Source organism: Amblyomma americanum, chromosome 8 (assembly GCF_052857255.1).
Source record: "Amblyomma americanum isolate KBUSLIRL-KWMA chromosome 8, ASM5285725v1, whole genome shotgun sequence".
Taxonomy (NCBI): Eukaryota; Metazoa; Arthropoda; class Arachnida; order Ixodida; family Ixodidae; genus Amblyomma; species Amblyomma americanum.
In genome coordinates, this window is record NC_135504.1 from 32,004,118 (window position 1) to 32,146,533 (window position 142,416).

Below are 142,416 nucleotides of genomic sequence, written 5' to 3' on the forward strand. Positions count from 1 at the left end.
CTGGCAGGTGGGTAGCGCACTGTGTCAGCCTCTGCCGGACTCAACAACGCAATAGCACAAAGACGCACAACTCAGACTGGCAGTCTTGCAAAAGGCAGACAATTCTGATATAGGACCATTCATCGCAGAATAAGCCGGGTAGCACCGGGCAGCAGGGTAGCACCGAACATTACAGTAACGTTATGTATTGTTACGTAAGCTGCAGAAACTTCAATGTCCCATTGGAACGTTATGCCACTGCCAAAGATCATGACAGACAGTGTATATGTCGTATTGCTAACATTAATGTTCAAATTAAACATAAATACAGTTATAATATGGTTCCCGTGGAAACGACCCACCTGTTATGTATGTCTCCGCTCACGTGACACTTTCCTTCTTGCATAGTAACCACCCTCCGATTGGTTCCCATGGCAACGCACCCACCTTTTACACCGACGAGTACGAAAAACAACGACATCCTACTACGACGCGAAACCCAGGAGCGAACGCTTAACAGCTGTCGCTGTAAAAACATTGCGAATATGTTTCAAGCATTGTGTTCCAAAACTTTTCCGTCGGTTCTTACACTAATCATCTTATACTCAAATAGCAGAATTTTACCATGAATCTCTTAAATGGTACCTGTCATGGATTGCATGCATAGCCCCGAAACTTAGTCAGAAAGATTTATTTATTACCGATTCACCATTGTCACTTATGGGACGCCGTTCCTCGTTCTGTCTGGCTTTTATATAAGCTTGAGGCTAAGGTATCAGTTCGAAGGTTTGTGTATGAGTTGCAAGTATTAGCTCAATTGCAATGCTTAATGTCGCCCTTACTGTCCCATGCTCCTCGCACAGCTGTGATTGAAGTTGTGTACTCTCACAATTGGCGCGTCTGGCATCGCAGTAGTTACATTACCATTTTAGCTAAAGTTGCATAACTATTGTTTAAATGTCACTGCAGCGTTTATATGTACCTAACGTTTCACAAACTTCAGAAAAAAATTGACATTAAGAGCAATGTACAATGCTCGACCAAAACAAGAAAATGGCATTGCTTTAACAGTTGGGTGCTACCTGGCAAAGCTGTCGTCGACCAGCCAGGCATGTATTTAAAGAAAAATAGGTTGTGAACATATCTTTCTATCTTTTATGACTGAGGAAATCCGGAGGTTTACCTGGCAACAGTCAGTTTAAGCATTTTGTAGGTGACGGCAATCGGAATTAATATTTTATTTGCCGCGGTAAGCAGCTTTTGTTTATAGATTAGATCATCGTTCACCGCGCAAAAAACATGTCTTATAAAAGAATATTTTTTTAAAAGACCAAAATACGTCTTCAACGGGTTGTTTTTTTTTTTTCAATTTCCGCCAATTACGTTTTCTTTGGCATGCACGATATACGCTTTGTTGCCGACACGCATTTGTACCAAATTCTCCGCAGAACTCGATCCGTCACAACCTGTCGCTCAACAAGTGCTTCATCAAGGTGCCGCGGAGCAAGGACGAGCCCGGCAAGGGTGGGTTCTGGAGGTTGGACCCCGTCTACGCCGACTCTCTGGTCGATGGCGTCTTCAAGAAGCGACGACCCGCGCAGCGGCAGCCCGGAGCGCCGGGCGCCGCTACCGGGGGCTCCAAGCGGAACCGCAGAGACCGCGGAGCCTCCAAAGCCAAGCAGCCACCCGTGACCATCCCCCTTCAAGGCCACAACAGCAGCGGACCGGCGGTCATCGTCGAACGCGTCGACCCGGCCGCCGTCGTGGTCATGGACTCCGCTGGTGTCGGCGGAGCGACCACGGCCGCGGCTTCGCAGAACCTGGACGACGTCTGCGGAGATCTCGGGGACACCCTCAAGAGCGACCTGTCGTGGATCCTCAACGAGAGTGACCTGGACCTCGAGCAGCAGCTGGACCGGTTCCGGAGCTCCGAGGACGCCGCGGCGGCCGCGGCCTTGCAGCTGGAAGAAGACCTCTTTGGTGCTGGAAGCGGAGTCGCCGTGGACGGTTCCGCTAACGGATCGGTGGCTTCGGCCACGAGCCCCGACTGGTGGACGTGCTTCGGTCCGGGAGCGACGGAGGCCACGTCCTTGTGCATTCCGACTGCTACGACGCCCGCCTGCTCGTCTTCTAGCGCAGTGCAGACGTTCGAACTCCTCTACGGAGCGGGCGCCGAGACCGATGACGCCTGCGTCGATCATCACGTGACGGTGCCCGGAGAGATGGTCTTCGGCGACCCGGCGTCGGTGGCCGTCGCCCAGCAACAGCAGCCCTGGGCGGACTGTAAGGCGGCGCTCGAAGCGGCAGCGCTGGAACTGGAGACGTACGCCGAGATGGACGTGGTGCCAGGATACTAGTCATCCCTTTCTCAGTGTGTTCCGTCCGAACCCTTCCTGCCGCAGGTGTCTTGTCCTAGCCGCGTGGACCTTGTAGAAAGCTCTCTCTAGCAAGTCCCTCTCAATTCAGGCTGATTTCGTGATGACTTATTGCGACGACTAGCGATGTCTACTCACCAAGCTGCGTCGCGGAACCCAGGTGATGGAGGGACACTCACAGCGACTGAATGATTTTCTTTTGTGAGCTTTCTTACTGTAATATTCGACGTCTGGCTGGCAGAAATGAGCTGGAAAGCGTGTAAGATCGTAACAAGAACTGAGCTTAGTGCCGGTATTCTTGAAGTCCTAGTTTTAGGCTGTAAAGATGGTCGCACATCTGTAAATTGTGAAATCAAATACAACTGCATGCAAGTCAAGCCGTTACTGCACATCATCGCAGACATTGACTTCAGAGGTCAATTCTTTGGAAATGAGGTATGAACGAGTAGTTTTCTACGCTGCAAGATGCGTCGTGACGTCGGCGCATGCACGTCATAAACTTCTTTCTTCAGAGCGCTATCAAGGGCGCCGCCCATGAAAAAGACGTCTTAGCCCGAAGGTATCCACAAGCTCAACATGGTTGTAAACGACGGCTGTTTCCAAGAACAAACTTGAAATAGCTTTTTATTTAGCATCTTTAATTGCTCTCAGCTCTCTCGAGTACTTCCAGTCCGGTTATGTTTGCCTATAGTTGTCGGCTGGCTCTCATAAACACCAAGTTGACGTGGTCTAACAAAAATTTTACAGCTGTGTTGAGCGGAGCATTCTGTTTGCTTCTGCAGGCTAGGCCAGGTCTTCCGTGATCCTCCACTGTTAAGAATATATGTTTGCGTTTTATATTGTTTGGGATCCTTCGGTCACTGGTCTCTACCACTCCGGCACCTCATAAGAAGGGGGCCGCTGCTGATGACTGAAGGTGAATATTCTTGGAACACTATTTATGGCTGACATTCGCTTGCACAGCCTTGAACGAAATTCATGCGTGACGAGTGGCTTAACAGCACGCACTTCGTAATATTTGAGTGTATACACACCGTAAATATTGTCGCGAACTCGCTCAAGGATGATTTGAGCGGCTTGTTCAGCCTGCCTTGTACACGCGCAACCTTCGTGCAATGTCCACTCATAGGGGACCTTTTGTAACCGCAGCACACCTAAAAATGCGCAGTATGTGCTTTCATGCATCTGATGCCCTCACAGATACTCGGCATTTTCTTCGTCTCATGCACGCTCCCCTTAGGCAGGGGCACCCGTGTTTTTTTGTTGGAGTGTGTCCGTTAATTAACCACTTATCACAACCCGTATCATCTATATCGTATTGAACACATGCGCTCTAGCTTACCGTTTCGCAGAAACAACTGTCCTTCAAACAACTTATAACCGGAAGCGAAACGTAAGGAACCTTTATTACCTCAAGCTAAACCCAGCCAGTAAGCTCCCTGGTGTATTTTGAATAGAAACTGGCAATCGCAAGCACCTGGCTTCCTTGGCTGTTTCGCTTACATTTCCATTTTTCGCCTCCCGAAATCGGCACTCGAAGTTGTTGAAATCAAAGCTGCAACCGTTCACCGCGTTTAAGGAAACACGCATGCGCAATACGCTTAAGACGTTGCGCTTTTTCTTCATGCCCAGTTCACAAGAGATGTCTGACTTACTGTATTGTGCCACACGCGGTATGTAGATACTGCGGAAAGTTGTTTTAATTGCATGTCCTCGTACCCGAGTATACAGGGGCAGCAGGGGGTAACAGGACTGCTCCTGGTTCGACTTCATGATCAGTCCCGCATTTTTCGACTTCCATGTCTATTGCTCACCCAACGTCATGCGACGCGTCGTGGGTGCGTCGGTCCCACGGTTTGAACCGCTCCGGCCTCGCCTCCTTCCGATGACGCCACATCCGGCCACACCCACCGCGGGCCTCGGCGTTGGTGCACAGGTTATTGCGTCACGTCCGGGGCTCCTTTTCAGGATCGCTGCCCCGGCGACTGCTGCATTTAACTTGCAACAGAGCACGAGTTGTATCTATAGCTGTGCACTGTACAGCGCACCCGACTAAGAATTATTGAGTGCAGCTTCGGAAGTGCAATCAAACCCTGCGCCCCCATTTTTAACACCGTTGTCTTTAATGGCTTTCGCAAGACGCTTGGAGGTTCGTGAATAGCAAGTGTTTGACGTCGACGCACGTTAAATTCTATCTAGCTTCCATGCACCGTGTGTGGTTTTCCAAGCTCAGAATGCGTGGCACCACCAACACTCCGCACTACATTTACGAACTATAGTATTCGCAAGCTAGCTGTTGTTCTTATTTCTGTGTCGCGTAAATATTTATGCGAAAGCATTACATGGCTCATCCCTTACAAAAATTTTTGACAATCTATAGACTGTCCGTCAGTAAAGTGTATAGACTTTCTATAAACGAGCTCTAGAGAACAGTCTACAGGCAATAGAAATCCTATAGACAGTCTATAGACAATCGATAGATTTGTGGTCATACTTTTAGTAGGTCTATAGACAGTCTACAGACTATGAATAGACAAAAATAAATATCTATAGGAAGGTAATAGCATCTATAAGAAGTCTATAGACTTTCTATGGACCATTTTTGTAAGAGATGGACACGTAAACTCGGCGTCGCCCAAAGTGTGGCAGCGTTACAATACTATATCGGTTGGTCGCAATGGTGTGACGTCATCAAAGGCGAGAAATTGCGAAATTTCAGCCAGTAATTTTCAACACTGGTACTTACAGCTCCATCAACAACTGCTTAGAACAGAATTGAAAATGAACTCAAATAGAATTAGAAAGGAATTAGAATATATTCCTAATTAAGCTGGAATAGAATTAGAATACAATTGCCATGTATTCGCATTACTCGAACGTAAGTTTTTATTTGCTTTCGTTGGTGGCTTGGAAGACTGTAGATGAGCGCGCGCAGAGTCGTGTGATATTAGGGCGTAATTCGAATTCAGCGTTTTTTTTTTAGTATAAAGAAGCATTGCTTCATTTAAAGCATTGCTTTGAGAGCTTTAATGGTAGAAATTCTAAAGCTGGTGCATTCTTTAAAGCTGATAACCTAACCTTGAACAGACTAAGTTATTAGTCCATTCGGGAGACTATAAACTGTAATAAAGCATGTTAACGTTGTGCAACCTCAACAGCGCCTATTAAAGGATACAATGTGGCTTTAAAACCATTACCACTCTTCTCATTTAATCTAACTGTAAAGCTTTGCAGTATATAGCGTGCATGCGACAAATGCACGTGTCGTGGGACAACTTCCTATCTATGTTGTTGCTTCGGTCACGTGTCATCTGTATACATAACTTAGCAGCCTTGCTGCGGCACCGCGGAGAAGACCTGTATATATTATACATATTATATATAACTAATCACGGCGGTACTTATACCTATCCCGGGAACAGCAATGTCGTATAGGAGTGTGCATGGAGTGTATATGTTTGGTAGAGCATTTAACGTACTGTACGCTATATATGCATAACTATACCACCGTTTAGCTTCGTAGCTCTTATCTGTCCTGAAAGAAACAACGGAGAAAGGCACAAGCACATGTTACCTTAGTTTAAGGGTTAAGGCTTTTGCGATGTTTAGTTGAAGAGTCTGCGCGATCAAGGCGCATTATGTCATGTATTTGCAACAATAGAAGCATTTTTTTTACTGGCTGTAGATTTCGCACATTATTCATTACATCCGCAAAGTACACAATAATTAATACATGCTGCGAAACTGATTTGCTGTTTGCTATGCTCGCATTGTAACGGCTGCGACCTGCCAAGCTCTGAAGGATTTTACTTTCTGTGACAGTCGGAGTGGTCTGCCATTAATTTATTCCTCTTAGGAACGGATATATTAGTTTCAAAACAGATCTAAGGAGCGGCAACCATTACGTGGAGTTATGAGCATGTGACAGGAAAACATGAAGCACACCAATAGAGTGCGCAGATACACCCCTCTTGGAGTATCTTGAGATTTAGAACCAAAGAACACCTTTTTGGGGCTCTCTGTCGACAACCTGTCACATATAGAACCGTTCACAAGCGACGCTGCCGGCACACTACGGCTGCACACAAAATCTTCTTTTTACTCTCTCTGGTCTTCAATAAGAATTGCGTTCAAAAAGCCAGCTTCGGTAATGCATTGTTACACTTGCTGAAAATGAAAGAGTAAAAAGGGTGTAAAGTGCACATACAAAAGTAAGAGGAGTACTATTTTACAAACCTACTCCACCTTGGGGAACTTCCCTTAACATTTGACCAGTAGGAGTGCATTTTCACTGTTTTGTTTGACTCCTTCCTAAACGCACAAAATGAGCTAGAAAGTGCGTGCCCCTGGGTAACGAGTAACACGGACAATGAGGACTGCTTGAACTAAATGCAATAAGTTTGCGTTTCGTCTAGCACACAGGAGGGCGTCAATCGAAGTCTGCGGTTCTAACCCGCGCTGCGGCACTTCCTTCTGCGCGTACTGTTTATCTTCAACGGCGGCAGTCGCTGTGCAGTAGCTTGTGCAATACGAGAGACTCTCGAGCATATGTTGTGTAACCAACATGGCGTCTGATAAGACGCGCGATAACCTGTCGCTCTATGTTACAATCTTGTCTTTACTTCGGGTAAACCCTTCTTGTTTGAGTTGTCTTTATCTTTTTTCACGGTGGGACGGAGTACGCTTTGAACAGCCTGTTTAGAAAGCAAGTGAAAAACTACGTTGTGTCCAGCGAGACTTTTATAGAACTTTAGGAGGTCAATAGAAAGGGTTGATAAGTATAATTCTGCATAAAAAAATTGGGGAGACACTATACAATACAGTTTTACTCCGATTAACTCGCGCTTCGATTGAGCCTTGCGTCTGGCGCATGATGGCCTTAGTTGCCTATGTGCCATAAAACACAACACGACAACTCGCGCTTCGAGGCGTGTTTGTCAGATTCAGCGTTTAGGGCATTCGCGGATATCTTTCATGAAGTAACAACGTCCATCATCAGTGCTTAGAACTTACATCCCTAATGTTAAAGAATCGTGCTACGACATCAAACTGCTGCGCCTGAGAGTACACGCAACATCAGCGCGATATAAGTGGTTTCGGCTACGTCTGCGAGCATCAGTGACGCTTTTACCGAGGACTGCTGACGTCATAGACGCGCCCGCTCGCACGGAACTGCGCAGATGGCCCGTCAGTGTTTTCCAAGCACATGCGACATCAGGTCACCAGCTGGGTGCTGTTTAGAATTTGAATCTAAACCGGCCGCTACATGTAATCTCAATTCTGACTACTTTGCTAATTACCCGCACGTTATTTTTAAATGACCCGAAGTTCTAAAGTTTGTATAGGCAGTTCCAGCGACACATCCTTGACACGCAGGCATCCTGCTGACTGGTTTGGAACTGGCCTACCTGTATTGTGCTAGTTAGGAAATGTGTGTTTAAAAAGACCGGCATGATATTTTAAGCATGAAAACAGGCATGCTAAACGACAAAAACAAACAGTGCGGTCCTTCACACGTGGTGTATGTTTCCATGCCTTATTTCGCTAAAGAAGTCGACGCTGATTTTCTAAATATTTAGTTTGGTTGTCACTCTTTGCATTGCAACAAAAACTACTTCTAGGAAATTTTTTTTTTGTCATAAGCGGTAAGCGAAAGTGTCCACTCTGCGCTCTGGTCACACCCTGCTACTGACTGATAAGCAAAAGAAAACACCACTTATCGCTCATATGTTCGTCTCGTGGCGATAAGGCAGTCGCTGACCTCAGCGTGAACCACACGGTCAGCTCTCCGATAGGGATTGCTATATCCTCGAGTGTCATGTATACAAGGAGCTCGAACATGTATGCACGTGATAGCGACACTGTGTTGCGGTCCAGGTTGGGTCCGAACTTCGCGCAAGAAAGCGTTTGTACTAACGACGACAGATGGCGCTTGAGTCATAGCTCGGTTGGAATACTGCTGGTTTAAATGCAGGGAAAGGACCTAGGGAAAATGTTTTTTTTTACGAATCAAAATCGATATATACCAAAATCAGTTGGAATTTGTACTTGAAGGAAGGGTTTATTCTATGACATAGTCGGGTACAAGTCAAGAAAAATGCTGCTTTTCCGCAATCAAAGGACCTCCTTCCAGCCAATGGTGTCGGGTGATTCTCATGAACTCCCTTGCGTGATAATGCGGGGAGTGGCAAATAAAATAGGGTAGTCCCCTTCCTGCATTGTAGGGGATAGTCTCCCTCCTGCATTGACAGGCCACACCCTGCACTGTCACGCAATTCACGCTAGCAGGTTGATGAAAATTGGCTGATGCCATTGGCTGGAGTGGGAATCTTTAACGGGGAAAAGCCTTTTTTATTTTTCTTGGGTTGTATGCGACTATCGTAATTGTTGAGTTTCAGAAGATGATTTAAAACTTACATAAATTCCAAGTATACTAGCGAACGCCAACATCCCGTTTCAAGAATCGCACATACCATCCATCCACCACTTTAATCACCCCTGTTTCGTTACCTCACCCTAGGCTTCATTTTGAACAAAACAATCGGCTAATATATCATAGCTCGCAGATTGTTGCGTCATCTGTGGGCTGATTAGAAAAACGGTTATAATTGGTTGGTTGCTGTCGAATTTTGATTGCGTAGCTGCGCCTTGATTGCCTGTGCTTTAACTTCGAACCTGCCAGCAGTGTTCTCGAACAGGGCAGTTAATAGAATGATATTAATACAAAGATGGCGTACGGACAAGCCGCTTGCTTCCAAGTCACTGAACAGTGCCAAAAAGATAAAGAAAGAACGGTGGAACTTCGATCAATGTGGAATTGCAGTGAAGACGCGTAACACCGAAACAGCGATAACGGTTCGAGACGCTGTTGATGTCACCGGGTAGCAAGTTTGAGTGGCTAGGAGTGGTGATCAAAGCCATGCGCAGGCAGGAAAATGAATGGCCCGCTGTTACAGGAATGCTCAAACAACCAAGAATGATCAAATAGCCAAAAATTTTATTCACAGAAGATCTGAAAAAGAAAACGCATGTGGAATCAGTCGTTCTTGAAGTGAACAATAAAACACGTACCACTGTTTTTTTTTTTTAGGAGGAATTTTCATACAGGATGCTTCATTTTATTCAGTGTCGACATATTTTGCAAAACAGATGATGTAAGCCACAGAGCACCACTTTCCAAATTGAGTAAAAAATAGTTACTTAACTACCGAACGTTCTCATTTTGTTTTAATTGCAACTCCCTACAAAAATGTGTTGAATAAACTAGTACACATGTCGTATATACGATTATTTCCTTGTTAGACGTGTGCACTGTATAAGAGCATGTTTCTTGAAAGGTTTTTGTTAGCCGAAATGAATGGATACCCGTTAGAAGTGGGCAAATACAGTATAGAAAGAGCAGCATTCTTTTCGCAAAGTTGTTTATTTCTACGTCTATTTTTCTCTGTAATCTTCTCTTTGTGTCATACCACAAAAACTTGCGCAATCACGATGCCATACAAGTGTTGTCAAGTGACCCTTCCTTTCTACGTTCTTCTGCTGAGAATGTGCTTCTGATTTGTTTGTACATGTATCATACACGAAGTTGCTGCTGAAGTTATGTATGCACTCATATACATAGTGTACACTGTATGACACGATCGACAGGTAATACGTTACCAGGAACGCCACAGCATTTGAAACCTCGAACTTCTTCCAACGTGTACGTCCTGAACTTTATCTCGTCCGTGCTGGCTTTACTGGAACTGATGTAAGGTGGAAATAAAATGTGCTCTTTCAGAGTCGACAACTAGTGTCTTGTTTTATGATATACATTAGAAGCATCATCAAAGCAAAAAGCCGGCGTCGACCGTCTGGTGTCGGCCAGAAAAATCCTGATTGGCTGGTTGGAGGCAACGTCATCAGTGACGTGACAGAGCGGAGAAACTCCATTGGTAGTAGGAAAGTGACGTCATCAGGCCGAAAATTCCCATTGGTTGGAGGGAAGTGATGTCATTACCTGCCAACCGTGGCAGGTGGTGCAGCTCAGGAAGAGCAACCCTGGTCTTACAAACCACACCAGTCACTTCCGGCAAAGGCACCAACAACTTCAAGGGCTGTCGCATTGACAGCACATAGTAGAATTAGGTGTCGCTCTTTTCCTTCCTTCTTTTATTTGTTTAATTCATTATTTTTATAACCTTCTTTCCATTCTGTTTTTCCTCTTTCATTATCATTTTCCCATTCTTCTTTCGTATTTTCGTTCCTTTATTTATTTCCTTCTTTGTCCCTTCGTTATCTTTTTATTTCTTTTTGTCTTCCGTGACTCTTACGTTCCTTCTTCCTTTATTCCTTTCTCTCTATCTTTAGTTTCATCTACATTCCCCAGACGAAGTCGCTAGGAGGCTAGCTTGTATGCCCACGTCAATGAACTTCACCCCTAGCACAGGAACTGACCTCTTATTACACAAAACATTGCATTCTCTTTTTTCTTCTCTTTAGAACATTTCTGTCTACAAAAGAACATAGCAGACAGCGCATGGCCTCTTATTGCACAAAGACAACGCTTTCTCTTTTTTCTTCTTTTTAGAACATTTCTGCCTGCGAAAGAACATAGCCGATCATGGTGTCGTCACTTTTGTTCTCATTTGTTCCTTTTTTATAAGTGTTGCCAGCAGTGAATCCAAATGGAAAAAAAAGTAGAGAGATAAGAACGAAAAAAAAATTAAAAAAGCGTTCTTTTTCGTAACCGACCTTGTTCCGTAGAAAAGCAGACGTTAGACAATCGCCTATTGTGCAAGGCAAGAGAAAGGGACTCTGGTACACTGACCTCGCCGATCATCGCCTAAGAACGCAGCGAAGCATCTGTTTGGGTACGTGTCAAGTCCGTGCAGTCTATACCGAAAGAATTGCCACAGGTCATTTTATGGAAAGCGCAGGAGAATTTCTTTCACGTGTCTCACTCCTTCACTGTTGCTAGCGGCTTACCTCGGCAGAAGGTTTCTTCACCGCGTCTTTCAATTATTTTCGCGGCTAGTGAAGCCGCTCAGTGCTTTGGGGACTCCAGCTTCAATGAACCAGACTCGACACTTAGAAGGCGACCGTTATTCGTATCATTATATCGTATCTTTATAGATTATCGTACTAAAACGAGAACTCGCAAGCCCGGTTTTGAGAGATGATTGTTGGTTTCCAATACGAATATGTGATATGAAAAGGGTTCGTCTTAAACTTTTAAAAACTCACGCTACAGCCGAAACCGTTTAATTAAAAAAACTAAAACTGCACAAAGAAATATTAGAACCCCATTTATTATTTATTATTATTTCCTAATATATCCATTAGGATTAACGGCCGGAGGACAAGAAGAGTAGCGTACGTATACGCATCTTACGCTGTCTGTACCAGGAGTCTCTCTGGGCTCCCGAGTTTCCGCCAAAATGCACCAGTGGCAAAGGCCGTAGGGAGGCCGGATTAAGGAAGCTGTGACCGAATGACAGAGACAAGTCACCTATCCACCTTTCCGTCGCCAAAGGCGGGAGAAAGGAAAAGGGGGAACCACGCAAAAAAAAAGGGGGGGGGGGAACCACACAGACCCGCCGCGGTGGCTCAGTGGTTAGGGCGCTCGACTACTGATCCGGAGTTCCCGGGTTCGAACCTGACCGCTGGGCTGCGTTTTTATGGAGGAAAAACGCTAAGGCGCCCGTGTGCTGTGCGATGTCAGTGCACGTTAAAGATCCCCAGGTGGTCGAAATTATCCCGGAGCCCTCCGCTACGGCACCTCTCTCTTCCTTTTTTCTTTCGCTCCCTCCTTTATCCCTTCCCTTACGGCGCGGTTCGGGTGTCCAACGATATATGAGACAGATACTGCGCCATTTCCTTTCCCCAAAAAAAAAACAATTATTTTTATTATTATTATTATTATTATTATTATTATTATTATTATTATTATTATTATTATTATTATTATTATTATTATTATTATTATTATTATTATTATTATTATTATTATTATTATTATTATAACCACGCATGACGCTAGCAGCGGCCGTCCTCCTGTCCTTAATTGCGCCCCTACCAATCGACTAAAGGAAGTGGCAGGACCCCGAGCATGAAGAACAAGAATTCCTATCCAGATGTGATACGACCAGTTGCAGCCGGGAAATGAATAGAAAAAAAGAGGCTTTATCGAAATGATCCACATATACAAGTACTACATGTTGGACCAACACAATGCGCTATATACATTGATTACAGAAAGTAGAGCTATAAATGAAAAATAGAAAATGACACATGCTCACAAAGGCACACATAAAAGATAATTTGGGTACAATGAATGTCCGGGATACACACGCATCCTAATTGCCATGATCACTGCCGACGAGCCATCAAAATTGCTGGGAAAATAATGACCAAGGACTGTGAGGATGTATGCAATTTCGGCGGCCAATCGCAACAGGCACGACAATGTTGAATAACATATGCCAGGGTATGCATATTTCTTATAAGCGATGGTTACTGGTGGGACAAGATTGACCATCGCATCCCAAGAAGTGTGCTTCACTGACTGCCCATCGCAACCGATGGGGCAATATTTGAAATCCAAGCCCAGTTTGTGTACATTGTTGGGAGGCCACCTCAACTTGCTGGGCAATATTGACCAGATTATACCAAGATATGTCTGATGCTCACCAGCCATAAAAAATGGCATGACAACATCCACCAACGAATGCCATGATGTATGCCACTCCGGCTAGCCACCGCAACTGCCCGAACAATATTCGCCATCGAATGCCAGGCTGTACGCGATGTTGGCACGCCATTGCCTTTGGCTGGCTATCGTAGATCGTTGTTCACCAGGTTATGCCAATGTTGGGGAATAAAGAGTATAGACGGGCCAGTAATGGGCGTATTCTCGTATCGCATCGCCATTATTGGTCACGCATTGGCAAGAACGGGCCACCATAAGACCACGGATCGCCAACGCGTTTACAATATCGGGCCGATGCCATGTGCTGCCTGGGTTAAGTCCTCACAAGAGGTCGTCAGAGTCCAACATAAGCTCGTCGACGACGCCCGACAAGGTCGAGAATGTCCTGACGCTGTGCACTTCCTCCGGGGGAGTTTTTGGTCCCTGCGACCTGATCGTATAGCCGTTGTAAAAAAGCCGGTTGTCCGACAGCCAACAGCACGGCGAACGCCGGACTGGCCTCAGCGCGCCTGCGGCAGATTGTCGTAAGCTCCTCGTCCTGGAGGTCGCCCGCCGTCGCCAGCATTGTTGTTGTCCTCAAGAGGATAATGGCGCGTACCCACTGCGGAGATTGGCAAAGACACAGGGAGCGACTGAGAGGTGCTTAAAATGTTTTTAAAATGTCCTCCGTGTATTGGGTCCTGGAAATACACTGACACCCGGCACATCCAACAGTATCCTACGCCGTAGGGCACTGGCAGCGGCACTAAACCCTTCTTTCAATTACAAATGAGTCCTTCTTTCCAGAACAAATTCCAACTGATTTTAATATATACCGAGTTTGACTGTTAAGAACCTTGTGTCTGGGTCTTTTCCCTACTTTTGTACCACCAATGTTCCAACCATGAATGGATGGATCGGTGGAAGATAGGAGCGTCCACTTTGAAACAGGGTGGTGGCAGTTGCCACCTTGCTGGGCTTTTTTATATTTTTGTTGAACTGTGCTGTAAATTTTACTTAAAATTTTCCGTTTTTTTAAATATATTTTTCTACATTTCTAACCTTATGTCACGCCTCTCAGCTTTTGAGCCACCAACCTTCCAATCACTATTTGCTAATTTACACCGCAGATTTATTTAGGTGATCACCACTGTTATCTCTAAACCCTAGGGCCTCAGGGAGAGTGACTACGCCTGCATCGACATCCGGATAGATACCATCACATTCGAGTATGAGGTGTTCAACTGTTTCTACACATTTATCACACTCAGCACATGTGTAATTTCAGTCGTTAAATTTCTATTTGTAGCTGTGCGTTCGAAGACATCCTGATCTAGCTGCAAAAATAGGGCACTGCCTCTTGAGTTATCATAAAACGCTTCCAACGATGTATGAGACAGATACTGCGCCATTTCCTTTCCCACAAAAAACCAATTAGCAATAACAACAATAATCTGCCTTTTCCAGTATCGATGTAGTTCTACACTCGGCTTCTTTTCCAATGAATTAATCTTGTTTTTACCTTGTGCTATTTAAATCTGTCTTTTAAAGCTCTTTATTTCTCCGTCCTCGTGTCCCGCATGCTTACTGGTTAGTTTCTTATTTTCCGCTATTGTGAGTAAACGCTCTTTCTGTATAAGTATTTAAATACCTGAGCTGCCCACCTGTAATTGTCCACTTCCCTCAGGCGTTCTTCCTATAATATCTTACTCTGAGCTTCCCGTGCTTCGAACAATGCCCAGCCGATGTCCCCCTGGACACCTCCGGACGCCCCCTGGCGACGTTGGCGAATTTTGGGCCGACCGCCTAGAAGACTGCGGACCTCCTGCATGGGTGCCAATGGAGAATCCGTCCAGAATTAAAGGAGATGGCTTCCTCGCCGGCAGCAGCAACACACCGTCGGTCTGCGGCTACTTTCAGCGGGAACCATACGGAGAAGGGCCAGGGCGCTGTACTCCCCGTCCCCAAGCGCTGCCTTTCATCTTGGGGCAAGGGTCAAAGGGCGCGCTTTTCGAGCTCCCCACCGCCCCATCTTCACCACCCCACTAGCTGCACGAAACGCGCCGCGAGACACGGGCTCCTTAATGAGCAACCCCATCCACTGCGGCCTCAAGAAAGATACGTACAAGCACGCCTTCTTCCGCAGCTGCCTTGTGGCGAGGGGTGTCCTTTCACCCCTTGCAGGGCGCCCCGATGGCATTGACCTTTTCTTGCTCCTTGTTCTGTCCGCTTCAAGAAGGAGGCATCCTCGCTTGGAAGGGTGACGGTGCAGCCTGACTTCTTTTGCGGGAAAATGTTTTCGTGCAGGAAGGAAGGTGGCAAGGAAGCTGGCTTTTACACATCATGGCGTCCCTCCATAACTAGAAGAAAACAGTAAACCATGAAACACTACTTATTGTTGCGTGCATTCAGAACGGCTGCTGGATTGCCGCCTGAAAGTGGTCAGAAATCAAATTTTAGCCTTTGACGACAGGTAGGAGCCGTTTTGGAGAAAACTTCGTGGAAACATTACTTTAATGGCGCTGCTTCACGGACTTGTCAAACCAATCATTGTCTCCACTAGTGCACTTACTTGTAAACAGTGATTTCATGGTATTCTTCCGTGCTCAACAATGGCCGTAATGACGACCTCGCCACACACAAGGCAAACCTGTGCCGCACACTTCCAGAAAATCTGCGAAAGCACAGCTGCACTGAAAACATATTCCCGCACTACACACTCATGTTTCCCCCCGAAAAATTTGCGAACGCGCGCGAAACTAATTTTTTTTTAAATATAGGCCAACAATTTCGATAGACTGAAAGCCATAGAGCAGCACGTGCTGAGGTGTTTGCCCAGCCATGCATGCTGTACTTTTGGATACTGCGCATTTAAATGTCTCTCTCATTAAGCAGATTCACTCGTTTTGACTATGCGCGTAGGGGAAAAACAAGTTTCAGAACTTGTGAACTCAGCCGGTGGACACTTGCCCCGGTGCATCAGGGCCCATACAATTCCACACCCAACAGTTTATGAACACAATTTCTTCATGCAATCTAAGATTTCACTATAACAATCAATATATCCGCAGTTCACACGACGGCAGTCTTGTATTTTTTTTCTATTAACGTTTCTGGTATCGTCAAAAGCGTTCCCCATTGATTTTCTACGGCAGTCTTAACTCTTGGTTGCGATCGATGGAAACACTTTAAAATAAAGATTCTTCTACCTACCAGAACAATGCACTATTACCTTCAATATTTCTATAACAGTGCTTTACAACTTTTCAATTTTCAAAATATTTGTTCGAGAATGTTTGACATGGTGTTGCCGACGGGGCAGCACAGTTTGCTCGTCCGGTGGAAGTTTTCTTTTTTTTTTTCCAGCGCCTTCACAGTGGCAGCTTTCAACTCCTCTGCGATCACCTCTGACATAGTCTATTCAGTTGGTGAATCCACGCTTGGCCCGGTGCTTTAGTGCACATATACGACCCGTGTTGCTAATCGGTCTGAAATCGTACAGTCCGTGCTTTAGCTTTTTGATGCGGTGACACTTATGGTGGACATTTCCCGCATTTAGCCGTTGTGCGGTGGAGAATATATATAGTGAAAGCCGTCTGTGTTGCTCAAAGGGCCAGCGAAGACTTGCAGAATGAGTTCATAAGGGGTACGACTATCTAGGTTTATTTACCAACGGCTTCGGACGGGGGACCGTCCTTCATCAAAGAAGAGGAAGAGAGACTTCCTCCTCCTCCCGACCTAGCCACGTGTTCGCCCGCCGTCCCTCTTTAACGTCATGTGCGTGTGTACACTCCGTTTCGTACATCAGTGCAACCCCCGCCGTGAAAGGTACGGAAATAATCCGGACGGGAAAATGAAGGGAGGCGTGTTACTCCGCGCTTGTTCTGTGTCCGAGTGGTCTATGGCACGAAAAAGCGACAACGTGTTCTCAGCTATAGCAGTGCATTTAATCAAGATCATGACCAATGTGTCAAGCAGTAAGCCTACAGGCAAAACAATTACTATGTTTCGCTCACCACAAATAACGCACTACTTTTTGGTCGCGGATGCAGGCAGCGCAAACATAATAATAATAATAATAACAATTGTTTTTTGGGGGAAAGGAAATGGCGCAGTATCTGTCTCATATATCTTTGGACACCTGAACCGCGCCGTAAGGGAAGGGATAAAGGAGGGAGTGAAAGAAGAAACGAAGAAGAGGTGCCGTAGTGGAGGGCTTCGAAATAATTTCGACCACCTGGGGATCTTTAATGGGCACTGACATCGCACAGCACACGGGTGCCTTAGCGTTTTGCCTCTATAAAAACGCAGCTGCCGCGGTCGGGTTCGTACCCGGGAACTCCGGATCAGTAGTCGAGCGCCCTAACCACTGAGCCACCGCGGCGGGGCTAAAACAAACATAAGCGCTAGCTTTGACAGCGTTGTATGTACGCGCCGCGGCACCTTTGCTCTCCCCCTCCCCCCTCCTCCCTCTTTGCTTCGGTGTCATCTCTCTCCCTTCTCTTTTCCCTTTTTCAAGCTTTCTGTGCGCCCAGTTCAATGCTATAACACACGTCTATGCTCTGTACGATCATTCCTAACGAAGACCGATCCCCGGTCGAAACGTTGAAAACAAAAATGCGTCAAATTTTTGAGTGCGACTGCCCGAACTTACAATGTTTTTAATTAGTTGTCTTGAAGAATTTGATATCCCTTATATTGCTATCATGGCACCTGACAAAGTCACGTCGAAGAAGATCGCCTGGATCTTCCCAAGGACCTCAACAACTACCGTAGAAATCAGCGATTCCCAAAGCAAGTATCTTCCCAATCACTTTCATCCTGGACGGAACGGGACTCCCGCCTTTATTTCTCAAAATGGAGCCACTATTGAAGACGCCATGCACCTTCTGGACTTCGTCCCTCGCACTGCGCCAACACTGGTTCTGCATGTCGGCACCAACGACATTTCAAAGCAGCCGGCTGAAACCACATTCGACCTGTACCGGCCGCTGATTAGCGCCATCAAGGAGAAGCGGCGGATTGTGAGCAAAATCAACTTTGGTGCTCCCTCGGGTTCCAAATCACCTCACGGGAGGTCGCAACCGGCGTTTCGTGGAGTGCTGCAGCAGGGAGGTGCGCAGGTTTTTCCGTGAAAGTACGTACTGCAGCCGCACGAGGGGAGTGTTCTACGCAGACCATGGGCTCTAATGCATTCCAACGGGCCGGGTTCTGGCTGCGGATGGCCTTCACCCGAGTTCTGAGGGCGGCGCCCTAATGGCGGGCCGTCTGCAGCACATCATCCTGCGGGACGCTGCACGGAGCAGGCATCGTGGATGGACCACGCTTCGAGCGAACCACCGAGCAAGACATCGCAAAGAGGTCCGACTCCGGATCTCCCCTCTTCCCGCCGCCAACAACGGAGAGCCGCCACGACCTGCGTGACAGGTCATTCTCTGACGCTGCCCTCCAGGATGCTTCAGACTGAAGCGACTGTGTGATCCCTGGTGAACCTTTGAACTCAGAACTGTTTAGAACGTTTTTAAGAGGTCGCAAAATTGTTGAGAAAAGAATAAGGTATCAGCTTGTTTAACTTCATACAAGAGACATAATGTTGAACCAGAGGGTTTACCGGTATATATGAAATCAGCCGTGCCAGAACTATCACCCATCCACGTGGCAAAGTAGCAGGAGGTACTGAGTGATACGTCTATGCAGCTTGTGGAGGTTGTAATAGAGAGTGATGAATCTTAGCTTGCTACAACAGGAAAAAAGAATTTATTGAATGTAACTATATGACGGACCACGAGATGCGCATTTTGGAACACTTCAAAGCGGAAAAAAGTAGCTTATTATTGGCCAAAAAGAAAAAAAAACAGATCCCGCACTGGTGTTAGTGTTCCTACCGACAGTCCAGAGAAATATAAGTGCCCGAAGATTCTGTTGACAGTGAACTTGCTTCTCATGGTAAGCAAACACGTGGAGGTATTTCCATAGTTAATCTTTCGGATGCAAACCTCTCCAACAAAGAGCGTATATTATCGAAATGCCTGGGATGTTTATCCCGCCAGTGGAAACATAAATGACCTTCAATTTTACAATGACTTGGATAATTTTGCCCGTCGCCTAAGATTTCGAGAGTACCGTTATAATAAGTATGAGAACAGAGACGCTGGGTCATCTCTTCCATAGAGTATGCATTGGGCTCCTCCTCCACAGCGAGCTAAATGTCTCGACCTCTGTATAAATGCTGTGCACAATGACATCCTGCCAGAATGTAAAAGTCGCTCGTATTGCCGAAAAAACTCGTCGCGCAAAGAATAAAATGCTTTGTAATCCGTCACCGCACGTTCCGACATATTTATAAAGCTTGCAGACAAAGGTGGTGCAATTGTGGTCATGAATACCAGGCACTACAAAAACGAGGCAGAGTGGCAGCTAAGCGACAACTCTTTCTACAAACATGTAGCTTTCGACCCAACCTCGCATTTCAAACACGTGGTCCAAACCACTCTCGAAGACCTCGTAAAGGGGAACAAAATAAGTGATAAATTTGGTAAGTCCTTCCTTCCGTTGCCCCCCATCCCCGGTAGGTTCACAGTAAGCCATCAATACATAAATAAAATAATCCAGAGACGATCGATTGTTTCAGGGATAGGAGCTACCTCAGAAAAGATTTCCATTTTTGTCGACAGCTTAATCAGAAAAAATCCACCGAGTTTTCTTCGTTTGTCAAAGATACAACTCATTTTGTTTCGGACATAATTGATCTGCTTGTTAAATTCGTCCAGAAAACAGCAAACTCGTTACACTCGTCATGTTATTACACACCAATGTACCCCACTCGGATGGGATCAGGGCAGTCGTTAACCCTAACAGAGATTCCTAAGTTAAAATACTAATTGACGGCATGACCTTTGAAACACTGCTGCATTTGATGCTGGAATTAAATAATTTTGAATTTGACGGCGACCACTATGTACAAATTAGGGGAACATCAATGGGCACTAAAGTGGGTCCTAATTATGCCATTGTATTGGTGGGCGTTATCGAAACCGAGTTCATAGAGAGCTGCCTCTTCAGGTTACTTTTTTGTATAGGAGGTCTATATATGACATATTTCTTATTGGGTGCAAGAGTGAAGACAAGCTACTCAAATTCATCGCTAACTTCAATAATGCTCATGTCGGCATCTTTTTTTCCCATATCTACTTCACATCTACGGTCACTGGTATTACTATTCCGCGAAGCTCAGGAGCTTGCAGAACAGGCTGTTGTTGACTTGGTCAGCTCGACTAAGGTCACGCACTCTTCCACACACGGGTCAATGAGTTCATCTTCGTCTGCGGGATCAAATGCATCAGTTGACGCATTCTATGCGTTTGTAGCATCCAGCGAAACAACAAGCCTATCAATGGCGTGCCAAAGATCTGCCACTACCTGACAGGTGCCCTCACTGTAGCGCTGCACCGGACATTTGTGATGTGCAGCACTTGTTGTGGACGTGCCCAGCGACGGCTGCTATTAGAAAACGGCTCCTCAGGGAGGTGGGCCTGCGGTGGAACCGCGAACGTGACTATGCGAAGTGGACTATGAACAATCGTTTCATCAGCAACCTCCGCGACTATACCTCAGCGCAACGGGTCTTCACTCCTTCTTTTAACTTTTAATCTCCCGCATTCCTTCTCCTTTTTTCAACTTATGCCTCATGGCACACTTTTCTAATAAAAAAAAACAACAACAAGCCTTATAGCTCTCAAGAGGTACTAGTGAAACTTGAGTGTCTTATCTACCTCCAAGATCTTCGAGTGGACGTGACCATGCTTTACTCTTATCCGTTTTGCAAAGAGACTTCATCAAGTACGACACGGCAGCGTGCTCGTCTGCTCCTATAGAAGGGCTGTTTTCATCTGCTTCGCCAGGCCGATTTGGGGGTTTTTAGCATACCGGAGACATACCGGTTACCGGACCCCTCTTGCGCATGCGCATTGGTATTGTTGGGGTGAGGGGGTGCACCGGTATATACGTCTCCGGTATGCTAGAAACGTTTATTGTAACTACAGAGATCAGAAAGATGTTTTTTTTATTTTTGATTTCATTTTTCATTTCATATTTCATTTGATTATGCTTGCCCTAATAACTACCTTCAGACCTTATATTTTCATTGTCTTCTTCCAAGTTTTGTACGCCAACGTCTGCTAAAGCCACTGCCGGAGAAATAACTTGTCGGCTTTCCCAAACGCGGGAGCCTGCACCTTTGAGCACAAGGCAAAGACAGGCTAATGCTGCGTGTAACGAATGGAGAGCCTTGAAAATACTTCAAAGCTTATACGACTGTAGGTGACTGGTCAGAGGCAACTTCGCTGGAAGAACATGAGTTTTAACATGATTTTGCTAGTCTAGTAAATATGGTCCCTTATTTTCCTTCCAGCCGCCGCGGTGGCTCAGTAGTTATGGCAATCGGCTGCTGACCCGAATGATGCTGGTACGATCCCGGCCGCGGCGATCGAATTTCGATGGAGGCGAAATGCTGGAGGCCCGTGTACTGTGCGATGTCAGTGCACGTTAAAGAACCCCAGGTGGTCGAAATTTCCGGGGCCCTTCACTACGGCGTCCCTCATAGCCTTAGTCGCTGTCGCTTTGGGACGTTTAACCCGCGTAAACCTGAACTTCATTATCCTTCCCTTGTCGGCTCAACTAAATGTGGCGTCATTCCAATGCTCAAGTTTTAACAGCCTAATTAATTCGTGCGGCCGGGCTTAGTTTAGGCCTTTAAAATATAGTTTGCTATATTGTACGCACTAAATATTGTAGGAACCATGGAGAAATTAACTTAGCTAACCACCGCATTATCGATTTCAATAATGTATCGAAGATACAGTATCGAGTGTGTGTATTGCAAATCAATTCCCTAAATATATCTTTTGTCGGTATCGCAAACAAATTTTTCAGGTTAGCGGCCGGGTACCGGTATCGAAGATAGCTGCTATAAGTGTCACGTCCACTCCTGTGGGATGATGAGGCACGCGTTTCCAAGATCAAAAACCGATTGTCGGGATCGTTTACAGGCAGGGCTGCATGCTTTCGCCCGGCTCAGCAGGGAACGAGTTGGTCATTCAGTGAAGCGGTAGCCACCGCAGCCGGGCAGGTATGCGGCGATTTTCAAGCGTGCTGGCAAAGCTCCTTCGCCACGCATCGGCCACTATTCGCGGTCGAGGCCACGTCGTCACGCCTGTCCCAGTGATTTTGTACGCTTACTGCTGACGTGGCAGGGAGAGCAGCCCCATGTCCGAGGGGCAGCATGACAGCGCTACCCAGAAGCGCTTTTTAAAGGTAGCCGATGAAGGGGACAGCCGCTGTTGAGCGGGAGAACAGTGTGAGGCAGGCGTCGAGACGATCGCCGCAGCGGGGGCCAAGTGGTTGAGCATGTTCCTCGCATGCGGGATAGATTGAAAACTAAATATTTCGACAGATTTGCCTGTCTGGTTGGGCTTGAAGACTTATAATAAACTGCACATCTCCAACCAAGAAACTTTAATTTCAAACCCAACGTTTCGAAGCCGACTCGGCTCCTTCATCAGGGGTGACCGGGGGCAGTAGCTAGCGTTTTTAAGTACGGAGGGGAGGAGGGGGTCAAAGGAACGAAAGCTGTGATGCGAAAGGCGTGGGGGAGGGGGGGAAGGGGGGGTTAAAGCTTTGAGACGTTGTCGCACTGTGGGGAGGCGGTCAATGGCGACTTTTTTTCGTTGAGTTGCAGAGCGAAGTCCCTGGGCATATACTGGGAGCAGGTTTCTTTTTGTGCTGTTGATGTTCGTGGTGGTTTGGATGTGCAGGCTTCGAGAAGGAGCCTTTTGTGGTAATTTGTTTCGGTTCCGAGGATGCTGGTTTCATCGAAGTGATCCTGTAGCCGAACATTCCGAAGTCTCAGACCACATCATTCAGAATTCAGAGGTCGTGGGTTCGGATCCCACCAGCGGCTTGTGGTTGTTTTCTTCTTCTGCTTTTATTAATACCCCATTGATGAAAACCAAAAATAAAAGCCATCCCCTACTTCCGTCATGCATGTCATAACGAGCACCTCTTTCCTTCCATTCCCTTGTGTCCGCCGCGATGTCTCAGTCAGTGGTTAGGGCGCTCGGCTACTGATCCGGAGTTCCCGGGTTCGAACCCGACCGCGGCGCCCGCGTTTCGATGGAGGCGAAACACAAAGGAGCCCGTGTGCTGTGCGATGTCAGTGCACGTTAAAGATCCCCAGGTGGTCGAAATTATTCCGGAGCCCTTCACTACGGCACCTCTTTCTTCCTTCCGTCTTTCACTCCCTCCTTTATCCCTTCCCTTACGGCGTGGTTCTGGTGTCCATCGAGATATGTGAGACAGATACTGCGCAATTTCCTTTCCCCTACAGCCAATTCAATTGAATTCCATTCCCTTGTCTGCTGAATTACTTATTTGTAGATGTCCAGTGCATGGTCTTCTATTGCAATTTCTAAGAGCAATAGCTATTATTTAGTTATAAACCGTTTCGTTATGGCAAGGTTTCACTGTAAATGGCATGCAATTACAGCTACTGCAAACGACCTGATTTTCGCGAAGACTAAATTTTCGCGTTTTCGCGAGCAGCTCGCGAAAAATTGGTTCCGCGAATAATTCGCGACCCGCCGCGGTGGCTCAGTGGTTAGGGCGCTCGACTACTGATCCGGAGTTCCCGGGTTCGAACCCGACCGCGGCGGATGCGTTTTTATGGAGGAAAAACGCTAAGGCGCCCGTGTGCTGTGCGATGTCAGTGCACGTTAAAGATCCCCAGGTGGTCGAAATTATTCCGGAGCCCTCCACTACGGAACCTATTATCCTTTCTTCTTTCACTCCCTTCTTTATCCCTTCCCTTACGGCGCGGTTCAGGTGTCCAACGATATATGAGACAGATACTGCGCCATTTCCTTTCCCCAAAAACCAATTATTATTATTATTATTATTATTATAATTCGCGCAAAATATCGACTGATAATTGCTCGGGAAAAAATATGGCCGGTGGTTTAGCATTGCTAAGCACGAAATATTGTGCGAAATCGCGATGTATTGCAAGTGGACACCGCCGCCACGTACCTCAACGCGCGATTGTTGTGGTACTGACCGAGGGAGCCAGTTGTGCGCCTTTCTTTTCCTCAAAATCAACCGAGTTTACAATGTTGTCAACGCCAACGGCGATGAACCTAATGAACAGTGTCAGTCTTTGTCTTTGTAGAAGAGCAGGTTTGGATAAACCCACGTTTGTATTTTTCGCCAGTCCCGGGATTGCTTTTTGTTTAGGTCTTTGTGTGAAGGAGCATGGCAGCACCTAAGGGTTCGATAATGTTCTAGGCGATCAGCGAAGCGCATCACTCCCGGTGTCCTGAAGGAATTTTGGGAAACAAACGGGAAGCCTCCTTCCACACACAAGCTCTAACAACATTTACCTAGTTCCATTTCGCTTTTCTTCCATTTTTAACTATTAGTGTTCGTTGTCTGATACACCCTGTATATATTCAGGTCCGTCATTCCTGTTAGTTTCAGCGCCATTAGAATACAAGATTTACTTTCATTCGATTTTATTCCAATGTCGGCAGTGCATGGATGCATGGTGGTACCTCAATCAATGACAAAGTTGTACGCCTCCATTAGGCCTGGTTTTTGCCCTCATCAGTACAGCAGACGTACATAAGGCCGCGGTGACGATGTGAGATGTCAAACAGGCCTGTGTTCGTCGCAAAAACTAAGCCGTACGCAGAGCGACGATCCGAACGAACCGGTCGCTCGCCCCTCCTAACCTACCAGGAAAGCCATTGAGGACCGGATGAATGGGGAGGGGGGGGGTGGGGAGAGACGACGAAGGAAGAAGCAGACGCAGAGGAAGGAAGTGCGGTCAGACTTTCCTCCTGACAGACGAGACCAATTAGACACAATCTCACGTTCTTCAACCCACAACTGAAGTTCCGGGTAGTTTACCCCCCCCCCCCCCCCCCCCCCCACACACACACACACTTTTTTTTTTTTGCTCCCAGCGCGCGTAGGTTTTACCCGTCCGACTGGTACTCCACTGAGCCGTGTTGACTGAGCCTTTTGACCCCCCCGGGACAGCTTTTCCCGAAACTCTCCAAAACGAGCGAGTACAAAGAGTTCGCTTGGCCACGTGCAAGGGACCTCGAAGGCCACGGCGAGCCGGACGGGGCGATGGGAAGGGGTGGCATCAGCCAAGGCTACCGCATTTCTCTGCACAAGAGAAGCACATGGTAGGCGCCCAAAGAGACTGTTCTCTAGCCATTCACCGATTTCTTTTACTTCAACTGAAGTATTCATAAATATGCAGGTTATTCACAACTCGCGGCGCTCTTCAGCTGAAAATAATGTGGTGGGTTCGATCCCCGCGGCCACGTTTCAATCGAGCCTGCTTGTGTCTAACTTGTGCCATATGCATGGAGGCTTTGCTAAAGCGCTTGTTCAAATTAAATTTCTCTACTACCCTCTACTCTTGCATGACTTTCAGTCCCAAGAGCAGTTTTGGCATGCTAAATATTCATTATTTTATCACTGCGAAGATTTTCAAGATACGCATAGGCGTGAGCGCTACTACATATTATTGTGCAATGATTGAAAGCAGATGTATCGACTGAGCATCGATCTGACTGCTGAATTTCAGCATTTCGAGCCCATAAATCACAGCTCTGTGTAATGGATGCTCATAACTTTTGCACGTTTCCGCGAGCAAAGCAGCAACCGAGCGCCCGAAGTGAATGCAGTGTTGGTGTTTTAATTTTTACTGGCGCGCCGAGATAAACTAAGGCGACACAATCGAGATCCACTGCGGCCTTCGCGCGACTGTTGGCACTGTGAAAGATTGTGGCTCGCTCGATCCTCACGTACAGTGCTTCCGAGAACGTGTTTATTTTAAGACAATAACGGATAATTACGGAAGCTGTTATATGGCTTTAAAGTCTTTGCACGCGTTCCGCTGACGTTTACTGCAAGACAGAGTCACAAGGTAGGACCTTGTCTTATCACCGGGTCGCCGCTTTGTTATCGTGCACTGGACGTTGCCGTTTTAATCACGACGCACGAGTAATAGAGTTTTGATAAGACTTCGGGGACCCGTGAGTTGTCGCAGCGTGTTTGAGGATTGTGTCACCGAACTGCCATAAATGAGCATTTCCTGATAAACTGTACAATTATGATCCGCCCCAAGTTGCAGCTATGCGCGCACTGCATGCAACTTTCATTCGTACAATGAGAACGTACTTAATCGATTCAAAAAGATCAGACAGTGGAACCTTCCACTTTTCCAGATGTTTCCTCTCAACTGGCCTCTCAGTGGCATGACTATGAATATGAGCGCCTGGCAATGGAGCAGTACAGAGCATTACTCGAGGAAATAACGGTACTCGTTTGAAATCGTAGCGCGGCGGTGAAAAGCGAAGCTGCTGCCATCTGTACGAGGCGAACGAAGGCAAAAATGTCGTTCTTTCTCCCTTCGTGAGACGCCGCTGTAGTCGCAAAGAATGACGTTAGATGCCAAGAGCAACGTCACAGTTCTGCAAGCCAATGAACGACCGCATAGCAGACTGGCATTTAGTGGCGTAGCCATTAGCCGTCGGCCATACAACTCAGCTGACGGAGGCTGTTGTGGTGTTGCTGCTTCACAGCGCGCACCTTTGTTGTGGTGGTGACAATGTTTGCGCGTCTATGCAAAATTTAGCGTCGAACCTCAACAACATCGGCAAGGGAGTCAAGCAAGGCATCGGTGGACTCATGAATCTAGCAGTGGAAGGGGGCGAACAGCCCGGACTCTTATACGTGAATTTCAACCAGGACGGCACGTAAGTTTTGCCCAGTCTCTTTCTCGCGCGATTGCAGCGAGGGTGGCGAAGCGTTTCCGAGCTTGTGCAACAGCGCTCAGCTCTGGCCCAAGCATGTTTCCTAATTTTTTTTCCTCTTCGCGAACGCTATCGCGCCCCTTTCGTCGCCGTTTAAGCGCTGGCAAGCCGTCTCTCGCTGGCGCACTGTCCTCCCTATTTGGTGTCCCTCCCGACCGCGGCGGTGGTGCTCGGCCGCTGGACGAAAGATGCTTTCTCGCTGTCGTCCTCACTTTCGCAGTGCTTCGTTTCTGACGTTCTTCGGTGTACCAAAACAAACACCTCCGCACTCGAGGATCGATCTCGGCCGCTGCAGGCGTTATCAGCCGAGTTCCCCCCTCCTCTCTGGTTGCACAGCGCCGGTATATGCAGCTCATTTTCCATAGCCGCGCACTCTCTCGCTATTGTGAATCGTTTGGGGCGCGTTTGGCTTGTCGCCCGCTCCCCTGCCCTCGCTCGCGCGGGCCCAGCTGAGATCGCGAGCGAAGGGCAAGCCCAGCCCGAGGCAGTGCTCAAGGTAAGTAGGACAGAGCGTCAAAGAGCGAGAGCGCTCTCAATTTTATTTTTCTTCTCCACACCAGTTCGCGTCCAAGTCCCTCCGGTGCTCTCGGTAGCTAACCTGCACGCTCCAAGGTCTCGACGACCATTCGGACCTCCGCTGGTCCGACGACGGAGCCCTTAGCCTTGAATGGGCAGTGCGCTGGGTGCCCGCGGCCGCCAGTTATTAATCTGTCATATGTCAGCGCCCCTGCGATTTGCGGGGTGATGTAAGAGGCGTCCTCACTTTCCGCTTTGTTTTTGTCTTGTTGCTGCATCGTTGTCGCGTCGTTCGGGGGGAGCGTGCTTGGCGTGTCGTTTCCCGTTCCGATGCGTCAGCGCGGAGCGGTCAGCTGTTATCGCACCCTCCTCGCCTCGCCAGCCGTTGTGCACGACGTGTCTGTGCTTGTGCGTGCACACTTGTTCGAAGAAAACCTGTAGCCGGGAGTATCGCGTGACTTAACGCGCCCGATTTCGTAAACCCGCGCGCGCGGCAGAGACGCTTGCGCTAGCTCCTGCTGGGGCCATGGCTGCATGAATGCACGTCCTAGTCGACCCTGAAGGCGCGCATACGCAGTGTGTGTCCTGTAGCTAAGGCCCTTCGCGGCGAAAGCGTCGTGCTTTTGAAACGGCGACGTCGTCTGGGCGAGTCCTTGGCTAAAGCGGGCGCGGGAACTCCTGTCACTAGCGCACACACACCGAAGCGGCAGCCGCTTCAGAGTGCTTTTTTTTTTGTCGTTTCAGAAGCCCATTGTCTGAATGTTACGTACCACCCCGCCCCCGTGCCCTCAAAGCAGCGATGACAATTCAGCTCGTAAACCAGAGAGTTGTAGATGACGTCAGAATCTTCAGCTGTATCGTTGTGTTGTGTGTCTCGCGGGAATGGCAAATTCGTGCCCTCGCTTTCAAACCTTCATGAACTTCTAGTTTAGTAAAAACGCGGGACTATTTGAAAACTTGCTGTGTAAACACCCCATATGGAGGCCAGTAATTGAACGCCTGTATACATAAGAAGATGGCCTTTGGCCCAGCTACCAGACCCTGGCGCGGTGTTGTCACATTCTGATAAGATACTCTTCGGATTTGTTTTAGGGATACAGTGTTAGGGGAATTCACAGCTCTGCTTGAATGTGTCTTTTAAAGACAGCTGTGAGTATTGGATATGCTGTCGAATATGCCATAGCATAGGCTATGGCCATAGGCATGTGCAATAGGCTGAGGAAAAGCGGAATTAAGAGTAAAAATTTAATGAAAGGGAGAGGGGGATTCATAGGCTAGGTGGCGCAAGCTGCAGCCTGATACAAATGGTGAAACTATTATCATCCATCCATGCACAGGGGCTGGGCGCTATCGCCCACCCCCATTTTGCTCCTGAACCAACACGGAATAAACAGGCCACAATGAATGTGGTACACAACATGCCATTTCCAGTAAATCTTTCAGGTTATTATTGCTCAGGAAATTGGAAAATCATGCCACGTTTTCTTTAATCAAAGCATGAACATGTATGACATCTTTTTTTTCATATTTAATGGCATTTCTTGCACTTGCTGTTTTGTGTATGCACTGCCATAATGCACCTGCGGTTGTTGCAGTGGCATGCACACAAGTAGCTGTTGCACTCATTGTTCTGCCAAAACATGTATTATCAGAGTGAAAGTGTGATCACTCTACAACAAAAAAGCTGCCTAATGTCTATGCTGCGTAGGCAAGCAAAATGACAGTAGATGTGTAGGATTTTCAGTTCATTAATGACCTTATTTTCACTTCTGGTGCTGCACATCAAGATAACATCTGTTCATGCACCATGATGACAGCAGTGCCCAGAAGGAGCTTGAAAATTCTTTACTGTCAATAAACCTGCTCCTAGGCTCAGAATGTGGATTGAAAATTTAAAATTATTCTGAAAAGGACTTTCTTTCTGCTAGATGAAAGTGGCTGGAAGCCAGCAGGCTAGACAGGCTTTGTCAATTGTCAGAACGGCGTCTCTCACATTGAAAATTCTGCAAACATGCCTTGCCTGAGCAAAATTGATAAGTAATTAGTTCCTTCGTGCATTGTTCTTTCAAAGCCCTTGTGCATAAGAAATGGGCATGATATATGCATTTCATGGGTGAATTTGGTAGTTGTAGTGAGCTCATTGAATTGCGAATGACTTCAGGGGGAATCCCATTAAATTGGTTCATAATGACATCATGTTTCAATAAAGCTTTCGGAACTATACGTCCTTTTCGAACATGAAAGGAGCAGGTTAAAGTGCAAAGTCTAGAACTGATGCTTTAAAGGCAGCATTAGAATTTGCAGACAGTAGAGAGACTGCACTCTGGGCTTTGACCACATCTACTGCCAGAAGAGTGGAATCATGTCTGTGTTGCATTTGTTGTTCTGAAAGGAATGCAGTAGAGGAAATTGTTTAATCCTACCTTTCTAGAGCTCCCTAGTTCATTTAGTCGAGCATGTTTTCAGCGCTTGGAAAATGAGTATTTAAAGCAGCTGCAGTTTCTGAAGTTCTTCAGTTCTTCTCAAGTGCACTTGAAAAGCAGTGGAAGCCTAGACCTAGTTTCCCCCACATTCCTTTGTAATAGGTGTGAAAAGCATGGTAGTAAAAAGAGATGAGCTACAGCTTGAAACTTTTGCTTCCCATTCACTGGAGTGGGCTGTGCCCTCAACTGTTTAAAATTAACCAGCGCGCTGAGACGAGACAAGAAAGAAACCACACACGCAGGGCGCTGTGCATCTCATCTCTTGTCCCATCTCTGCACGCTGTTTTCTGCCATGTTTACTGTTCCCCAAGTAGCCCAACCGATCCCAGTCATGGAGGGAGAGGTCTGTTCCCTTTACATCTGCCACTTCCGCTCCCTGCTTTGTCACGCTAGTAGATTCATGAGAATCTGCTGACACCATTGCCTGGAAAGGGCTCTTTAACGGGGAAAAGCCTCGTTGTTCTTTAGTTGTATCCGACTGAGCAGTGTAGTTTTGGTGGCTTGCGTAAGGTGAGGCAGTAGCAAATGTGGTTCACCGATCGTCATTTTCTCTCAGTTGATTGCATACGTTCACCTGTTTTCTGTTTGTGTTTACAAAAAAAATATAATTTCATGGACATATACATGCTGGTTGTGCGGTCACTTTTCAGCGCTCTTGATTTGACGGCCTTCTATTCAATGCACGTACACTCGAACTGTGCTGTGTGTTAAGCCCTCATTGTCTATAGTGTTTGCGAGTAGGTCTGTTCTATTTTTACCTGTGTGTAAGGGGCAGTATTGAAGGAATTTGAGACAGTTCTATTGAAAAAAGGGGTTTATGTGTTGCTGTCATAAATTTTATGAACTTTGCCACGACTTGGACTTCTCCTGTAGCTCAAATGGAGCCCTTCTTTATTTCAAGGTCACTGTCAGTCGGTACACAAACAGGGTACAAGTTCTTTGCCCTGGGAAACCTGGACAAGCTTGAGCAAATATATGAAAATGGTGAGTACCGATATCATCTGCTTGCTTCGTTATGCATGCAATCACTTGGAGAAACGAAAAGATAGCATGATTTATCTTTTCTCATGGGTGAACGGGCAGGAGGCAATTTATAGCAAGCAGCATGCTGACGGTACTGTCTGTTGAAGGACGTCACGGCAACTGTGTGTTGCAGTCCTACTCGAAGCATACAGATGTCAGTACCTTGAGTTACAGCTTACTTGAAAGCTTGCAGAGTAAAATTGGTTTTCAAGAAAAACAAATTTGCTGTTCACTTACTCTTGTAGTAGTGGAAATTTCAGCTGCAGATATGCTGGTGCAAAATGCTGATGCCAGTCGTGAGTGCAAACTAACTGAGCACAATTGTAGGTAGGGGCTTTTATGGCTGTTGTGTCTGCATGTATTTGTGCATCACGCGCTGTCATGCACTATTACGTATCCATCCAATAAAGCAGGTGTCTGGCATGGCAGGCGCAATGAGGAAAATGGGAGATAAGTAACCTGTGTGGTGCGCTGCACCGCACTGCACCTCCTATCCATTTCCCTATAACGTCACTAATGCAAGGTTGTCCCACCAATCAGTGTTGCATGCCGCACTTGTTATTCATCTCCCTATAACGTCGCTAGTTGCAAGATGGTCGGACCAGTTAGTGTTGCATGCCGCACTTGTTATTAATCTCTCTATAACGTCACTAGTTGCAAGATTGTCTGACCAATCAGTTTTGCATTACGCACTTGTTATTCATCTCCCTATAACGTCACTAATGGCAAGATTTTACAACCAATCAGTGTTGCATGCCGCACTTGTTATTAATCTCCCTATAACGTCACTAGTTGCAAGATTGTGTGACCAATGAGTGTTGCATGCTGCACTTGTTATTCATCTCCCTATATTGTCACTAATGGCGACATTTTCCAACCAATCAGTGTTGCATGCCACACTTGATGCAGCCATGAAGCAGGGAAAACGTGGCCTTAACAGCTGTCTGTGCAGAAGTTCGATTGCCGAGAAAAATGCCGTTGCATGGCCGTGCTGTGCTGCAGCTGTGCCTGCATTGCCTGCATTCTCTTTCCCCGATGCAGAGGGCGAAGCCACATGCCTGGTGGAGCGGCTCTTCCTCTCAAGCCTCGTGTCCATCGTCAGCTTCTCATCGCAGCGCAAGCTCAAGGTGTGCCACTTCAAGAAGGCCTCGGAGATCTGCAACTACTCGTATTCCAACTGCATCCTGGCCGTGCGGCTCAACAGGGCTCGGCTGGTCGTCTGCCTCGAGGAGAGCCTCTACATCCACAACATCCGCGACATGAAGGTGAGCACACAGATCTTCCTCATCTATGCATGCTGGCTGTGGGCACTTGCTGCTGCACTTTGTCTGGGGTGTATGAAATGGGAATGCACTGTTGGGTGCTTGTGTGATCCATGCTGTGTCTGTCATTGGGCGGTGTTTAGTGCAGAGGCAAGGTTGCGCTTTTACCCACTGGGGTGCCAATGTACCATCATGGTTGCCTGCATAAGTATGGCCAGCACAGCGCTTTAGGGTACTGGTTTTGTGGCAACAGTATATATATTATGGTAAAAGCAGTGATGGTCTCGTGCTACCCAGGATCACTTTTGGTTTCGTTATTTTATTTCTTTATCTCGGTATCTCAAATACCCCGCGCTGGGCTATTACATGAGGGACCATTGCCAGCTCTGGCTTCAAGACCTGCAAAAAAGAGGCATTGAAAAGAAGCGGATTACATATTTGCAAACATTTCCTACGAAGAGGGACTGCACATTCACTGGCTCCTTACTTTAATAAAAGCCATATGTACAGCTCCTTTATTATGGAAAAACCCTAAGCAGTTTCATTACCTGTTGGATATGATTTTTGGCTTGGCTCTGCACTCGGTTATTATTTTGTTACTGCTCTGAAAGCATATGTCGCGATTCGTACAGCATATATGTACTTTCAATGCAGCAACAAAGTAATGATTCACCAACTAGCCCACCAAACTGACTTGTCTACAGAAGGGCCTGAGAATCGTTTATATCAGATTCTGGTTTAGTATTGGCTGTAATATCAATGAGGCACTCTGCACCACTGATACCATCGTTGCGAGTGTTTGCCACGTAAGGAGTCTGTGCATTTCTCCGAGGAAGGGTCGAAGGCCAGGTTCCAGCAGCACTGCAAGTGTGCCTGAATAGATCATGCCACTCCCTTGCACGTGTAGTGTTTCTTTTTTTTGTCTACACCTGTCCACAAGAATGCAGAGATGAGCTCAAGGTTAACCACGTTTTATTCTCTTGTGTGAAACTGGAAAACCTAAGAAAAAGTACTTTACTCAATTTTATAATGAATGCATTCCTTTTCATCCAAAACTGCTCTTAGATGATAATGCCATTGTTAACATACCTTCTATTTTTAGCTTTTTCAAGGAAGCAGGCACACTTGAAAAACTAATTTTTAAACCACTAGCTCGCTTTATTTCACGATACACCTCAGCCACTTTCTCATTCCTGAGAAGAAGGCTGAGGTTTTTATTTGATTGGTTGGGAGCCTCAGGATCCTTGGCCAGCCAAGGATAGTCGCTGAGGCTACCTGACCTTCTTTAAGGCTTTTACAATTAGCCATTGTTATTACTAGGCAGTACAATCTTTTAGGCCATCTACACGATTGATTATATTTCACATTTGTAAACATTCTACAGGAAACTTATTCTATACCTTGGGCTTGGTGCATGATGGTCTTAGCTGCCTATGTGCCATAAAACCGAACACAACATACCTGTCTACATGGAGGCAAGTTTGGAAGTGGTTTTTATATTTTTGTTTGTGGGCTCAAACACCTTTTTGATTGTATTGCGAGATTTTAAACAGCATGGGTAGTGCACATGTATGCAAGTATGGTATTAAGTGTGTATGACTTGCCCTGTTTTGCTTGCAGCTGATGCAGCTTGGTGGCAGTTACTCCTGTTCCTATCATGCTCCTTAGTTTTATCGTTTTGTTGTTGCCTTGCTGCTGCTCTGATTGACTAACAGCATTTCCAGAAGGCTATTTCCCAATGACAAATGCTTGCTTATTAGTGATTGCAGTGCACTGGGGTGATGGACTGCACTTTGCTTATCTTGTGGTGGTGGAAGATTTGTTTCGATGAAAGAATTGGCACAACTTTGGACGGGATTGGAGCAAGGAAGGCGACTGACAGTGTCGAGTTTTTCTTTTGCTCTTGTCCTGTCCAAAGTTCCATTGGTTTGGTTTATAAGGGTTTAACGTCCCGAAGCAACTCGGGCTATGAGAGACGCCGTAGTGAAGGGCTCCGGAAATTTCGACCACCTGGGGTTCTTTAACGTGCACTGACATCGCACAGTACACGGGCCTCTAGAATTTCGCCTCCATCGAAATTCGACCGCTGCGGCCGGGATCGAACCCGCGTCTTTCGGGCCGGCAGCCGAGCGCCATAACCACTCAGCCACCGCGGCGGCTCCAAAGTTGCATTGTTTCTGTAACTGTAACGATGTACCGGCTAGCTTAACAACGTACCCTTTACGTTTTATTTTCGATTATGCTGTGCACTAGTGACTGTGCTAAAAGATAAAAAGATTATTCTGTCTACTCCTGGCTTATAACTTCTGCCAACAGAGGGCCTTGAAGTCTGCACCCAAAGCTGTCAATGGGAATGAGCTTTTGACAAAACCGGCGCGTGTGTGTGGCCAGTCACGCTTGACACCTTAGCTGGACTGACACCAGGCGGGCTGTGGCAAAACAGACATGGCGTGGCTTGCTCACACAGCTTGCTGCTGCTGCCCCGCCACAATGGAGGCCCTCTCTCTGACCACGAAGGCCCGTCCGTCGAGAACTAACCTCCCCTTCCTCGATGCTTAAGCGCGTCTTGTGCCGAGAGCAGTGCCATTCATGTTAGCGGGGGCCCTCTCTCCTGCAAAACCTGGACAAGAATTGGATGCAGGTGCTGCATACGATCCGGGAGACCCCGCCCAACCAGAAGGGTCTGTGCGCCCTGTCGCCGTCCAGCGACAACTGCTACCTCGCCTACCCGGGCTCTGACAAGATCGGGGAAGTGCAGATCTTCGATGCCCTCAACCTGGTGGGTGCGCTTGTGTTTGGCTCACTGTGGAACCTTTCACTTTTATCGGCTGTTAAAATTTGCCAATTTATGCATGAAATGTATCAAGTGTCAGAGTATAGTACGAGATTTAAAAATTCCTATTTTCCGCGCACTATTTGCGATTGGAATGCATTATCCGCCGACACAGTTGACTGCCCAACGGTTTCCTCATTCCTCTGCGCACTTGCGCGTAAGTCCTGAGTGACATGTGGCTCCCCCTCATCAAAATGACACTCATGTTGTAAATACTATCTTGTGTTTTTGTTTTTGTTCTGATTTATCATTCAGCGTCCTGTATCTTGTTTGCTGATTTTGCTGTTTCTGAATTTGTTGATTTGTGTTGTCCACTCCTGCCTAAGGCCTGATAATAAGGCTGGCAGTACCTGTAAAAATAAATAAATAAATAAATTTCAGAGCTCTGCGTTGTAATTTAGTTTGTGTTTTTGTTTGTCGTTGGGGGTTTGTAAGAGGCCAAAATAGGTGTCCGTTGTTGAAAATGCAGTCGAGGCCATCCTCTGACCATGCATGTGAGCTGTGTTCAAGATTTTCATGTCACAGCTTCAAAGTTTAGAAGATTTGTTAGTATAGCTCTGTGTGCCATAATGCCACTACTCTTGCATATCAGCACTCAGCACAAAACTTTTTGATAGTGAAGTTTGTGTTGAACATGGCATGCTGTGATGGGTGATTTTGAAAATAATAAAAAAACTGGCTGGTGATCGTACTGTCGCGTGTTGGTAAGAGTCCAGCAACCAGGATAAGTGCTTTTGAAAAGCTCTTTATTGGGCTGACTTGAGCCCACCAAGATCTGAACAACCTGGCGGCGGTGATGGCAACAAATATGTCCAGCAGTTGTTAAGCAAATTCACTGCCATTATCAGGTGCCCTCATTTCAAGGCTAACAAAAAGATTGCGAGATAAGACCCAGGAAGTGATTTCTTGAACTAGTTGAGCACAGCTACAGACATTCCAGATAAATCTGGTTGCATATCTCATTACAAGGTGATAAAGATTTGAACATAAATATAACCTCATTACAAAGCTTTGCGGCATTATGACGCGATGTGACAAATCTGCATTTGCAGTATTGGTTATACATATCGCTTTTACATTGATAGCCTTCTCATTGCTTCTTTGAATTTGGTTTCGCCAATGCTTTTCCGTTGCACTTCTGTTGGGTGGATCTTGGGGGTGGGTGCTGCTTCTGGGGTGGATTGGGGTGGATTGGGGGGCTTGGGTGGTGCTTCTGGAGGGTGGAGGGTTCACAGTCCACCACTATTTCGGGAAACATCGCTGTTACCACTAGCACAGTAGTACTGTGTTCTCTGCATCTGTAGATATTATTGGACAATGTTAATTTTTATTAAAATATGTGCGGGCTGCAGACTTGTGAAGAGTTTGGTCGCAGTGAAAAATTGCAGTCACATTTCTTCAGCTGATAAAACTATTAAACTCGGACTTGTTTTTCAGCAAGCCAAGGTGATGATCCCGGCTCATGACAGCCCCTTGGCTGCCTTAGCATTCAATGCCTCGGGAACGCTGATAGCAACAGCTTCAGAGAAGGTCTGTAGAAGTTTCATATGCACGATGTGCAACGTAAACAAAACCTTTTCTCCTACTGAGGACACTTTATGCTGACTGTTCCAGGGCACTGTCATTCGGGTGTTCTGCGTCGCAGATGGGCAGAAGCTGTACGAATTTCGGAGAGGCATGAAGCGGTAAGTCAGTGCCATTTGCGTGCAAGCTAGAATTCTTTCTCTTCGGAAAGTGGCGACTTGGCAGTTGAGGTGGAAACTACTTCTAGATCTCAGTGTGGTGTGATGGCAAACGCTGGGTCCAGCATGAAACCTGAAATCCGTAGCGCAAAGGGACGATCACAAAAAGAACGCTCGTAGGTAAAGTGGTAGCAGTCTAGATGCATTCTTTCTATCCTCGTCTAATCGCGCTACGAATTTCAAGTTCCAAATGCACCAGCAGGCTCAAGTACGTTATATACATTGGCTCCGAGCATGGCCTTCAGCGAACACACTGTTGTCACTTTGGTGTGCACCGCATAGTTTTTGTGCTTGTATAGGAGATACACATGCACTGTGGCAGGTGCTGCAGTAGAATCTCAATACAAATCTCACGGGGTTGCAAAAAATATTGATACCATTCACAATTCGTATCATCCAAAAATCCGTATACAGAAGCATGGTAAGCGCATTCATGCAGATCCGCTTATGGCTGATGGAATTTATTAAAGGTCGCACCACTGCTCGCGTTGTGGCATCGTTGATTTACGAGCCACACACCACCGCTCACTTGCGACGTTCATGATTGCTCACTCATGTTGCATACCGCGTGCCTGGCGATCGTGGCATCTGCAACGTGAGGGCAGAACTTAGTGCTCGAGGGTGTCGTCGCAGTTCACGCGTTCATGTCATCCGTAATGGCAAGGGAAAGTGTTCGGAACTTCCGAACTTTTGCACATTTATAACATCCACTCTGTCCAGGGAATTCTACAAATTCATATCGACCGTGATCGTATCGTTGAGATTCTACTGTATTGATCTTCAGTACTCCAGCAATAATGGTACTTTATTTTGCATAATTGCAGGCACCTTACAGCAGTTGTTCTGCCTGATTGGTGGTGTCATGGAGCAGCGTGTCTTTACACAAGCCCACGTAACCATTGCACCATGCTTTTGGTGCTTCTTGGTCCCGAATGTATTTGCAGCATTCAAAAGCTTTTGGATTTTGGACAGTATGCAGGCCCATTTGTGGGCTTTCGCAAGTGAATTGCAGTAGAACCCGTCTATAGTAAAGTAGCTCACACCAGCAAAAATCTTTACTCTACATATCAGTTGGTGGTCATGGCATGGCTCTCACTATGCTCTCTGGCTGCTTACTGAGCACAAAGTGTTGATTTATAAAAGAAGCATTTAGAAATTCCTTACATCCTGCTCCTATTGTCCCTTTGTGCAATAATTTATTTTCAGTTATCACACAGTATCACATTTTCGACTTGGTTTACGTTTTGTGAAAGTACTGCATTTGCAAAATACAAGGCGGCTACGAATATAACACCAGTTCGATTCCATGTGAAAATCAAAGCTTTTCATGATCAAGGCGTAGTCTTTTGTGGCCTCAGCATCATTAAAGAAGTAGTAGTCACGAAACGCGCACAGCACAGTGGAGTGTGGAGTACTCACTGCACTTTTATCGGCTTTCCTTTCTTAGCAACCCGCGTCGCCGTATTGCTATGTTCATAGCCAGCTTTACTTTTTCCGTGCGCATTGTGCGCTTTGTCTCATGGCCTCCAGGTCTTCAAAAAGGTGGCTTCTCGTCACGGCTTTAGAGCGTGGTGGTGAAGCCACCTCAAAGAGTGCCGTTTTATTGTATTTGGTATCTATAGGCCTCGCGATCCTGGACTTCGCGCATGCCGCAACGTCATCATTCTACGGAAGTACATCGTCACGGCCAGGCGCTCTTTACTATAGTCATTTCTTTGAAAAAATCTTTACTATAACTGGAAAAAAATGTAGTTATCTATGGAAGGTGAAATGGAACCGCAGCTTCACTTTACTATATCAGCATTTTTACTATAACAGAGTTTACTATAGCAGGGTTCTACTGTAGTGGCTGTGTGTGAGGTGCTCTTATGGAGCACTCATGTGCTTTTTGAAAATTATCCAAGCTCCTGGCAACTAATTGGATACGCAGCAGATGGCACGGGGCATTGTTAAAAGCAAATCAGCGATGGAAAAAAAAAAGGTAATTTGAGCACTGCCTTTAGAGCCCAAGTCAGCGCTTGTGTACGCCATTCCCTCATCCTCGTCTGTTGCGCAGCTTCTTCCATTGCTGCAAATGAGTCAACAAGCCCAGGTTGCCACTCTCAGCCGGCTCAAAAGAGACATCTTGTGCAGGTGTGCCAGCATCTGGTCGCTGGCGTTCAGTGCTGACTCGCTGTTCCTGTGTGCATCGAGCAACACGGAGACGGTGCACATCTTCAAGCTGGAGGACCCCAAGGAGGCAAACAAGGTGGCAGAGGAGCCCGGCACCTGGATGGGCTACCTGGGCAAGGCCCTGCTGCAGAGCGCCTCCTACCTGCCCACGCAGGTCACTGACGTCTTCAACCAGGGGCGCTCCTTCGCCTCGGTCCACCTGCCCTTCGCTGGTGTGCGCACAGTCTGCTGCCTCACCACGTGAGTCGCAGCACCCACGATTCCTTACACTGGATTTTGATCGAGTCGCACAAATTCGTGAGTGCAAGTTTTGTACTTTTGATCCTGGACTCGAGTGGCTGCATTTTGATTGAGGTGAAATGAAGATGCTCATGTACAGGTCTGTTTCGAGTGTGGAGACACACACAGGAGACTCCACACATCGCTTTATGCATTCTCATCTCAGTCATCTCAGTCAGTTTCATTCTTATGACATTCTTGCCCTTGTACACCAGATACCGTATTTACGCGCATAATTTGCGCACCCTTAACTTATCACCCGGGTTTACAAAAAAACATTGAGCGGCTTTTCATTTAGAGTGAACTTTTTTTCGGGGGGCGGCCGTCGTGGGGTGCGGGTCCGGGTGCTGACGTATACGCAGCAACATACGCTATACCTGTATTGCGCGTTATGATCTTTGTGGAGTTTTTTAAGTCACGCTCGCGAAATCCCCGTGTAATTTGCACACCACCTTCTTCGAGCCCTAATTTCTGAATAAAAAGTGCGCAAATTATGCGTGTAAATACGGTATATATAATGCTCATTACACAAGCTCAGGCAGTGTGCTGTGAATAGAGCACATGGTAAAGGATCGAAATGGAGTTGGAGATTGGTACGAGGAGAGTGTAGTAATAGCAATTCTTGCGACTACAGCACTGTTCAGCATTGCATTTATTGTTTCATATGCATGCAGCTTTTACTTGCCATCATATCTTTTGAATTCAAACAAATATCCTTGGTTTGTTCATAGTGCACAGTCCTGCATGGCCAAATTTCAGGATTAGTTAAGTTTTGATTAATCTAAACTTAGTCTTTGGCAGAATCGTGGGGCTTGATAGAAGTGGTTACAAGCTGCAACCTCTATCTCTAGTGGGCAGTGCAGCAACACTAGACAGCTAGTTTCTCAGTTCGTTGAGGTGTTTTCATCATGTTGTAGTTTCTTCACTGCATTGTTTGATCATACAGTTAAACCTTGATGTTTGGAACCCCCATGTAGCAAATTCTTCGGTATTATCAAATTTCTCAATTCCCCGACGCCGTCCCCATTGAAGCGTGTATTTGTGGACTTGATGTAACAAAGATGTTGCGGTTGTCGTCCTTGGTGCAGTAAAAGCTTGTTCATTCGAACTTACCGTTAATTCGAACTGACGCCTGGATCCCGGTACAGCCCTGTGTATTTCAATGGGGAAAACTCCCGATAATACGAACAAGTCGGCACCCGCAACGATTAATTCGAACTAGGAGCCACTGGCTGACACCGCTCCTCGTAGGTAGAAGTTGACCGATAGCGAGTAAAATGCTACAAATTTACCAGAGATGTAAAACAGTGGAAAAGAAAAAAAAAGCTGAGTGCACGAGGCTCATGGAGCCCACGTTCTGGTGCATGCCGCAGCATGTTTGCGCTGCCGCTGATGCTTCGGCGCGAGCCGTTCCAGATTTTCGTTGTGTCGCGGTCGCTGGGTCGCGGTCACATGGTGTAAACAATGTAGTATGGCGGTTTGGGCGATGACGGCATTTTTGGTGCCGCGAGCGCGAGCTACGTGGACTGTAGCGTGGAGATGTTGGAGCCCTTGAGTGACTCCGATATAATTGATGCTGCGCGCTCCTAGCAGACGTTGCAGGGCTCACGTGCGATGAGAACAGCAGGCAGTGATGAGTCCGACGGCGGCGACGAGACTATGCCACCGCCAAATGCACTTGAAGTAGCGTCAGCGCTCGATGCTGCAGCACGCCACTTCTCTGTCTGTGAGAACTGTGACATTGCGCAGGAGCTTTGGGCAAGCTGCAGATGATGCTGATGTAGTCTCTGCAGAAGAAACGCAAGCAAATGCACTTTGCTGATTACTTTTAATTTTGACAACCCTTCCCCACAAATAAACATGTTTTGGAGCATAAATAGCGTCATATATTCCAGCACTAAAGCTCGCGGCTTACGCGAATGCATTTTAGTACTTGTTTCTGGCGCATAACTGGCCAATCAATTTATTTCATTTGCATTAGGGCTGCATGAATTTAATTCTCAGAATATGCCCGCCACAAACATATAGTAGCTCCTAGCTCGCGATAACGAGTCTAGATATGACTGCATTGGGTTCTGCCCGTGCAACGGGACGCTATAACCGCTCATTCTACCGCCCATTCGCTAATTCGAACAATCTCCTGCTCCCCTACGAGTTCGAATTAACGATCTTTTACTGTATAACGAAGTTGCTGTGCCAACTGTTCATTTACTAGTGCCCAACTGTTCATTTACTAGTGCTGTGTTACTTCAAATTTAGCCAGATCACATGAAAGTTTAATGAGCGGACATTAGTGCCATGCTATGCTGGAGCTTGATCTCCTCTGCTTTCACTTCTATAGCATCACACCGAGAGGCAATACAATAGCTCATGTCCAAATGCAACACAGAACAGGACTTAGTGAAGAAGGCATTGGACAAGCGGTCTACACCCATCGCCTCTACTCAGTCGTTCGCGCGGTGCGGACAGCAGGCGCGTAGCGGGAGTGGAGGACGGTTTGTGAGAGATATTCGTTTTTTTTTACGGGAGAAGAGCACGGGGAAAGAGGCATGTGCTTTGGACTCCCCGCCCGCCGCACTCTCCTCACCCCGCACGCAGTAGTGGCATCGTGCTATCCGTGACGGAGACTGTGGTAGCCATTGTCGTGCTCGCATTACCAACGTAGTCACAAAATTTGTCCATGTTTAAATTTGTCCATGTCTTGTCTATTTCATTACATTTATTTTCATTTTGGTTTCCGTTTTGCAGTCTTATCGAGTTTTCGCTGCCGTGGTGGCGCACTGGTTATGGTGCATGGCTGCTGACCTCAAAAACATGGGCTCGATCCCGGCCGTGGTGGTCACATTTCGATGGAGGCAAAATGCTAGAGGCCCGTGTACTGTACGATGTCAGTGCATCCCATCTGGTCGAAATTATCCGGAGCCCTCCGCATCAGTGACCCCCATAGCTTGAGTTGCTTTCAGACATTAAACCCCATATACCAACACCATTCTTTTCGGGTTTTCATGCGAAAACTGGATGTAACAAAAAATTGTGGACTTTTCTCGATTTCATTCCGTCGAGGATTAATTTTGGGGGATTGGTTTGGCTGCATTCTTATGGTGTGCACGACAGACATATTCTGGAGTTCCAGCTCTCTGACCAATTTTTGGATAAAAAAACTGAATAACTGAACCTTCAGTCAACATAGTAAAACTGAATATGTTGCGTCAGTCTGCGCTTCCGCGTGTGCAGGTGGTCTCATTGTGGTTTTGTTTGCAGCGTCCAGAAGATACCGAGGGTACTACTGGCTACGGAAGATGGCTACCTGTACGTCTACAACCTGGACCCAGTCGAGGGTGGCGACTGCACCTTATACAAGCAGCACAGGTTTCCTATTTGTGATCCTAAAGGTTTCCCGTTGCGGCAATATTTTAAGTTCTGGTGATATGTGTAGTGTTCACGATGCGGGCAGCTATTGTGGGGGGGGAACAGAGTGCTATTGAATGGGGCTTTTTGGAGGCTTAACAGTGAAGTGATCTGTATCGTTTGTACAGGGCAGCTGTCTAAAATTTCTGGGCTACTACATTTGCCCCCTCCTCCACTTCGCTCATACTGAATTTTTTTCCGGCCCCTTTTATACATGTTATAAGTTTGTGTACACAGAACTATCCAATGCCTTTCATTATTGAGGATGTCCTCCTTCAGGACAGCTGTCTTAAAACTTGCAGGCTACAACACCACCATCCTATTTTATTTCTACCCTCAGTTTGTGCGTGTTTTTATGCTTTTACAGTCGAGCCCACTTATAATGATAATGGTTTTAACAAGATATCGGTTACAAGAATGAAAAGCGGCTGCACAGTCCACTTTGCTATGTTTTCTATGGTAAAATAACCAGCCTACTACCATGCCCCCATGCCGCATTATCAGTTATAACAATGAAGTCTGGCTCCAGAACACTTTGCGTAGGGCAGTCAGCAAATGGTCACTGGCAGCAATCCACACTAAAGCAATGAGGGCTGGCTGAAGTGTGCAAAAAAATGTGATCTGCCCTGCAAGGTTTTTGGTTTAGGCATGTTATATTGGAAATTTCGTATTTTTGGAGCTTGTTATTTAAGTAGGAAGGGTAATGCTAAGCATTTGCCTCCAGCTGTGACAACTTGACAAATTTTTTGAAACTTGCGGGGCATTTTAATTGTATGCAACAAATGCAATGCTGTGTATTTACTTCGGTGATAGTTGCACAAACGTTGCGATCTCTCGAATATTACTATATAAAGTACAGCGCTGCTCATCTGTGCACTACTGTGATAACTTTGAAAGTTTTGCATGGATCTCAGGGTTTTGTACAAAAAGTGCCATGATTTACATTTGTGTAGTGCTGCAATTTTTTGTAGTTCTGAGAAATTTCAGGGTGATGTACAAAGTGAAGTGTCGTGCATTTACACACAGACCTTCACAAACTTTGCAAACAGTGCATACATGTAATTTCCTTGATGCATTTTTATGCGCTGTTGTGACTTAAGTCTCTATACATGGCAATAAAGCATTCATAACATGACATTGAAATCTTACAGCAAGAAAGGAATTTGACACTTGCTTTTCATGGTTTGGAAAGCAGTTCATTAGGGTGCCTGGATGTCCTCTTGCCTCGGCTTTCAGGGCGGGACACCCTTTGTACCACCCCACGCCGCCGTGTCCCTCTCGCGGCGGCATGTTGGGTCCCACATGCCGTTCACACGTACTGTGTGCTATGCATGTGGCGCGGTTTCTGTGCAGTTGCTCAGCGACCGCAATAAATCGACCGGACTGGAAACTGGCACTAATACACTAAAACCTCGTTAACCCGGATCTCACGGGACTGGGAAAAATGTCCAAGTTAACCGCATTCCGGATTATCAAATGTACCATGAAAACGAGAAAAAAATGTATACAGCATGAACATACTTTTATTGCTTGAAAAACTGAGTTATTTTCGTTTGCTTCCTCGCCAGAGTCTGCGCTAGACCGATATTTTTCAACCCCATCACGTGATGGTGCGCACACTCACTGTCGCGGGATTCTAGTACGCAGAATTCCTCGAGAACAGCGAGAGCCTCGGCGGCCTGCACAGTGCAACGTCGCAGCGGCTGATCTCGATTGTCATCATTGGAAATTTTCCTCTATGTCGAGCACTACCAATATGATATCATCGTCATCAATAGCAACACCATCATCAATAGCAATGTGGTCGGCAAGCCGGACATCAGCAGGCAGGAGAAACTCCAAGCTCCTTTCATCCGTCACTTCGTCACCCATCCTTTCGGCGTCCCCGGGAGGCACATCTACATCAGTCGTCGGGGCGGACAAACCCGCCGTGCCTGAAGGAGTTCGCAATGACCTCCGCCGACGTGTTGCTCGAGACACGTGCTAAGACATGAACTGCGCTGAGGAGGTTTATGTCGTATTCTCGCTCTGCCTCCTTGCAGAGCAGCATCCATTCTGTCACATGCCATCTGTACTTGGTCTTCACGTGCTGGATAATGCCCTGGTCCAGCGGCTGTAAACCAGCCGTCGTGTTTGGTGGCAGGAATGCAAGCTCGATGCATTCCAGCCCTGTCACATTGGTGTGTGCGCTGCAGTTATCCACGACAAACAAAACCTTGCAGTTTTTGGCGGAGAAGCGGCCGTCGAGCGGCCGCTGTCAGGTTTGAAAAATATCTATGGTCATCCATGCCTTTCTGTTTGCTCTGTACTCTGCAGGCAGACGGCGAACGTTCTTAAAGCACCTAGGGTGATTGGCTTTGCCTATTACAAGAAGTGGTAGGTGCTCCGTGCCCAACATATTTGTGGCGAGGAGCACGGTTACCCTTTCTTTGCTCCTCTTGCCTCTAATGCACTGGTCACCCTTGAATGTGATCGTTTTGTTCAGCAATGCCCTGAAAAAAAGTGCCGTTTCATCGGCGTTGAAGACATTGGCAGGTTCATAACGAGCCAGGTATCGGGGAAGCTTGGTCGACTTCGAATTAGTGATGCAGCGTTCTTCTACCGCTGCCGTCTCACCACACACGTTCCTGAAGACCAATCCATGTCTTTCTTTGAAGCGTGCGAACCATCCTTCAGACACACTGAAAGAGTCAACGTTTATTTTCGCTGCGTAGCTCTCGACCTGCTGACAGATCAGCGGCCCATTCGGAGGAAGTTGCCCGCTGCGCATATCTGCGATCCATCGTAGCAATGCATTTTCTAACGCCGGGTGCGCTGCCGTCCTGAACCCTTTTCTTGTTCCGGTGAACTTTCCGCTGTCAAATGCTTCAAGAATTTTTTCTTTGTTCTTCACGTAGTCGCTCAATGTGCTTCTCTTGATCCCATACTTTTCATTATCTCTTGCTGAGAAACTCCTTCACCGACCTCCTTTAATATCTTCACCTTCGTTTCTAAATTATTGGCCGGCTGCTGTTGCGGCTTCGCTGTGTTGGCAGCCACCATCATAGCAAAGCGTGAAGGCAGTGACAGCACGCACCAGTCTGCACGCAGTGCGGCTTGTCACAATTGCAACACAAAGAATGCAGCTGCAGCATCGGCGTAGGCGTCGTGGCAGGGACAGCACACACCAGCAGTCTAACACAACGGGCACGAGTCCGCACAGAACATGGCTTTTCACACACTCGCAACACAAAAGAATGCAGCTGCAGCGTCAGCGTAGCATCGGCAGCATGCGCGTAGTTCCGGTGACAAAGTAACCCCAGCAAGCCATCCCATCGTCCTTTGCAGCTTTTAGTGGTTGCTGGATGCTCAACCAGTGCACTGGGGGGTGGCTAGCGCCACCTGGCCACCGATCGCTCTCTTACTGTCATCATCGCATCTCTCGCGTCCTGTGGCTGTTTCTCATCTTGTTTCAGTTTGCGCGGCTCTTCTCGGCTGCGCCGGCTTCGTCATCTGTTTGGAGTGTTTGAACATCCGAGCCGCGGAGTGTGGTCATTGCAATAGCTCTAGTCGGGGTTGTCCGAGTTAACGATACGCGGCCAAATGCTGCCGAGTTAACAAGTGTTTAACACCATTGAACTACGCACATTTTTGCTGGGACCGCGGTGCCTGTCCGAGTTAACCGAATCTTTTAGTTATCAAGATCCGGATAAACGAGGTTTTACTGTAGTTGTTTCACTCGTGGCAGTAATGTTGCAGCAGTTTTGAGGGTGATTTATGCATGATGCAGCCGCTCCGAATACACGGCAATCGAAAAGTTATGACTGACTGCTGTGCTTCGTAGTTGCTGTCTGCACTGAAAAATAACAGTGGCTGTTTGGCCTTCCTTTGTAGTCGTAATGTAGAGTATCAGGGTCGCCAAATTCCGCAGAATTATATGCTGCATTTGTTGTACAAATATAAGGACTGTGCACAGGCTCTCGGGTATGCCAGCAGCGCGGAGCATGACCTGTGAAATGTAACTATTTTTTTCGTAGTTAACACCCGTTTTTTCAACATTCTTCTGGATCCCTTTGTCTTATTACTGCACCACATGTGCAGTATTCTGCGTAGTAATGGCAAATGTTTCTTCCACACAGCCCGCTGCCGCACTGCTCTTGTGTGGACAGATGAGGACAAGTCTAAAACGAAATGGTCAAATTTTCTCAACTGCTACCTTAGTGGCTTGTTCCGCAACAAAATTATGCAGACGGTTGAGTTCCTCTCTGGGCAGTTCTTGCACTAATGGTACGATGCGACTTAGTAGTTGCTAAGGAACCTTATTTGAGGTCAGATTTAACTAAAACTCTTTCTTCTTTTCAAAACGAAGAAAAAAACTATTACACTCGACTGATTCACAAAGGAACCTCAGGAAATAAGCCCCTGTAACTACTTTATTTGAATCCAATTTTCCCCAGGCTAAACTAAAAAAGAGGAGTCCGCACACACAGGCTGCGCCTTCCTCGCTGTCGTGAAACCATCTGCTCCTGTTGCCAAGAGGTGCTGGTTTGCCACTTCACTCTATGGTCATTGGGCATGGCAATTGATTTCACATTACTGATGTGGCTGCGTGACGCCAACAAAAGGAGCCTTTTTTTCCCCGGCAGTGCCACGTCTTCTTTCGCTATATATAGTGATGCGCAGGATATATGTAATGAGCTGGCGCAAAAAAAGCAGAGGTGGAGGGGTTAGTAGGCCTCCGTGGAATAAAGGTAAAATAAACAAACTGAACGAAATGCAGCGACGAGAGCTTTACATATACTCGCTTAATTTACCAGCGAGGGTGCCCGAAAAATACGGCTGCGTTGCTGGGGAGTGTCTTTGTCGTCAGGTTTTGAAAAAAGCCCTCTGCGAAATTTTGTTTTGGCCTGGCAGGTTTGAACACTAGTCTTCCAACTTTCCCGGTCGATACAATTGGCGCACATCTGGTGGATCAAAACATGCGAATTCCGACAGCATGGTGCAGAAGGTGCGATGTGCAATGAGGCGTCTGTAATCGGCAGAGGAAAGGTGGCGGGAAACGCTCAAAACGTGCAAAATGTACGCAAAAATGGGCAATTTCGCCCAACAGGCCACGCCCCTTTGGTTCAAGCGAGCTCTGTTGAGTGTGTGATATAGCAGCCTGGGACCAAGCTATGAGGGGCTGTTGTGTTCCCGGGTGTTCTGCCCATAATATGAAAGTGGCTATTTTGCTTCGTTCGGGACAGTGCGCGCAGAAAAAAAAGCGATCATCACCGGTCATTTAGACTGTTGAAAACCAAAAGACAACCTCCAAAGTATGCAAAGTAAGGCATGCGAAACACTTGCTTTCCAGAACACTGTATCCTAGGGGCGGGGGTATAATGCACAACTAATTTGCATCCTCATAATTTCAGAAATTAGCAGCCGTCAAAGGCGACTTCTCGCACTTTATTTCATAGCGAACGAGAAGCTGTCCGATTGGCAGCTTTTGGCGAATATGCAACTGCAGGTGAAAATAAGTGATCCTGATTATTGGCCCAGTAATGAAATGAGTATCCGAGTAGCAGGTTGCACTGGAATATGCTATGCCCGCTGTGAGAATATAAGGACAGCTCACAAGGCACCAAGTTCCTCGGCAGATCCGCTGCGAAAGATCATTTAATTTTGCGTAGCTAACTTCGATTCACTGTTTAAACAACCTCTGGCACCACCCTGCCTTGGCAGAACACCAAATTTAAGGCATTCCAAGCAATAGCTGCAGTTCTCGCTTAGAAACGGCTTGCTGCCCCGTGGCCCTCAGTGCATCTGAACGGGAGAGCGGGACCCAACATGCCACCGTCAAAAGCGGTGTCCTCGCCCTGAAAGCGGCGCTGGCCATCGAAGGCACCCTACAGTTTATTGCGGCACCCTGAGGTCTGGTGGTCACTTTCTGGCTTTTAACTCTGATGTTTTTTTTTTTTTTTGCACACACATTTGGAAGAGCTTGCCCAGGTTATATCACTCTAATGAGTGAAACTATAAAAGCAGCGAGCGTTGTTACTTACAACTTAGCCAGGCCGGGTGGGTGTTGTTGGTTAGCTTGGCGAGAGGTTTGTTGGTAACACAGTGCATGTTTGTGGCGCGTAGGCTGGACGGTCGGGATGCCACGACGGCTCCACCACAGTCTGGTGATGCGGGCTCAGACAAAGCAACAGCTGCGGTCGGAACGACGCAACCGACTCCCGCTGCACGCAAGCCCGACTTGCAGGGTAAATGACAGTGCAACATTCTCTTCACCCTGCCCTCCCCATCCACATGTTCTCTAGTCTCTTTTTTTTCATCGACCACCATTCATAAACAGTGTTCATAACGATAGCATGCCACAAGGGGGGGTTAACCAGCTAAGCACTGTTGGCGCTGCAGGCACCGGTATTTTTTCCCACGAGCTTAAAAAAAAATGTTTATATTTACACACACAGCATATTCACAAACTACTCTGCTGTTGGTGGTAACATTGCACCCAGCGTAGGAAATTTATCTATGAAAATGTTCATTGCCAGCAGACTGGGCCATGGAAAAATGAGCCGTGGCCTGACTGGACGGCATTATCTTTTTTCACGAAATACATAATTGTACCCTTCTTGGATTGCCCTAACTGTCCAGCGGTGATGGCAGTAAAGCTGGCTGGTTAGCCTTGCTTTTTCAGGGCTGTTTTCACATTCTATGTTCGACTTCTACCAGGTGACTCTGCAGCATGCCGATGCCAAATGCTTTAAATAGGGGCAAAATGGGAGCGGTGCCAAGACATGTCACATGGTTAGAAATCATAAATGGCACTTCTATTTATTCAAGTCTTTAGAAACCTTGAAAATTGGGGTTTCAGCTCTCTGGTTTCTTATACGAGAAGTGGAAACATTACAGGTCTCGCTTGTGGCATGATTGTCAACCTTATAGTTTTTTAAAATAAATGTTATCAAATTAATCTTGTACTTAACAGTTTCATGCATCGAGTTCGAGAGGTTGCAAATAGCCTGATGCAAAACACACCAGGACCCATACGAGGCTTCCGTAGCATTGTTAAACAACGGTAACACTATTTCAGCTAAAGTTGCCTTGTCATTTCATGTGTAAAACTTTGGGGACATTGACATTTCTTATGAGCACAATATGGCTCTGATCAAACTTTTGTGCCACCACTTATTAAGCTAGGGACCTTGTCCCCTTGTACCGTGTGCATTCAGAAATGTTATCTTGTAAATATCACTGCTACTGTACGGTGGTAGCTGAAAAGGACGGAACCCTAGCAGGTAGAGTGATACATAGCGTTTATAATTTCCTCGTGCTCTGTACTTTTTTTTTTGCATCTTTGCTCTCGCATTGTTGTGAGCCTTGGCTTGGTGGAGGGCATTGTGAGAGGTGCACTGTTCTAGAGGGCAGGTGCTCTGTAGTCTACCGTCGCCAGTGCCATTTTCATATTTTTTGTGTCCAGGTGGTGGGTTACTCCTTTGGTTGTCGGTTTTTGTGCATGGCCGTAATTGGCGTGGAAAGAGTGGGAAAAGTATGTGCGAGAAAGCATTTAAAAATTGTGGCTACGGTGACATTGAACATGTAGAGCTCGTAATCGCAAGACCTTACACAGCAGATGATTGAGGAATGATTGCACTTCTCTTGGCATGCTTACTTTAATTTCGTAATTTGGGAGAGGTCATTGCTACGCAGTACACCAGCTATGTATTAAAATGGTCGCAGCCCTTGAGTTCATGTTTTTTTTAGGCTGTGGGCTGTTTAACTTATTTTGCGAAAAAAACTGGAGGAAAAACTGGTTTGCACAAGTTAGGGCAGTGCTGTGCAGGATGCAGCTGGGGTATCACAAACATTATCAAACTTGTGCATGTGTTGTGGACCGCTCAACTACTGACTGTATCCATTTATCCCTGTTTATAAAAGTTTAAGAAATGACTGAAGACAACTCGCGCTGTTGTTCAGACATGTGCAGCGGCTGCGAGCAGTTGGGTGGTGTTTGAGGAAACGCTCCTAATGCAATTATGGCGAAATGCTGTGAATGCTTGGACTGAAATCACATTATTGGCAACATTGACAGTGTAAATGTAGAAGCTTCATCAGTGAGGCTACAGAAACTTCGAGCCGACTGTAGAAACTTTGAGGCAACTGTAGGAATGTCGAGTCATTGACACTGAAACTGAAAACTTTGACAGTGAAACTGTTGAAGATTTATCAGTGAGGCTATAGAAACTCCATCGAAGAGACTGTAGAAACTCCATCGAAGAGAGTGTAGAAACTCCATCGAAGAGAGTGTAGAAACTCCATCGAGGAGAATGTGGAAACTCCATAGAGGAGAATGTAGAAACTTCGTTGGGAACATTGGGAGTACTGTAGAAACTTCATTGGGAATACTCTAGAAACTTCATTGGGAATACTCTAGAAACTTCATTGGGAATACTCTAGAAACTTCATCGAGGAGTATATAGAAAGTGTGACGATGGAATGTTAGTTTTGAAGTGTGCAATGCAATGCAAACATAAGCTAATGCAAATTTTAACGAAGCATAGAAGTTGCTCCAATGAGGTCGCAACATTGGCGACTTCAACAAAGTGAGAAGGGCTGGCTGGGTGTATAGTGTCTTTTCTTTCTCGGCGCTGCATTTACTGCTGCCGCCAATGTGTGCATACTCTGCTGTTGTTTCTGTGCGAGAAGGGGACACGCCCTAATGGCCAGGCCCCCGTGTGTGTGTGTGTCTCTGGCGCGCAGGGTTGTCGAGCTACGCTGCTGTAGTGCGAGGTTATCAGGACCAAACTCCGGCAGGTCTGTAGGCTTTCCCCCCTTTTGCTGTGCTGCTGCTCTGGCCACTGGCCTGGCTTGGCTGCTGGCTTGGCAGCTGGCTTGCCGCTTCTGCTGGTGCTTGCACTGCCTGCACATTTGCTTGCCATCTGGCTGCTTGTTTTGCTCGCTCACATTTTCCCCGTTTTTCCTTTCATTTGGTCTGTTCACCATGGCATCTTAGTTTCTTCTGTTTCTGTGCACAGGGTTTTATTCTCCATGGTTTTCTTTTCTTGCCACTTCACTTGCTGTTTTCCTTTTTCGCATGCCAAACCACACTTCAGCCATTCGTCCTAAATAGAACCAATTTATTAGTTATAGTTTAAATGGGCCATGGGACATTTCTTCAACCAAATCTGCATCATCTGTAGGCCAGATTGTAATGGACTCATTGTCTAGCGAGCTTGCTCAGGTACAGTGGGACCTGCAACCTAATAAGCTGGCAAGCCGAACTGATTTCAGATGTGTGCGTAAAGCTTGATGCTGTTAAAGGCTGTAAAATTGCTGTTAAATTGGCTGTAGACGGGCAAAAGTTCCACACTGCACTATAAATTTGTGCTCGTAATTATGCAGTCTGAAACAGTTTTAATACTCTTAGAGAACATTTAGATCTGCACATTGCTCACAGCTGGCCATAATTACGAACTGTGTGCCACTGTGTAGTTCGTAGCACTCAGTTGCCCAAGAGTCTTGTGTTTTGCATCTCGACTTTGTCATATGGAGCACAATGACTTGAAAGCTCCGTCGGCATCACTGAAATATTGAGGATCTCAAGTTGAACTCTAGTAGTCGTTGGTTGCTACTGCAGCAACTTCTCTTGACCTGTGGTTTCGTTCGGCTCACTTGATTCAATTGCCACCTGTACTTGCTCCACTTGTTCGATGACAGTAATCTTTCAAGGCTGGCTCATCCTCTGCACATTCAGGTTGTTTTGCCTGCTCCTCCTCTCCAGCTCACATGCACGTAGGAAAGGTCGTTACTGTTCCACACTTTCTCTCTGCCTCTTCTTTCACATCAGCTTTTGTCGTGGGCAGTCGCGCAGCACATCATTCACAGGCTAGGTAGGTTCTTAGATAGCTGTTGCGGGCATGCCCATCACAGAGTACATTACTTTTCACGAGCACCTTGGCTTCCAATGGGACCCAATTTGTTGGCTGGTGGTTAGTGCACAAGCATTGAGGCTAAAAACTGCCCTCTGGCAGATTTTGGCATGCTGAGTGTCTTCCGACGCCTCGACTTAGAGGCTTCCCCAGAGGCACATGCATTAATCTGAACTTGTCTGTATAATATGGGATGCTTGTGCTGCCTCTGTCAAAAGTACTGTAGGCTGCAGTGGTGCCATCTCATGGGCCTAACACGCACTACAAGCACCAGGAGTTCACTATTCGGTTATCCAGTGGGGCTGTTGCAGCATCTCTGGAATTGTCATGCTCTTAGAGGAGTGAGGACAGTAATTAACCTCACCTTCGAGAGGGTTTTGAATTCTGGAAAGGCAGAAATGAGTTGCACTGCATGGCCAGGGAGGTTACCTGGCGTCCTCGGCATTTTCGGCGCAGGATGTACATTTGCACTGCATTATGACCAGACAGTGTAATAACCAGGAGGCTTGTTGTAGTGTGATGGGCTGGAATACTAGTTGTAAAACACTTGGGAATAGCAAGCAATTGCAAAAGTTTTTTTTTTTCTTCTAAATTCTTCATTTGGATGCTTTGCGAGTGCGGCTGGGTGCACAGCCCACTTCACAGTCAGCGCCGACCACAGTCCATGAACTGTAGCTCATAAATGAGCGCAACTTTGCTTTCAGCTATTGCACTGGACACTTACTGACGTTGATGCCAGCGCAGGAAGACAGTGTAAGGAAAGTGTGCCAACCATCGTCCACCATTTTGTATGCTTTCTATTGCGGGGAGTCTCATGCAGTCGAATACTGCAGCAGAGACACTTGTGTGCCTGTGCTTAGCACCCTCATCAAGCAGGCAGTCATGGAGGCCTTGCTCTGCATTGCAATTTCATACCGCTGAGCTTTTTCTGCTCTGCCGCCAGCCTTCAGGTCACTAACTTTGCAGTGACTCTGCTAATTGCTTTCTATGTTTTTGTTGTTGAAATGCTTTTTCTACACTTATTTTTGCTAAGGCACAATTGTAGAAAGGTCAAAAGCCCTTTCTGATAAAGTAAGATGTACTGAACACTGCAAATGCTCACAGAACTATGCTAGTTTTGCTTTTTTTTTTCTCTTCACCTTGCAGGCATTCGAAACAAAGGTAAATCTGATGTAAGACACCAATGTCTTGCTTAACAGAAAGGCAAAGTGCTGTTCCTGTTATAGAGGTGCTGAGAACTACATATTGCTCACAAAACAGTTGCACTAGTTCACTAGTAATTTTTTTCTTTTCCAGCATCGTAAGATGTACTGTACTTCTTTGTATCCATCCATTTCATTTTTGCACGCTGCCATTTTTCATGCAATGCAAATACAGCACTTCCAGCATCTGGCTTAGAGCTTAAGCTGTGCAAAGCTTTTGAGTAATCGTTGTTGAATTTGCAAACAATGCACCCTTGCCAGTGGCAGCAATGGCTCGAGTGTGCATTTTACATGAAATCTGGTGCGGGTGTAAACACAGGCCACTTCCAGGGGTTGTTCAAATTGTTGCCAGCCTGGTCTTACTGTTTTGGCTGCTTCACGGTTACAGTTACTGTTAATGGTGCAATGTTGCAGTTAAGCCTGGAGACCTCAACAAATTCAGCTGTTAAGCTGCTCAGAAGACATTAAAACTGCTTCGTGTGGCACCGGTATTACTCTGCATAGATATGATTAGTGATTTGCTTGGCAAAACAATTTGCAGTGTCTGTGAAAAAAAACCAGGCAGGGCATGATGCACTAATCAGCCGCAAGCTGGTCCCTTTTGCGGCGTCCGCTTGTCTCGTGCGCACAAACGCTTGCACAGCCTTGTTGTGCTGGTTTGCCGCCTCTGCTTGTGCACACCTCGTCATCCCGCGTGACCTTGTCTTCCCCCCACTGCCGGAAAGTTGGCCTGTCGCCTTGTCCCCGTTAACAGCAGCACAGCAAGCTGGCCCCAGGGTGTGACGGCAGAGATTCCGAGGCCTTGCCCCCGCATGGAACCTTCTGCCTCCCCCAGGGGGCGACACCTGACGGCCCTCGCCCGTCTGGCAGCGTCTTTGCGGTGGATGTTGCAGCGGCGCCTAACCCAACAGCGCGCCACCGCCTTGGCTTGTGCAATCAAAAACGGAAAATTTTTCAAAAATAAAGCCCAGGGGGCTCTGAGCAACTGCCCTGTGTTGAGGGAAGAGATTTTCTTGTTCAGAATTGGATGCCGAGCAGTTATACAGGTTATTGTTTGAGGACAGTACATTTAGGCAACGGGGAGTCAAAAGCTTTTTGGCTTCAAGGTGCCCGCTGGTAGTGTTCTTGTATGGAATGGGAGAGCTGGTTGTTCAAATGCAAGGCATGCACTGCCCAAGAATTTCGTAATGCACTGCTTCTTTTAGGTTTCCTCACCCTTCAGCAGATACCGCCTTACCCGATCTTTCTTCCTGTTGTTTTATTCATAATTTGCCACCCTACAATTGAAGAAATCTTTGACCAATGCGGAGAAATGGGATCTACAATTGCAGCTGCAATGGGCAGATTTGGAGAAATCATTAGCCAGAACAGTTAAAAAAAATGACTCTACGGTCACAATGGCTCTAGTGTCGTGCCTGTGAGCTGAAAATCCCAAGCTGCTCTGCATTCGATAGGTGACCAACGTGTGACAAAATATGAAAATCTTTGTAGATTGAGATCTCAATGTTAATTTTGCAATTGTGGCTTAGGTGAAATACTATTTCGATCATCCAATATCCAGTTTGAGCCATACGGTTGTATGCCGATGACGTAACTAGGGGCATTCTTTGGCCGCATCCAGGCAGTTGCTCGGGGCCTCGCTGTTGGTGGCAGCTGCCAGGAGGTCAAGTGGCAGTGTCGTTAACGTCCTTTGGTTCCTGTTACTTTTTCTTTCTTCCCCTGGGTGCTGAGCACAGATGCCGCTGGATTGGTCGCATTATCTCCTGCATCCAACAACGCTTTGCGTCTCAGCGATGACTCGGAGTTTCCGCCTGTGTCGCCGAAGAGCGACTGAGGCATCCGTCCTCCCCTCCTTGTGCACGAAGGTGCGTTGTGCTGACAACAGTAGTCAAAGTGAACCTGTCTTTTTATTTAGCTTGTGCACTGCTTTCTAATAGCCTTATTAGTGTCAGCACAGTATGTTTTGTGATGAGGCTTCCAATCAATGAATCAGTGAGATTTATTTCTGAGGAGGCCCTTGTCTGCAAACACACTTGTGGTGCTTTGAGGGAGTGGGCTGCGATACACGGGCTGTATTGAGAACGCACCGTTAGTGGACTAGTGCTGACATTCTAAGAGGATGAGCAGTCTCCGTTTCACAAAAGTGCACTTTTCAGAAGTGCTTGAGATGCTCCAACACTATAGAACCTGAATAGTGACAGCAACGATAAGGCTTGACATGCTCAAACACCAAAGTGGTGGTTGGTCATGAACGCTTTAGAGGCTGCAAGAGCTTCACGACAAGGCCTTTGCTTAAGACTTGAGCATTTTATGATGATTTTGTGTGTTGAGATATGTTGGAGTTATCTGAGCCTGTGATGTGATAGAGCTTTAAGGAATGTCATTCTTTTCTCCTTTTAGATTGTAGCTGAGTGGAAGCATTGTGCTCTGTTATGCCTTCTAGATAACGTGAGCTCTCATCCTGAGTGGCTATTTTCACACTGTGCATTCTTTCTATGGCAACTATAATGCTGAGTGAAATGTTTCATTTCACTTGACCTTCTGATCATGGCGAAGATTAGGTGGTCATGATGCACATTAGCTGATGATAGTGATGCCTATGTGGACACAGTAGAGGTTAGCTGGTAGCTATAAATGCAGATTAGTGAACAGTGATTGATTCAGGTTAGCCAATAGCAGTAGATGCAGGTTAGCCAATACCAGTGGATGCAAGTTAACCAATAGCAGTTGAGCCAATAGCTAAGGCTCTCAGTTGGTTGTAATCTAGTTTGTTGTAGTTGGTGGCTAGTTGGTTGTAATCGCACATGTTACTAGTGCATATAAACAGACACGGACAAGATAGTGAACAAGACTCAAGAATCCTATAGCAGTGGATGCAGGTTATCCGATTGCGGTGAATGCAGGTTAGCCGGTAATGTACCGATCTGATCACGATTCAGATTGGCAGATGCTAATTGTTTTTATGCAATTGTATAATTCCTTCTCCGAACACTGGGCTTTTGCAATGGAACTTCTTGCATACTCTTGAATTTGAACTTGCTCTCTTGTGTTAAATTCTACGGCCTCTTGCATGCACATGAAACTCCCTGGTTCAAGTCCTGCATGTGGATGTTTGCTTATGCCAGCTACTTCCTGCCGGTAATTGTGGCTTTGTGCAGCTCGTAGCAGCAAGCATGCTTGCACTGACCTTGTTTTCACTGCATTAATCCTACTCAAGATTTGTCTTGCCACTTTGTGCGGTGTTGTATGCTTGTTATACACTGGCAAGAGTTGTGCTAGGCATTAACTGCAGAAATCTGATCTATAGCTGATATGCTTCTGCTTTGGGAAAGGATGAAGGAGATAAAGCACTCATTCATGGTGCAGCTTTTTAACTATCATTTGAATTAATGCTTTGTGGTGCAGCTTTCTCATTAACGAGTAAACTATGGCAGCTTTGCACAACTATATGTGAGAATTAGTACGAACTTGTTTGACCTACTGTTGTTGTTACTTATTCCCTGCAATTAGATAACATAATTCCACTCATTTACAGGTCCTATATTTGATAGCAGTTGTGTCCCTTAAGTATTGCTTGATAATATAGTGCCTGGTTTATAACCTGATCTGAAATAATATAAACAAAAAAACTGCTAATTAAGTGGGGATTTGCATAATTTTACTGAAGAGTCAATAGAATTTTCACTTCCTTTTGGTCAACATTTACTGCTAGCAGATTTTGTTTTGCAGTATGTCTTCAGTAGTGCATTTGGCACCCACTTGTTTGGGGAATTGGTGGAAAAAAATTTCCTGTGCCATGCAGGAGTGGCCATGAAAGAACCAAGCTTGGCCACACAAATGGACAGGCATCTTGTTCTTTAAAGGATCATAGACACCTAATTTAAATTGCCTGTTTTCTTTCAGATGACGCATTAGTGATCAGAATTTGCGTGACACACGTTTAATTTGCGTGACACACGAAAAAGACTGCAATATAATCTCTTATTACGTAGTTCCATTTCACTGTGATCCTTAAGCCAACCTGCTTCAAAAAGCTGGAATGATAGCAAACTGTTTATCGAGGGTGTATTGCAGTTTTTTTTTTTTCTGTGCCTCGCGTGGCCTGTACACTCCCAGTGCATCACAGCCATCGTTCGATTGAAAAAACCGAAACAGCGTCGAGAAGAAATTCAGTTATAACCATGTATTGTGATGTCTAATGCATCATCTGCAAGAAGAAAGCATGCGTCTAAAATTAAGTGTCTATGGTCCTTTAAGAAGGAAGCAACTAAATTTCAAAATAAACATTTCCAGAGGTTGCTTTTTAATCTTTTTTCAGCAGATGGTGCCTCGAATACACAGCTGTCATTGGTATCCCGCTGCCAGTTTTGTGTGTGATAGCAATTTTGCAGGTTTACTATTGTGTCGAATGCCAAATGGATTGTCTGATGCGGCAGTCTGCAAAATATAATCTCTGCAATGTTTGGGTGTAAATGGACCAGTGGCATATGCGGTAGTGTTTCAAAGCTTGTTTTCTATTTTGATAGAGGCAAAATTCTAAGGGCCGTGTACTGTGCAATGTCAGTGCACGTTGAGGAACCCCAGGTAGTCTAAATTTCCAGAGCCCTTCGCTACTGCGTTCGCTACTTTGGGACGTTAAACCCCCATAAACCAATCAAAGCTACCAGATTAGACGTGAAAGTATTTTAGAAGTTGTGCAAACCTGCTTAGTTTTAGCAGTAAATGATTTCGCCACATTACATAACTGCATATAAATAAAGAGCATGTAGTTACCAATATTGTGAATTTATTTGTAAATGTGCCTTGAATCACAGTAATGACGTACAGCCTAACTTAACTGTTCGAGTGGAGCTTCAGTCTTGTCACCACTAAGCCTAGCTCATTTATTGCATGCAGCTCAACTTCCATATCTCTGCAATACAAAGAAAAAAACGATTAAAGGTTAAGGGATGTTTGTCTGCTAGCAATGTTTTTACAAGAAGTCTTGCCTTCATCTGGGGGCGAAATAACCCATTTCTGTGGTTATTTGAATCTGTGTTCTGGCTTTTGATGATCTTTATTTTTTTGTTCTCAGAACACGCAGATTCAACCGGTGACAAGTGAAGGCGGATCAAACACACTGGTGGCACCAAAAGAACCAACTCGACCGCTCGGCACAGCGCTTGGCGCACCTATGCCAGTGCTGTAGCTTTTGTTGTTCCGCTTGTGTCTCGACAAGAACGTGTGGGGGAGCATTTTTACACCACTGTGCAACTGTCACTTTCCGTGGTCTCCCCAGCAACACGGATGCTGGCGTTTAGCTGGAGTTTATGTGCTAATTCCTCCTGGAAACACATGCGGAGGAAAGCATCGTTGGGACTGATGCACCTTTTTTGTTTGACTGCGATAGGACGGTGTCGTTTTTTATTGTTCAGAGTATTTTTAATTTTATTTTTCTTGCTCCAGCTGACAGGGGATCAAGTTGTGCTGGGAGTATTGTTTCTTTTTTCATTTGTGAGATGTCTGTATCCTGTGTACATGTGTACGCATGTGTGCTTGGGAAAGGCAAGAGGTCTGACGCAGCATTTGGCAATGCGTCTGCCCTCTAGCCTTTATTATAGGAGTGCTGCGCATGCGTTAAGGGTAAAAAAAAACGCCAAAAAAGAAAAGGCGGAACTCGGTACATGATTGTCTTACCCTACGCAGGCACTCTGTGTAACATTATATAAGTATGCGTATGTGTGTATGTGTGTGCAAAAACCAGTCTTGAGATTTGCACTCCTGCGCTGCTATTGCTTGATTCAGAAGGCTGTACATACGACGGGCCAGCACCTTTTTGTATATTGTTAACCCTCCCAAGTACATCTTCAGTCAGTGTTGGCAGATGAAAAAAAAAACAATAAAACTGTCGAAAATTTGTACATTGCTGTTTCTTCATTTCGTTCGACCACAGGTTGGTGTGAGGCAAGTGCAGTGCTTTTGGAACTGAGACCATGTAGCAGCAGTTTTAGTGCACGGGAAGCTATGAGCGTTATGCATTGGCTTCAAGTACAAGTGTACTTTTCATAAGGGCTCCCATATTTAGACAGTTTCATGTCGGGTGAATTGTGATTGCAGCAGCGCCAGGCGTCAAGGAGAGCAGTTCATATGGGAGTGCCATGGCTGGTCTAAAAGGCAAGTCTATGGCAAGACCTACTTGGTCGACTTGGGTCTAGAGCATATATCCAGTGCCCCCTTGGCACTGGACATATGCCCTCTTGATGTGCTTGAACCCAAGGCTATCTCTGAGGCAGCGCTTGCCCTAGAGTGTACTCTAGCTTAACCCTTCAGTCTGGCTGTGACCGGACCCAGGGTGTATTCGCTTGAGCCTCAGTGGCCGCCATATTGGTGTACATGGAGAACTGAGAAAAGCAGCGCGCCGTGTCTAATAGGCTTATCGCCAGCTGCTTCAGACTAGCGCTAAAGCTGCATGCTGCGCCGTCTGCGTCACCCTTGTGAGAGCGCTCTAGCAGTATGCACCATGCAGTCAAAAGATAATTTGGAAAGCAGTTCTTGGTTGGCGGACCAGTTGCTTGCACCCGTCATGCAAGCGTACCCTTTAAACCTCCTGCTAGCAGGGAACGGCGCCACAATGGAGAGAGGGGTCTGTCTCCGTCCATAGAGGTAAGGGATTACCCCCCTTTCATCGACCACTCTTTGTCGCACTAGCAGCTAGGGTCTTGAGAATCGGCCGACGCCATTGGCTGGAAGGGGGTCCTTTGATGGGGAAAATCCGTAAGCTAATTGTATCGGACTACAACCTTTGACCGTAAAGTTTCGAGACTGATTTATTTCTCTAGACATGATTCCCCAAAACAAATGTTGGTGCGTATGTGTAGCGCCATCTTTTAGGGCTAACCCGAGCTATTTATGTGAATTGCTGTGGCAGCTGCTAGATGGCACTACATGTAGAAAAAATACGTTGTCGCTAGTCGTCTGCGCATTCTACTGTGAGTGAATGTGGAGAGATGGACGTCCACCTCGAACAGCTTGTAAACAAAAAAATGTGTGAAGCTTGGCAAGAAAGCCATACAGACATAAGCTCCTTCGTGGCGCTTACGGCAACCAGACATTATCGCGGGCGCGAGTTTTCGAGTGGCACAAGAGGTTCGTTTCGGGGAGAAGTCGGTGGAAGACGACACAAGGCAGGGGTACCCTTCAACCTCACGGAATGAAAACAACATCCGGCGATTAAGCGAGCTGATGTGCTCTCCTCGAAAGAGCCCCTTTATATAATTGTTAACCACATGAAGTGTTCTCATCACTAAGAATCAAATGTGGCGTTAGGGTAATTCACTTAGCCTGCAATGTGTGTTTGCGCATGAATTTTGGCGCCATCCTTTACTATGGAAGCCTGCAATATGTGTTTGCGCATGAATTTTGGCGCCATACTTTACTATGGAAGCAAAGCGCCCGCCTGCATGAGGAGTTAAAAAACTGTGAAATGGCATAGGACCTCTCGAAAATTTCTGAAGAAACTGTTGCGTGAGAGGAGGAAAGAACTTTATTTTCCTACAGAAGGCATATTCCCCCACCCCCTTCGGTACTAGGCCGGGGAGGCAGGATCGAGGCACTGCTTTAGATGCTAGCCGGGAGGTCTTGTGTACCGGCGGCCTCTTCAGCCATTCGGACGAGGCGGAGCTGGAGCTCAGGGAATCCGAATTTAGTTACTCAGTAGGGTCTCCCAGGATTCTTTCGAATTGAAATTCAGCGCCCTCCAAGGGGAATTTAGGCATTCCCAGATTATATGGTCGAGGGAACCTCTCAACCCGCATTTATGGTTCGGCAGGATCGGATATGTGGGTACGTGTATGTTTGGAGCCGTCTCCACGCGACTGCCTGCGTATTATTTAAAGACTGCATGGTCTGGTGGTGGTACCAGCCTACGTTCCAATCTGTAATGTTAAGTAATTTCTGCATATTATGCCATGCGTCTACCTCGAGCTAGCAAGTCGATAGTTGTGACTCGCGTCTTTTCTTTCATCTTTCGTTTTACATCTGTTCCTTTCATTTCCCTTCTGTCTGCACGTAGCAGTGATAGTGAGCCAGTCGACAGGTAGTACGTGGGGCCCGTGCAATTTCCTCTTCCTTTGCTCAGCCAACAACCGCAGCAGCCACCATAGTGTAGAGAAATGGTACTCACTCAAATGGTCTACTCACTGTTTTATTGCGCGTGCGTGAAAGCTGCAGTTTCGGTTTCTGTTTCCTTTGTGGTGGCAGCACCGACGTTCGCAAGCCGTTTGTGAGAAGTCGTGCATCTGCCTCTCCGAGGCTACAAACATGGCCGCAATGGCAAGCGGAGTCAAAAGATGAAATTCATCGTGTTGGCAACGTCGCAAAGCGCCTGATTTCTCCTTCGCCGCTCGCCGGGAACCCGCCGTTCGTGGACGCGGGAATCGTGCCGGATGCCTCCAAAGATGGTCAGTGGTCGAGCACGCTTACCCTTGCCGCTGGCCAAGGTTGAGAATCGGCAGCGTCTGAACATGAGACGTGCTAGTGTGATTCATTGTATACCAGCCCGGTGTATGTGCGAGTGTGCTGTGGTTGTCATGTCAGTCACCGGCTCGTCCGATGGTTGGGCTTTTGCTTTTTTAGATACTCCGTGTCCAGTCTCCGGAGGGGACAAAAAGAGTCGAGTGCGATGTGGGGGACACTACCGCTCATCTCTATCACAAGGTATGAAGATGCAAGGAACTGATTCAAGGCGGCTCACCTGTTGTGTGTACCATGTATCGCAACGCACGCCACGGTGCTAGACAGGCTGCCTCCAAAACCGGAGTTCTTTTTTTTTTTTTTACAGATACAGAGTGCCTTCAACTTGCCCAATGCGTTGTGCTTTGTCGTATATAAAAACAAGGAAAGGTCGAGCAAGATTCCCCTGCAAAATAGCAAGAGGCTGTCGGCGTACGATTTCAAGTGAGTCATTCATTTGTTTTCCGTGTCGCCGTCTTAACTTGACCCGAAAATATTGGAATGCAGTGTCAGCGTCGTGCCGGTCATTGCACCGTTAAACCCAGTGTTTGTTCGGCACTGCTTTGTATTTCCTTTTAATCCGAAGTCGTTTCTTGTGAAATATTCTAGAATACAAAGTTTCATCCGGTTCGAACGCTTGGCGACATCTGTTCGCACCGAAAGGAGCCAGTGATGAATAATGATGGGCATAAACTGATTGCTGCAGTCTGGTGGCTAATGTTTGATCTCACTCTTTATGATTTCTGTCCCTGAAGCTTAGAAGCTTGTGTTTTCAGATTGGGTGTGAGCGTTTGTGGCTCGGCTCGCGAAAGTTACTGCGCCGCTGTTATGAAATAATGGCCTAACATTTGTGAAGCAAGCTGATTTTTTGTTTGTCCTGCAGAATTTTTCTGCCACTCCTTGCATTTCCTTTTGCTCTTTCTTGCTCCAGACATGGTGACATGCTGTATCTAGTGCTCACGGACCAGGTTGCACGAGTCAACAATGATGCTGTTGAAGTGAAAGCTAGGAGCAGCCCACCACCCGTTCGCCAGTCTGCCGCAGCTACTGCAGCACCGGTTGCACCTGTCGTCGAAGACGAGGTGGACGTGTTCCTCTCCAAACAGTCTGGCTTGGTAGACCGACCACGTGACGAAAAGCTGTGAGTCTGTTGCTTAACCGGGGAAAATCTCAGTTCTGTTGCTTAATCATGGCAATGTTTGCAGGATGGCATCACATTATAGCTGTGCGAAATCTCAGTATCTTCTACTTTTCCCAGCCTTGCTCCTGCTTGTTGTGAAGTGGCATATGGCATGAGTAGATAAAAATGCATTTGGAGAAGAATAGCTTTCTGACTTTGATTGCGGAAAGGAGATTTGTGTGAGGAAATGGCTATTTGCATTTGGTAGTCGATGCCAGCAAAGTGGTCAGAGCGAGTGACGTCTCCCTTGCGCACGGTGTTTTTTGGTGCGATCTATTCTTATAGACTTTGGATTTTGGGGTTCATATATACTGCCTCCATTATAGTTGTATAGTTGTAGACTTACAAACTTGTAGTTTTGGGGCTAGTAGTGCTACTAGTGCAGTCGCTGATGTGTTCTGAATAGGTATTTATCTAGCAATATTAGATTAGGTAGTTGACCTTTCCCTGATTGGTAAGCTGCCTATCTGGTGAGCGCTTCATTTCTTATCACTTATTTCTTATCTTATTTCTTGAAAAATGCATGATCCTTTTGTATCTGTACTGGTGAAGTTTTGCTTTCTGTCAACTGTTTGGGAAGTTAACGGAATTTGAGCGGATATGAGTGGCGTTTTGTAGTCGCTGCATAGGATTTGGACGTAACAAATGGTCATTCGTGCAGAATAGTTTCTTGCATAGTCAAGAAAGTGCGGTCAATTCCAGTATTACTAGTCTGCGAAACAGTAGGGCTATACTACAGTAAGCAGGAGTGCCCTGCGTTAAGGGATATTAATTTTTTTGCATTCAGCAGGACTTCCTTCAGGCAGTATATCTTCTGACCCAGTGTGCAAACATAACCCGAGGGGAAAACAGAAACACTTCATGCAGCTTTCTAACTCTCCATGTTTTGCCATGGAGTGCAGTGCGTTGCGCAAAAGTTCTTGCTACGAAGATAGTGATAAGTGCTGTTTAGAAATTCATGGAATTCATAACAACCGCACTCGAAACAGTGTAACATATCTCTAGATATAGGAATAAATCTTTGTGGTTGGCAGCATTGCTGATGAAGTATTATTTTGTGGTGAGAAGATTGGGCAGTGCAGTTTGTGTGGTTTATCTTCAGATTTTTTTGAAGTTACATGTCTTTGCAGCATTATGCATTGGGCAGGCTTGCCTCTGTTTCAGATGGGGGACTGTTTTCGTGCACTTGCCTGACTTGCTCTTTCATAATTTGTAGCGTACTTTAAACTATGTCTGTGCCAGCACCGGGGACTTTCAGCTTCTCAGAGTACTTGATGCAGCTGAACTTAAGAAAGACAAGTTGAATTTTTGGAGCTGGAAATGTACACCTGGTAGCTGCCTTATTTCTCCGAGTGGTTATCTCAGGTCTATTTTGATGTTAGGTTGCAAATTTGTATGTGAGAACTCCAGCCGAAATTTTAAAATAGCATGCTTCTTTCACTGTTCTATTAAAAAGAACTGCCTTCCAGAGGTTAGTGTCTCTGAAGTTCTGTCTTGAGCATCTGCTTTGTTGTCTTCTCAGCTGTCATCATGGAGCCAACGCCAAGTGTGTCCACTGTGCGCCACTAGAGGTGAGTTGGCTGGGTCATTTGAGGACGTTGTTGTTGTTGAGGACGTTGTTGCTTTTCCGTCAACTCCTTAGCTTGACTATTACCGACATCTAATCTTCTTTCTCATAGTGCTATGATGAGGGCTACCTGCGGGAGCAGAAAATCAAGCATCTGTCATTTCATTCCTACCTTCGTAAGATCACCGGGGGCCTTGACAAGTGAGTGCCGTAGTTTTTCTCAATTTAACGCCAATTTTTTGGTGCACGGATCACCGCATCAGATTTGCCTGCATCTGGTAATTAATTTATTACTGAATTTCTCTTCTCATGCTGTTCAGTTCGGCTTCAACAGTCAAACGGTGATCATCATGTCAAGGTTGAATTGAGGTCGCTTGAGTCATAAAAAAATGCAGTGCAATCATTGCTTTGTCATTTTAATTCACCAGAACTCTTGTGCCTGCCTGCCTCGTGGTCTGGAATGAAAACGAATGAACAAGCAAGTATAATATTGTAGTTTTTTTTAATGCCTCACGTGACCTCAAGTCAACCTTGACATCATGTCCATTGTTTGGCTATTGAAACGAAAGCGAAACAACATGATTGAAAAAGTTAAATTGTCAATTATTTCCGGGGTTAAGACGTATTTCATGCTGCTGTTTATGCTTACTAACATCTTGCCCATCATTACGAAGAAAGAATGAGCAGCCAGAATTTGGTGCCTGCACCCCTTTTAATGCCTGGGATTCATAGTGCCAATACTGAGCACTTGCCTGATGGATGTTCGATGTCCGGTGTAGCCTCAGTAGACTTTGTGGCTTCTTTTTCAAAGGAAAAAGTCGGGTTGGAGGGTGCAGCTCTTTTTTGTCATCATCGTGTGCAGGGGCAAGTTTGCTGCCCTTGAAAACATCAGCTGCAAGCTGCGGCCGGGCTGCCGGGAACACGCACCGTGGCCACGAGGCATCTGCACCAAGTGCCAGCCCAATGCTTTGACCCTTAACCGGCAGGTTTACCGGCACGTGGACTCGGTGACATTCGAGAACCCCTCCATCGTAGAGCACTTCCTCAACTTCTGGCGTGAGACGATGCACCAGCGGATCGGCTTCCTGTATGGTCGCTACGAGCACCACAAGGACGTGCCCCTGGGCATCCGCGCCACTGTGGCCGCCATTTATGAACCGCCACAGGTAAGATGGAAGCAGTGACCTCAGGATAAGCGCTTTACCAACCTTTATGCAAATTTTCTAAACACATTTCACGAAAAGGTTCTCGGCAAAGGTCTGGTACTCTCTAAACACATTGCAAAAAAAGGGAATAATTGCTCATTAGCACTCACTGAGAACACCCACAGAGCTAGAAAGGAAAGCTGCGCAGCTTTTTGAGAAAACTTGCGGTTGATGAATAACTGATCCCAGACCAGAACAAATTTTCCTTTAACTGCAAAGTTTCTGAGCAAGCCCTATAGCAGTACTTTATAGCCGCTATAGCTATAATTAGGTAGATGCTGAGTTATTGCTTTCTTTATGCAATTGCTGTGTTATTATAGCTTTTGTTATGTTGCTGAGGCTGAAACGCAACCATTGTGTCTCGTCTCACCCTCAACTTCTGCACATGGCTTTTTTTTTTTTTTTTTGTCGAAGAGGGAAGAGCATGTTGCTGTTTTATGAAAGAGCAGTAAATACATATTGTGAAGACATATGTTTTGTTGAGTGTTTTCAGCAGCGTAGACTAATCTACTTGGCGTGTAGGCAATGGAAAGAGGAAAGCAAAACTTCAAGAAAAAAAAAAGGAACTGCATTTGCAGGAAAGAAAAAGAACGCTATGGGGTCTGTTAATATTTTGCAATTGTGCCGTTTGTGCACAGACGAGCGTTAAGGCGTTGGTTTTAGTTAATTGTTTTGCAGCACTGCTGAATGTTCTCTCATGTGAGGCAAACTCACTGCCATTAATGTCAAGTGGATTGACTAGAAAGCTTCATATTGGTTCAGAAATCAAATTCATAGGTGGAACGTGGGCACAAGAAGAACTCAGTAAATGATTACGAGTCTGTGGTTTGAGATCGGAGGATTTTTCTGAGATATGTTCAGTGTTGACGATTTTTACTCAGATTTGAACTCGTCTGTCAATGTATGGCGATTTCTCCAAAGACACGTACGGGACACGACCTGTACGAGTAAAGAAAAGTGTTTCTGTGCACTAGTATGTCATGGTTTTGTGGTGCCCTCTGTGTGCACTGATGCAAACTAGCCGCGGTGCTTTTAGTCTGTGTCCTTGTGACCTCATCCCACCTGCTCCTTTGTCGTCTAATTAATAATCGCCAACTGGCCCAAAAATCAATGCTTTCAACCATCATATACGTTATTTAGGTTATGGAATAGTTATGTATAGTACGTCTTTTTGTTTTTAGGAGAGCACACCGGATTCAATCAGACTGCTGTCAGACGAGAAGCAGCCGTTAGTAGACGAGCTGGCGTCTCGTCTTGGCTTGGTGCGAGTCGGCTGGATCTTCACTGACCTTGTCCCCGAGGACCTCCAGAAGGGGACCGTCAAGCACCTGCGCAACATTGTGAGTCATGCCATCACATTGTGCGAGCTTAGGAATTGTTTGACCTTCCCTGCCAGTTAGCCCTGTAGCAAGTGCTTAAAGGGCCGCAAAAAGGGATGTTTGATTGACTTTAATATGTTTGCACTATGTAGAGTACAGGCCACCGAGCGTCCATGTCGCATACGAGACCTCAAAAGCGAACGGGAAATTTACGATACATTTTGAAAAACTCCCGCTTTCGCACCTCGTGGCGACATGTGGTGCCGGGTGTTCGCGCGAAAACCTGGCAGACGACGTCACGTCTTGCAAATGACGTCAGCAGCCGGGGGTTATGATTGGTTCACAGCGCCAAATTCTTTTAGACGTCACGCGCTACCGTGGCCGCGCACACTCCGCGCGCGCCGCAGCTGGGGGAGGTAGGGGAGGGGCCGAGTGAGTGGGGCCGGCAGAGGAATACCGCCGTTTTGGTGTGCGAGAGGAGAGGGAAAGGCGCGAAGATGCGGAAGTTAAAATTTCGTCTGCATATCACTCATCTTCCACAAAACGCATTAAAATAATTCTTGCTGGGGGATAATTATGAACCGTCGTCTTTTAACATTACAGACATATCGCACCTTTATTGAGAGCCCCTTTCTGGGTCCCTTTAATGCTTCACTACTGTAGTTGCAACCAGTGACTGGAATTTAACACTGGCTTCCGAATTTTTTCGAGCGCTGCTGGGCATTGTGTACTGATCTGTTTTCTACCTGAAGTGCGAGTACCCAATGAATGCTTAATTTGCTCCATAAAATTGACGGTCGATTTGCATAGTTAGTGCAAATGTGAATTAGGTGTGCTAACTCTTTAGTTTCCACTTCGGTTCTGGTGTTCGGCTCCATTGTTCACACATGGAAGTTGTTCGGATAGCGATGATTGGTTAATGCTCATATATGCGGAATTGGGCTTTCTCTACTTTACGTTCATTGATACCAGGGAGTCCTCAAACTGAAATGATTTGAATCCTCTACACTGAAATGCTATGGGGAAGCAGTACCCTCAGACTCAAGCGATTTGGCGAGCTTGAGATCGGGAGCACAAACGCCTAACCCCTCTTTCCACCACATTTGCATTGCACGCTCATAACCGTCCTGTGAATTTTAACCTCGTGTAAAATACATACACCGTACCTTCGGGCTCGTGTTCAGCATGTTCGTTTTATCTTGCCACGATTGTCTAGTGCCATTGACTCTCAAAGAATCGTCGCATCGTGCCGTGATGCAGCAAGCACTTTTCGAAGTGAACTGTGCTAAATACTGGCGACAGAGAACGCGGCTGACTGCTTGCTTTTGCTGATGATGAATGGCCGGACCGACGGACGGATGAAAAGATGTCCGGGTGGGCACCTGAGTCGAAATGAAATTTCAACTCTTCCAAGAAAATCTGCCCAACCTTTTTTCCCCCACATAATGAACGCTCCCCCCAAATTGGTGTCTACTTTTCTGGAAAAAAAAAAAGCGGGTTCATTACGTGTGTAAATACGGTAATTTAGAATTATTTACGGGGCATGGGTGAATTCGGCTTGGTGTTTGTTCCTTGTGTAATCTCGGGCATAATATTACAGAGCGTGCTTTTGCGATCAAACTTTTTTCACACTTTATCTAACAAGAATTAGGAAGTACTTTATACAGTCGAACCTCATTAAGATGACACGGGTTATAATGAAAAATTGGATATAACGAAGGGATGACAATTCCCCTTCGAAAGCAACACTGGTTATAACGAAGCAATCGCCGGGCTCCTTCAAATTTGTTATAACGAGGTTCAACTGTAGCAATGTTAATACATACCATTGGTGCACTCGCATATGAACCCAAGAAACCGTAATATCTTCTCTACAGAATGCGTGAGAAATTTTCAAATGCTAAAGCTTGCTCCATAACATTATGGCCACACCTGTGCATTAATCTCTTGCACACCTTTCCGAATAGAAAACATGCAATTGGAGGAAATTTGGTGTCTGTATTCTATAATCTGTTGGGAGGTGAAGCTGTGCAGTTTTAACATGATAGCATTAAAGGTCCTTTTTAGTGGAAAACAGGGTGTCGGCATGACTTGAGAATCCTGAATGGTGGAGAGGGTAGTGGCATAGAAAAGCAGTTTTGCTAAAAAAGGTTGGAAATGGTCAAGTTGAATCGAACCCGCTGTCCTTTGGGTGGCGAGCTGTGCACGCTACCTCTACGCCGCTGAGGAATGTTCGTTCAGTGGGATAAATGGAGGCACTGTACAAGTAGCTCACACCGCACAGTAGGTGAATTGTATTACAGGAACACCTAAATAATTGGGGTCCATAATTAGCATCACCAATTAAAATGGACAATGATGTGTAAAAAAGCAGTGTGGGATAGCAACAAGCATGTTGCCATCTGCGAAAGGGTGTGCCAGAAGATTCCCAAGCAACCATAGGCACCCTTCAACATTATTGCATTATCATCTTCAGGTGAACTTAAGTGTCCCCCAAGATTTTGTAATTGATGCTCATCAGAGAGATGATAGAAGAGGACTACCAACTGGCAATAGTGGAATTTGCAGTTTTCATGCCACATAGGACAGTTATTCCACACAGCCAGTTGTCGTCTCGCTCATTTTTACAGAGAACTGCATTTGTCCCTTGCAGGAGTCCTGTTTCCTCAGTGCACAAGAGTGCATCATGGCGGGCCATTTCCAGAACAGCCACCCAAATCCCTGTCGACTGTCTCCCGACGGCTACTTTGGTTCCAAGTTCGTCACGGTCTGCGTCACAGGTTAGGGTGGTAGACTTGTAGACTTACGTAGACCTACGAAGTACAAGTGAAAAACAAGTGCTGCCAGAAGTGGGTCATTGTGCAGCAGCAATTTTTTCAAAAATATATGGACAGAGCTGCAGAAATTCTGCCCATAACTGGAAATGCGAATATGTGTGACTTTTTATTTTTTGATGCAAGAGGCAGTCTCAAAATCATGCTGTAAAAATTCAGCTTGGGGCATGATGTGTAAACCATAACATAAAGCGAGCACTAAAGATTATGTGCGATTGCATTTGCTTACGCTCACGGTGGGTTTTTATATTGATAAGCTAAATGATGAGGAAAACGAGGTATTTTTTAAGTGACACCGTTCGTTGTGCATTGCCTGTTTTGGTTAAACAAGGAATCTGGCCACATGTGTTCAGTACTAACTTGCATTGCGTGGCATGATCTGATAATGGTTGTAGAGGCAGTTGGCACCAAAGCAGCTGTGCTTTGTCCAGCACCACCATCTCTGCCTGCCACTTCAATTGCCGAAACTGTGCTGGCCGCATGGGACAAGTTCAGCTGCCAGCGGGATTGGACCAAGTTTCATTGTAGTAGAAAATTCCATCAGATAAAGAATGCCTGCTTGCTCCTGTCTTGGATGCCAGATGGTGCAAATAATCCGATCAAGCAAGTAGCTTACATGAACCACGTAAGGTGCCATTTGGATGTCATGGTTGGCCGTGAGCTTTTTTTCATGCTCTAAGAAAGTGTACCAGGATGGCATTTTGCATTATGCATGGAGAGATTTCAAGGGGTGGCAATTTGTTATGGATATGTCACCCACACCTTTCTCGAGAAAGCATTTGTGTTTCGTTTCTGGCACTGACATCACACTGACCTGCAGGCGACCAGGAGAACCGGGTGCACATGGAGGGCTACCAGGTGTCGAACCAGTGCATGGCGCTGGTGCGGGACAACTGCCTGGTGCCCACCAGGGATGCCCCCGAGCTTGGCTATGTTCGGGAATCCTCTAATGCCCAGTATGTGCCGGATGTCTTCTACAAGGTGTGTGTGTGGTGTGGTGCGCTTTTTCCGTGGTGTGTGAGAGAGTGGGCTTTTCGTCTTACTTGAAGAGAAAGTGGGGTCCGAGTAATCATACTTCGAAGGGAGAATTTCTTTAGATAATGCTTCCGTGTAACACTGCACCTGGACTAACTGCTTGTCTGTTATCCAGCATCATTTTCTGCTGAGTTCTTCTGTCTGGAGCTGTGCACCTATAGGTTCAGTTGGACATGCTGGTTTTTTTTTGGCTTTGGAAGCCACATCACAATGTGTGTCTAGCTTGTCCTAGGGCTCGCAAGAACGAATAAAATATTGTCCTTCTATCAGGCGCACATTTGAGCATTTGTGGTATAGTCGAAGGGGCTGTATCTCTGTCACTTGCAAAACGAATTTGCTGAGTATGGCTTGTTTTTTCAGTAAGCTACAGTCATCATCAGCCCAGTTACATTCTCTCCAAGGCAGAGCTTCTCGTATATCCCTCCAATTAACTCCATTCTGTGCTATCTGCTGCCAGCCCATCCCCGCCTCACTCTGTGCAGTCCCCTGCTATGCCTTCCGTCTCTTTGAATCCACTCCGCCATCATAAGGGCCCATTGGTTATCTGTTTTCTGCTTTACTTGCCCGGCCAGGCCCCCTTTTGTTTTATTGATCTCAACAGTGGCATTGAATTTATGGCAGCCTTAATAAAGCTGATGCTTTCTTGGTGGCTGGAGGGGGGGTCATACTGTAGCCATTCAGTCATTGAAGGTGGTTCAAAGTAGCTTGTGCCTGACCTGTTCGGTAGCTCACTTTGTGGAAACATCAGTTGAGAATACTGTGAGTTGATGGAAGGCAACAGGTGCACTACTGGTTAAGAGCTAAGTATTCACTCCAGAGTTTGGTGTGGTACTAACTCATTCAAGTGAAATAAAAGGAAAATTAAGTCTTGCTTCCTCTTGTGGATCTCATTCTTGTGTCAGGTTTGCTGTGTTCATTTAGTTTTCTGTTATCATTTGTGTCCAATAAGCGACTTTCTCTGTGACCAATGCTTTTGAATCTTTGCATGTGAGTACGTCCATGTCTTCAGCTGGAATCAGCTCGTCTACCATAGCTTCACGGGTCGTCGAAAGGTCTTGTGGCTTATGTGGGCAGATTTGAGGATGGCGTTGTGTTAAGATGCGGCCTTCATCAAAGTACTGGGCTGCACAAATTGTTCACATCAAACCGGTGGCTGACTCTGCTGTTTTGGCTGCATGCAGTACACAGATTCCTATGGCAATGAGGTGACCCAGCTGGCAAGGCCGTTGCCCATCGAATACTTGCTGGTGGACGTGCCCGTGTCAACGCCCAAGGAGCCCCTGTTCACCTTCAGTGCCAAGCACTGCTTCCCCGTGGAGAACCGACTCCTCGAGGGCCACATCCAGGACCTGGGAGCCGTGGCCAGCCACCTGTCTCGCTTCACAGCGGCCAACAACGGAGGGCAGGACGCCGTGCTTGAGGCTTTCTCAGACTTCCACCTGCTGCTCTACCTGGCCTCGCAGGACATTGTGCCACTCAAGGTGGGAGGGGTTACTGTTAGTCTTTCTGACCCGCTGGTCATTTTTTTTTTTTTTTCAAATACATTTGCAGACTTTGTAGGGACTGTTGCTGCCTCTTTCAAGCTTGTGAAACTCAAATAACCGCTCCACTGAGGGTACTTCGTTCCTGACAGTAAATTAGCGCAGCCTAACAACAAGGACGCTGCTTGCAATGAAAATGGAGTTTTCATAGACTAGGAAAGTTCAACAAATGGAGTACAAGTGGCGCCATCAGCGTTGGGTTTCGACGCAGCTTTTTTGGGCATGGATCTTGGAGGTTAGGTTTCAAAACGATCTTGGAGTTCTCTTTGATGTATACTCCATTTCAAACATCAGGTGCAACGCTGTGAGAGGTACAGAAGTAGTCCGCACGGAAAAATAAAGGGAGGCGTGTTAATTCATGCTTGGTCTGTGGCCGAGTGGTCTAAGGCACAGGAAAGCGACAGCGTGTCGTCAGCAATAACAGTCCATTTATTCAAGCTCATGACAAATGTGTTGTGTAGTAAACCTGCAGACAAAGCATTTACTATGTTTCACTCGTAACACGGAGCGCACTACTTTTTGACGCAAACAAGAGTGTTAGCTTTGATAGCATTGCACCTGATGTATGAAACGGAGTATAGCTGTCTGAAAGTTTGAATCAGTGATAAATGTGCCTTTTACTACTGCATAAATGTCAACCTATCCAGAAAGATCCAGAGAATTGTTTTTCACTCGGAGCAAGTCCCTTTAAAAGAACACTAAAGGGACTTAACTAATCAAGGTGGATGGATTGTAATTGTTGGATACAACTTAGTCTGCAGTGAAGGTCTGCCCACTTTCATGACCATTGCACAGAATTCCTCCGCAACAAAAAGTAGTTTGTTGTTAGAGCTTTTCTTGTTACTTAAACAAGGAGCTAATCATGAGAGAAAATTATTAGCTCAAGGATTTTATGCCTCTGGCTTGTTTGAGCTAGTCAAACATTAAAAAGCTGATTTCATTTACTGTTGTGATTGTCAATGCAGTAATACATGACGCTGCAGACTACAACCTGTTGTTACCAATTGCTGTTTTTTTAAGCTGTATCATATTGTAGACAATTTTTTCTGTGCAGAAGGATGGCCACATTGCTGAGAAAATTACTAATTAAAGTCCCAAAATCCTTCCACAGTCAAACCGCCTACGAAAAATGAGCACAGTTATATAATTTCTGTGATGCATATACCTAGTAGGCTCTCCAGTCTTGCCTGATTTAAGGGGAGACGCGGGTCGAAAAGTCGCGGTTTTCTAAAAAAAAATCACTTTTTCGTTTTAAGCTGCATTGTCATCTTTGGTGTATAAGCTTTTATTTCTGTAAATATCAAGCCGAAATTCGCACGAGAAGTTACCAAAAAATGCGCCTAAGTGAGCGGCGGTAACTCTATAATCCACCGAAAGTTTAGAAAGTCCGCGCCGTTTGCATCGTTCTCACGCAATCCAGCCTCACCGCCCGCCATTTGCAATCATCGGGGCGTGCAGCGTCAGCCCTTTCCTCCAAGGTTCAATGGCTGTCAGTCTCGTATGTTCACGGAGAATAAAAGAAAAACGAGAAAGAAGACGAGACTGTCGCGTGTTTTGAATTGCGCGCCATGCAGCGCGGCGCCGCCATTGGACGGCGGTGCTCCTTTCGTGCAGTAAAGCCGAACCACCGCTGCTGCGTGTTCTCGAAAGCCGCACAGTTTCCCGTGTTCTTTCCGCGTTTTCGTGATGACTAGCCCGAAAAAGTGCAGTTCCGACGCCCGGAAGTATCGAACTCGGCACAAGTATCGAGGGAAACGGCGTAAGACTGTTAAAAAAACGACAGCCGGGAATGACGCCCGCGACGCTCCGGCGTCGGTTAGGCCTACCGCCGACACCGGTCACCGCGACAGTTGTGAAATCGACGCTGCTATGGATTTCGTCAGTGCATCGCAGAAAAAGATGGGATTCTTCAAAAGTGACTCAAGGTCGGTCGGTGCCCCTGCTGCTAGCACGGTGTTGTGCGAGATCGGCGCATTGACGGCACTGGTGGCAGGATCGGCATGCCCTACTTGCCGCGAACGGAAACTCGCCGTCCGAGAAGCAGCTGAGAAGCGCAAAGGGCTTTCGTCGTACTTAGAGCTACGCTGCGAAAATCCCGACTGCCCAGAGTCTGTGCTTTCATTCACGCACACGTCGAAGCGGATCATTTCGGCCGGTGAGTGCGGTGACCCCGGGGCGAACACTCGCTACGACAGCGGGAGCTCGCGCGACGGCTTCGCCGTAAACGTGAAGGCTGTTTTGGCAGCGCGTGCTATAGGTGCTGGATATGACCAGCTTTCGCGATTTTGCGCAATCATCGGCCTTCGAAAACCACTGCATCACAAGACATTCCATGCTATTTCCAAGAAGCTCCATGGTGCTGCAATGGAAGCTGTTCGCCAAAACTTGGAACAGGCACGAAAGGTGACAAAGGACGCCGTTGGCGGCGGCGATGTGCCGGTCATGTTTGACGGCACGTGGCAAAAAAGGGGCCATAAAAGCCACAACGGAGTGGGCACAGCTGTGTCCCTGGACACAGGCCTTTGCTTGGACTTTGAAGTCCTTTCAAATTACTGTCTTGCTTGCAGTATCCACAAGCCCATGGGTGATGATGATGAGGTATGGCAAGCCTTTCATCGCCCTGTATGCGAAAAGAACACTGAATGTTCATCTCATGCAATGGAACCTGAGGCAGCAGTGCGCATATGGCAGAGGACTTTGTCATATGAGACCCCACTGCGGTTCACAACTTTCTTGAGCGACGGTGACAGCAAAGCCTATACTGCCGTCTGTGGGGCTGAGGTGTACGGTGACACTGTCATCGAAAAAGAAGAGTGCACTAACCACGTTGCAAAACGCCTAGGCACTGCTCTGCGAAAAATGACAACACCACTGCCACGAGGTCAAAAGCTATCTGTCACAGCCATCCAGAAACTGCAGACATATTATCAAATAGCCATAACAAATAACAAAGGCAGCGTGCGCAGCATGTACACTGCTATATGGGCCTCTTATTTTCATTGTTGCTCCAGTGATGGGGCCAGCAGCCACAAATTTTGCCCTGCTGAACCAGATTCCTGGTGCAAACATAGGCGTGCTGAAGCACTGGGGGAGCCTACACCACGCCATACCCCTTTGTTGACAAAAGCTCAGGGCTTGGCAATTATGCCTATATATAAGCGCCTTACTGATGAGAAGCTCCTGGCTCGGTGCCTTCATGGCAAGACGCAAAACGCAGCGGAGTCGCTCAATAGTAAAATATGGCTGCTGTGTCCAAAAACAAAATTTGCTTCTCGGACATCTGTGGAGACAGCCACGGCTATTGCCGTGCTGTGGTACAACAAAGACCATGCCGGCTTTGAAGAAGTCCTTCAAGAGATTGGGGTACTTCCCCCAGAAGAGTTGGTTGCACGCAGCGACCATTCTGATTGCATGCGGATAAAGAAGATGAACTTGAAGCGAACCGCAGAAGCAAGGGCGCACCGTCGGAGCGCAGTGAAAAGGGCTCGCACCGAGGAGACCAACCGTAGGAGCCGGGAAGGGCCAAGCTACAGCGCAGGAGCCTTCTAGAAACTGTGTGTGCTTTCTGTAAAGCTGCTCTTGGGTGTGACCAAGATTCATCGGAAAACAATCGCATTTTGAAGAATAGAATGTTTTGAAACTTTCAAACCTGTTTTTCTCATTTTGAAATTTTTTTATATTTTCGTGTCTTCCGGGAAGCCTTTTGTACTCTTAGAATTGGTGTATACTAACGAAATTTGGCATACATATTCTTGAAGGTATGTAGAATGCCGATATCTACTTGAAATTTCATTATCGGTCGTCAGTAATTACAATATAACGAAGCTATGTTTCAGGGAACTGAAGAAAGCAATGGTTGAAGTGTCAATTTTTTTTTGTCTAACTTCCAATAACTGAACACGTTTTTTGACTAGATATCGGCACTCTGTGATCTACAAAGAGCTAAATAAGCTATAGCACAATACCTTTTGTGAAAGTTTAGTGCATAAAAAAGTGCCCATAAAATCGTTATAATTTGTCATTAAGTATAATATAACTTTAGAACTGTAGCAGCTACATAAAAACTAATTGCATATTTGAAATCTGCATAAAAAACTGTCTAGTTGGCTGAATTTTGAAGTCTCTGGTACAAATAATAAAAAAAAAAGTTGTTTCGAGGAGCCTCTCCCCTTAATATTCCCTTGTGGTGTCTCTTTAGGCATCTGAGTCTGATGCACCTGATACCATCTTGAGCCTGCAGTCTACGTGTTATATAGTGATGAATGGGCAGAAACGATGACAGCTAAAAACAGGTGCCCATCTTCTTGGTAGCCGTTCACTAGTGGGTATTCGGTACAACTAGTGTCCACACATTAGATGAAACTACCGTATTTACTCGAATCTAGGCCGACCCCGATTCTAAGCCGACCCCCTGAAGTCCGAAGCCAAAAAAAAAAATGTATATTACCTCGAATATAGGCCGAACAAAAAAAAACGAGGACAGCGTTCACAAAATGCACACAGCATTTATTGAATCTGATCGTGCTGAGCTCATTCATTGTCATCATTGCTGCTAGACTCGTCGCTGTGTTCCTTGTCACTGTCACCTTCAGACAGTGCACTAACTTTGGTACCGTCAAGCACATTAGATATGCTGCACTTTTTAAAGGCGCGCATGATCAAAGTGCCTGGGATATCATCCCACGCTGCAGCTACCCAGCCCGCCAGCTGCGATAGTGAAGCACGTTTGATGCGGCCCGTTGCCGTTAGCATGTGGTCTTCGTCAGTCAACCACCAAATCCGTGTAATATTTCCGCAGACGATCCTTGACAGGTTTGTTGATGCAGACATCAAGTGGCTGCAACTGGCCCGTCATGCCGCCCAGTATGACAGCGAGGTCCGTGTTCGCTTGGGTGAGCGCAGCCTTCACAAGCAGGCAGTGTCTTCTTTTTAAATATCATATAAGGAGGGAGTTTATGTCCAACAGCTGGGCAGCACAGCATCACAGTTGAGTGCTGCTTCCCGTAGCCCGCAGAGCGCACCTTCACCTTTTTGACACCCTTTTTATTCACAGTGTACGCCACTGGCATATCAAAATACACAGCCGTCTGGTCAACGTTGCAGATTTGCCCAAGGTTGTAGCCTGCCGCTTCTCTCTTTCACAGCACGTAGTGCTGCAAAGCTATCGGCTTTTCTTCGAAGTCACTTGGCAGCTTCTAAGTGATTGAAGTGCGACGTCGGAGGCTGAAGCCGAAGCGCTTCATGAATTTCTGAAGCCAGCCCCGGCTGGCTTTCAAATCCGCTGGCGTTAGGCCTCGCTGCCTCGAAAGCCCTAGCTTTCGCCTGGAGCACTTCTGTTGTCACCGGAAGGGCAGCTGCTCTCTGTGTCCGAACAAAGTCGGCCAAAACTGTCTCTCCACTTTATGGTAACGGCCTTTCTTTGGTCCGCTAAATGCCATCCTCGTTGCGGCGCACGTAAAAAGCTGCTGTCATTGTCCCCTCCAACGACGGACGTTTTTCTCATAGACGCTGAAGTCCCGCCCGGCTTGAAGGTTCAACGATGCCTCTGCGGCTATTACAACTTTTCGCTTGAAAGTGGCACTGTAGTGTTATCTCCTGCCTGGTGCCATCACGATAACACCACGCCGCGCACCGATACGGCCGACATGACACAGGCCAAAATGGCAACTTCGCTTGTGTACGGTTGGCTACTGGCACGGCTAGTAGCGGCTGCGGTACTGACTTTTTTAGATGGCGCTAGCTTTGCACCATATTTAGCAGTTTCAATGAAAAACTGGCGCGTTTTCTAAAATTCTCGAATGTAAGCCGACCCTAGAGTTTGGAATATGATTATTTGAAAAAAAAAAAAAAAATATCGGCCTAGATTCGAATAAATACGGTATTTGTCAGTTATGAGAACTAGACTCATCAGAGCTGCTGGCTGCTCTTCAAACTAGTGAACCCTTTTCGGAACTAGTGACCACTGATCAAATCTAGCGGCAAAAGATTGTGTACTGTGCTGTTGTTGGCTACGCTAGCTATTATCATACAGGAAAGAGTAAAACGCAACTAGCTACACCCTTGTTTGAAACTGTGCTCGAGCTTGTGCGAGAATGTGGCATATGCACCACGACATGATTGTTTGGCCCATACACCACCTGCCTGCATGTTGCCGGACAAGCTCTGTGGTGGTTACTGTGACTACAACGCCAGCCGTACTGCCGGCATGTAAAGGGTGGTGCTATAATTGAAGGGCGCTGTTATATTAGTTTGCTTTGGCTTATCCTATTGACAGGAAATGATGGCCCCTCTCCTGGAGGCAGTCCGCACCAAAAACCACGAGATGGCCCAGCAGTGGACGACAAACGACCAGTGGCAGACCTTTGAGCAGATCTTGCAAGGTATGCACTAGCTTCTGAAATCCAACAGGTGAAGGAGCTTGTCTTGAGCTGAGTTTCTGTCTCTGCCGTCATATTCAGTGCAAGCAAGCACTATTGGCTGGACTTAATTTTAATGCGATGGTGTTAGAGGCCTTGTTGTTCAAGAAATTTGGTGTCGGCGTTGAGTGAAGAATCACTGGCATGACTCTGGCAGGTGGTCCCCAGCGAGCAACCTAGGAGGCAGGTGGGCCACACAGGTCGCATGGCCTCATCACGACCTGCCCACCAGATAGTGAGCAAATTGCACTCTGTGGTGAGCAGTTAAGTTAATGATTGATTGTTCGGGAAGCTCAACCTGGGTCGCACAAGGTCCAACGCTGGGAGTGCCTGTCATCGCTAGGCACTGGCGCGTTGCTTAACTGCTGCTCCATTGTGCGCCAGGAGGGGTATGGAGGATCCCTAGGAATCTGTGAATGTAAAGTAGACTGACAAATTCTGCATATGTAGGAATTGACCCACTACGCTGCAGTGTCATACCCTTAAAGGGACTATGCAGTGAATTAAAAAATTGCTTGTAAATGTTTTCAATGTTTAGAAATGATGCTAAGGAGCATTTACACTAAGTATGAGCCTTTGGAACTGAGCCGGCAATTTATTATGAATTTTTAAAAACCGTGTTTTAAAAATTCGCGGGCCGATTGGTGTTCTCGTAGTGACGCATTTTGCAACTAAAATCGTGAAAATATACGTCACTAGTTCTGTGACGTCTGCAAGCCACCACACGCTGTCATTCGCTGGAGCCACGGCAGCCGTGACGTCACGGGCACACTTCTGGTAGCCGTGAAAGTCGTGCCGCTTGTGCTGCCGTGCGAACCCCTCGGGCAAGCGCGAGCCAGGTCATTGCCTTCGCACATATGGTTTCAATTTACCTCTGCCGCCTCTTTCTGTCGCGAGTTGCGGAGCCACCCGTAGTGTCTTTTTTGTCCGCAACAATAGGCGACAAGCAAAAGAATCCGACGCGCGCCGCTATCCAGAAAGGCGAAGAGAGGCCGCGGAGACGCTGCCGATGCTGCTGCCGGGGCGCTGGGTGGGACAACCGGAAGTTGCAAACCGAACGTCAGCGGATGACATGTTCATGGGCAGGGCCCAGTCGCAGAGCTATTTTCTCTATTTTTTTTTTGGTGCCCCGCGTGTACGAGTTGATGGGGGAGAGGATGAGCGTAATTTTTAATCTTCTATATCTTGGTTGTTACTGATGCTAGCTCAAAAATTCTTGCACTGAGGTGACGAGCGATCGAATGCCAATCTCTCGTCTGCTAACGTAACCTCAATTAATTTATTGTATAGTCCCTTTAAGGTTAAGCTTATGCATCCCCTCCAAATTTTTTGGATGAAAGATTAGTGCACTAAATCTTCTTTGCATAATTTATTTATTGAAGGGGTGCAGCATTTTACTTAAGGGGGCACTCGGGTCTTACAATGGCCAAATATGGCCAAAAAAATCGGTTTTGTGAAAAACACATTTTCGAAATGTTTGTACCTTCAATATGGCAAAATCGACTTTCAAAACATCACGGGAGCCACGAAATGCTCCGAAACGGGCGAAGCATCTGGCTGATCGGCGCCTTCTTGGACGCGTTTTGAAGCTTGTTTCTTTGTGCGCATTTTGCTGCAGTTCAAAATGGCGTCGGTCAATGAGAACAATCACAGTAGCCGATTTTCTGAAGGCCTTTTCTTGGCCGCTAATTGGCTGGAGGGCGCGCGCGCGAGGCGAGCCTCTCGTTCGAGGCCTACCATTGGCCAACGCAACCGGTGCCCCATTTTGTTTTCTTTCTCTTTTCTTTTTGCGCCGTCATGGTCCTCGCTTTGCATGTTTGATCGTGTCTTTTTTTGCGTAGCGCTCGCTTAGCGAAGTTTCTCTAGATTTTTTTTGCGGTTTCTTTTTTCCTACGTCGCATACTTTGTCAGTTCAAAGTAACTGATGCTGGGAGACGTATGTTTGAAGAAGACGCATAGTACGTACGCGAGAAAGCGTCGCCCACCCAACGCGAAGCACGGTTCGACCTCGGGACGTTTGACTGTGCCAGATGATTGTGTCCAGAAATGACTATCAGAAATTAAGGGGTTGACATGCACAGAGCTGGCCTATTTGCTGGGTCTTTGGTAGCTTTAGCCAAGCTGTTGGTGATGCACGTCCCATGCCTGTGCTTCTTCCTGGTTCTGCTAGTGTAAAAAAAGGAAAAGTTAATTCATTTATGTGCAAATCTTATCTGCTGACAAAAATTTGAAAATTTTGGCTTTTCTGGACAAGTGGTAGGTACGGCGAGAGCAAACTTGGTATCCTGACATCCTGGCACTAACCTGGGGGTTGCGCTGACATTCTAAACTAAAAGGCATTTGGCAGTTTGGTTTGCCACTGGCTAGACCAATCGGCCTGCCTGTATGCGAGTGGGAGGCAGGAAAGTGTGCCGTTTAACACCTGTGACCTCCATTTGCTCTTAACTAGCCTTGTGATTGTGTTATGTTGCTTTGAGCTGTGCGTGCTGCGATGCTATCCCACAGTATTTAACAGCGACATTATTGACATATACACCTTCCTGTTTGGCTAGCCAGTGAGGCAGGAGGGAGGAATGTTGCCTTTATGTTGAGTTGAGGGATTGGACTTATTTTCGGAGTATACTTGTGCACGGTAATAAATGGTAAGTAGAAAAAATACATTTAGGTCTGAACTTAAAGCGTTCATAGTTGGTGATACAGTAGAATCCCTCTATAGTAAAGTGACTCGGGCCAGCAAAAATGTTTACTATATCAGGGTCTTTACTATATCAGTTGATGATGGCATGGCTCTAAGGATGCTCTCTGATAATTGCCTACTTACTAAACACAGTGTTGGTTTATAAAAGACACGCTCACAAATACCTTCCATTCTGCTCTTATTGAACCTTTTCATTATCACATCTCATGTTGTCACATTTTCGATTTTGTTTACGTCTTGTGGAAGTGCCGAATTTACGCAAATACAATGTGGTTACGAGCATCACGCGAGTTTGATTTCATGTGGAAACCAAAGTTTTGCGTGAACACGGCCTCATTTTCCGCAGCCGTCGTTTAAAAGTTAGTCATTTAAAGATGCAGTAGTTAAGAAATGCGCGACTTGGTGGAGGCGAGGCAGTACCGCTCACTCAGTGCCGCTGCGCCTTCATTTCTTGCCGCCGCTTCGCTGTGCTTCGCGCTGCCGTGCTTTGCGCTGCCGTGCTGTGAATGTTTGCTCTTTTCTTCCCTTCGCTACTCTTCACCGCACTTTTACTGTCTTTCCTTTCTCAACGACCCACGTCGCCTTTTCCTGCGTTCATACCAGCTTTACTTTTTCCGTGCCTGCCGCGTGCTTTGCCTTATGGCCCCGAGGACGGCAGGAAGTTGGCTTCTCTTCACACCTTCCGGGCTTGATGGTTAAGCTATCTCAAAGAGCACTGTTTTATCGTCATTGGTATGCATTTGCCTCTGAATATCAGCCTCGCGCATGCCGCATTGTTGTCATTCCGCAGGAGGAACGTCGCCATGGCCAGACGCTCTTTAATATAGCCGTTTCTTTGAAAAAAATCTTTACTATAACAGAAAAAAAAAAATCAGTTTTCTATGGGAGGCGAAATAGGACCGCAGTTTCACTTTACTGTATCTGTGTTTTTACTATATCCGAGTTTAGTATAATGGGGTTCTAGTGTAGTTTTTTTTTTCCACCAGCTTTTATCTGTTGTGCACCTATCCGCAAACCTGTAGGCACTCCCTTATCTAATGGAGTAGTTTTGAGGCATGACTTCATTAGTAGGCATGACTTCATAGGTGGTAAATGCGCCTTCTGCTGCCGAGCAAACGCCATTACTCAGTTTTCCTTGATCTGTTGTGCTGTATCTTGTCTTTTGCAGGCGCAGCCGTTGAACATAGAGAAGGCCAGTCAGCTCCACTATGGACATGTCAGCATTGCACATACCAGAATTCCCGGACTGACAAAGTGTGTGAAATGTGCAGCCTCCCGCAATAGGAAGAAAAACAGAAAACCAGCAGCAGCAGCAGCAAATCCATGACCGCAACGCTAGCTTGTCTGGGGGCTATTTTTTTTTCATGTACTTTTTGCATGCTTTTGTATTTTACCTTTTTTTGTTAGCCATGAAACTGACTTCTGAGACCCACTCTATTGTGACCGAGTGTTTTACAGCACGAGTGCTTCTGACCTTGGAAGATTCAAAACACGAAATGCCGAGAGGAGGACGATTCTGGTCATTTGACAATGCGACGTGCTATCATTTCGGAAGCTAGATTTGCTAATTTATTTAAATTCTTGCATAGTCACTATGAGCCAGATTTTCTTATTTAAATTCTGTCACAATAAGGACAAAGCCAGGTTTGTTAAATAGATTCTGTTGAGTTCAGATTAAGTTATATTTGCTCATTTATTAAAAATCTGCCATTAAATGGGGAAGCCAGATTTTCCAGTTTATTTCAACTCTGTCCACGACAGCTTTGTTAAATTGTTAGTTTTTTTCTCACTTCTGTTATCTGTGGCCATGAGGTGGTAGTTTGTGTCGCTGCAGACACCTGGTAGCCACAAGGTGTGCTTCACTCCCCTCTAGCAGCGACAGACTGATTTGTTGGCTGTTTCTCATCCAGCATGTGCTGGGCTTGGCACTTCTAGCACCTGAACCCGAGCCTTTGGTAATTTAAATACCTTATGCTCTCTTGCGGCCTGTTCTGAGCTGACACACGTTCGCGCGGTGCATATTGTGAAAATAAACAATTTGACTCTGTGGCTGGTGCTGAAATATATTGTGGCTTTGGTCTTGTGGCGGGAATCTGCAGGCCCCAAATCCAGTGCCTTAATTTTCAATATTCTTTGGTCTCTGGTGCACATATTTAGATGCTGTGCTATTCTCATTTGCAGTTTCCTCCCCAAGGGGGGTGGATGGGGCTGGTCGGTGTATATAAGGCCATTTATACCTCTCCCTGTGTCCGTGTCAAATTTGTAGCACTTCTGAAATGACGTCTTTCACCGGACTTTGCAATTCCGTCGATTTTTTGGGAAGTTGCTGGTGTTGGGTGGGGAATTAGAAAATTTATGTAGGATAACCATGCTGCACCCTATTTTTTCGCTGACAAAAGTCCAAGGAATACATGGCTGAAATAGGAGTGCCCCCTCCTATAGTTGCCCATAAATCTTGCCTCTGTTGTTGATGCATCCTTGTGAATGTGAGCTTGCGTGGGTGAACCCATAGCCTCCTATGCAGCCTCATGAATGTACCGTAAAATTCCGAGCAAGCGCCCCCACCTCTGCAAGTCAAAATTACTGGCAAAGTAGGGAGGAGGGGCGCTATTCCGGATTGGCGCTGAAATTCAAGATGGCGGCGACATTTTCCCGCCAGAAAAAAAAATGCGCAGTGCACATGGATTTAAAACGTCCTGCTGTTCTTTCCCGCTTAAATAACGTGTCATTCACGCATTCACTAAACGCCGGCGCGCCATTAGTCAACATTCTTCGAAGTTTTGCTTTCTCGTAGCAACTTCTCGAAATTCTTGTCCCATTACCGTATCCGTTTCCGGCCGAACTTGAAGTCTCGAGACGTTTGGCGAACGTTCCTTCCGTTCTCCCAATACCATTGTATGACCAAGTTTCTTCACCACTGTGTACGGATGCATTGCCGACTTGACAACGCCAAAACAAGACAAATGGTGCGTGACGAACGGGCATGCGAATGGCTTGAAACGCAGGATTGGATTGGATTAGATTCTTGGACTGGATGGGGCAGGCCAGTGTTGCCTGGGCGCGGTGCGTGATAAGGGCGCGGAGAGAGAGGGGGGGGGGGGGGGGGGCTTTCCCGGAACGGTGCGAAAATGTGAAATTGACAGTGAAGTTGGGGGGGGGGGGGGGTTTGCATGGGTGGGGTTGCCTGTTCAGAATTTTACGGCAAGCATGTTTGGGTAAACCCACAGTCTTCTATGCAGCCTCATGAATGTAAGCATGTTTGGGTAAACCCATATCTCTTATACTGCCTCGTCAATGTAAGCATGTTTGGCTGCATCCATAGCCTCCTATATCATCCATGCCCGTTCATCCATTCTGGAGTGGCCGTTCAAAACGTAGCGTTTTGTTTATATGTCTTCAAAGGGGTCATGGCATGGTCTATCAATAAATTGTAGTTTTATGTTGCATCTGCTAGCCATGACGTTATGCATACCTAAAAAAGAAGTAGGGCTGTGCTCGCACATTTGAGCTATAAATTGCAATTAGAAGTTATCGGCTTTAAGCCGTTCTCCTTGGCAGCGACGACCATATTGAAGCATCTTTAGTGACGTCATGACCTGACGGTGTCGTCATCTGCTGCAAAACTGCCGTGCGCATGGTCGGTGCAGAGCAGGGCGTGTGCCTGTTTGGGAGGAAGCTAGACTGAAAAGGGAAGGACACAGGCCTTTGTTGCCCTTGTCTGCCTGTCGTGGGGTGTGGGCTGTTCAGCGCTTTTGGCCGCGAGATTGAGCAGAGTTGCTACCTTGCAGCGCTGTGGCAAACCCTCCTTAGTGTGGATGCATGCACACGTTGTCTGCTAGCCAGCATTGTTTACATGCTCGTGTAGGCATATATGCCCGGCAACTGTTTGTTTTGCAGTTTGAGTGCGTCCCCATTTACTTGACTGCCTCTTTCGAAAGAAATGTGAACACGCTATTATTCTTGGCCGCAAAGATGGCAGTAATTGTCCACGTTGAGTATGTCATGCGGGATAGTGACGTCCTCCTTGGGTCTTCGGCAATTCGCATTATTTGCCATGTGCCATCTCAAACACAGTGATGATAGCCTTCAGTGCCATCACAAAGCAAAAAAAAACAGGCTGCTGCTTATTCCACAGCTGAATGCAGTCTCCTAGTAATTGTATATATTCTTTTCAGTTATGTGTGGGATCTGATAGCTACTGACGCAGAGGTCTGCGTGACATCTTCTGCCAAACAGAATGTAGTTTAAGCGGGCCATTATGTGGCCTCTATAGGCATGATCAAGTTGTTTCAATATTTTCTTTCTGCTACTTTAATCAATTTTTAAATATGTTATCTGCAACAAATGAAAGCGAACAAGACAACTTAAACGCAAACAGCAAAATGAGAAGAACTTAGCGGAAGGAAGCTTAGTACAGAGGGCAAAGTGCTTGTCTAGAAGATGTCTGCACGTGTTTTGGGCTGAACACTCGGTATCTGGCAATAACAGCTTAAAAAAGGTCTGGATGTAAGCATGTGCACTTAAACTCATAGGATTTCATCGTTGTTTTTTTCCTTCCTGGTCGCAGCGGCTTTAGGAGCTGTGGAACGCACAGTTTGGTCAATCTAGACGTGTTTTGCCCTCTGTACTGTACAAGTGGAGTAATTCAGCTTTGCTTGTATTTCTTCTCCAAGAGCTAATATGTTTGTGTTTCTGTGTTGACATTTCTGTTGTTTTTCACGTTTCATTTGTTATGGATAGTATATGTGGGTCATATTTTTTGCTGTTAAACCTGAAAGCCACTGTGTATCCGTCGCACCGCAGTAGTGAGAAAATTTTTCTCGAGAGAACTGCGAAAACAATTAACAATTCATGTAATGCCCAGCATTAAATGTTGCCGCAAATATTACATGGCCAAATTAGATGGTTGTACGCCCTTATGAGCCTAGTAACAATGCTAGCGCACTTTACAGCTCAAGCCCATTGTTTCTGGCAAGTAAAAATTGAGAGGAATATGAGCATCATATGTGACCTGTCAGTCTATGGGGCGGAATCCAATAGCATTGAATATCATACGTGCTTAACTATCTGGCTTCCTTCTTACATGGCAGTGTTCACTTGGCGAGCAGTAATAGATATTGGTAATCTCACCAATACGAGGGCAATCCATTTCTTTTGGAACAGTGAATTAATATATGGAAGGTTTTATTTCTGGTACCTGTTTTGCAAATATCCCAGAATTATGTTTTGCCTCATCCTGAAATCACTGTCCGATAATTACAGTTTTGAAGTAGTCTTCACTCTCAATACTCCATGCGCAAGCCTAACCACTCTCACGAGTAGTCTTCTGCAGTTTCTTTGCAGCGATAAATTTGTACCTTACACTTCAACGTAACAAAAATTGTGGAAGCTGTTGAATTTTGCTGAGTGTTTAATGCTGCTGTCACACAGCCAAGTTTAGTGTAATTTTCAATGAGTGACGCTCTCGCTTAGTCATTTGCTCAGTGTCACAGGATTAGCTTCACTGCATTGACTGCAAAAGCACTCTCTTCCTAGTGAGTTCAGCGAAACCACTCCACTTGGCTGAAACACATTGTACATGTGAACAGTCCAGCATGATCTTACTTTGAGGGAATAGTTTGGAGCAATGCCTACACCGTCTAGCCAGAGATGTTTGTCTGTGAAACACCTGCGGTGCAATGCGCTGTCAGCACTACACGAGTCCTCTTAACCCCCGACTCTGGGACGCGAGCGAATCTTCGTTTGTTCTCCGACCCACTCTGCCCTCTACTTGTCCCTTATGTTGCACGGGTACCATTTTTATTTCCATAGCATGGCTCACTGCATTGTCCTTAAGCTGAACCCTTTTCGTTATATACTCTGCGTTTCTGCCCCATAGGTGAGTAGCGGTAAGATACAGCTGTTATATTTGCGACTAATTACCCTAATTTTCTTTTCAACGCAATTCATTTACGCGCCGCGGTGGCTCAGTGGTTTGGGCGCTGGGCTACTGATCCGGCGTACCCGGGTTCGACCCCGACCGCGGCGGCCGCGTTTCGATGGAGGCGAAACGCAAATGCGCCTGTGTGCTGTGCGATGTCAGTGATAATTTGTTTTTGGGGAAAGGAAATGGCGCAGTATCTGTCTCATATATATCGTTGGACACCTGAACCGCGCCGTAAGGGAAGGGATAAAGGAGGGAGTGAAAGAAGAAAGAGGTGCCGTAGTGGGATGCTCCGGAATAATTTCGAACATCTGGGGATCTTTAACGTGCACTGACATCACATGCACACGGGCGCCTTTGCATTTCACCTCCATCGAAACGCTGCCGCCGCGGTCAGCGGACGTTAAAGATCCATAATACAACATTTTGGGCGAGTTGGTTACCTACATTCATTATTACAGCGCAAAGACGGCACAGAACAAGAAGGGGACACAACAGCGCTGTTGTGTCCCCTTCTTGTTCTGTGCCGTCTTTGCGCTGTAATAATGAAGTTAAAGATCCCCAGGTGGTGGAAATTATTCCGGAGCCCTCCACTACGGCACCTCTATCTTCTTTCACTCCCTCCTTTATCCCTTGCCTTACGGCGCGGTTCAGGTGTCCGCCGAGATGTGAGCCAAATACTGCGCCATTTCCTTTCCCAAATAATAGCTGGCCTTTGGGTATCGTTGGACACCTGAACCGCTCCATAAGGGAAGGGATAAAGGTGGCGTAGTGGAGGGCTCAGGAATAATTTCAACCACCTGGGGATTTTTAACGTGCACTGACATCGCACAACACACGGGCGCCTTAGCGTTTTGCCTCCTTAAAACGCAGCCGCCGCGGTCGGGTTCTAATCCGGGAAGTAACCGAGCGCTCTAACCACTGAGCCACCGCGGCGGGTAATTTCCTTTCTAATAATTGGTTTTTATTCGCCAAAAACCAATTTTCAATTTTTGCTCAGAACACCGAAAACTACTACAAAGGCGACGCCGAATTTTTCCGCGAAACGGGAGCCTTAAAGGGACACCGAGGACAACGTTATCAATTTTTTTTGTTAGTAAAATCCGATAGTTCGACATTTCGTGGCTTTGCTGCCGCTTGTCCGGCAGCGAAAGGTGCATTTATTGGTAAGAGATTTATATTCGAAGTTCAAAAACTTTTTCACGGCGCTACGATTCAAACTCTGAACTCACTGATGACGAAATCGGACAAGAGTGGCGTACAGCGGCGGAAATGGAAATGAGGACTCCGTGATTGCTGACGGCGAGCGCTGCGCTCCCGCCTAGCAGCAGCCGAAATGAAAACTACTGCCGGCCGGACGTTAAAGGCCTCCATCGGCCGTCGTCGCTTCGTTTACGTTTGCACCAACGTTACGATGGATCCCGATTCCGACAGCTAAGTTCTCGCAAAGAACTGCGGACTGCATTCAGCGACCTCAACCCCACACAGCATGCGATCTTTTTGAAGGCTGAAGCGGCGGGTCTGTCCAGGAAATCCGAGCTCCGATGTGTCGGCAGCTTCGCTGTCACCGCCGAGCCACCGTCACGACTGATGTGTAGCGGCTGGTACGTGCGGGCATATTTACATTCTGTAATAATAGTCCTCGTAGGGCTGGTCATGCAGCCCAGCGTATTGGTACGTTGCCGAAGCGAACACGCCGAGCGGGGCGTTTGCTAACGTGGAAGCGCGTGCAACATTAGCTATAGCCACAGGTGTATTCCTCGTTGCAAGTGCGTGCCGAGGCATATGGACTTCGTCCGAGAAGCACTTAGAAGGGCACCTGGAGTTCCTCTGCTGCTCCGCACTTGCAAATCGAGGCGCATCAAAAACGGAACCACGAGGGCACCAAAGCGCATAGCCGCTAAGCACCAAAAACAAACTGAAACTCGGCTGGCCGCCAGTTGCGCCGCCAAGTATAGGTTTTCTTCGGATTCCGACATTCACGTTGTCGTTTACAGCGAAAGCTGTAATAGCTTTTCACAAGCCAGTTGGTAGAAGTACTTTAGGAGGTACAACGGCGGCTGTGTAATGCGTCACACGTTTTACAGCGAAAGCTGTGCTAGCTTTGTTCAAGCCATTTAGCAGAAGTAATTTAGGAGGTACAGCGGCAGCCGTGTAAACACATTACGCGCAGCGCTTTTTTGTAGGTGGATACCACCACCACGTACCTCAAAGGGCGATTGAGACGTCTGCTGACCCAGGGAACCAGTTCTGCACCTTCCTTGCCTTTCTTCAAAACCAACGGAGGGTTCAGACTGCGCGTAAAAGAACTGAGTACCAGGCTATTTTCTTCGTGCAATTAAGCGGGCCTTAGATTCTGTGAATTGTGCTGGGAACGCGATCGAACCAAAGACCGCAAGCCGAAGAAGGCCGAGTATGTCCGTGACCATACAGGGGCCACCTACCGCGGTGGCTCAGTGGTGAGAGCGCTCGGCTATACTTAGCCGGAGTACCTGGGTTCGAACCCGACCGCGGCTGCCGCGTTTCGATGGAGGCGAAACGCAAAAAGGCGCCTGTATGCTGTGCAATGTCAGAGCACGTTAAAGATCCCCAGGTGGCCGAAATTATTCCTGGGCCCTCTCTAACAAGCGCGGGAGGTTGCGGGCAGGCCTATAGGGACTCGTTTCGGCTCGTCCTTGCCTTTGTAACCTCGCGGATCCTGTATGCCGTGCTGTGCCTTCGCACTGCCAAACAAGGCGAAGACCGCATAGACGCCATCATATACGTATAAAGCCACGAAGCGAGCGTTGGAAGTATACCGGTGGTTACCTCCAGTGGCAAACATTTGGCATTGGGGGTGCTTAACTCCTGCTCGGAGTTACGGGAGGCCCACGGCCTCCGGGCGCCATCTGCTAGACTGCCTGTACATTCAACATGAATTCACGTAGTAGGGGCGGCTTCGGATCCCTGAGCTGTGGAGACAGACTCTGGGTACCGCCGGTTTCGAGGAATATGGATGCCGAATTGCAAGACTGAAGACAGGCGCGCGCTCGGGCGCTTGGACGGCTATACGGTGACAAACAAGGGGTATAATATGTAGATATAGGAGGTCCGTTGCGCCAGGGGTTTTAAACGGCTGCTTTAGTTCACCAGGGAACACAGGTTGACGATCTTTCCTGTCGAGCTCAATTCCATGTACTGAGAAGAGGCCTTTGTGCTAGCCGCTGCAGATAGCAACTCAAACGGTAATCATTTAAAGATTCGCGTCACGTCTGTATGAGTTATAATTACCTGGCAGGTGAGGTATCACCATTGGCCGACGACCTCCTAAGCGAGCAGTCGCTGATGCCGACCCCAGCCCCAAACGCATCATCTGGTCTCCAGGCCACCACGATCTGCGAGGTAATGATGCCGATGACGCGGCCGCCCGAGTGCTTACCCATTGGGCACCTCACCCCGCTCTTCTGGCTCAGAGCATGCTAGGCAACAGCTTCTGCGGTTCTGCTAAATCAGCGACCACTGCGAACGTAAACGCTTGCCCCAGGCTCCTAAATGGGGGCTGAGCAAGGCTAACGAACGAATACCGCGAAGATTGCAGACCAGTACCCTAACGTGTCCCGCTATCGCCAAACACTCTGACCACCAGTTGCCTTGATCGGCTCTATCGCTATCGGCATTATCGCGTACCTGAAGCGCCTGGTGCGCAGCAAGGGCCTCGGCCAGGTGCACACGACCGCGCTGGACAGATTAGAAAGCGGATTGATTGGACCTGCTTTGAAGAAACAAGCGTGTACACCGGACATAAAAAATAAATAAACGCCACTTTTGTCGGGCTGTGTGTTTTGGCTTTAATAGGGCAAGTTCACTTACTACGAACTTCGGATACAATGAACGCAATCCGCGTGACCGCCATGTTCGTTATAGGTGGGTCCGACTGTATATGCTTGGTTTGCCGGTCACACTCGTGAGGTGTCCAGAAGAAGCATCCCTGAGCGGTATAGCAGTGAACGCGGAAACGCAGAACGAGCTCTTTGTTGCTAACGTGATCAAATTGATTTCGATTGATCGATGGACGCCTGCGCGCTGTCAGTGCACGTTAAAGAAACCCCGAAGGCCGAAATTATTCCGGAGACCTCCGCTTCGGCGCCTCTTTCTCGCCACTTCCTTTCGTGTCCTTCATTCCTTCACTCACGTATGTATGTATGTATGTATGTATGTATGTATGTATGTATGTATGTATGTATGTATGTATGTATGTATGTATGTATGTATGTATGTATGTATGTATGTATGTATGTATGTATGTATGTATGTATGTATGTATGTATGTATGTATGTTGTTACGTCTCGCCTTCGACGCGCGGTATAGCCGGCGCGGATGCAACGGACGCCGCGGCTTCGTTCATCGCGGCCGCAACGCCTCCCGCCAAGCGCGTCCAGACAGGTTTCAGTGCCACGTGTCGTCGTGCGTGCGTGTGTGTGTGTGTGCATGCTGCTGCCCACGCTTGTCAAAGCGCGGCAGCCGGGGAGAGGAGCTCCCCAACTGGGAGGCGAGGAGGTCTGACCGGCGCCGGCCTGGCTGACGCGCCCGTCACGTCTGGACATGTTCAAGCGTCGCCGTATCGGACGCCTCTTCCCAAGCCGTTCCCTCTTGCCCTCGACTCCGTGGGTATAAAGCGAGCTGCCCCGGACGCCAACGAGAGCCTTCGATTCCTTCCTTCGAGTAACGTGGTCGCCCTGACCGGCTGCTCTTTTGCGATGCCAGAATAAACAAGTTGTTCTGTTGCCAGTCGACTCATCCTTTGCCGGGACCTTCGGATGTTTCCAGCTTTGCCCCAGGCCGCCAGGCCAACGCTACCCTTGGGGCTTGCAACCCAAATGCAACAACTGGTTGCCAGCGGTGAGATCCCGACAACGGAGGCCAGCAGCGAAGATATGCGTTCAACTGTATGCTGAGCAGCACAACGACCATCCGGGAGCAGTGCAACGAGCCCTGTGTGATGACTGGTTGCCTGCAGCGGAACGACTGCGCTGAATTCTTGGCTGCGAGGTTTGGTGAGTGCGGGACTTTCTTCTTCTGAGTTTTGCCAGGCTTTTGTTAGTGTCAGAAACAGAGCTGGTAATTGTGGTTGTCGTTGCTGCCGGGTTAGTTTGCGGCAAGACAATAGTAGGCAGTAGAGAAAGCAGCATTCGGAGCAGCCATGGATTTGAAGTCGTTGCGCAAACCGAAATTGCTGGAGCTTGCAAGAGAGTTGGGTCTGGATGTCTCAGACAAACTCAGAAAACCAGAACTGCTAAGGGCTATTCTTGAGTTGGAGGCTGAGGATGACGAGCTGTCGGAATGCCTTGAGACCATTGAGGAGAGGGAACAAAAAGAAAAAGAGAAAAACGAGCGCGAACGTAAAGAGCAAAAAGAGAAAGACGAGCGCGAACGTAAAGAACAAAAAGAGAAAGAGGAGCGAGAACGTAAAGAACAAAAAGAGAAAGAGAAAGAAGAGCGCGACCGTCAACACGCTTTGGAAATGAAGCGTCTCGAGGTAGAGATGGAACGCGCTCGTAATGGAAGTCAGGCACACGGTGCAGGAGAACGGGTATCGTTCAAAATGACTGACCTGATGCGGCCGTTTAAGCTTGGAGAGGACATTGGTTTGTTCCTGGTTAACTTTGAGCGAACGTGCGAGAAGCAGGGGTTCTCTCGGGAAACGTGGCCACAGCGCTTGCTCACTTTGTTACCCGGCGAGGCGGCCGACGTAGTCGCTCGCTTGAAGAGAGAGGAGGCAGAGGATTTCGACCAAGTGAAATCGAGTCTGCTAAAAAAGTACAGGCTGTCAGCGGAGGCGTTCCGTCGGAAGTTTCGGGAAAATGAAAAAGGCAGAAATGAGTCATATACAGAGTTTGCCTACAGGCTTATGTCAAACATGCAGGAGTGGCTCAAAGAAGAGAAAGCGTTTGGTGACCACGAGAAAATTCTGCAGTGTTTCGGGCTGGAACAGTTTTATAGTCGGTTACCTGAGAACGTGCGGTACTGGGTCTTGGATAGGCCAGACGTTAGTACAGTGGCTAAAGCCGCCGAGCTAGCCGAGGAGTTTGTGACGCGTCGGGCTCGCGGAGCTAAGGACGGTCAAAAGGGTGAATTTGGCTCCAAGTCTGAGAGGCCGAAGTTCACACCCATGAGAGAAAGGGGGGACACGCGTAGTGCGGATGCGAGTGAAAGCAGTCCGACCGAACGTAAGGAGACGGCGGCAGCCGAAGCCGAACGCAGAAAGCGGTTCGAGAGGAGGCAAGCGCGCGTGTGTTATACGTGCCAGAAGCCGGGTCACTTTTCGGCGCAGTGTCCAGAAACAAAAAGAGAAGTCGTGTGTTTGTCATTATGTAGCACTGACGAGAACATGAAGCTTCTCGAGCCTTACATGCGAGACTTCCTCGTGAACGGGAAAGAGTGCCGAGTGCTTCGTGATTCCGCAGCTACAATGGATGTAGTTCACACCTCTTACGTAGAACCCGATATGTTCACGGGCGAGTGCGCATGGATCAAGCAAGCAGTGGAAGCTCGCAGCGTGTGTCTGCCCGTAGCAAAAGTGCTTATTGAAGGACCTTTCGGAGCACTTGAGACTGAGGCCGTAGTGTCATCTAGGCTGCCCCCCCAGTACCCGTACCTATTTTCGAACAGGTCCGATCACCTCCTGCGCGAGAAGGGGCTTTTGTTTGGTGAGGCTAGCGTTCAGGCCTTAACCGGATCGAGAGTTCGGGAGCTCGCTGCAAAGGCGGTAGTTGCGGGGCCGACGTTGTCGAACAATGAAAAAGGGTCGGAGGCGCAGCAAGCTGATATTCCGAGCACGTCAGAACTGGATAAAATTGAGCCTGTAGCGTTGAAGGCACCAGGTACTGGAGAGGAAATGCCCGACACGGGCAAGTTAGAAGAGCTTCCGGTCGAGCTTCCGGGACTAAGCTCAGTGACGAACAGGGAAGACACTGATCAGGTCATTAGTGACTTAATCATTAAAGCACCGCTGTCGCCTGAGCAGAAAACCGAACTACACCAACTCTTACAAGAGTTTCAAGGTCAGTTCTCTGAGAGGCCTGGTAGGACTTCTGTCCTTACTCATGATATAGAACTTACCTCGCCAGAGCCAGTACGATCCAAGGAGTACCGGGTGTCACCCCGCCAGCGCGATATTATGGAGGCTAAGGTAAAGAAAATGCTACAGCTCGGTGTTATTGAGGCGGGTGAGAGTGATTATACCTCCCCTTTGATTTTAGTTGAGGTACCGGGCAAGGAACCTCGTCCTTGCGTCGACTACCGCAGGCTTAATTCCATTACTAAGGATCAAATTTATCCGATCCCTATTATCGAGGAGCGCCTTGAGAAAGTTAGTAGCGCTCAGTTTATTTCCACCCTAGATCTTGTCAGGGGTTATTGGCAGGTTCCACTTACAGAAGAGGCTAGTAGGTATGCGGCGTTCATTTCACCAATGGGAACATTCCGTCCTAAAGTTTTGAGTTTTGGTTTGAAGAACGCGCCATACTGCTTTTCAAGCCTCATGGACAAAGTGTTGCGAGGACAGGAAGAATTCGCATTACCGTATTTAGACGACGTAGCGATATTCTCCGCATCCTGGTCTGAGCATATGGCACACTTGCGGGCAGTGCTAACCCGCCTGCGCGAAGCGGGCTTGACAGTCAAAGCTCCCAAGTGCCAATTAGCACAGGCCGAGGTTGTATACCTCGGTCACGTGATTGGACAGGGTCGTCGCCGCCCCTCTGAAATAAAGGTGGCCGCTGTGCGAGACTTCCCGCAACCGCGCACGAAGACCGATATTCGGTCGTTCTTAGGTGTCGCCGGCTACTATCAGAGGTACATCCCCAGGTACTCCGATATCGCGGCTCCCCTGACGGATGCTCTAAGAAAAACAGAGCCCCAAACAGTCGTCTGGAGCGAGACAAAGGAAAGAGCTTTTAGCGCCTTAAAGAGCGCCCTAACAAGCCAGCCTGTGCTACGATCGCCAGACTACACAAAAGGGTTCGTTGTTCAGTGCGATGCTAGTGAGCGAGGCATGGGCGTTGTACTGTGCCAAAGGGACAATGGAGAAGTGGAACACCCCGTCCTGTATGCTAGTCGTAAGCTGACCTGTCGTGAGCAGGCGTACAGCGCCACCGAGAAAGAGTGTGCGTGTCTCGTGTGGGCCGTTCAGAAATTGTCATGCTACCTAGCCGGCTCGAGGTTTATCATTGAGACGGATCACTGCCCTCTCCAATGGCTGCAGACCATATCTCCCAAAAATGGCCGCCTCCTGCGCTGGAGCCTCGCTTTGCAACAATATTCCTTTGAGGTGCGTTACAAAAAGGGGAGTCTCAACGGTAACGCCGATGGCTTAAGTCGAAGCCCCTAACGTAGGAATCCGCCTCAAAGTTGTTGGTTACTGGTGTTTTCTTCCTGAGGCAGGATTTTTAACATATTGCTTTTGTTTAGTGTTTCAAAGTGATTATGTGCTTTCTAGTGCAATTTTCCAATTTGTGGACGCGTTCTGAGTGCTGCTTGACTACTGTAAGGAACTAGGCAGTAGTATAAAAGGGGAAAGAGCCTGGCAGAGCTTAGTGAGGGTTGTCTCGTGCTTGCTGACTGAGCGGTTGCGTTTCGGCGTAGTTCTAACGCTTGCTGGGAACGAGCACAAAAATGGCAACTCTCCTGAAGTGACTTTGCAGTGCCCTGTGTGATCCTGAACCTGAGAACGAGGCCTTCTCTGTGCGCTGCGCTCAAGCAACGTCGAGGGACGACCGGTTTCGTTTACGAGCATCATCGAGCGACATCCCTCTGGACAGCGGATGCAGTCCCCTGACCATCGGGATCTCCTTCTCCCGGCGGGGCGGTCTGTTACGTCTCGCCTTCGACGCGCGGTATAGCCGGCGCGGATGCAACGGACGCCGCGGCTTCGTTCATCGCGGCCGCAACGCCTCCCGCCAAGCGCGTCCAGACAGGTTTCAGTGCCACGTGTCGTCGTGCGTGCGTGTGTGTGTGTGTGCATGCTGCTGCCCACGCTTGTCAAAGCGCGGCAGCCGGGGAGAGGAGCTCCCCAACTGGGAGGCGAGGAGGTCTGACCGGCGCCGGCCTGGCTGACGCGCCCGTCACGTCTGGACATGTTCAAGCGTCGCCGTATCGGACGCCTCTTCCCAAGCCGTTCCCTCTTGCCCTCGACTCCGTGGGTATAAAGCGAGCTGCCCCGGACGCCAACGAGAGCCTTCGATTCCTTCCTTCGAGTAACGTGGTCGCCCTGACCGGCTGCTCTTTTGCGATGCCAGAATAAACAAGTTGTTCTGTTGCCAGTCGACTCATCCTTTGCCGGGACCTTCGGATGTTTCCAGCTTTGCCCCAGGCCGCCAGGCCAACGCTACCCTTGGGGCTTGCAACCCAAATGCAACAACTGGTTGCCAGCGGTGAGATCCCGACAACGGAGGCCAGCAGCGAAGATATGCGTTCAACTGTATGCTGAGCAGCACAACGACCATCCGGGAGCAGTGCAACGAGCCCTGTGTGATGACTGGTTGCCTGCAGCGGAACGACTGCGCTGAATTCTTGGCTGCGAGGTTTGGTGAGTGCGGGACTTTCTTCTTCTGAGTTTTGCCAGGCTTTTGTTAGTGTCAGAAACAGAGCTGGTAATTGTGGTTGTCGTTGCTGCCGGGTTAGTTTGCGGCAAGACAATAGTAGGCAGTAGAGAAAGCAGCATTCGGAGCAGCCATGGATTTGAAGTCGTTGCGCAAACCGAAATTGCTGGAGCTTGCAAGAGAGTTGGGTCTGGATGTCTCAGACAAACTCAGAAAACCAGAACTGCTAAGGGCTATTCTTGAGTTGGAGGCTGAGGATGACGAGCTGTCGGAATGCCTTGAGACCATTGAGGAGAGGGAACAAAAAGAAAAAGAGAAAAACGAGCGCGAACGTAAAGAGCAAAAAGAGAAAGACGAGCGCGAACGTAAAGAACAAAAAGAGAAAGAGGAGCGAGAACGTAAAGAACAAAAAGAGAAAGAGAAAGAAGAGCGCGACCGTCAACACGCTTTGGAAATGAAGCGTCTCGAGGTAGAGATGGAACGCGCTCGTAATGGAAGTCAGGCACACGGTGCAGGAGAACGGGTATCGTTCAAAATGACTGACCTGATGCGGCCGTTTAAGCTTGGAGAGGACATTGGTTTGTTCCTGGTTAACTTTGAGCGAACGTGCGAGAAGCAGGGGTTCTCTCGGGAAACGTGGCCACAGCGCTTGCTCACTTTGTTACCCGGCGAGGCGGCCGACGTAGTCGCTCGCTTGAAGAGAGAGGAGGCAGAGGATTTCGACCAAGTGAAATCGAGTCTGCTAAAAAAGTACAGGCTGTCAGCGGAGGCGTTCCGTCGGAAGTTTCGGGAAAATGAAAAAGGCAGAAATGAGTCATATACAGAGTTTGCCTACAGGCTTATGTCAAACATGCAGGAGTGGCTCAAAGAAGAGAAAGCGTTTGGTGACCACGAGAAAATTCTGCAGTGTTTCGGGCTGGAACAGTTTTATAGTCGGTTACCTGAGAACGTGCGGTACTGGGTCTTGGATAGGCCAGACGTTAGTACAGTGGCTAAAGCCGCCGAGCTAGCCGAGGAGTTTGTGACGCGTCGGGCTCGCGGAGCTAAGGACGGTCAAAAGGGTGAATTTGGCTCCAAGTCTGAGAGGCCGAAGTTCACACCCATGAGAGAAAGGGGGGACACGCGTAGTGCGGATGCGAGTGAAAGCAGTCCGACCGAACGTAAGGAGACGGCGGCAGCCGAAGCCGAACGCAGAAAGCGGTTCGAGAGGAGGCAAGCGCGCGTGTGTTATACGTGCCAGAAGCCGGGTCACTTTTCGGCGCAGTGTCCAGAAACAAAAAGAGAAGTCGTGTGTTTGTCATTATGTAGCACTGACGAGAACATGAAGCTTCTCGAGCCTTACATGCGAGACTTCCTCGTGAACGGGAAAGAGTGCCGAGTGCTTCGTGATTCCGCAGCTACAATGGATGTAGTTCACACCTCTTACGTAGAACCCGATATGTTCACGGGCGAGTGCGCATGGATCAAGCAAGCAGTGGAAGCTCGCAGCGTGTGTCTGCCCGTAGCAAAAGTGCTTATTGAAGGACCTTTCGGAGCACTTGAGACTGAGGCCGTAGTGTCATCTAGGCTGCCCCCCCAGTACCCGTACCTATTTTCGAACAGGTCCGATCACCTCCTGCGCGAGAAGGGGCTTTTGTTTGGTGAGGCTAGCGTTCAGGCCTTAACCGGATCGAGAGTTCGGGAGCTCGCTGCAAAGGCGGTAGTTGCGGGGCCGACGTTGTCGAACAATGAAAAAGGGTCGGAGGCGCAGCAAGCTGATATTCCGAGCACGTCAGAACTGGATAAAATTGAGCCTGTAGCGTTGAAGGCACCAGGTACTGGAGAGGAAATGCCCGACACGGGCAAGTTAGAAGAGCTTCCGGTCGAGCTTCCGGGACTAAGCTCAGTGACGAACAGGGAAGACACTGATCAGGTCATTAGTGACTTAATCATTAAAGCACCGCTGTCGCCTGAGCAGAAAACCGAACTACACCAACTCTTACAAGAGTTTCAAGGTCAGTTCTCTGAGAGGCCTGGTAGGACTTCTGTCCTTACTCATGATATAGAACTTACCTCGCCAGAGCCAGTACGATCCAAGGAGTACCGGGTGTCACCCCGCCAGCGCGATATTATGGAGGCTAAGGTAAAGAAAATGCTACAGCTCGGTGTTATTGAGGCGGGTGAGAGTGATTATACCTCCCCTTTGATTTTAGTTGAGGTACCGGGCAAGGAACCTCGTCCTTGCGTCGACTACCGCAGGCTTAATTCCATTACTAAGGATCAAATTTATCCGATCCCTATTATCGAGGAGCGCCTTGAGAAAGTTAGTAGCGCTCAGTTTATTTCCACCCTAGATCTTGTCAGGGGTTATTGGCAGGTTCCACTTACAGAAGAGGCTAGTAGGTATGCGGCGTTCATTTCACCAATGGGAACATTCCGTCCTAAAGTTTTGAGTTTTGGTTTGAAGAACGCGCCATACTGCTTTTCAAGCCTCATGGACAAAGTGTTGCGAGGACAGGAAGAATTCGCATTACCGTATTTAGACGACGTAGCGATATTCTCCGCATCCTGGTCTGAGCATATGGCACACTTGCGGGCAGTGCTAACCCGCCTGCGCGAAGCGGGCTTGACAGTCAAAGCTCCCAAGTGCCAATTAGCACAGGCCGAGGTTGTATACCTCGGTCACGTGATTGGACAGGGTCGTCGCCGCCCCTCTGAAATAAAGGTGGCCGCTGTGCGAGACTTCCCGCAACCGCGCACGAAGACCGATATTCGGTCGTTCTTAGGTGTCGCCGGCTACTATCAGAGGTACATCCCCAGGTACTCCGATATCGCGGCTCCCCTGACGGATGCTCTAAGAAAAACAGAGCCCCAAACAGTCGTCTGGAGCGAGACAAAGGAAAGAGCTTTTAGCGCCTTAAAGAGCGCCCTAACAAGCCAGCCTGTGCTACGATCGCCAGACTACACAAAAGGGTTCGTTGTTCAGTGCGATGCTAGTGAGCGAGGCATGGGCGTTGTACTGTGCCAAAGGGACAATGGAGAAGTGGAACACCCCGTCCTGTATGCTAGTCGTAAGCTGACCTGTCGTGAGCAGGCGTACAGCGCCACCGAGAAAGAGTGTGCGTGTCTCGTGTGGGCCGTTCAGAAATTGTCATGCTACCTAGCCGGCTCGAGGTTTATCATTGAGACGGATCACTGCCCTCTCCAATGGCTGCAGACCATATCTCCCAAAAATGGCCGCCTCCTGCGCTGGAGCCTCGCTTTGCAACAATATTCCTTTGAGGTGCGTTACAAAAAGGGGAGTCTCAACGGTAACGCCGATGGCTTAAGTCGAAGCCCCTAACGTAGGAATCCGCCTCAAAGTTGTTGGTTACTGGTGTTTTCTTCCTGAGGCAGGATTTTTAACATATTGCTTTTGTTTAGTGTTTCAAAGTGATTATGTGCTTTCTAGTGCAATTTTCCAATTTGTGGACGCGTTCTGAGTGCTGCTTGACTACTGTAAGGAACTAGGCAGTAGTATAAAAGGGGAAAGAGCCTGGCAGAGCTTAGTGAGGGTTGTCTCGTGCTTGCTGACTGAGCGGTTGCGTTTCGGCGTAGTTCTAACGCTTGCTGGGAACGAGCACAAAAATGGCAACTCTCCTGAAGTGACTTTGCAGTGCCCTGTGTGATCCTGAACCTGAGAACGAGGCCTTCTCTGTGCGCTGCGCTCAAGCAACGTCGAGGGACGACCGGTTTCGTTTACGAGCATCATCGAGCGACATCCCTCTGGACAGCGGATGCAGTCCCCTGACCATCGGGATCTCCTTCTCCCGGCGGGGCGGTCTGTTACGTCTCGCCTTCGACGCGCGGTATAGCCGGCGCGGATGCAACGGACGCCGCGGCTTCGTTCATCGCGGCCGCAACGCCTCCCGCCAAGCGCGTCCAGACAGGTTTCAGTGCCACGTGTCGTCGTGCGTGCGTGTGTGTGTGTGTGCATGCTGCTGCCCACGCTTGTCAAAGCGCGGCAGCCGGGGAGAGGAGCTCCCCAACTGGGAGGCGAGGAGGTCTGACCGGCGCCGGCCTGGCTGACGCGCCCGTCACGTCTGGACATGTTCAAGCGTCGCCGTATCGGACGCCTCTTCCCAAGCCGTTCCCTCTTGCCCTCGACTCCGTGGGTATAAAGCGAGCTGCCCCGGACGCCAACGAGAGCCTTCGATTCCTTCCTTCGAGTAACGTGGTCGCCCTGACCGGCTGCTCTTTTGCGATGCCAGAATAAACAAGTTGTTCTGTTGCCAGTCGACTCATCCTTTGCCGGGACCTTCGGATGTTTCCAGCTTTGCCCCAGGCCGCCAGGCCAACGCTACCCTTGGGGCTTGCAACCCAAATGCAACAACTGGTTGCCAGCGGTGAGATCCCGACAACGGAGGCCAGCAGCGAAGATATGCGTTCAACTGTATGCTGAGCAGCACAACGACCATCCGGGAGCAGTGCAACGAGCCCTGTGTGATGACTGGTTGCCTGCAGCGGAACGACTGCGCTGAATTCTTGGCTGCGAGGTTTGGTGAGTGCGGGACTTTCTTCTTCTGAGTTTTGCCAGGCTTTTGTTAGTGTCAGAAACAGAGCTGGTAATTGTGGTTGTCGTTGCTGCCGGGTTAGTTTGCGGCAAGACAATAGTAGGCAGTAGAGAAAGCAGCATTCGGAGCAGCCATGGATTTGAAGTCGTTGCGCAAACCGAAATTGCTGGAGCTTGCAAGAGAGTTGGGTCTGGATGTCTCAGACAAACTCAGAAAACCAGAACTGCTAAGGGCTATTCTTGAGTTGGAGGCTGAGGATGACGAGCTGTCGGAATGCCTTGAGACCATTGAGGAGAGGGAACAAAAAGAAAAAGAGAAAAACGAGCGCGAACGTAAAGAGCAAAAAGAGAAAGACGAGCGCGAACGTAAAGAACAAAAAGAGAAAGAGGAGCGAGAACGTAAAGAACAAAAAGAGAAAGAGAAAGAAGAGCGCGACCGTCAACACGCTTTGGAAATGAAGCGTCTCGAGGTAGAGATGGAACGCGCTCGTAATGGAAGTCAGGCACACGGTGCAGGAGAACGGGTATCGTTCAAAATGACTGACCTGATGCGGCCGTTTAAGCTTGGAGAGGACATTGGTTTGTTCCTGGTTAACTTTGAGCGAACGTGCGAGAAGCAGGGGTTCTCTCGGGAAACGTGGCCACAGCGCTTGCTCACTTTGTTACCCGGCGAGGCGGCCGACGTAGTCGCTCGCTTGAAGAGAGAGGAGGCAGAGGATTTCGACCAAGTGAAATCGAGTCTGCTAAAAAAGTACAGGCTGTCAGCGGAGGCGTTCCGTCGGAAGTTTCGGGAAAATGAAAAAGGCAGAAATGAGTCATATACAGAGTTTGCCTACAGGCTTATGTCAAACATGCAGGAGTGGCTCAAAGAAGAGAAAGCGTTTGGTGACCACGAGAAAATTCTGCAGTGTTTCGGGCTGGAACAGTTTTATAGTCGGTTACCTGAGAACGTGCGGTACTGGGTCTTGGATAGGCCAGACGTTAGTACAGTGGCTAAAGCCGCCGAGCTAGCCGAGGAGTTTGTGACGCGTCGGGCTCGCGGAGCTAAGGACGGTCAAAAGGGTGAATTTGGCTCCAAGTCTGAGAGGCCGAAGTTCACACCCATGAGAGAAAGGGGGGACACGCGTAGTGCGGATGCGAGTGAAAGCAGTCCGACCGAACGTAAGGAGACGGCGGCAGCCGAAGCCGAACGCAGAAAGCGGTTCGAGAGGAGGCAAGCGCGCGTGTGTTATACGTGCCAGAAGCCGGGTCACTTTTCGGCGCAGTGTCCAGAAACAAAAAGAGAAGTCGTGTGTTTGTCATTATGTAGCACTGACGAGAACATGAAGCTTCTCGAGCCTTACATGCGAGACTTCCTCGTGAACGGGAAAGAGTGCCGAGTGCTTCGTGATTCCGCAGCTACAATGGATGTAGTTCACACCTCTTACGTAGAACCCGATATGTTCACGGGCGAGTGCGCATGGATCAAGCAAGCAGTGGAAGCTCGCAGCGTGTGTCTGCCCGTAGCAAAAGTGCTTATTGAAGGACCTTTCGGAGCACTTGAGACTGAGGCCGTAGTGTCATCTAGGCTGCCCCCCCAGTACCCGTACCTATTTTCGAACAGGTCCGATCACCTCCTGCGCGAGAAGGGGCTTTTGTTTGGTGAGGCTAGCGTTCAGGCCTTAACCGGATCGAGAGTTCGGGAGCTCGCTGCAAAGGCGGTAGTTGCGGGGCCGACGTTGTCGAACAATGAAAAAGGGTCGGAGGCGCAGCAAGCTGATATTCCGAGCACGTCAGAACTGGATAAAATTGAGCCTGTAGCGTTGAAGGCACCAGGTACTGGAGAGGAAATGCCCGACACGGGCAAGTTAGAAGAGCTTCCGGTCGAGCTTCCGGGACTAAGCTCAGTGACGAACAGGGAAGACACTGATCAGGTCATTAGTGACTTAATCATTAAAGCACCGCTGTCGCCTGAGCAGAAAACCGAACTACACCAACTCTTACAAGAGTTTCAAGGTCAGTTCTCTGAGAGGCCTGGTAGGACTTCTGTCCTTACTCATGATATAGAACTTACCTCGCCAGAGCCAGTACGATCCAAGGAGTACCGGGTGTCACCCCGCCAGCGCGATATTATGGAGGCTAAGGTAAAGAAAATGCTACAGCTCGGTGTTATTGAGGCGGGTGAGAGTGATTATACCTCCCCTTTGATTTTAGTTGAGGTACCGGGCAAGGAACCTCGTCCTTGCGTCGACTACCGCAGGCTTAATTCCATTACTAAGGATCAAATTTATCCGATCCCTATTATCGAGGAGCGCCTTGAGAAAGTTAGTAGCGCTCAGTTTATTTCCACCCTAGATCTTGTCAGGGGTTATTGGCAGGTTCCACTTACAGAAGAGGCTAGTAGGTATGCGGCGTTCATTTCACCAATGGGAACATTCCGTCCTAAAGTTTTGAGTTTTGGTTTGAAGAACGCGCCATACTGCTTTTCAAGCCTCATGGACAAAGTGTTGCGAGGACAGGAAGAATTCGCATTACCGTATTTAGACGACGTAGCGATATTCTCCGCATCCTGGTCTGAGCATATGGCACACTTGCGGGCAGTGCTAACCCGCCTGCGCGAAGCGGGCTTGACAGTCAAAGCTCCCAAGTGCCAATTAGCACAGGCCGAGGTTGTATACCTCGGTCACGTGATTGGACAGGGTCGTCGCCGCCCCTCTGAAATAAAGGTGGCCGCTGTGCGAGACTTCCCGCAACCGCGCACGAAGACCGATATTCGGTCGTTCTTAGGTGTCGCCGGCTACTATCAGAGGTACATCCCCAGGTACTCCGATATCGCGGCTCCCCTGACGGATGCTCTAAGAAAAACAGAGCCCCAAACAGTCGTCTGGAGCGAGACAAAGGAAAGAGCTTTTAGCGCCTTAAAGAGCGCCCTAACAAGCCAGCCTGTGCTACGATCGCCAGACTACACAAAAGGGTTCGTTGTTCAGTGCGATGCTAGTGAGCGAGGCATGGGCGTTGTACTGTGCCAAAGGGACAATGGAGAAGTGGAACACCCCGTCCTGTATGCTAGTCGTAAGCTGACCTGTCGTGAGCAGGCGTACAGCGCCACCGAGAAAGAGTGTGCGTGTCTCGTGTGGGCCGTTCAGAAATTGTCATGCTACCTAGCCGGCTCGAGGTTTATCATTGAGACGGATCACTGCCCTCTCCAATGGCTGCAGACCATATCTCCCAAAAATGGCCGCCTCCTGCGCTGGAGCCTCGCTTTGCAACAATATTCCTTTGAGGTGCGTTACAAAAAGGGGAGTCTCAACGGTAACGCCGATGGCTTAAGTCGAAGCCCCTAACGTAGGAATCCGCCTCAAAGTTGTTGGTTACTGGTGTTTTCTTCCTGAGGCAGGATTTTTAACATATTGCTTTTGTTTAGTGTTTCAAAGTGATTATGTGCTTTCTAGTGCAATTTTCCAATTTGTGGACGCGTTCTGAGTGCTGCTTGACTACTGTAAGGAACTAGGCAGTAGTATAAAAGGGGAAAGAGCCTGGCAGAGCTTAGTGAGGGTTGTCTCGTGCTTGCTGACTGAGCGGTTGCGTTTCGGCGTAGTTCTAACGCTTGCTGGGAACGAGCACAAAAATGGCAACTCTCCTGAAGTGACTTTGCAGTGCCCTGTGTGATCCTGAACCTGAGAACGAGGCCTTCTCTGTGCGCTGCGCTCAAGCAACGTCGAGGGACGACCGGTTTCGTTTACGAGCATCATCGAGCGACATCCCTCTGGACAGCGGATGCAGTCCCCTGACCATCGGGATCTCCTTCTCCCGGCGGGGCGGTCTGTTACGTCTCGCCTTCGACGCGCGGTATAGCCGGCGCGGATGCAACGGACGCCGCGGCTTCGTTCATCGCGGCCGCAACGCCTCCCGCCAAGCGCGTCCAGACAGGTTTCAGTGCCACGTGTCGTCGTGCGTGCGTGTGTGTGTGTGTGCATGCTGCTGCCCACGCTTGTCAAAGCGCGGCAGCCGGGGAGAGGAGCTCCCCAACTGGGAGGCGAGGAGGTCTGACCGGCGCCGGCCTGGCTGACGCGCCCGTCACGTCTGGACATGTTCAAGCGTCGCCGTATCGGACGCCTCTTCCCAAGCCGTTCCCTCTTGCCCTCGACTCCGTGGGTATAAAGCGAGCTGCCCCGGACGCCAACGAGAGCCTTCGATTCCTTCCTTCGAGTAACGTGGTCGCCCTGACCGGCTGCTCTTTTGCGATGCCAGAATAAACAAGTTGTTCTGTTGCCAGTCGACTCATCCTTTGCCGGGACCTTCGGATGTTTCCAGCTTTGCCCCAGGCCGCCAGGCCAACGCTACCCTTGGGGCTTGCAACCCAAATGCAACAATGTATGTATGTATGTATGTATGTATGTATGTATGTATGTATGTATGTATGTATGTATGTATGTATGTATGTATGTATGTATGTATGTATGTATGTATGTATGTATGTATGTATGTATGTATGTATGTATGTATGTGTGTGTGTATGTGTGTGTGTGTGTGTGTGTGTGTATGCATGTGTGTATGTATGCGGAGGGGTGGCAAGTGGTGCTACCGTACTCGGTATTTCATTTTATTTATGTTCTAACCTATATGTGAGATTAAAAGGCGCGGTTCAGGCGACGACTCTGGCTGGTTTAAGTATCTACCGTAACCGAGCGAGGAAGTCACTGCGAATTTTCATTCGGAATAAAACATTTCCTCTTTTGCAGAATTTCTGCGTGCCACCCACCCGAAGTCATCCTCAGTGCACGGCTGTCGATACAACTGTGGAGGCGCGAACCCGGTGATCACCTTCCAGCCGCGAACTGTTTCGAAGTTTCGACGTTGTCTTTATTGACAGATAGATGTGTACATATACATAGATGCGAAGTGGTCTTAAACCATGCAGCACCGACAGGGCTTGGGCTTATCCGGTCATGCGTGTCAATTGCATTAGCGGTGTGAGGTGCTTGTTGCAGTGGTTGCGGTACATGTGTCCGCGCTCAGTTCCCGCTACGCGGTATCACGAGCGTCAAATATTCGCTGGCGAATTCACACAAAACACCGTCGCCCACGTACTGTAATGCAGGAGGACATGCCATGCGATCGCTTTCTATGCGTGCTTACGTATCAGGCACGCATCAAGGAAGCTTAATGCGGCGATTTTTTTCCAAAAGTAAAAAAAAAAGCAACAAGCGTAAAAAAGTAAGGAGTATGAAACAGAATCAAACGTGGAACAGGATGTTCAATGTTTCAACGAAAAATGATGGCGCATACGTAATTAAGCGATGAGGGAGGTTTGCATGTATACATGCACATTGTCACTGTCATGGAGTTAATTCATATAAACGATGAAAAGACCGTGTTCTTGCTCAAGCCTACCTTTCTGCATTTTTTTTGTTGGTGCAGTTCTATCTTGATACGAGACGTGACCTAGCTTTCAAAAAAAGTTTCAGTGAACCAGTGTCTTGCAACCGAAACAAAAAGGTGAGGTCGAGTGGCTGTTGTCTGGACTTGAGTTACTAGCACAACACGAACGACGACGAAGACAAAAAAAATGTGTCGTTTTAGTTTGAGCAGCCCGCTCTTGCTATCATTTGGCGCCACCACATTTGGGTTCAGCCACAGATCTGTTTGCACCGCTGTTCAAAATTTCCTGATAGAATCTCACCGACTGCCTTGCTAAGTGTTCCATCCTTTTCTTTTCTATCAATTATTACATTTTGACTAAATCATTAATATTTAATCCCTCTCTTTATTAATATTCTTAAAATTTTAAAATCAAAACACTCATCCCTTTCCTGTTCATGACGAAAAATTCACCGGTGTTGCGCTCCCACGTCCTTTTCCCTTTTGTTAACTGCGTTCAGGTGAATAGCCACCCGATTCTTGGCCGATCCCCCAGTGTGGGTATGTGCCATCTTTTGATAGGCTAACAACAACAACAACAAATCCGTTATTTTTTTTGTAGTCAAGCTCTCGCTTGCCGTCTAACGGTGCCAATTTCTTACGTGCCTGCCAAAGCAGCAGCGTTTGTCGCGCCAAAAGTCACTCACGCATGCTTGCAAAGTTCCAGCGCTGAAGCTGGGACTTCCAGAACGAGCACAGCACATATGTATGACAAGCGTCCTTGGAAACTTCGACGACCGACTCCTTTCTACTTCGGTGGCTTCTGACAACACCCTGTTCGCGACACCACATCACTGCACTGCGGGTTTTTGTTCGTTTCCGGGCCCGGGCAGGTCTGACGTCACCCAGCTGTCCGGGAAAGATGCGAGCAGCCGTCGTCGACGACTTGCAACGACGTCGACGAATACGCGACATCCGTGGAGCCGCGAGATGAGTATAACTTTCTTGGCGTCGGGCCGCGGGGTTGCGCTTGAACACGCGTGCTAAACCTTCGCTTTATTTTTGGGGAGGCGACACTTTTTTTTCTCTGACTGATGGCTATGCACTCGGCGCCCGACGGTGGGGGAAGTATTTCTGAACGCCGCGCGCATCCTTCGGTTTCGCTCGGGGCGTGTCGGTAGACCCGCAAATGTCGCTGGCGTCTCTTCGAAGACTCGACCCTCCGCCCTGGTGTCCCACCCAACCCCCGACCGCTGCGCTTCTTACTACAGCCCGCGGATTCGTCGGGCGTGTCGCGACGTGAGAATGGGGCATTTTAATTACCGTGCTGTAATTTGCGATATGGTGAGGAGGACGGTGTATGTAGGGGAGGAAGGCTGCTGCATATATATGCAGATGCGTCCGCTCACCCCACGATGCACTTGCCGAGGGACCCGGGCTGTATACGACGATTGAAAACTTCCCGGTGGCAGCTCAACTATTATACCGTTGTCCCTGACGTGCCTAGACGGTGATTCACTGGGAACAGCGCAGTATAGATCACAAGCAGTTACGGGGATATATGTGTGCCTCTTCAAGTGAAAGAATGAACTTTCGAAGCTAAACTTGAGAAGAATGCATGTTAGAGGGTGATCATCATTGTAGCCATCTCTATTATGTCCGCTGCGCCAACTCGGGACAGAGGCTCTGCTTAGAGCGATCGCCGGCTACCTTTGTATGGCTCAAACCACGACCTGCATATTCTGCGATTCTCTCAGCTTTATCGCTCAGCTTACTTGTCGTCCGCCAAGGGAGTTTTAGATGACCGTCAACAATCATCGGCGACACTTCAGTTCCAGGAGTGACTGCGAGCATGCACGGCGGGTTTATCTCCGCACCAGAAGTGAATAGAGAGGTTTAGCATAGCGCGATCCGCTACCGCGGGGCACCGCTGGGTACACGCTGATTGGTCCTGACGCGGCTGGCGCGCACGCAGCTGACGGGTACGTGGCGCCATCTGGCGCCCCCAGGGTGATCTGCGCATGCGTAGTGGCGCCTCGCGGAAGCGGATCGCGCTATGCTATAACTCTCTAACGACTAGTCTGCTAGAAATTTCCGTTTTCTTTAGCTCCGCCGACATCGTGTTTCTGGTGTACTTAGCTTAAGAGTACATTACAACCACGAAGTTTCGATATTGGTCCACTATGCCTTCCGAATACGCAGCACATAGGTCATAAAAGCTGCATGAAGGCTGGCATCATTGTAAGGCGCCCGTAGACACCTGGAACACTTTGTACACCCACTGTGACGGCGGGTTTTGCACTAGCTCGCAACTTTGTATATCAGACGCTAAGTGGAGGGTTCTTCGCATTACCTCTTGTACTCCACAAAGTTGGCATGACGTATAGTGTATCTGTCGTATACACTGGACTGGCTGTATAGCACATATGCAATGCGAAATGGGCACGGCAATATGTCCTTGGCTTCGTTATCCAGCTGGCGATCTTGCGTGCAGTCATTTTCTGCGTGTTTGCAGCAAATGCGCAGAGGTTTGAGTGCTTCTCGTTGATCATGAAATGGTTGAAAATAACACTTGTTATAAGAAGCTTTGCGTACTAAGGGCGCATTTTGTCTCTCAGTTTACGAGCGTTGACATGAGCTCCATCATAACATTTGGTCTTCACCGTGACTTCACGGGAAGGTGCATGGGGAACCACAGTAAAAACTTGTGAACGCTTCGCTCTGCACATCTGACGACAGAGGAGGCAGCCAAAGAGCTTTTGCTGAAATTCTGACACTTATTGGTGCGTGATGCGCGAGAGGCACACGCTGTTTGTTGTTTTGCAGAATGCACTCGCGTGCATACTCGAGGGACAAGCCACAATGCGTTGTCAGCTGGCCATTTTGCACGAGTACATTTAAAGCCGCACATCCGAGGAACGCTCCGCAGAAACACCTATTCAGTCTTCACGCTTTCCCATTGTTCTCTAACTCGTCCTCAATGACCAACGGTCTCTTGTTACTGAAGCGTCGCTCCAGGTTGGGCTTACACGACTGACGCCTGGTGGGCGAACTCTGCTGCGCCGCCGCCGATGCCTGGGACAAGTGCTTGCGGTAAGGGCTTGTGTCAGCCGGCACCGTGGTTGCCACCAGCGGTGGAACCTGTGGGTCCGACAGGTGACCCACGGACGAACTGGACACCAGCACGCCGGCCGAACGCGTACCACGCAGCCGCGCCGCCAGGCGGCCCAGCGGCGTTAACGCCACGAGCGCCACCACACCCTGGGCGGCGAAGCATCCGAAGAAGGCGTACCACAGTTGGTGCAGCCGCAGCGCCACGGCGAGCGGCGGCGACGACCACATGAAGAACGCCAGTAGCACCAGCGCCACCAGTCGGAAGAAGCGCACGCGGTCGGCCCGGAACTCGGCTTTGGCCGGCTTCGTCTGCGGCTGTGGTCCGCCGCAAAGCCTCGGACCGACGAGGCCTAACAATGCGGCCGCCGTCAGCAGCATGGCGGCGATGGGAGCACCCAGGAACACGGCCGCGCCAAGGGAGTCGTTGAGCAGGCACAGCGGCTCGCCGTACAGTGGTCTCAGCGGCCAGTCTGGCTGCAGACGGTCGATGGCGAGCGCGGCTGCCACGATGGCGGCGGGGCCGAGCCAGCAGACTAGGCCTAGCTGGCGAATGGAGCGTCCGTCCGGACGCATGCTCCGCAGGGCGTGCAAGGCCTGGTACGTGTCGCCGGCCAGGGCAGTGGTCCAGGCGACGCAGGCGAGGTTCCAGTAGTGGAAAGCCACCCCGAGCGCCGCGCAGCCCCGGCCGAAAGGCTCGATGTGTGGTTCCAGGAGCAGGGTGAACTGCGAGATGATGGCGCTCGCCGCCATGCAGGCGGCCATCTTGTGCCTGCGCACGTGCAGCTCTAGCAGCCTGGTGGCCAGCAGCAGCGCGAGGCAGACGATGGACGCACCCAGCCCCAGCCGAGACACGAACAGCAGGGCGGGCGTCCAGATGAAGCTGATCCGGTGGCAGGCGCAGACCAGGGCGTACCACCCGATCGTCCGGTTCTGTTCGTTCACCTGCGTGCGCAATGGACGGAAGGCTCACTGCTAAGCACGAGATGCTTGCGTATAGGTGGCATCAACCATCGTTTCATGCACGCTCACATTTCTGCCATACCTCGGCCCGGAAGCGGCGCATACCAGGATGTAGACAGCGTGAAAAAGGAAATATTTCGCTCTTGAGCAGAGCTCAACGTTGAATTCTTTCAGTTTCCGCTTGACCAGTCTTCTTTCACTCCCTCATTTATACCCTTCCCTAACACTTGACCAATAATTGTGGGAATAATGTCAGTGGCTACTTTCAGCTTATGAAGAAAGTAACCATTGAAATTCTGCTTGCTAAAGCTCCAGTGGACTTCTGAGGCATACCTCACGCATGACAAGTCCGCAGACCAGTGTTTACCACTTTAGGGCTTTAACGTACTCTGAAATATTGCGCAGGTGGTCGAGCACCGTACCAACGAACCAGTGCACTGCAGTAGAACGCCATCGCAGTGGGCGGCTTGGGGTGGGGGGTGGGGGGGCTGTAACCGTGTGACAAGCGTTACTGCGCAAGACACGGAGGGGAGGGGTTGAGAAGTTTACGTGTATGCTGAGGCGACACCGACATCTGCACAGGCAGCCGAAAACGGCAGTTGAAAGGAAAACTTTAGTAGGAGTGGAGGAAAAAAATTGCCTTGAAGTTAGACAAAAAGCCACTGCTCAATGCACACCATAATATAAGCAGTTTTATCACCTAATTCCTATGTTATTGAGCCACAGTGTTCTATATGCAACACTCGAGTGTCGTCATAATGACCTGTTCTATTATTAATCCTACTGTCGGCGCCGAGGTAGCTAGGCCATTCATGGCCTTTGGCTTCTGCGCTAAGTAAATGCCAGCAGCAGCCAAGGCTACAAACATTCCTGAGGGTATCGGACCTGGAATTACTGCCGCAGTTTTGGCGGCGGAAATGTGTTTTTAGGCAGGTAGACATACAGTGGACGGCTGCTGTCTCCCTGCTCGTCTACGTATGCTCAGTATTTGAGTACAGTTTGCAACAAGAACGACACAGTGTCATGCTTAGCCAGCCTTTCCCTTATACTTTACAGGAGGCGCTGACTTAGCATATTGTTTTTTCGTTGGGGGAGGGGGAGGAGGGAAGAAAACTGCGCAGTAACTGCCTCACTTCTAAGTGGACACCTCAAACGTGCCCTGAAGGATAGGATGAAGGAGGGAATGAAAGAAGAAATAGGTGCCGCAGCGGGTAGTTCTGGAATAATGGGCATTTTTTCCAAGCACAAAATTAAACCTCTTCGACTGCCTTAAATGAGTCATTGTTTCACAATTGTTTGTCTGTACAAGGAACCCTGGCCAATCCTCCATATGGGTATGTGCCACTCCAACAGAGGACAACAATAATGGAAACGCGCCCCGGTGTCTAAGTGGTTAGGGCACTCGGCTACTGAGACGGATCACCCGGGTTCGAACCCGACCGCGGCGGCCGCGCTTGGATGGAGGCGAAACGCAAAAGATGCCAGTGTTCTGTGAGATGTCAGTGCGCGTTAAATATCCCCAATTGGCCGAAAGTGTTCAGGAGCACGACACTATGCTCCTAGTTCGCTCTTGCTTATTTCACTCCCACCTTCCTCCCTTCCCGCACGGCGCGGTTGAGGTGTCCACCAAGAAGTGAGGCAGTTACTGCACCACTTCGTTTCCTCAGAGGCCACTGATTAAAATTAAATTAATAATGGGCGCCTCTCGCGTTTCGCCTGCATCGAAATGCGGCCGCCGCGCCCAGGCTCGAAATCGGGTATTCCGGCTCAGTAGCTTAGCGCTCTGAACACTGAGCCACGGCGGCGGGTTATTTCACCAAGTATCGATCATATCCGCTAGCGGAGAACGTTAAGTCGTGGTTGGGTGGTTATGTGGAAAGAAAAGGTGCAGTAGTTTGAAGCTTATTCATTGTTAAACAGGTAACAAACGCGCAATAAAGCAGGAGCTAAAGGCGTATCCTGATAGGGGCTCCTGCCTTATCGAGTAGTAACGGCAGACAAGGTGCAATTTCAGACAAAACTTGAAAGCATATACCATACGTCTTGTACAGACAGCAAACTTTGAAATTGAACACAAAATAAAACTGTAAGAACACTAACAAGCATATATAATACATCAAATATACATAGCACACGTTTAAACAGAAAGTTAAATTATTGTATTTTAACAAAGCAACATAAGGAGAAATTATAAAGTTAAATATTTATTATTTCACTTTCCAGCAGGAATCTTCTTAGTGACTTCTTTGAAATACGTGCCCTGAAATCAATCCTGTTTCCTAGGTTATTTAAAATAGGGGGACTTGGTAGTTTAAGTGTGGCGTGCCATAGTTTGTACGTATGCAAGGTATTCTAAGTGTTTCTTTTCGTAAGCAGTATCGATTTGGTGTCTTCACATCGGACACCTGAACCGTGCCGCCAGGGGAGGTGCTAAAAGTAGGTGAAGAGAAAAAGTCGCCATAGTAGAGGGCTACGGGTTAATTGCGACCACCTATTAACATGCTCTGACATTAAGCTGCACATGAGCGCTTTAGTAATACGGCCAGCGCGGTCGGGGTTCGGTGCTCAGACCTCGTTCTCGTTCTGTGACCACTGAGCCACCGCAGTAGGACGGAAATGCATAGTCCACTGCGTATGCACCGTACTCAATCGAAGTGCAGGTGCCGCAGTGGAACTAAGCATATGTTTTAAGGGAAGTAGTGACGCAAATAGCACGGAAATGCATTCAGGCGTTTAAACTTCTTTTCTGCGAACAGTTCTGAGACAGGCTTATAGAAACACTCCAGTCCTCACACCTATTGCAGTATGCGGCTTCTGCACCTGCCAACAAACACTGACAGCCCTTTGTCTGTATGCTTCTTTGCTCGTCCGTGCACTTGCGGTTCTTTGATAGCATTAACTTTAATTTGGCATGGATGACCAAAACTGTGATTTCCGTTTTATAGCGACATCTGTTGAGACCACATTCCGCGTTATGCGGCGTCGGCGTAACACACCAAGTGCAATGTGCCACGATGATTGGTAAGAATGTGGTGACTTCATGTACGACGTCATGACAACGCTCCACGATGGTTGGTCAGAATGGAGCTACTTTGTGCATTACGTACCCACTTCGCCAAAAGTAACCGGGCAGCGGTGGTTTGTTTTCTGAACGCGTAGCGATGCTATTACAGCAGCCCTAAAGCTCTGAATCTGTACAAAGTAAGGGGAGCCCTTGTATTCACGTTTTGACACCTTTCGGTCTTTAGAGGTGCCGTAACGGCTCCGTTATACCGTTGAGAAGCGAATACCTGCTGCTCGGTTACTTTTGGCGAAGGGGGTACGTCATGACAACGAGCCACGATGATTGATCAGCATGGAGTGACTTCATGTATGACGTCATGAGAGTGCTCCACGATGAGTGGTCAGATTAGCGTGATGATAGTATATATGGTATATGGCAACATGACAACGCGCCAAGATGACATGGTAAAAATGGAGTGGCTATACGTATGACTGCATGAGAACGCGTCACGATGATTGGTCAGAATGACGTGATTTCACAGATGACGTCTTAAGAACGCGCCACGGTGATTGGTCAAAATGGAGTGACTGCATGTATGACGTCATAACAACGCGCCACGATGGTTGTTCAGAATGCCAGTCACAGAGTGATTCGAACACAGCGAGTGATTCGAACACCCTCTGCCTTCCAGGTATGACGAACGCCTCGAGTTTCAGCGTCTTCAAAGGAGACACTTCCCTCCACCTCATAGGAAATTAGACACCCCAGATGCCGTCTCTTGGCAGCAGATATAAACACATTTCGAAACCTCCATAGACTACATCTCATACACCCGACATCATACACCGATACACGTCCCTGGTGCGAGGCCCGCCCGCCATACCCTCCTCCTGATTTCGTGGGTATGTGGGGCCAAACCAAACAATCTGCAGACGAAAAACACGGCGCTGCTGACCAGCGATAACCCGGAGGACCAACGGGCCCTCGTACAACAGGTCCGAAGGGCAGCTCAAGCCAGTGGAGCCCTGGAATGAGGGCCCCACCCATTAGCTCGAACAACGCTCCTTCATTTTAATCGTTTTCCTCCTCCTCCTCCTCCTCCTCCTCCTCCTCCTCCTCCTCCTCCTCCTCCTCCTTCATCTCTTCTCTCAGGGCGTAATTGAGATGTCTACCGGAGACATTAACTGCGTCATTTTTTTCCCCGGAACCAATTATTGCGGCTAATTTGAGGCGCAAGACTGCACGTTGTTCTTCTGTGGCTAACAGCATATATCGAAGCTAGCTCCCTTTTTCAGCGCGCACTATGTCAGAAATGCGAGAACAGAGGCTAATTACTACTGCTTTTCGTTTCTTGAATGCGCAGAGTGTAGCCAGAATGAGGACGAACAAAAAAACCATCAAATGGACGTAGCCTCGTTCCTGCGCGTGTCTACCTTAGCTTATTTCATCAAGCAGAGGATCGTACCGTGTGCTCATCAAAACGTACGCAAGCCGTAGTTGTTGTCCGCTCTGATTCTCAGCAGACAAGCTTTGCTTCGGAAAATTTATTGCTCAAAACGCAACGAGCCAGCTGTTATAGTGGTAACAAGGATATCAATGTGCAGGTGTGAGCAATATGAAAGGTAATCTTGCTTTACATTCCAGAAACAAGTTTTGTACTTTTCAAAAGATAAAGGAAACAGTCGTTTAGTGGAAAGGCACCCAGCAAAACACACAGCGTGTCCTCTTCATTCATGCGTTGACAGTAATTGCCTGCCGTGGCGGTTCAGTGGTTAGAGCACTCGGCTGCTGAGCCCGAGGATGCGGGTTCAGACCCGACCGCGGCAGCTGCGTTTCGATCGGCGCGTAAGGCAGAAGGTGTCCTTGTGCTGTGCGGTGTCAGTGCACGATAAAGAAACCCAGGCGGACGAAATTATTTAGGAGACATCCGCTACAGCAGCTCTTTCTCTCTTACTTCTTTCACTCCCTTCTTACTTTTTTCACTCCTTTCTTCCTTGCTTCCCTTTCGTTGCGGTTCAGGCGTCCGCACAGAAGTGAACAAAAAAAAAACACTATATTTTAACCTCTCACATTCCGCTGCGACACATGGCCTATGAGGGACTCCGTAGCGGAGGCCTCCGGACTAATTTAGACTCCCTGGGGCTCCGTTACTGCGCCCGTTCAGCAGAAATGATTTTTTTACAGTAATTGTCGATTTCATGAGGACATATCTATCCCTGTCATTGTCCCTCGACCCGTGCGAGTCCTAACCGCGGTGAACAGATAGTGTGTTTCCAGAACGCTAACTTGTCGGCTAAAAGGCTTATAGACTATGGGTTTGAAGTTATGTGCCATGCCTATAGGCAAGGCTTGTGTAACAAAAACTTCTTATCTTACCATTACTTTATTGCGACATTTCGCTGTAGAGTTTATTTGTCTATAACATCAGAGTGCATGCATTTACTGAATGGTCTTCTGTGCGGAAAATTCCGCCAGGTTTCAATAGACAAGGCGAGGAAATGAGAATTGCCCAAACAAAGAAAACTTAACCCTCCCAGCTCCCCTCTCATTATCCGTCTCTTTTCCGAATATCGTTATAAAACTCTTTCTGACGCTCACCTTGTTGCCTCAGTGTCTGTTAAATACCTAACGTAATCAATGCCTCTGATTATCTGCAGCCGCGTGTGCCACTTCAGTGGCTGTAGTATTGCTATACTGAACAGTTTTAAATCCGGCTTCGGTGACTGCATATAGGCGGAGGCTAAATGTGAGCACACTTGAGCTCTGATATTTGGGCACAATTGAAGAAACCAGGTCGTCCGAATCAATCTGGAGCCCTCACTGTATGTGAAGGCTCGTAGTGCTCCGCCAGCTTCGACGAATAACAAGACATTACTACTACGCTTCCATTGCTTTAGCTCACAGATCTCTTACTTCCACAGGCCACCGGTTATTTGTGTTGTACATCACTCTCATGACTTAGCGCAATGTACGCCTTTTGGGGAGTTCTCCGAGGTGAAGTGAGATTTGAGATGAGGGGAGTACTAACTATTTAGCATACACCCAAGCGCAGCCATGCGGCGACTAAAATTGAGACACAACCGTTCCCACTTCGAGTTGTTGATGAACTGCGCCTCGACTTGCCGTGTGTTTGCCATCTCGGTTAGCCTATCTGGTAAACCGACTCCCCTAAACAGGCGGTGGTCCCGGGCCTGATCCGTGGACCAGAACCAATTTTTCCTCGACGGCGAAGTTTCCGTGAAAGTTGTACAGCTTTTCCTTGTAGCTGCATAGCTACAGTGCTAAGGGAAATGCTAATAAGTGATCACTCTCTTATGTGTTAACTTCATTAATCATGATGAAGACCAGCACAGCTTCCAGTGGAGCGCTCACCTCTGCCACCAGGAGGAACTGGTCGGGCGCAAACACCTGCCCGCGGCTCACGTTCAAATGCAGTGACCCGTTGCGCAGCAGGACCAGGTGCTTAGAGCCCAGCTGGATCAGCGGACACTCAGGCAGAGGCTTGTCGAACGGGTCCGGCTGCTTCACATCTGCACTGACGCACATTCCTTCGGGTCCCTGCACCATGCCCGGCGCGCAGCCCACGGGCACGCAGGCCCCGGTCAGGTCGTCCCTCATGCGGCTGTCGTCGCGGCACTCGAGAGGTGAGTCCTCCGGGTTGCGCCACGCGCGGAACTCTATTTGCCACTCGTACGAGACCACGCTGCCCTTCGGTTCAAGCTCGTCCGTGTACGCGCCGCACGACAGCCGTTGCTTCTGCGTCACGTCACACAGCGCGCAGTGGTAGTTCCGGTAGTTCCTGCGTGCCACGCGGTCGTGCACGTATGCCGTGTACGCGGAACAACGGGACATCAGCTCGGCGCTACCGTTGCGACATCGCGTAGCCACCTCAGCGCCCGCAGCGCACGAACGCAGCAGGTGGGCCTGCGAGAAGTTCTTCCAGCCGGACCTCTGGACCCGGAGCATGCAGCGGTGCTTTTCGTTTCGGTCCGTCACCAAGAACCGGTTGTCGCCCGTGTAGGTCAGATTACCGACGGCCACCAGCTGCCTGAGAGACCTCTCGTCGAAGATCACCACGGGACCGGGTCCTCGGCCGCCCAGCGGATCGGTGTCGCAGTCGATACTCGCGGGCCACGTGGCGAGTCGAGCAGCGTCTCCGTGACACGCCGCACAGAAGACGTTCCAGTACATGTGCTCAGACTCGGATGAGAAGGCGGGCACGTCTTCGAGGTAGTGCTTAGAGGCGGGGATCCCGTTCTCTTCCTCGTCGCCGCGGTCCTCCCAACCTTCGCAGAGACGTCGCACGGGGTCGTCCTCGGGCCACCGGGAGGGGCACGTCCTCGTTGAGAAGAATCCGCTGGGGTGGCAACGCCAGGAGTGGGCCGGCTCGCGGCTAGGACTTCTCGGCGCGTCCACGCAGCAGTCACCGAACTGGGCGCACGCGTAGTCGCACTTGCAAGCCAGCCGCGAGCTGTCGGGCCGCCCGTTGGAGCAGAGGTCGTCGTCCGACTCGGGACACAGGCCCGCGTTGAGCCGGTCTCCGCGGATGCTCCGCCAGTTGGATGCCAACGCTTGCGCCAGCCCGGCCAGCACGACGAGCTGTGCCGCGATCAACATTGCCGCCCAGTCTTCTTAGCGCTCTTGCCAGACTACGACGGCGACGGGTGACGAGGCAGAGTAGCTCGACTGACGGCAAGGAATCATTGACCGCGCGCTGTCTTACTTTGGCCGGGAGCCCGTCGTCGTTCCAGGAACATCAGTTGTCCCTCTTAGAAGCGGCACGTGGTGCCAACGAAAGGCACATCCTCTTCTCGCAAGGCTTCTCTCACGGTTCCACGTGGTTTAACCCACAGTCCCTCATGGCCGACGACAGAACGCACACGCACACAGCACGCACGTATTAGTCGTGCTAGTCCAAGCTCTTCAGATGCAATCTCTCTGCCTTCTTTCCATATCACACAAGAGAAACAGGCCAGATACAGGAGGGGTGTTGTCAGCGATTGCTAGAGCGGCTCGACTCGCACCGCCGCCAGGGAAAACGTGTCCTCATGATGCACCCGCATTCTCAGCGCCGTCTCCCAGCCCTATTCACGTCTTCTGAATAGCAGAGTGCTGCCGGCAGCGTGCCCGGAGACGGACGTCACCTGGCCCGCTGCACATCTCCAAGCGAATGGGCTGGATCGGGAACTAGGTTTCACCGCGAACCAATACAGACAGCGAGGAACGGCAGCGGCGGACAGCCCGTTCTCGTCGTCTCGGCTTGGGGAACTGCTTGTCGCTGCGATTGCTAACTCTGATGAGACGACGCACGCCCGGTGGCTCCGCAGTGAGCGCGCGCCGCGGCGGCTGTTCGCCTTGTCGGCTCCCGGGATCGTGTCCCACTATTTTGGGCCCCCCCTCTCCGGGCGCGGTTGGGAGCTCGCTAGCTCGTCGGCAGCGTGCGTGCTTGACTCGGGTGAGGGAGCGCCGCCCTCGGAATTGGGGCCAAAGCTGCGGCCTTTTGTGTGGTCTCCACCGGGCGCGGCTCACTGGATCTCGTCGCTGGAAGCCGACGGCGTCGCCTCCCGAAGAGAAAGAGCACGCGTCTTTCCACGAGCGCCGGCTCTGCCCCAGGTCCGGAACCTCCTGGCACCCCCCCCCCCCCCCTCCTTCCTTTGCCTCGAATGCTCCGTTCCAGTTTTTGAGTTTGGTTCTAGGCTGTTGAAAAAAGGGGTGTGCGGGCGGGGATGGCGAGGGGTGGAGGGATTCCTGGCGCTTCGGTGTCTTTTTATTGTCTTTTGCGGTTGATGTCTCGGCAGCCCTTGCACTTTAAACGAGAGTGGCGGGTAGGTTGGGAGCGCATGTGTTTGTGTGTATTCAGGGTGATCTCAGCCCGCTTGGCGGGGAGAGGGGAGAGAGAGATTTATTTCGAGAAAGGGGGAGAGTAGGAACATTTGGACGAGAGCATCGCGGGAGTTTACACAATGACTGCGGCCCGGGAACGTCTGGAAATAGTGAAGACGAGCTTGTCCGCGACAGTGGTGTCCCCGCGTTAGTAGAATAAACAGAACGAAAAGAAAAGCAGCAAAGGCGGATTTGCGGGTCGAATTGCGCTGGGGACGATGCAGTAGAAAGTGGGAGATTTGTCTTTGCATCACTGCCTGCTATAACTTCGCACGTGAAGTGAACGGGACCGGCAGGCAGTCGCTCAAACCAATGAAAGCAGGGAACGTCAACCTTTACCTGCAGCGGGGAAATGTTTGTTTGTTTATTCATACTGTCAACCCAAGTAAGGGCCTTTACAGGAGTGAAAAAAATAGAACAAAGAAAAGATAACAAGTCTTGCTCCAAGTCGACAACAATGCTAAACACAACGACAATACAAAACAGTGCCTCTTACTATAAAAAGTGACATGCAGTGCATAAAGGCAAAAATACGCTCGTATTATTACATACCAAGACGCATTCATATCAGGGAAGATGAGAGCCTCTAAAGCAGCAGTAAAAACACTGACAAATGAAGATATGGCAACGGGATCTGGTAGTTTGTTCAATTCTTTAATCACCCTTGGAAAAAAGCTCTTTTTGGAGGTATCATTCCGTGTAACTGATGGCTGTATGTATAAACTTTGCCTATGTCTGGAGCGTTGATCTGGTGAAATTGCACACAAGTCAGGTGAGTTAATTTTAATCTGGTTATGAATAATTAGAAATAAAAGTTTTAAGCGATCAAAATTCGTTCCTGTAGTTCTAAGGGGGGAAGGTTTGCACGCTGGTATTTATTAAATATGAATCTTGAAGCCAGTCGTTGATTCCTGTCCAATTTATGTCGGTTAGTTGCAGTGTGTGGGTCCTATGCCATATTATTTCTGAATATTCAATAATTAGCCTTATTAGCATCTTATAGGCAATGGTTTTCACTTCAGGAGTTGCATTACGCAGTCTGCGCCTGAGAAATAATTTTTAGTTCATTTTGAAAGGGTATAGTCAAGCCGGAGGTGAGCAAATACGACCAGACTAAGCTGGGAATATTTACTTCCCCACAGCGCTCAAAAATTGAACACGTACAGATAGAAAGACAACACAATGGGCTGCTTTTTTTTGGGCACTTTGGTGCAGTGGAACATGCGTAGCTAATGTGTACTTTGTAGTCAGTCATCTTTCAGCCATAAAATTGCTACACTACTAATTTCCCATCAATCAACATTGCAGAGTAAAAATATAGAAACACCCCCCCTATGCCTTCCTTGGTTAAGAGGACTCTTGGATGAGCAGTTCGTCCTGGGCATGTTTTTGCCAGTAAAACGCCGTCTGTTCTGCAACCGTTGTGCTTAGCGCAAAGACGCTTGATTTTTGTCTACGGATAGAATTCCCCGTCTCGCCGGATAATTCAATCGAAAAAAGAACGGGTTAGACCGCTATTACCTTTCGTATGTGAGCGCAGCCATTCAGAACAGCACAATGCAGGACCTTCTCAGATTTTTCGTGTCGTTATTGATGCGACATCTGCGAACATCGTATGCGTAGCCGCATGATTAATATGGTACATAATCTCGTCATTTTTTGGAAAAAGAATTAACGAAAACGTCCGCTATGTATAGAAGAACAGTTCTCTTTTTTTTTTATTGCGACAGTGTGCCTGCTGGCATAAAATATTATTTCCAAATATAGGTACACATTGGACTATTTTTGCTGAGCTAGTTTGTGCATGTTGCAGAAGCGAGAAACGCAAACGGGTCGGGTTCGAACCCGGGAACTGATCCGGAGTTCCCGGGCTCGGACCCGACCGCGGCGGCTGCGTTTTTATGGAGGAAAAACGCTAAGGCGCCCGTGTGCTGTGCGTTTTCAATGCACGTTAAAGATCCCCAGCTGGTCGAAATTATTCCGGAGCCCTCCACTACGGCACCTCTCTCTTCCTTTCTTCTTTCACTCCCTCCTTTACCCTTTCCTTACGGCGCGGTTCAGGTGTCCAACGATATATGAGACAGATACTGCGCCATTTCCTTTCCCCCAAAACCAATTATATTATATATATACGGACACAAGAGAGCGACAGGGACAAGCGCTTATCCCTCACCTGTGTTTACCGCCTCTTAAACTTGGAAGCTGTCTTTATTCACTAAGGTTATGTGAATATCGAAAATATTCAAATATTGGGTGGAATATGCTTCTATTCGGTTCTCCAAACAAATAAAATTGTGCATTATGAAAATTGTTCTAAACGATTCGTGTACATTCTCAAGTTTTCGAGTATTTTTCGAACAAATAGTATAGAAATTCGAACAAAGCGCGGCGTAGTTTTCATCGACGACTGTTTCTAAAACAGGCCCCACTCCGACGCCTCACACCATGCTACCTCGTTCTTTCTGCACGGGAAGGGGGCGTTCAGCGTCGTCATCGCTCGGCATTCCACAAACTTTGCTCTCCTGGCTAGAGCAGTTCCTTAAAGGACGTAAGCAGTTCACCTGTGTTAATAACTGTCGCTCAGCTTTTTCCGACGTAACATCCGGCGTACCTCAAGGTGCAGGCTTATCACTTCTTTTATTCCTCATCTACATCAATGACCTACCGATCAACATAAAATCAACGCTACGTTTATTCGCAGATGACTGCGTAATTTACAGCCCCATCCACGGCGCTAGCGCCATTGCCGCTCTTCAACAGGATCTAACCACTATCTCAGCGTGGTGTGACAAATGACACATGCCTCTTAATCTAAATAAATGCCAATCCATATCATTCTCCCGCAAAAACACAGTTATTGATAGCACTTACAACATAAAATCGGTCGCCGTCACGAGAACATCATCTTATAAATACCTAGGAGTGCACATAACATCATCGCTGTCATGGACAACACACATTCAGACCATCTGTTCCAAAGCATCACGCACACTTGGTTTTCTCCGGCGCAATCTAAAATCTGCATCACCTGAAGTAAAAAAGTTGGCATACATAACATTCGTACGTCCTAAATTGGAGTACGCGTCATCTGTCTGGCATCCATCACAATCGTATCTCATCTCAGACCTTGAAGCCATTCAAAATCGCGCCGCCCGTTTTATTACATCGCAGTACTCAAGAAATACCAGCGTAACATTACTAAAACGATCCCTCGGCCTTCAAACACTAGCAACTCGCCGTGTTATTTCCCGTCTATGCCTCTTTCACTCTTTCTTTTATCGCTCACCAAGACATTTGTTGCTGCAGCCACCCCCACGTACGTCATCCCGCCTAAACCACAGTAACCCAATCGCACGCATTAAAACCCGCACCTCCGCACCCCTGTCCTCTATTCCTGTCCCCTCACCTCTTTCATTTCATTTCTCCATTCTGCCTGCTGTCCTTTATTTCCGCTGACCCAGCTCAGGTGCTTCAGTATCGATGGCAGATGCCGGGGCTAGCAAAAATCTTTTCCTTCCTTTTACTATTATTTTTAATAAAACCACTACCACCACAACCACCAATGAGCAGTTCATTTTTTCCCGACGCCATAGTGCTCTGGAATGGCCTTCCCGACAACGTAATAACATGCTCCGATCGCCGCCTTTTCCGCGAGAAACTGGCTAATCACTTCTCATAAACATATTCATACACCGAAGTGCCAACTGTTCCTTGTTTTCTTTTTGTATGTTTATCTCTTGCTTTTAGTTTGTATATTATTGTACACATTTTTGGTACCCCGTGTATTTTTCCCCCTTTCTTTTGTGTTCTCTGCTACTACCCTCCAACCTGTATGTACGCCCCCCCTTATGTAATGCCTTCGGGCCTTTAAGGGACAAATAAATGAAATGAAATGAAACACTAGCACATATAGCCTTCAAGATTGAGCGACGTGGCAGGGTTCAGCCAGGTTTAGAAACCTTTGCCTTCCAGCCCAGTCACGTAGGCCAATGCCCATAGCTCATAACTTTCGTCTTCCTCACCAACTTTGATGCGGCGCTAGTTTGTTCGCTATCGTCATAATTATCAACATGTATTTATCCTATACGTATGACATAGCGGGCACCGAGTTAACTGACTTTGATCTGCATGCACCCTAGTGGAGATAACTACGGCTTTTTTCAACAGCTAGAGCTTTAACTCTATGAGTTAAAGCTCTATGCTTTAACTCTATGAGTTAAAGCTCCGCCGCAAGCACTTCATTGTTTCGCATGAATATTGTTCCTATTGTACAGTACGTATACTCAAACAAGTAACAAATGATCATGCGAATATTCAATTCATATTCCATTCGGTTCAGTGACTGTTCGATAAGAATTGGTTCTGGGAAATGGAAATGACGCAGTAACAGTCTCACATATCTCGGTGGACACCCGAACCGCGCCGTATAGGAAAGGGATAAAGGAGAGAGTGAAAGAAGAAACTAAGAAAGAGGTGCCGTAGTGGAGGGCTCCGGAATAATTTCGACCACCTGGGGATCCTTAACGTGCACTGACATCGCACAGCACACGGGCGCCCGTATGCTGTGCGATGTCAGTGCACGTTAAGGAGCCTCAGGTGGTGGAAATTATTCCGGAGCCCTGCACTACGACACCTATTTCCGACACCTCTGTACGACACCTCTTCTCCAAATTTTCCTAATCTGATTCACCCTCCGAAATAATGCAGTCTCATGGTATCCCCCGCCTTGAGTGTCGTCGAAAAGGTGCCCGTTTAGATTTTCTTTTCCCTCAGCCCGCAAGAACCACCCGCCACTATCACACCTGCCTATTAGCACCATACTTCGCACGCACAAATGTGTTCAAATTTTCTTTTTTTCCGCGCACAATCCGGAGTTCCCGGGTTCGAACCCGACCGCGGCGGCTGCGTTTTTATGGAGGAAAAACGCTAAGGCGCCCGTGTGCTGTGCGATGTCAGTGCACGTTAAAGATCCCCAGGTGGTCGAAATTATTCCGGAGCCCTCCACTACGGCACCTCATTCTTCCTTTCTTCTTTCACTCCCTCCTTTATCCCTTCCCTTACGGCGCGGTTCAGGTGTCCAACGATATGAGAGACAGATACTGCGCCATTTCCTTTCCAAAAAAAACCAATTATTATTATTCCGCGCACAATAGTGAACTGGAGCTCTCCCCCCCCGGACCAACACTGACATATTTGACATGAGCCATGCTTTGTAACAGTATGCATGTTTTTTTCTTTTTCTTTTTTGTAAACTGCAAGTTGCCATGTGATTTTTCTGATTCACTCATTCTGTACAGTGCCCGTCCTGCTTGGACCTAACCATGGTCTGCAGTATGTACATAAATAAAATAAAAATAAATAAAGATCCCCTGGTGGCGAAATTATTCCGGAGCCCTCCACTACGGCACCTCATTATTTCTTCTTTCACTCCCTCCTTTATGCCTTCCCGTACGGCGCGGTTCGGGTGTCCGCCGATATGTGAGACTGTTACTGCGTGATTTCCTTTCCCCGAAAAAAAAATCCAAAACCAATCTTTAACGTGCACTGACATCGCACAGCACACGGGTGCCTTATCGTTTCGCTTCCACCGAAACGCAGCCGCCGCGGCCGGGTTCGAACCCGGGTACTCTGGTTCGTTTACTTTTTGTTTTAAATACATTATTCTTATTCGATTCGGTTTGGAAAAAAATACTGTTCGCACACTTCTGTTGTGCACCAGTATCCTGCTCGTGATGTCGTTTGAAAGCTAAAATGGCTCCGTGCTTGGCCTGTACTCGAGTAAACGCGGTACCTATTAACCCGAGTTGGCGCAGGAAACTCGGGAGTGGGTGCAAAAGAGAGAAATGGTGAACGCGGGGCCGGCGGTGTGAAGAAACTCCCCGGCCGTTATTTCGCGATGCGACGAGTTATCGTTCTATCAGGGCACAGTTTAGTTGTTTGCCTTGCCTCGTGACGTCGGCGCGCCAACTTCTGCCGCCCTGGAAAAAGCCGCTGCGCGAAGCCGCTCAAGATGTGCTAGGGTCAGCGGCGGACCGCGCTAGTAAGTGCGAGGCGGAGTAAAGAAGGGCGGGGGGGGGGGGGGGGGGGGGGGGAGCTGAGAGCCTCCCAGGAATAGCACGGTCGAGCACTGCCACGTTGGATGACGTCAATGCGTCCGCTGCACGTAACTGCCATCCCCTTCCAAGTAGCGGCGAGAGCCTGACGTTGAGCCGGAAGTTTTTAGTCGTCATTTCGACCGCTATAGGCTATTGAGAAACTGAAAGGCTCGTAAATTTTTTATTGTTTTCAGAAAATGCTGCTTTCACGCTTATTGATGCTACAGGAGCCAAGTAGTGCGTCGTCAGTCATCGCGATGTAAAAAAAGGGCTAGTTTTTCCTTCTCTCTCTCTCTTCCGCAAGGGACGAACAATGACAAGATTTTTTTTTTGCCTTGGATTCTTGGAGCACGAACTACTGCTAACAATGAACGTGACCGACGAGAGGCCGCACCGTCCGGCATCTGTGTGTTGTTAAAGGCTCCCCCAAAGCTGAGAGGAGATTTCAAGGGTGTCGTATATTCCGCTTCGACATTCGTCGGTTGAGCAGTTAACAAGCAGTAAAAATAGTATAGCCCTGCTCACAGCGTCTACGGCGCAACGTGATAATCCGCTTCGACATTGTGCCCAGAGAGTCTGATGGCGATGTTTGCGCAGGAAATACTTTGTCTCCAGGCTGTGAAACATTCGCTAACTATACTACACGCAGCAAATGATACCGACAGCTGGTACTCCTTACCATTAATGGCCAATACAACCGCCAATTTCGTGAAGTCACAAGAAGGTTTTACACAGCGACAGCCAGAAATTGTAATGTAGCAACTCTTCACATCCACTCCTGCTCTGCCGATGTTTCTTGGTCAGCTCCTCACCCAGTCTCCAACTCCAGGCGTTCCCATTTCGTACAAGCACTTGCATCCTTTCTAACCTATAGCTGTACAAATTACCTGTAACCGCTTCTCTGCCTACACCACTTCGGGGGATCGCCCTCAACACACCGCAGCTGTGCTCTCTTGTTTGTATTTTTACTGCTCACTAATTGCTCCATCGGCCCTTTTCTCCATCTACTGTCTGCTTCCATACTCATCGGATGTGCTGCCTGAGCTTATATGTTTCTCCTCTTTTGAGCCTTTCTGTCGCCTCTTCAGCAACCAGGTGTTATTTGAAATAAACTTTGAAACTTGAGACTTTTTCATGTAGATCTGTTATGCCAGACTTAACATTTGTGCTATATCTTTTATCAAGGGCATGAGCTATTTGTGCTGTAGCTTTTATCAAGTACGTGAAGCTATGCATGACACTAATGTACTGACAGAGCTCTCAACAGTCTGCCCATAGAACTGTGGTTCTTGAAGAGACAAAGTTTGCACTTTGAAGCACTCTCTTCATAAAAGAACTGTTGCGCCACGAGCAAATCCCTCACAATGTTTTTTGGACAGGCATGTACACCGGCATTCACATTTACCCCAGAATCACTTTCAATCTAAAGCAGCTTCATTCCATTATATTTTCCATTACTAACGTGATCAGACTTCAAAAGTCAGTCATGACTCTTAGGAGTGGATTCCAAGAGAAAGCAAGCGTAGCAGGGGGCGGCAGAAAATTAGGTGGGCGTGGGATATTAAGAAGTTCGCGAAGATACGGTGGCCGCAGCTGGCAATGGTCAGGGTCAATCGGAGAGGCATGGGAGAGGCCTTTGCCCTGCAGTGGGCGTAGTCAGGCTGTTGCTGGTGGCTGGCACATATGCCTAATGTTCTCAATACAGATTTTACTACCGTACAAGCCTCACAAAGAGAAGCGCTTCTGCAAGTTCGACGGTACAAAAATAAACCGGAGTTTATTTAACGGTGGGAGTGATCTCGACAACAGCCAGTAATGATGTTTACGAAAACAACAGCTGCGCCCGTTGAAATGACCCTTGTCGGCTGATGTCCCTGATGCTCTTGCTCAGTTATTTGCCACAGGGCTCCAAGTTGCACGCGGAGCCAGGTATTCCGCCGGAATCACTTGGGCTGCAAGGAGGACTGGCGTGCTACGCAAACTTGAGAGTCAACACATCATTTGGCGCATAGCTCCGAGTGCTGCTGTTGTTGCTGCCGCTTCAAAGACGATCACATGTTTTCGTTGTGTGGCGTTGGCTAGGTTTATGACTCAGCACCGCAAGAATTAGTTCAAAGGTAGAAAGCGGCTGATACTTGCAAGAAGACTGAAACAGCACAAACCTTACTAAGGCCTAACTACAAACGCTGTGGCAGAAAGCACTTCAACACATCGTTACAATAGTCACTGGGACAACGCGTCTATCATGGCGGAGGAAAGCAGTCTGTACTATCACGTCCCTGACAAAAATAATTTTTGCTACTCATTGCGAATTTATCTGCGGTTTTGAAACGTCAATTACCAAACTAGCTAGTCTTGGTCAGTGACTTTAGTCTTCATCAGCGTGACACAGCTCAAAGTTCCAACTGTCCGCAGATCAGAGGAGGTAAGAACACATCATGTACTCGTGTAATGATGCAATTCCCTCTCCATATTTTCGTTTTCCTTCCCCTTCAACCTCCTTCGTTGAGGGAAAACCAATCATCTGCCGAGCCCGAGCTCGGCAGATGATTGGTTTTTGGTTTTATAAGGCTTGACGTCCCAAAGTGACTCAGGCTATGAAGGACGCCGTAGTGGAGAGCTCTGGATAATTTCCAGCGCCTGTGATTCTTGAACGAATACTGAAATCGCACAGTACAAGGGCTTTTAGCATTTCGCCTTCACTGCAATGCGATCTCCGCGGCCGGATCCTAGTCGAAATCAAGAAGAAATGGGCTTTGGCAGGGCATGTAATGCTATGGCAAGATAACCGGTGGTCGTTGAAGGTAACGGAGTAGATACCAAAAGGAAGTAAGCGTAGCAGGGGGTGGCAGAAAGTTAGGTGGGCGGATGAAATTAAGAAGTTTTCGGAGATAAGTTAGCAACCGCTGCTGCTAGACAGGGTCAATTAAAAGGATATAGAAAGGCCTTTGTCCTTCAGTGGACGTAGTTGAGTTGGTGAAGATGATGATTATATCCACCACCGAAAAAAAATTGTCGCTGAATCTCGCATTACACAATGATAACCGTCCTGTGAGTTCCGTTTTGCCGACATTAACGCCAGTCAGCCCTAGCGCGAAGTTACTGGTGTTAGCTTTAGCGTTAGCCTTTAAAGCCTTACAGGGCAACTTCCGCAGCTAGTGCCCTGTTACCCGACACGCGCTGGTCGGAGGCAAATATAGGCCCAACGATCGCTGCCGGGGCCTCTCCAAAGACAACGAGCCCGAAAGGCCCTCTGCGAAGCCCCCTTATGTTGGGCCGCGCGGAACACGGGTTCCCGTTATTCTGCCGCCGGCGCCGCTTCGTCGCTGCCTTGTGTTGATCTTGACCGGCTTCCAAACGGCGGGAGGAAATGGAGGGGAATAATGTATGTGTCGAACTGGCGTTCGATCTTTTCCTGGTGCTTCAGACCCATAATTTTTTTGTCCTCCGTTTTACAGCCTTCAGCTCCCGAAAGCCGTTATATCTCAGTCAGGTCTGAATAAATGTACAATTTGTCAGCGTCAATCGACGTAATTCTTCTGGTTCTAAGCGCTCAGTTCACCTGAATACATGTAAAAAGTTCGAGGTCAGACGTGTAACAGTTCTGCAGGGTGAGCTATTTTAGTCTTCCCTCGCTTAGTGCCGTCGCGGTCGGCGTCCGAACAACAAGCACCTACGCTGATTGGTAAACATTCAATGACGTCATACATAACACATGACGTCAGTACAACGGGCCATGGAAATGCGCAGAAGGAAGATAATTCTGCGGTTCTCCCGCATCATCTAACGCTAAAAAAAGAAAAAGAGTCGTAGTTACACGTAACCGTCTTGTGAATTTTTTCCTCGCTGTTTTTTTCCTCTGTGCTTTTATATGTCTGTGCGGATTAAATACTGGCACGACAGCATCTATAGCGTATACAATTAAATACCTACGAGGCAGAATACGTGCCTAAACCAAAGAAACGCATTATGTCCCCGCACACGGTTAGAAACTTGGCGACTACTTGGCCACCGAAAGTGGAAACTTCAGGCAAGCCGCCATTTTGGCGTAATGCTCAAGAAACAGTGTGAACAACGTAAATTTTGAAATAGAATTATATTAGGGCACGGCGAGTTCTCTGAAAATCTGAACCCAATTTAAACTGAAAATGTGCCGAGTTTCTGTCCTGTGCGCATACAGCACGAAACTACCAAATCAAACGTTCAAAGGTGTGCAAGTTTCTTGGGAGAACCTGCTCAAGCCGTTCCAACTGCCTTATTTATTCCCATAATAAACGCACTTTTTTTACCTAAAGATCTCTAAAAATTTGAGGGGTGCATTCATTATGCGGGTGAAGACATTCAGAAAAACACTGAAGCGGAATGAATATTTCTTCCGGAACGACTGCCCTTAAGTAATAATGACATACAGAAGACACATTTGGACGCAAAACATTACACAACCTTAGGAAGAGATTTTAAATTTATGTAAAGACTTTAAGGCTTACATTCTTGAAAGTCATTCTGCCCGAGACTGCTGTATCTTAACACGTCGGTTACGTTAACGATGAGAAGGAACGCTTTTAACTACGCTCTTATCTGTTCTCATGAAATTTCTCCTTTTCACCTGGCGCCGCTGCCTAACCACACGTTGTGGTGCTGTAAGGTTAAGAGAACGGAATAATGTGCCAGGTTTACTGTGTGGTGAGATTAGGCACTTCAGGGGAGAGGTTTAAACTCCAGCACCCAACGTAACACCCGAAATCAGTAAAATTTTTTTTTTCCTCTATGAAAATCGGCGCCACGTACTTACGTGCCGTCATTTCCATAAGTAAAGACCAAAAGCTCTCGAAAGGTGAGGACAGGGGTTCTCTATACCTCCGCTACATGGCCAAGAAACGAACACGGTTGTTTGCTTTGTTTTATTTATTTTTATTTACAGAATACGGCAGGCCCTTCCGGGCTCTTACAGGAGGGCCGATACAATGATATACAAATGCAAAAAACACGGGAAGGAAATTAACACAAAGTCGATAAGTTTGATGACGTTAATCAATTTTTTTCTATATGTTACTCAGTGCTGCCCAATGTAAAGCATTCCAGTTCATTACTGCGCGAGGGAAAGAAATACAACCTTTGTCCGTAAAGTTCCGAGACTGAGTTCTTAAAAAAATGCGTTTATTATTGAAATCATTTGTGCAGCACCCCTTAGAAATACTCTTTCATGCAGTCTATACACAACTTCCAACGCTTCTTTTTGTCTTGGAAACAGTTGGAAAACGCTTCTTTTGGCAGGGCAGTCAGCTCCTTTGTCGTGGCGTCTTGAATAGCCTCCACGCTCCCCATCCAGTGACCTTTTAGGGCTGTCTTCACACGAGGAAACAGGGAAAAATTGCATGGGGAAAGGTCAGGCTAAAATGGCCGATGTGGAAGTTCAGTAATGCTGTACTTGGGGAGAAATTTTGTCACGCTGAGAGCAGTGTGCGGCCTTGCGTTATCGTGTAGAAGGTTCCATTGTCCAAATGCCCATAAGTGTGGGAGACGGCGTCGCAGTGCATCACGCATGTGTTGGAGCACGTGGATATAAACTCCTAATTCACCGTCTGCTCTTGTTGGACGAACTCGTGGTGTATGACACCTCTGGCATCGAAAAAACTATCAGCATCGTCTATTTTCGGTCTTCTGTCGCCGCACCTTGACGCCGGAGAGCTTCGGGACCGCCATTCGGCGCTCGGCCTCTTTGTTTGAGGATCGTATTGAAAACACCATGTTTCGTCTTCAGCAATGATGCTGTTAACGGATGCAGCATCCTTCTCTGTCTCGGAGAGCAAATCAGCGCTCACGCATGTCCTTCTGGTCCTCTGTGAGGGAGTGCGGCACAAGTCTGACATTCAGCTTTCGTTTCCCCAAGTTCTCACGCATGATTTGGTGGCATGTTGTCTTACTAATGTCCAGAGCATCTGATAAGCATGCGGACTGTAATGGTGCGGTCTTGATTTACGATTTTCCTGATCCTAGCCACGTTGTTTTCATTCCGTGAGGTTGAAGGGCGCGCCTGCCTTGTGTCGTCTTCCACCGACGTTCTCCCCGAAACGAACCTCTTGTGCCCCTCGAACACTCGTGCCCGCGATAATGTCTCGTTACCGTGAGCGTCACGAAGGAGCTCATGCGTCTGTATGGCTGTCTTGCCATGTTTCACACAGAATTTTATGTTTACACGCTGTTCGAGGTGGACGTCCATCTCTCTACATTCACTCACAGTAGAACGCGCAGACGACTAGTGACAACGTATATTTCTACATGTAGTGCCATCTAGCGGCTGCCACAGCAATTAACATAAATAGCTCAGGTTATCCCGAAAAGATGGCGCTACACATATGCACCAACATTTGTTTTAGGGAACCATTTCTAGAGAACAAAATAAATCAGTCTCGAAACTTTACGGACAAAAGTTGTATTTGAATACGCTAGTTCTGGCGGTGAATAGGGTCAGTGAATCAGAGCGGCGAAGTCTATTAAACCGTGTCGCGGAAAATGGGTCAACATAGAGATCTGGGCACAATGACAACCCGTTACGTTCAAGAAGAAAAATACAATTTAGTCTGGGAATTTTCCTTCTTACTTGTAAAGTTTGGAATCCGTGTTCCCGAATCACGGTAGTTGTTGAGTCTGTTGAACAGTATTTGGACAAGATTAATCGAACTACCTTGTGCTGAATCATTTCAAACACTTGAATGTTAGTTTTAGTTAATGGGTCCCAACTAACTCATGCGCACTCTAATCTCAGGGTGCTTCCCTTCCTTGTTCACTTTGTGATTATCAAGAGCTATCTGATCAACCTTTTCCTACTCTCAACTTTGGTGATGAACGTCGTGCTTTTTGACGCAGACGGTTATGAACTAGCGATCATGGTCTTATGTGTTCTAGAAGGTGGAACAATGCTTTTGGTGCTGTTTGCCGAGCTAAGGGGAATATTCAGGAGTAGCTGCAGCAGTCGATGCAAAATAGTGCTGATGTAAATGCAGCTGCCGGTCGGTGTCAGAGCGGAACAACTCGCTCCTATTGCTCGTTAGTAGAATGGGGGACAGTTGTGAGAGTCTCTCACTAGTATTTGGCTATTGGTCTGGAAAGTATTTTGTAATTTGGAATGCTACAATGAGAAAAAATATGACTGATGATAATGACGCCACGTGCTAGCCTGTAGTAGTCTGAGTGTTGTTTCCTGTTTTTCGTTAATGATGTGTAGCCCGACGGGTAGGTTTTCCAGGAAAACCTGCCACCATCATCATAGGAATGACTATGCCCACTGCAGAGCATGGCCACCTCTCATGTCCCTCCAATTAACCCTGTCATTTGCTAGCTGCGGCCACCGCATCCTCGCGGACCACCTAACTTTTTGCAGCCACCTGCTATGCATACTTTTCCTTGAAATCCCCTCCGTTACCTTTAAGGACCAGCGGTTATCTTGCTTTCGCATTACATGCCCTGCCCAAGCCCAATTTTCCCTCTTCATTTCGACTAATATGTCACTCACCCGTGTTTTTTCTCACCCACTCTGCCCGCTCCGGTTTCTTAACATTACACCTATCATTTTTCTTTTTATGGCTCGCTGCGTTATCCTTAACTTGAGGCGATCTCTTTTTGTTAGCCTCCACGTTCCTGCCCCGCAGGTTATTACCGGTAAGATACAGTTGTTATATACTTTTCTCTTGAAGGATATTGGTAAACTGCCAGTCATTATTTGAGAGAACTCCAATATGCGCTCCACCCCATTCTTATTCTAGTTACCTCCCTCTAATGACTCGGATCAGCGGCCACTACCTGGTCTAAGTAGATGTATTCCCTTACCACTTCCTGCACTTTGCTACCAGTTGTGAACTGCTGTTCCGTTGCGACACTGTTGGACATTACTTTGGTTTTCTGCATGTTAATTTTCAAACCCACAATTATTCTCTGCCTGTCGAACTCATTCATCATGCTTTCCAGTTCATCTCCTGAATGACTTAGCAATGTCATCAACGAATCGCAGATTACTTAGTTGTTCTCCATTAACTCTTATCCTAAACTGTTCCCAATCCAGGCCTCGAAATACCACCTTTAAACAGGCGGTGAATAGCATTCTAGAGAAGGTGTCTCCTTGCCTGGCGTCCTTTCTTATTAGAATTTTATTGCTGAGTTATGACTATGGTAGCTGTGCAGTCGTTAGATATCTTCCAGTATTCTCATATAAGACTCTTCCACACCCAGATTATGCAATGCCTGCATGAATGTTGAGGTTTCCACTGAGTCAAATGCTTTCTCGTCAGTAATAGTGCTTGGTTACATTTTGCTTATCACCTGACCTATAGCATGAATATGGCCTAATGTAGAGTATCCTTTACGAAGGCCTGTCTGATAAGTTTGGTTGATTGCAGTCAAAGGTTGTCCCGAATCTATTCGAGATTCCCTTAGTACTTTGTAGGCAACGGACAGCAAGCTGATCTAACTTGTAAATACTTTGTAGGCAGCGGATAGCAAGCTGATCTGACTGTTCAAGTCCCTGACGTCTACTTTCTTATGAATTAAGATACTGCTAGCGTTCTTCCAAGCTTCTGGCGCGGTTGGATGTCTTTGAAGGTGACCAACGGCTGGCTGACCCGATGTTGGTCCTCCTGTGGAGCCCTGCCGGCTAAATCTTGGGTCACGTATGAGCGAGGTTTCCAAGGAGAGTGTAGTGAGCTGGTGTCCAAACTATTGTCACATTTCTTGTCGAACGCATGTTTTATTCTTTGAAATACCTGAGTAAAATCAAATCCCACGTAATAAAGTGCCCACGTAACGGTTTTTGGAGAAAGGAACAGCTACCTAACTTCTCATGCCAGTCGGGTTTATTTGGCGTTGTTCCCGAAGTTTGCGTTAGGAAAAATACTATGTGCCTTAGAAAAGAAGGCACCGACGACCCTGGGACGATGCATCGAAGCAGCTAAAAGCGTCCCCGAATTCGCTCGAGTTCATCGCTACATTACACAGTTCCGGTCCGCGAGGGTGGTCGCAAAAGTTGCTGCAGAAGTTGACATAAAAAGTCTGCAGTCCCGTCAACTGCTCGAGGCCCTCCAACCTGTGCAGTCGGTCTTGGGTGCTCTCCCTCAGTGCCACCAGGGCGACATCCAGGGCGTACAGGCGAGCCACATTGTCTTTCTCCCGGCTCGTCTTGGCTAAATCCAGGCGGCACTTCTTCACTTGCGTCCACGTGTCCGTCACGACTGCTGAGCCGTCGATGAAGCGGCCACGTTCATCTAGAGCTCTCACCAACCCTCTGGCAAGCTGAAAGCCCAGGCCGCTGTAGGCCAGGACGCCGGTGTCGTGGCGGTAGTACGAAGGCGGGAACAGGGCAGACAGACCGACGTTCAGGATGCCGCAGGAGTACGAGTAGCGCACCTCTGCCTCATGCCACCGAATCCTGGCCGTCATCAGCCGGTTGTAGTGGCTGTTGGCCATCATCTTCCTGACCGCTTTTCGCGATTCGTACCAGGACTTGTAGAAGCTCGTGGCCAGAGGAAAGCCCGCGTACAGTTCGTCCAGTAGCTCCGAATGGAACAAGGGTTCGGGCGGCCACACTCGACGAGTGGTCTTATGTAGTAACTTCTCGACGGCCCAGAGCTTCGTCAAGTCGACCAGGCTACTAGAAGACCGCACGTCCTGTGCGACAACGTGAGTGGTCGTGTTGAGCACGGTGAAGACACGCATCCTCTCGGCGTTCCCAAAGTACGCGAGGAACTGGGGAGCCACAAGAGCAAGGCCGAAGGACTCCTGGACAGCCAAGAAGCAGGCGGTCTGGTTGTCGAACACGTCGCACTTTTTGGCTGGGTGGAAGCGGTCGAGGTCGGGATTGACGATCCACAGATAGGAGTAGGCGAATATCCAGCCGATGACGTTCAGCAGCCTCTCCCGGGGCAGCGTTTCCAAGATGCGGAGGAGGCTGAAGAAGTGTTGCTCACTATGAGCTTGGAGCTTGGTCATGGGCGAGAGATCAACGTCGGAGCCGAAGTGACGCGTCAGGAGAGAAAGCCAGGTTTCACTAGTTGTAGAATAGGCTAGCGCAACGCTGTCGTTCAGAGACGCCACGAAGACGTCGCCTGCCTCCTCAAGGAGGGCCGGGGACGTCAGGTTTTTCCTAACAGCGGTCTCGTCCCGACGAAGCTGATCACAGGCTGCACCCGAAAGCTGCGCGTCCTGGTGCAGGTATGCGGCCACGTTGCGCAGGAGTTCATCATATTCTCTGACATCTGGGCAACCGGAGAGTTGTTCCATGCGGAGCAAGGCCACGGATCCCATTTCGTCAAAGGTGACGACCAGAGGGTTGTCGACATTGGAGTAGACGACCCTGATGTCGAAGAGCAACGGGACTCTCCAGTTGACGGCCAGGTCGATGAGAACGTCCAGCGGTTCGGCTTCCGTAAGAGGTTTATGGGGCCATGGTATCTTGCGAGCTGTCATGAAGTCCGCAAATGGTTGGACGCTATCGCCCGCCTGTCGCGAGAGGCAGGCGCTGAAAGCTGTGAACGCCTTGTAGGCCGCGCTTGAGTAGTGGTTTCTCGGTACTAGGCCACGTTGGATCATGCTCTTTACCTTGTCCAAGTAAGGTGTCAGTTGACTGCGCGGAAAAAAAAATCAACGACGCTTGGTTAATACTGCTTCACTTGCTCCCATTAGGAATTAAATTCAGGGGGACGAAAGTCATGACGTGTACTACGACTGATCAAAAAGAACAGACTCATGTTCATAGCAGTGTGATTACACGAAGAGTTTAGGATGTCTATTGTTGCCAGTAGGCGAACTGAAACTCGCTGAAGTTAGAGCTTACATACTCTCCCGAATGAGCCTTAATAGCTAATCTGTAGAGAGGTTGCGGAGGCTACAACAGCCGCACAGGTCTTCGAATCGGTTTCAATGCGGAGGCGCACCATTCAGTCCAGGGCCTGTCCGTGATGTCCAACCAACACCTCGACGACGTCTCCCATGACCCTACTACTCAGCTCTGACCCAGGGTGACAACTATGGATCGCCTTACTCGCCGAAGACACCGCCGGAGTCCAAGGACTGCTGGGCGCCGTCTATGCCGGAGGGCTAAAGCCCTCCCTGCGTTTGTTGGACATTAAAGTTTATTCTAACCATGTACAGTCTTGATTAAAAGTCTTAAGGCCAAAGGCTTTTTGCTTCAGCCGCATTACAGAGCCATTACGGCGCTATTAAAGACCAAGTAACCTTGAAATGCAAGCAGAAGGTTTCTTCATGCGGTAGAGAGGCTTCCTGCTTGACTTGTGTTTTGAATGTTTTGCTACAAGGACCTTTTAGGAACATTCATTTTGCTGCCGCTGAATGCCGTGGTCTTAAGACTTTTCACCAAAGACTGTACATGCATTAGTTGTTTCTGCGAGTCTGTGTTGGCGTATTCGTTGCCCACCAGATCGGACACGTTCAGACACTGTCGCTTCATGGCGGTGAGGTTGGCAAGTTTGCATGTCGTGGACGCAATACGTAGACATTTGGTTGTTTGGGACACCCACATACACTCACGCGCGTGCGTGCATATGACACCACCTGAAACGCTGTACGACGAATGGTTGCATCACAGTTTTGATACGAAAGTATGGACAGGCAAACAATTGAAGATGCCTATGGCGTCGTTTTAAATCCTTGTGGCAAGCTCTCCTCCAAGTTGACTAGCACCTGTAAGCTATATGCAACGACAAATCGTATTACACCCCCCGAGTACTGTACGACAAAAGGTGGCGCCACAGTTTTGAAACGAATGTCGGTAAAACTGGCGTCGCAAGTAGGTCGCCCAGTGGCGAGTATATATATACGAACGACATGATGCATTGTATTGTCTTAAGTGGCGGTGCTCGGCTTGCTGTATGAGTCGTACTGCCGCTTAATGTCATCGCTGCGATTTTTTGTACCATCTGCCAGTACACACACAGATGCTGCCGGCTTTTCTCGTAATAGGACTAGTAGTTAACTGTGTCAGAAGTTGTAAACTAGTACGTTTTCTTCCATGATGACGTTAGAAGAGGTCGGTACGTTGAAATATGCAGTGCCCTGACGTTTCTAGTACTCCGCCTGCCATGTGCGCCAGAAATTGTCGGTCAACCTTTGACGGCATTTCTAAATATTAAAAAGGTTGTTCGACCGAGGCGGATTAGATGCGGAACTAGCTGTGGCCCTGTAGCTTCTGTCTGCAGTTATGTCAAAGGCCTAGAATTGATGACAGCGTTCATTTCTCTGGGGGTCACTGAAACCTCCTCATAATTGCGGCAGCTGTTCCCCACTCTTTCCCAAAAGCCGCCCCAGCAAGCAGCTCTTTCGGCGATAAAGACCCACTGAATCTAAAGTCCATCAAATAGGCGCCCGTGTGCTGTGCGATGTAAGTGCATGTTAAAAGTCTCCAGGATGTCGAAATTACCCCGCAGCCCTCCACTACGGCACCTCTTTCTTCTTTCACTCCCACCTTCCTCTCTTCCCTCACAGAACAGTTCAGCCCCGCCGCGGTGGCTCAGTGGTTAGGGCGCTCGACTACTGATCCGGAGTTCTCGGGTTCGAACCCGACCGCGGCGGCTGCGTTTTTATGGAGGAAAAACGCTAAGGCGCCCGTGTGCTGTGCGATGTCAGTGCACCCTAAAAATCCCCAGGTGGTCGAAATTATTCCGGAGCCCTCCACTACGGCACCTCTCTCTTCCTTTCTTCTTTCACTCCCTCCTTTACCCTTCCCTTACGGCGCGGTTCAGATGTCCAACGATATATGAGACAGATACTGCGCCATTTCCTTTCCCCCAAAACCAATTATTATTATTAATATTATTACTACTATTATTATTATTATTATTATTATTATTATTATTATTATTATTATTATTATTATTAGTTGTCCACCAAGAACTGAGGCTGTTATTGCGCCATTTTCTTTCCTCAAAATCACTAAATTTCAGGGCTCTGTGAGCAGCTTTAAACGGCCATATTTATGAAATGCCAGCGCATAAAGCGCTATGAAGATGAGGCGCCGACACACGCAGCGGCATTGCCCATAAAGCGAATAAATGCACATCTAGAATGTATTTATGGTATAAATGTGAAGTGTAACCCACCTTATCGATCGGTCGGCTCCGGCGCCGCCGCAGGTGTACGCGTACAGATCGGCGCAGGGCTCCCTGTTGAAGTCGATGCGCCGAGATAGCAGGGCCGCCTGTTCGCGGCAGTCGGCGGTGTCGCAGCCCAGCATGGAGGTAAGGCGCTGCGCCTCCAGCCGCACCTGCTGGCGCATGAGCAGCACGGCCACGGCCAGACCCGCGCAGGCAACCAGAAGGCACACCGCGCAGGGCAGCAGGTTGGTTTGCCGCTGCCGTAACGTCGAGAACACCGAGAACGGGCCGACGCTGGTCCCGGGGAAACGCTGCTCGCGCGGGCCGAGGGGCGCACAGATGAGCACAAGCCGATAAGACACTAAGGAGCATGGCATGAACAGTACACGGCTGACTCTTCCCTCGCCGTATAAACCTGCATTCACTTAAGTATGATATGGCACGTGTGGCTTAAGTCCCAAAGTTGTACAGGGGCTGTGAGAGACGCCGTAGGGGAGGGCTCCAAATCTACCTCGACGACCTGACCTCTTCACTGACATCGCGCAGCTCACGGACGTCTTTTAACGCGATAGCTCTAAGGCTTCCATCGTGTAGAAAGTGTGTCGTCGATATCTTCATCGTCGGCGTTCAGAGTGGAAAATCCGGATTGGTCGTAAATGTGGCCCACCTGAGGTCAAATGACCTTGTAATATCATCGCAACCTTCCCACCGTGACAGGTGACAGTTAAATTATTAGTTGGTGGCGAAAGGTCGCTAAGGAAGAAAAACCTTGCTCTCACGAACCCCACCGATGGCTGAGTTCGGAACAGCCACCTGCCCGGGCAATGGCGCATCGCTTAACGGCTGAAGCACCACTGTGCCACTAGGAGGGGTATCAGGACTCCTCGCGCTCTAGAATGAACAACTCCGCATGTATGGGCATGCAGACAAAACGAAGCAACAGAGAAGTGCTTGGGCGGAAGGGATCTAAGCATTATACTCTTAAGGGTAGATTAAGCGTTATGTGATGGTGAAAGAAACAGTGCCCATGTCTGTGTAGTGATACGCAAAGAGGACCTCAGGCTGCAGAAGGAAACCATTAACGCTAACGCGTCGTACTCTTAATGTGGAGCTTAAGTGTAGTCACCAGCTTTTGCGAAATGCGGCCGTGCCACCTTGTAATCGATCCCGCGACCTTCAGCTCGGCATCCTTCAATAGCTCTCACGAGTAAAGAAATTGCATACCATGAAGAAGGCACGCGCTTTAATCTATTGGGAATTTACTTTTTTCTTTTGTACTCTGTGTCGGCGATAACCAGGGATCGTGTAAATAAAACATGTCTTGTGTATCGAGCATGCGCAGATGCGCATAGTGATTTCTTCACACACGTGTGCAATAAACGCCAGTTGAAGTCCAGCGTCTGCCCTGTGTGTTTCTGCTCTCTGTCTCTTGTGTGTATTTTAACGATAGTAATATGTCGCAGTCTGGGCAATTTCGCATTGGGACGTTAAACCTCCTGTACTACGTCATGCCATGCCATGCCATGCCATGCCATGCCGTGCCATACGATACCATACCATACCATACCATACCATACCATACCATACGACACCACACCGGTGCCTCTACGGGGTAAATGATGTCTCGAACAGGCGTCGAGCATTACGCTTGAGGACCGAAGGGGACGCCGATATCTCCAACAAGAAATGCAGAAAAGAACATGGCGCGAAGAGTGCACGGCTGACTATATTCCATTTCTGTACTGGCGTACTTTTCCGCCGCGGTGGCTCAGTGGTTAGGGCTCTCGGCTACTGATCCGGAGTTCTCGAGTTCGAACCCGACCACGGCGGCCGCGTTTCTTTGGAGCCACCGAAACGCAAAAGGCACCCGTGTGCTGTGCGATGTCAGTGCACGATAAAGACCCCCAGGTGGTCGAAATTATGCCGGAGCCCTCTACTACGGAACCTCTTTCTTCCTTTCTTCTCTCAGTCCTTCATTTATCTCTTCCCTTACGGCGCGGTTCAGGTGTCCGCCGAGATGCGAGATAGATACTGCGCCATTTCCTTTCCCCAAAAACCAATTTTCAGTGTTCTGGCATACTCGGTTAGCGCCCGTTAAATAGACTGGTGTAGCTGTCTCGGGCACTTAGGTTTTTTAACCATTTACGAAGAATACCTGTAAGAGGGATTTTTCCCGCGGTAAATGATGTCTGGCAGTGGCGGTGCGACCAGAGGAGGCGGCGGAATCACTTCTGAAAGAAAAAAAAAAGGCGCCGTAACTGTTTCAACCTCAGCGGATACCTGAACCGCAAACTGAGAGAACGGCCAAAAAAGTTACAGCCGATTTAGTTTTCTTTGCCGTTTCCGAAGTATGTGCGCTATCACGCCGCATTTCATTTCGCTTTCGGTTTGAGGCAAGGCTTTCAAGGTCAGGCTTCAGGAAAGATCGGCGAAATCGATAATTGGGGGAGGGGACCCTTAGCAGTGGCGCACTGTAAAATTTTGTGACCGCTTAACGCACCTTAAGGGGGCTCTGCGATAGCGGTGTGGTCTGGATCCACTGCGCACGGATTAAGGTTCATGAAGACGGCGACATGCAATGCACACCGCGATAGAGAGGCAGTTACCCACGAGGGGAGACCGCTTGCGGGGTTGTATAATGCTCTCGTGCTGTGGGCAGTGAAGCTGATCAGTTCGCGCCGCCGCGTGTTCGAAACCCAGGCGCGGTGTAGTCGCTACAGGTGTAGCTTGGAAGGAGTAGATTTGAAGGAAGCCTTAGTGCTAGCGCACTAAAAAGGAGACGACAGGAAGGCGACAGAACGCGTGGAAGTGGCCTTGCTTACCTTACCTTGACAGCTGACTCATTAGGACGTTGGCGGTAATGCCTTCCGCAAAAACCACAAC

General features: G+C 48.0%; 6 protein-coding genes across 13 annotated transcripts in view; 4 read left to right on the top strand and 2 right to left on the bottom strand.

Annotated features, from left to right (window-relative positions):
- LOC144102280 (uncharacterized) overlaps window positions 1-2,497 on the top strand; it is a 9,620-nt gene extending 7,123 nt beyond the window's left edge. Inside the window, exons 4-5 of the mRNA XM_077635583.1 lie at window positions 1-7; window positions 1,428-2,497. The exon at window positions 1-7 is cut by the window's left edge and continues 183 nt beyond it. Coding sequence (XP_077491709.1) covers window positions 1-7; window positions 1,428-2,336 — 916 coding nt within the window. The 3' untranslated portion in view covers window positions 2,337-2,497. The remainder of the gene's footprint in view (window positions 8-1,427) is intronic.
- A 24,106-nt stretch (window positions 2,498-26,603) lies between these two features.
- Window positions 26,604-59,622, top strand: Atg18a (Autophagy-related 18a). Of its 8 annotated transcripts, none has more exons than XM_077634327.1 (12): window positions 26,604-26,849; window positions 30,807-30,889; window positions 31,970-32,193; window positions 34,820-34,969; window positions 36,461-36,553; window positions 36,638-36,708; window positions 38,899-39,177; window positions 42,478-42,585; window positions 48,730-48,851; window positions 51,352-51,405; window positions 55,459-55,587; window positions 58,797-58,935. In XM_077634327.1, the coding sequence occupies exons 1-11, from the start codon at window positions 26,716-26,718 to the stop codon at window positions 55,554-55,556; spliced, it is 1,416 nt and encodes a 471-aa protein (XP_077490453.1). In that variant the 5' UTR covers window positions 26,604-26,715; the 3' UTR covers window positions 55,557-55,587; window positions 58,797-58,935. The 8 variants fall into 8 exon arrangements, with proteins under 8 accessions (XP_077490453.1, XP_077490455.1, XP_077490458.1 ...); XM_077634328.1 differs by having other exon boundaries at window positions 26,605-26,849; window positions 34,832-34,969; window positions 58,797-59,622; XM_077634329.1 differs by lacking the exon at window positions 51,352-51,405 and having other exon boundaries at window positions 58,797-59,622.
- Window positions 59,623-61,958: 2,336 nt separating this feature from the next.
- Npl4 (nuclear protein localization 4) lies at window positions 61,959-84,069 on the top strand. The gene is made up of 13 exons (XM_077634337.1): window positions 61,959-62,160; window positions 62,336-62,416; window positions 62,541-62,656; window positions 63,144-63,353; window positions 64,915-64,963; window positions 65,072-65,160; window positions 65,822-66,125; window positions 67,346-67,504; window positions 70,137-70,263; window positions 71,138-71,298; window positions 72,534-72,833; window positions 79,168-79,273; window positions 83,176-84,069. The coding sequence occupies exons 1-13, from the start codon at window positions 62,146-62,148 to the stop codon at window positions 83,289-83,291; spliced, it is 1,833 nt and encodes a 610-aa protein (XP_077490463.1). The 5' UTR covers window positions 61,959-62,145; the 3' UTR covers window positions 83,292-84,069.
- LOC144101249 (uncharacterized) lies at window positions 74,520-76,593 on the top strand. Its single transcript, XM_077634335.1, has one exon. The coding sequence runs from the start codon at window positions 74,580-74,582 to the stop codon at window positions 76,440-76,442; it is 1,863 nt and encodes a 620-aa protein (XP_077490461.1). The 5' UTR covers window positions 74,520-74,579; the 3' UTR covers window positions 76,443-76,593.
- Window positions 84,070-106,863: 22,794 nt separating the features above from the next.
- LOC144101251 (uncharacterized) lies at window positions 106,864-120,087 on the bottom strand. Its single transcript, XM_077634338.1, has 2 exons — window positions 117,831-120,087; window positions 106,864-111,436 (listed from the first exon to the last, which is right to left on the bottom strand). Exons 1-2 carry the CDS (start codon window positions 119,073-119,075, stop codon window positions 110,327-110,329), a joined length of 2,355 nt encoding a protein of 784 aa, XP_077490464.1. The 5' UTR covers window positions 119,076-120,087; the 3' UTR covers window positions 106,864-110,326.
- A 15,244-nt stretch (window positions 120,088-135,331) lies between these two features.
- Window positions 135,332-142,416, bottom strand: part of LOC144102281 (neprilysin-like) — a 7,790-nt gene continuing 705 nt past the window's right edge. The window contains exons 2-3 of the mRNA XM_077635584.1: window positions 139,540-139,844; window positions 135,332-137,048 (exon numbers count right to left, since the gene is read on the bottom strand). Of these exons, the coding sequence (XP_077491710.1) occupies window positions 135,332-137,048; window positions 139,540-139,844 (2,022 nt within the window). The remainder of the gene's footprint in view (window positions 137,049-139,539; window positions 139,845-142,416) is intronic.

Excerpts from the sequence above, each read along its gene's own strand:
- Npl4 (XM_077634337.1), top strand. Across the intron at positions 66,126-67,345 it reads CCATTTATGAACCGCCACAG|GAGAGCACACCGGATTCAAT; the intron begins GTAAGATGGAAG and ends TTTTGTTTTTAG. Across the intron at positions 70,264-71,137 it reads CGTCACGGTCTGCGTCACAG|GCGACCAGGAGAACCGGGTG; the intron begins GTTAGGGTGGTA and ends ACTGACCTGCAG.
- LOC144101249 (XM_077634335.1), top strand. The coding sequence starts at position 74,580 with ATGACTAGCCCGAAAAAGTGCAGTTCCGACGCCCGGAAGTATCGAACT.
- LOC144101251 (XM_077634338.1), bottom strand. The coding sequence starts at position 119,075 with ATGTTGATCGCGGCACAGCTCGTCGTGCTGGCCGGGCTGGCGCAAGCG. Across the intron at positions 111,437-117,830 it reads AGTTCCTCCTGGTGGCAGAG|GTGAACGAACAGAACCGGAC; the intron begins GTGAGCGCTCCA and ends TTGCGCACGCAG.
- Atg18a (XM_077634327.1), top strand. The coding sequence starts at position 26,716 with ATGCAAAATTTAGCGTCGAACCTCAACAACATCGGCAAGGGAGTCAAG. Across the intron at positions 39,178-42,477 it reads ACAGTCTGCTGCCTCACCAC|CGTCCAGAAGATACCGAGGG; the intron begins GTGAGTCGCAGC and ends TTTTGTTTGCAG. Across the intron at positions 48,852-51,351 it reads ACGCAAGCCCGACTTGCAGG|GGTTGTCGAGCTACGCTGCT; the intron begins GTAAATGACAGT and ends TCTGGCGCGCAG.